The 144,179-nt window shown below is 40.5% G+C and overlaps 1 protein-coding gene and 1 pseudogene across 8 annotated transcripts; both read left to right on the forward strand.

Moving 5' to 3' along the window:
• The first annotated feature begins 28,726 nt into the window (after positions 1 to 28,726).
• RESF1 (retroelement silencing factor 1) lies at positions 28,727 to 55,915 on the forward strand. Of its 8 annotated transcripts, XM_027541670.1 has the most exons (8): positions 28,727 to 28,831; positions 30,102 to 30,192; positions 32,792 to 32,926; positions 37,623 to 37,760; positions 41,010 to 41,072; positions 46,566 to 51,597; positions 52,800 to 52,883; positions 55,195 to 55,915. In XM_027541670.1, exons 6-8 carry the CDS (start codon positions 46,623 to 46,625, stop codon positions 55,359 to 55,361), a joined length of 5,226 nt encoding a protein of 1,741 aa, XP_027397471.1. In that variant the 5' UTR covers positions 28,727 to 28,831; positions 30,102 to 30,192; positions 32,792 to 32,926; positions 37,623 to 37,760; positions 41,010 to 41,072; positions 46,566 to 46,622; the 3' UTR covers positions 55,362 to 55,915. The 8 variants fall into 8 exon arrangements, with proteins under 8 accessions (XP_027397471.1, XP_027397475.1, XP_027397478.1 ...); XM_027541674.1 differs by lacking the exon at positions 37,623 to 37,760; XM_027541677.1 differs by lacking the exon at positions 32,792 to 32,926 and having other exon boundaries at positions 52,719 to 52,883.
• A 12,536-nt stretch (positions 55,916 to 68,451) lies between these two features.
• LOC113893651 lies at positions 68,452 to 69,059 on the forward strand (annotated as a pseudogene).
• Positions 69,060 to 144,179: the final 75,120 nt, after the last annotated feature.

Genomic DNA, 144,179 nt, shown 5'->3' on the forward strand with positions numbered 1-144,179 from the left:
GCCTCTTGAGAAACCTATATGCAGGTCAAGAAGCAACAGTTAGAACTGGACATGGAACAACAGACTGGTTCCAAATAGGAAAAGGAGTTCATCAAGGCTGTATATTGTCACCCTGTTTATTTAACTTATATGCAGAATATATCATGAGAAACGCTGGACTGGAAGAAACACAAACTGGAATCAAGATTGCCAGGAGAAATATCAATAACCTCAGATATGCAGATGACACCACCCTTATGGCAGAAGGTGAAGAGGAACTCAAAAGCCTCTTGATGAAAGTGAAAGTGGAGAGTGAAAAAGTTGGCTTAAAGCTCAACATTCTGAAAACGAAGATCATGGCATCCAGCCCCATCACTTCATGGCAAATAGATGGAGAAACAGTGGAAACAGTGGCAGACTTTATTTTTGGAGACTCCAAAATCACTGCAGATGGTGACTCTAGCTATGAAATAAAAAGATGCTTACTCCTTGGAAGAAAAGTTATGACCAACTTAGACAGCATATTCAAAAGCAGAGACATTACTTTGCCAACAAAGGTCTGTCTAGTCAAGGCTATGGTTTTTCCAGTGGTCATGTATGGAGGTGAGAGTTGTGCTATAAAGAAAGCTGAGGGCCGAAGAATTGAAGCTTTTGAACTGTGGTGTTGGAAAGAGTCTTGAGAGTCCCTTGGACTGCGAAGACATCAAACCAGTCAATCCTAAAAAAATCAGTCCTTAATGTTCATTGGAAGGACTGATGCTGAAGCTGAAACTCCAATACCTTGGCCACCTGATGCGAAGAGCTGACTCATTTGCAAAGACCCTGATGCTAGGAAAGATTGAGGTAAGATGGAGAAGGGGACAAAACAGAGGATGAGATGGTTGGAATGCATCACCGACTCAATGAACATGAATTTGAGTAAACTTTGGCAGTTTGTGATGGACAGGGACGCCTGGCGTGCTGCAGTCCATGGGGTAGCAAAAAGTCAGACATGACAGAGCAACTGAACTGACTGACTGGCTGACAGTGTTGATAGATAAGCATACATAAACATGTACATGTATTGATTCTATATTATCAATTATCTGGAATGAATTATTCAAGGAATAGTATTATGAAGAGTGACTAACTAGAAAGTGATCGTTGAACTCCTACAACTGAAACGGTGTAACTCACACTAGGACTTGAACCCACTTGGCCAGGACTCGAATCTGGCCGTACCCATGGTCTTCCAACTGAGATCACACACCTAGTTTTAACACTTAATGAAGCTCATGTTCTTGATGTCTTATCACAGAAATAATGCCATAAGAGAAAAAATGATAGGTAAGTGGATTTATTGAGAGAGAAATACACTCCACAGACAGAATGTGCACCATTGCAAAAGGCTAAAGCAGCGTTGATATGCGGTGTGGTTAGCTTTTATCGGCTGGATGATTTCATAGGCTAGTGAGTGGGAGGATTAATCCAACTATTTTGGGGAAGAGGTGGAGATTTCCATGAATTGGGTCACCACCCACTTTGTGGTCTGTGATGGTTGCCAATGGAAATGTCATGGTGCCTGTGGGTGTGTCACTTAGCTTGCTGATATATTACAATGAGCTTGTATACTGAGGCTCAAGTCTAGTGGAAGTCTGCCATCTTGGACCCATTTAGTTCTAATCAGCTTATGCTGTGTCTTTGGTCTATGCTTTATTTTAAAGTTTGTCCCCTGCCCCCTTCCGTCCTGCTTCCCAACTTACCTTACACAAAAATCAATTCCAGAAAGATCAATAAAAACAAAGAAAATCTAGATTTTTTTTCTCCAAATGTACTAAAAGCTTAAACAGGCATCACATTGATGGTGAAATTTGGCCTCTGTACACTAATGGGTGCTCAGTCGCATCTGACTCTCTGCAACCCCATGGACTGTAACCTGCCAGGCTCCTCTGTCCATGGGAGTATCCCAGCAAGAATACTGAAATGAGTTGCCATTTCCTACTGCAAAGGATCTTCCTGACCCAGGGATCAAACCCAAGTCTCCTGTGTCTCCTGCTTTGGCAGGCAGATTCTTTACCGTTGCGCCACCTGGGATTGAATCTCAGATACAGAGTATTGGGTGAATTAGAAAAGAACAGCTTTACTGCTTTGCAGGCAAAGGGAGCTCCGGTGTCCCAGTTCTGGTGCGAGGGTTGGGAGGAGGGATGAGTTGTGAGGAGTTTTATGGTCAAGGGGTGGAGTTGTTGATAAGGATCAAGGTGTGTCCAGGGCCTGCATTCCTTCTTCCTTTTGAAGATCTTCTGGAATCATTTGGTCTCCTGATCTGTTGTTCCTGAGGTTACTGAGTTGTGACCTTCTCTTGAATATCTTCCATTTGGTGGAGGTTTTAGTTTTTAGCTGCAGAAAAGCTCAAAGATACTGTTCTGTATATCCCTTGAGGAGAAACCAAGACCCTGCCCCAAGGCTGCCCTATTGTTTCTCCTCCCTGTCTCTGTATCCCCTCCCTTCCCTGATTAGCAACTTCTTGAACCTGCTCTTTGGAACTCAGAGAAGGGGACACTGAAGGGCTTTTGTGTCCAGGACCAAAGGGTCCTGCCCAGTTTCAACATCAAATAGAAACTCCATGAGGAGGAATGGAGTGGAAAGTTGCCTTAGCATATGTAAACTTTTATATATAGAATGAATAAACAACAAGGCCCAACTGTGAAGCATGTGTGCTTGCTCAGTCATTAAGTCAAGTCTGACTCTTTGGGGCCATGTGGCCTGTAGCCTACCATGCTCCTCTATCCATGGGATTTTCCCAGCAAGAATACTAGAGTGGGTTACCATTTCCTCCTCCAGGCCTATTGTATAGCACAGAGAACTATATTCAATACCTTATGATACATTATAATGGAAAGAATATAGAAAAAAATGTATAAATATGTATTACTGAGTGACTTTGCTCTATAGCAGTAATTAACACAACATTGTACATTAGCTATACTTAAAAAATAAATAAAAATAAACAGAAATTCCAAACAGCAAATAGGTTAAGGTGCTAATCAATTCCCATAATAATCAGTAATAGCACATTAAATTATGTCTATATATGCACCAGAATGACTGATTTTAAAAGGCTGATTAAAAAAACCACATATTGGTTTTTTTTTTAAATTTTATTTTATTTTAAACTTTACAATATTGTATTAGTTTTGCCAAACGTCAAAATGAATCCGCCACAGGTATACCTATGCTCCCCATCCTGAACCCTCCTCCCTCCTCCCTCCCCATACCCTCCCTCTGGGTCGTCCCAGTGCACCAACCCCAAGCATCCAGTATCGTGCATCGAACCAGGACTGGCGACTCATTTCATACATGATATTACACATGTTTCAATGCCATTCTCCCAAATCTCCCCACCCTCTCCCTCTCCCACAGAGTCCATAAGACTGATCTATACATCAGTGTCTCTTTTGCTGTCTCGTACACAGGGTTATTGTTACCATCTTTCTAAATTCCATATATATGCGTTAGTATACTGTATTGGTGTTTTTCCTTCTGGCTTACTTCACTCTGTATAATAGGTTCCAGTTTCATCCACCTCATTAGAACTGATTCAAATGTATTCTTTTTAATGGCTGAGTAATACTCCATTGTGTATACGTACCACAGCTTTCTTATCCATTCATCTGCTGATGGGCATCTAGGTTGCTTCCATGTCCTGACTATTATAAACAGTGCTGCGATGAACATTGGCGTACACGTGTCTCTTTCCCTTCTGGTTTCCTCAGTGTGTATGCCCAGCAGTGGAATTGCTGGATCATAAGGCAGTTCTATTTCCAGTTTTTTTAAGGAATCTCCACACTGTTCTCCATAGTGGCCGTACTAGTTTGCATTCTTGGCAATAGGAGACTTTATGCTCTGCTGCTGGGAATGTAAACTGATACACCTTCTTTGAAAAACAGCTTGAAATTGAACATACACAATAACTCTAAAATTCTTCTTCTATCACTTCAAAAGAATATGATTTGTTAATTAAAAAAAAAAAATCAGGAAGAGTAAATTCACATAAAGGGAGTAATACCAGGCTTCTGCCCCGAAAAACTTTGTGTCCCCATCACAGAGGATTTGATTAAGGGTTTTATAACAGTAGTTCTAAGTGGGGTCTCTGACAAGATTAGGGTGTGAGTGGGACTTGTAACCCCTTATTCTCTAGTGATTGGTTTCCTAATCTTGATGAACTTCTCTGGTCCTTTTAATCTTGCCTCAGGTGGTTTCTTGGCTGCTGCTGCTGCTGTTGCTGTCGCTTCAGTCACGTCTGACTCTGTGTGACCCCATAGACTGCAGCCCATCAGGCTCCCCCGTCCCTGGGATTCTCCAGGCAAGAACACTGGAGTGGGTTGCCATTTCCTTCTCCAATGCATGAAAGTGAAAAAATAAAGTGAAGTCGCTCAGTCGTGTCCAACTCCTAGCAACCCCATGGACTGCAGCCCACCAGGTCCTCTGTCCATGGAATTTTCCAGGCAAGAGTACTGGAGTGGGTTGCCGTTGCCTTCTCCGGGTTTCTTGGCTACTCTTCCCTAGATTAGCAACTGTTGGAATCCATCTTTGGAACTAAAGAAAGATCAAGGATGCTGGAGTTTTGCCTACAAGAAATGGAGGACAGAAAAGGGTCTTCATGCCTGGAAGCCCCACAGGGCGTCATTTGGTTTCACTTCCCCAGCCAGGGATTGAACATGTACCCCGTGCATTGTAAGTGTGTAGTCTTAACTACCGACTTGCCAGGGAAGTCCCTGAACTGTTTTCTTAAGAAAACAGCACTGGAGACTTCCCTGGTGATTCAGTGGCTAAGACTTCGTGCTCCTCATGCAGAGGGCTTAGTTTGATCCTTGGTCAGGGAACTAGATTCCACATGCAGTAACTAAGAGCTCACATGCAACAACTAAAGATCCTGCATGCTACAACCAAGATCAAAGATTCTGCGTGCTGCAACTAAGACCCATAGCAGCTAAATACATAAATACATTTTGCAAATAAATAAAAATAAAAACTATGCATAATAAAGCAAACATGAGAGGAAAAACATCACAACAAAGAAAAATTAATGAATAGTTGATTTATGGGAGAAATAGAGAATTTTATTCAAGTCAACTTGAGGATTGCAACCCAGGTGACGGTCTTTTAGGAAACTCTGAATATTGTTCCACTTGTTAGAAGTCAAAGATACAGTTTTATACATTTTGGACACAAAAGATGTCCACTGTCATTTTACATGAAGTTTACCAAAGATACTTAGTCTCGACCTACAGGTACCAAGAGTGTAGCAGGTCACTATGACTACTTACAGCATTAAGAAAAGAATGTTATCTTCCAAGTGTTGTGGAATCCGGAGTCGCAAAACACACCTCAGAGGACACTCAGGACAGTGGAGTACAGTTTATTACACCAGCAGGTCCAAGGGGAATCAGTTCCCTACAAGGACCCTGATGTTTCTGAGAGGCCCAGTTTTATACCCCCCACTACATGACTGGTTACATGTTAACAACCTCTTTGTTGTATATGATTGAGTTTTACAACAAGTAGGTGCTAGCAGAACAAACAATTAAGGTTAAAGGGGGGAAACGATGAGTATACATCAAGGGAGGATGTCTCCATGGTTAATCTAACAGGTACAGCTTGACCTCAACTACAATCTCCGTTTGTCATCTGTAGGGAGGGAAGTCTTCAGGAGACATGGTTTTCATAGCAACGGTTTCCTCACTTTTGGGCAGGGTTAAGGCCCAGTTTACATCCTGTCTTTAAGGTGGATGACAGGCTTCAAGATGGAGTCTCTCCTGCTTTCCTCACACTGGCCCCAACATAAGTAGTTATGTTTCTAGAGTCAGAAGAAGGGGAAAAAATTGATCTTTATGGTTGAGCGGACATTCCCACTTTTAAGGATGTCTGGTTAATGTATAATGCTGATGCACACTGCACATTTAGGGAAGACCCAATACAGACAGCTAATACGTTCTGCTTAATTTTCTTAACCCAGCTTAAAACATGAATTTTACTTCATCAATCAGTATATTAATATATATCTTTGAGAAATATATTATTAATAATATTTTATTAAAAATTTTTTTCATCATCTAATGAGCATTTATTATTTTTAAAATTATTTTATTTTTGGCTGTGCTGGGTTTTCATTGCTGAGCACAGGCTTTCTCCAATTGTAGTAAGTGGAGGCTTCTCTCTAGTTTTAGTTCGTGTGCTTCTCATTGTGATGGCTTCCCTTGTTTCGAAGCATAGTCTATAGGCACACAGGCTTCAGTAGTTGTGGCTCACTGCCTTAGCCGCCCCGCTGCATGTGGAATCTTTCCGCACCAGGGAGCAGACACAGAAAGTCCTATTATTTTTATAAGAAGGAAAATGGTGGTACAAACAAAACACAGCATGTTTCAGCATGTCCTGACTCTTCTTTTAAGATGGGTGATGCAATAAGCTGGTCTCTTGTGGGTTTTACAAAAACATGTAGTTTGTGTTTTTCCCCATGCCTGAGAATTTTACCTCATATAATGAGCATTTGATAGGTCTGTAAAACAGGGCAAGTTAATGCTTTAAACTGTGATTGAATTACACAGACTGCAGGTCTTTTCCAAGTTCTGACTAGGAAGACATTTCTGTACTGTGTTGTTAATCAAAGCAACTTCTTTGGATAGTATACTTGGAAAACAGTTAGTTTTAACCTAAGGCAATGAGAGGAAAAACCCTACTTGAAAAGGTTTACTGCCTGGAGGTGTGCTAATTAAACTAACAAGACAGATTAACAGGAGAAAAGTATTTTTTTTTTTTTTTAATGTGAGTAGGAGTTCACAGAAAAGAAGTGAAGTGAAGTCGCTCAGTCGTGTTCGACTCTTTGAGACCCCATGTACAGTAGCCCACCAGGCTCCACCATCCATGGGATTTTCCAGGCAAGAATACTGGAGTGGGCTGCCATTTCCTTTTCCAGGGGATCTTCCCAACCCAGGGATCGAACCCAGGTCTCCTCATTGCAGAAAGATGCTTTTACTATCTGAGCCACCAGGGAAGACCATTCACAGAAAAGAAGTGAAACTCAAAGAAGCAGAGTTTCGTCAAAAGAAAGGGGTTTGAGAGACTTCTCTGGTTGTCCAATGGCTAAGATCCTGCACTTCCAATGGGCATGGGTTCAATCCCTGGGCAGGGATCTAAGATTCCACATGCCACTAGGGTAGCCAAACAAACAAACAAACAAAAAAAGTGGAGCCTGGGAGGGATTGAACTTCAAGGGACAAAAACTCCTAATGAAGTGAAACTAGTGAAAGATAAAGGCTCTTTTAGAAAGAGTTTGTTTATGCAAATTGACATTCTTCTCTCCCTGTTGGGGTGGGAGGGTAGGGATAGCAGGTGGGAGTGTTTCTTAATGCCTTCAGCTCAAAATAGTCTTTATATCAATGTGGCATATTTAGAGGTGTCATATTCTGATCCCTTTCAAAACTCTATCCTACAAAATAAAACAACCAGTTATTTGACCAGTGTAATGGGTTTATTCAGGAATAGGAGAGGAATTGCAATTAGAGACAAGAAATTTATAGCAAAAACCATAGGCAAGCCCAATTAGCAAAGGAGAGGAAATTTTATTTTATAGAGAAAGACGAGGAAGTTGGGAGGTGTAGTTTTGAACAAAAGTCCATTGGAAAAAAGTGAGAATCAGGGTGGCCGAGCTTTTCCCATTGGCCGGACTTATTGCCTGGCAAGAAGAACTCTTCCTGTTTAGATCTGTAATTGATGGTTCCTGTTGGGATTTGTAATTGATGACAAGTGGTAGTGCAGGAGGGCTCCCCATTCTGGCCCCTTAACTCCATTTAAAATGAGGTTTTCTTTATTCTGTTTCAAAAACAAAAATGAATGAAGTCAAAATACCCATGAAGTAAAAAAAAAAAAAAAAATTACCATTCTGTGCCCAGAAATCACTGCTGTGCAGAGTTTATGCCCCTTGGGGAGGCAGGATGACACAGTATTTTTGAGTAGAAGCTCCCAATTCCCCAGCTTTTGATATTTTAGCAGTGTGTTCCTGGGCAAATTTATTAATCTCTTTGAGCTCAATTTCCTTACCTGGAAAATAGTGTTGTAGTAGAGATCAAAAGAGATAAGGCACACTTAGTAAAATGTCTGGTGCCTAGCACACAATGAATGTACCAAATGTAATTTTATGTTCCTTCTTTGTTGTTGTTCAGTTGCTCAGTCATGTCCGACTCTTTGTGACCCCATGGACAGCACACCAGGCTTTCCGGTCCATCATCGCCCAGAGCTCGCTCAAACTCATGTGCATTGAGTCAGTGATACCATCCAACTATCGAGTCCTCTGTCATCCCCTTCTCCTCCTGCCTTCAATCTTTCCGAGCGTCAGGGTCTTTTCCAATGAGTCAGCTCTTTGCATCAGGTGGGCAAAGTATTGGAGCTTCAGCTTCAGCATCAGTCCTTCCAATGAATATTCAGAGCTACCTGATTTCCTTTAGGATTGACTGATTTGATCTCCTTGCAACCCAAGGGACTCTCAAGAGTCTTCTCCAACACACAGCTCAAAAGCATCAATTCTTTGGCACTCATCCTTCTTTATGGTCCAACTCTCACATCCATACAAGACTATTGGAAAAAACCATAGCTTTAATTATCTGGACCTCTATTGGCAAGGTAATGTCTTTGCTTTTTAATATACTGTCTAGGTTTGCTTGGCATGCTGCAGTCCATGGGGTCTCAAAGAGTTGGACACGACTGAGTGACTGAACTGAACTGAACTGAGGTTTGTCATAGCTTTTCTTTCAAGGAGCAAGCATCTTTTAAGATGCTTTTTGCATGTGTACTGACTTCTTGTATCAGGCAGAGTTCGAAGACAGAAGCAGAAACACCATGGATAATTCAATAAGAAATTCATTATAGGCATTAGACCTTAGACAATTATGGTAGCTGATTAAGAAGTCTCTGCAAGGCTGTTGGCTCCGTATTGTGTAGGACTTGAAGTCATCCAGGCTAGTAACCAAGGGAGCTGGATATTAAAGTAGGGATGAGCAAGAACTAGAATCTATAAGGATAAACTAGAAACCACAAGGGTAAATCATGATATTGAGTGAAATGCAGGAGAAGCCAGTGCCCTTCACCATGAAACTACCTATGCATTTGACCCAGGACTAGGAAAAGTTGAATGAGGAGATATGGGTTTGCTTGAGAAACTATGCATTGGGTACTACTGTAACCTCACAATGTGCATTAGCAGATCAGTGACAGTATGTGCTCACTATGGCAATGCCTGACACATTATACTGACTTTCAATGTGAAAAAACGTGACAGTTAATTCACTCAGGCCTTCCAAAAAATGCTCATGCTTCTCCTGTGGCCAACTGTAACTCAGAATCATGCAGGGAAAGAAATTTTTGGAAAGTTAGTTTGAACTTAGCTAAGTTGACATAATACAAAAACATTATACTACTTGTATTGTTTATGATCCTGTCTACTTTGGTCTGGAACTGAAAACTTGAAGGAAAAAACACACCATAACATTTAGCATTCTTTTATTTTGAAATTTGGGGCCTTCAAATAGCAAAAACCATTACCTTCTTTGTTCTATTTAATGAATTTTTAGTTAAGAAAACAAATATTTCTTCAAAAGATATAATTTTTGTTTTTTTGGGTCATGCCACATGATTTGTGGGATCAGGAACACCCTGATCAGGGTGTTGGGCCGCTGGCCCCAACAGTGAAAGCCCAGAGTCCTAACTACTGAGCCTCCAGGGTACTTCAAAAATGTAATTTTTATCATATCACATAATTTGTTTCAGAAAAGACTGTCAAACTCTTGTGCAGATTTGGCCTTTGGTAGAGGGTTTGAGTGCATGCTAAGTCACTTAAGACTTAAGTGTTCAACTCTCTTCAACCCTATGGACTGTAGCCCGCCAGTCCCATGGACTCTTCTGTCCATGGGATTCTGCACGCAAGAAGACTAGAGTGGGTTGCCATGCCCTCCTCCAGGGGATCTTCCTGACCCAAGGGGCAAACCCATGGCTCCTGCAGCTCCTGCATTGCAGGAAGATTCTTTACCGCTGAGCCACTGGGAAAGCAAGGCTGAGTGTGTTGTGCCAGCATGTCTAGCTTGACTGCATCCTTGTTTGGTACTCAACTAGTGCCCATCCACACAGATGTGGATGTTTAGACGAGTTTCAAAGAAGTCAGAATGAGGCAGGTAAATTCCCAAATAAGCACATGACAGTTGTGATGCCTGCTTTCCACTGAGTGAGACAGAACAGTGGTGGAGCCTAGCGTATTTCTGCAATGGATGACATATGTGCAGGAGGAGAGGATATGGTTTTTTAGGAAGGCAATCTAGAGGCAGAAAAATGAAAAGTATTTTTGTCAAAAATAGGATCTGGGATTTCCCTGATGGTCCAGGGGTCCAGTAAGAATCTACCTTATGATGCAGGGGATGCAAGTTCAATCACTAAGATCCCACATGTGTCAGGGCGGCTAAGCTGGTGCTGCAACTATTGCTTTCACACACTCCAGAGCCCATGGGCCAAAACTAGAGAGTGTGTGCACTGCAATGAAAGATCCTGCATGATGCAAAAAAGATCCCTTATCCCGTAATTAACTAATTAATTAAAAAAACAAGGTCTGAACAAAACAAAAGAAACAAACAAACAAAAAAACATAATAAGGTCTGAACTGCATCAGGGACCATGAAGTTAAATATAAATAGTAAAGTTTAGTTCCAGCTGCTGCCATTGCCCCCAAAATTGTTGGATGGGCTTTTGCTATGGGGTGAAAATAGGGGGATATAATCAACTGGTCTCTGATTCCATTGTGCTTTGTTAAGAGCCCTAGAATTTGTCCTGATATTTTATACACAAATAGAAATAAAGGCTTATGATAATTAGGGAGTCCAAGGGTGGTGAATCTATTCAGGGCAAGGATTCAGGTCTGTCTACTAGTTAAGGTCTTACAAAGAGGCAGCCAGTAGAGAAAGTTAGGAATCCATGTCTACCATGCCCCATGAATTAAGAACTCTTTCAAAGTATGCTTTGGTAATTAGCCACGTAAAGTTATGAAGAGTTTCCATTCTCTGAAGCAAAAAATACTTTCCATTTTATATGGTGATGTCATGACTAACACAAAGAACTTTGACTTAAAAATTGTAGCTTATCCATTGAAAACTTGCATCTCTCATTTGATAATACTATCATCGAGTGGACAGAATCAATTCTTCAAGAACTTTCTATCTGGAGAGCATAACAGAAGACCTACACCTTATATTAGAGTTTCCCCATCTCTGGGTCTCATAAATAGATGAAACAATTGGTGGAGTTTAGAGATTCCATAGAGGGCTTCCCTGGTGACTCAGTGGTAAAGAATTCGTTCGCCAATGCCAATGAGGTTCCATCCCTGGGTCGGGAAGATCCCCTAGAGAAGGAAATGGTAACCCACTCCAGTATTCTTGTCTGGAAAATCCCACGGACAGAGGAGCCTGACCAGCTACAGTCCATGGGGTCTCAAAGAGTCAGACCCAACTTAGCCCCTAAACAGCAACAAGAGAAATTTCTCTCTTCCCTTAGGAGGATTTAGACAGTTTTTTTTTTTTTTTTTTCCTCTCTCTCACTTACCATTTTATTGTTTTAATAGCAAATATATATATAAAATATTCATTTATATATTTAAAATAACCTCCACATGGTCCTACAGAAGGTACTGCAGGGTTTGTGGGAACCCAGCCCTGTGCTTGGCCATACTCCTGACAGGGCTCCTACTCTCTCTGCAGGACCACTTCCCCAGCTTCCTAGCGTGCTCACAGACCCGATGTTTTTGTCATTGTTTAGTTTCAGTGACAGAAGATAGAAAAGCCAACTCTGTTTTGGGGAAAATGGTGTTTAATGATGCTGCCCTGTTAGCCTTAAAAATAGCCTTGGTGCATTCATTCTTAGAAAACCTTTCCCCTCCATTACGTGCGGGCAGGTTGGTCCTAAAGCTGCTGGGGGCAGCACTCACGGAAGTGGGCGCTAGGGAAGCAGTCATGGGGGCAGAAGAAAGGCGGACATGTGGCTCCATTTGCTCGTCTGAAATGTGGGTGAGAACTGCCTCCTGTCTCCTGGTCTGGCGGCTCCAAGGAGTTGAGCACACCGCCCCTCCATTTCCAGGTACGTTCCAACAGACACAGGTGAATTTAAGGGGAAAAAAAAGACAGATCATTCCTTGCGATGGTGGCTGAGCCAGCGGAGGGCCCCAGAGGGCACACAACCTCTTCCGGGCCTGCTCACCATGCGCGGCAGGAACACAGAGGCGCTTTCCTGAGCAGCTCGCCCAGCGAAGAGCACTGTCCATCCGTGGCGCGATAAGAGAGTATCAATTCTTAAAGGCGATGGGGATGGGGAGACAAAAGTTTGTCAAGCTGCCTCAAGGAGTAGCTAGTTGGAGCAGCTGTCCTGGGGCAGGATTTCCAGTGCTCCACCTCTCTATATAACTGAACTGGGCTGGGTGGGGACGGTGCTGAGGTGCTTCTGTGTCCTGGGGATCATGCTCATTGCAATCGCAGTGAAGCTCAATAGTCCCTCCTCGCTCATCGGTCAGGCCCTCACCGAGATCCTCCAGCACCAAAATTATGCGTGACGCCCCTTGAGTGCCGCTGCTCCTAGTAAGGGGCTCGGGGCCCTCGAGGAGGCTGCTGCAACGCACAAGAGCAGGGCGAGGCTTGGGACATCCCGCAGCACCGGGGAGGGGTGAGCAAATGGAAGGGACCTTGTCCCCAGACATCCGAGGGTCAAGCCACGGACTTGGTCCGAGCAGTGGGCACAGTGTACGGTGTCACATCCATAGCTCACCATCCTCGCCCAGAACCTGGGGTGGGGGCAGCCAAGGGGGGACCTGGCGCAAGGCCTGACCACAGCCACTTCCAGCCACGTGGCTTTCCGCAAGTGACCTTCACTCTCTGAGCCTCAACTTCCTCCAGTGGAAAGGGGTAAAACTTTACCTTTTCAAGGTTATCTTGAGGGTTAGAGAAAAAGTGAGTAGCACACAGTAGAGTCCCAGTAGGCAAGAACTGGTATTATCAGAGGACACGGGCCTCTCTTTACACTCAGTTGGAAGAATCCAAGCTTGACCCTGCCCTGGGCAGAGAACACAGTCAGAGCCCCCACACCATTGTCTACAGAACTGAAAGACTGTAAACCAAGCCAGGGAACAGTGACATGAAACTTGTTCTACCTTTCCATCTTGATAACCTGGAAGGCAGTTTTAATTAATTTAGAATTCGTAGCTTTCTTGGATTTCTGCCAGAAAGATGAGCCCCATCTGGGCCCTGTCTGGTACAGGCTGGCGGCTGGCACTGCATCCGTTGTTGTTTAGTTTCTCAGTCATGTCCGACTCTTTGCGACTCTATGGACTGTAGCCTACCAGGCTCCTCCATCCATGGGATTTCCCAGGCAAGGATCCTGGAATGGTTGCCATTTCCTTCTCCATAGATAGTTGTTAATGACATTATGCAAAGCTGATCTTGACCAAGCTTAAAGCTATGAGGTCAGCACACTTGGTCATCATCTTTACCTCTGATATAAGACATTATGAGGGGACATTGTTTGGTGAAAGGGGTATGTTTAAAAAGGAGCAATGGAGAGAAGAGAAGAGAATCTAGGGAAGGCACAGGAAAAAGAGGATGAGCAGAATGAGAGGTAGGAGGAAGAGGAGATACAGGGTTCAAGGAGGAAAATCAATGTAGGTTTGGATCAGAAGAAAGAGAAGAGATTTTAAGATTGGATTTTAGATCTTCCACATGTTTATTAGCCTTTCCTGAGGCATCATTAATGGCAGGAATTTTCAAATTTTCCTTTAGAGGGTTCTTCATGCTGTTGCCAGACTCAATGAGTCTGTGCCAACAAACACGCTAAGTTCAGTTCAGTTCAGTTCAGTCGCTCAGTCGTGTCTGACTCCTTGCAACCCCATGAACTGCAGCACGCCAAGCCTCCTTGTCCATCACCAACTCCCGGAATTCCTCAAATTCACGTCCATCAAGTCGGTGATGCCATCCAGCCATCTCATCCTCTGTCGTCCCCTTATCCTCCTGCCTCCAATCCCTCCTAGCATCAGGGTCTTTTCCAATGAGTCAACTCTTTGCATCAGGTGGCCAAAGTATTGGAGTTTCAGCTTCAGCATCAGTCCTTTCAATGAACACTCAGGACTGATCTCCTTTAGGATGGACTGGTTGGATCTCCTTGCAGTCCAAGGGACTCTCAAGAGTCTTCTCCAACTCCACAGTTCAAAAGCATCAATTATTCGGCATTCAGCTTTCTTTATAGTCCAACTCTCACATCCATACATGACCACTGGAAAAACCATAGCCTTGACTAGACAGACCTTTGTTGGCAAAGCAATATCTCTTCTTTTCAATATACTGTCTAGGTTGGTCATAACTTTCCTTCCAAGGAGTAAGCATCTTTTAATTTCATGGCTGCAATCACCATCTGCAGTGATTTTGGAGCCCCAAAAAATAAAGTCTGACACTGTTTCCACTGTTTCCCCATCTATTTTCCATGAAGTGACGGGACCAGATGCCATGACCTTAGTTTTCTGAATGTTGAGCTTTAAGCCAACTTTTTCACTCTCCTCTTTCACTTTCATCAAGAGGCTTTTGAGTTCCTCTTCACTTTCTGCCATAAGGGTGGTGTCATCTGCATATCTGAGGTTATTGATATTTCTCCCGGCAATCTTGATTCCAGTTTGTGCTTCTTCCAGCCCAGCGTTTCTCATGATGTACTCTGCATATAAGTTAAATAAGCAGGGTGACAATATACAGCCTTGACGAACTCCTTTTCCTATTTGGAACCAGTCTGTTGTTCCATGTCCAGTACTTTCTGTCAAAGCAGAAGTATTACTTGTAACAAGTAAAAGAGGTGAGAAAATAGCTCTCAAAGCACTGTCTCTGCAAACAGCAGAATCAGGGGAGTTCTAAGTTAAAGGCATCTGCATATTCAAGAAAGGATGAGTGTGATCTTCCACTAGAGGTGGAGTTCTAGAGGTGATTTTGCAGTGTGACAACAGGCTCAGACAGATGTTGCTGTTTAAAGCACAGCAGCTATCCCCGCCCTTGGGGCGGAGATTTTAACTTTAAAATGAGGCAAAGGTTACTCTAGGTTGACAAAATCCAGGCATCTAATTGAAAGAAGTCAAGAGGGTCAGCAAAGGTCAGCATCATCAATCCTTAGGCTCCACTTAGTCTGGTGGTTGAGTGCTCTGGGGGGGTTTGGATCCTGCAAAACAGCTCATGAATGTGCTTCAGACTGATCTTTACCTTTGAAACAGAACTAGAAGTCTTTATGACTGATTTATTATCTTTCCTGTGGCTACTTCTCCTTCCTGCTAATAGTCATTTGCTCCTGCATTCTTTGTTCCTTTTAAAATCATTAACTGCTGAGATCTATTCTTTGTTTCCACAGGAACACCAAGGAAACCATAGTTTATCTTTCCCCCAGTCATCAGCAAAGAGAACACAGAGGGGTTCTGAAATAAGCTTATCTAGTGTATGCTACTATAATATTTCTCTTTTACATGTTAGTCTACTTCTGCAAGATATGATACAATCTCGTTCAACCCCATCCCTTCCTTACTAACAATGCTCATTTGAAAATGCAAATGGTTAAATTTTTAGAAGCTTTCAACCACTGTTTCTAAGGTAGCAAGCAAATGAATTGTCTTATTCATATCCCAAGTCCCCCAGAATAACCACTGAAGTTCTGAAGTGTCTTTTGTGAGGCACTTCCCTGGTGGTCCAGTGGTTAAGACTCCCCATTTCTACTGCAGAGGTATGAGTTCTATCTTTGATTAGGAAACTGAGATCCCAGATGCATATGGTGCAACCGAAAAGAAAGAAAGAAAGTGTCCTTGGTAAGATCCTGCCAGACCTTCCAATATTGAATACTTATTGCCCCTCAAATTTTGATGCCATTTTCAAATGACAAGAGCAAACAAGAATAAGTGGGCCAGGAAGGTGTCTTGGAGGTATGAGCCCAGTTCATCTGTGAGAACCTGAAATAGTGAAAACAAATAAGTAGGCTTGCACCACAGATAATAAAAAGAATAAAGTTTTAGGTGGTGCTTCAATACAGACAGCAGATCAGGAGCCGGGCTCCTTGCAACATGAGAGGACATGAAAAGGGGTCTCAGGCATGTTCTTTTCTCCTTGTTGTGCCCGGGGTCTGAGTAGCAAGGGGTCCAGTCCTCATTGGAACTGAAGTGCCACAATATTAGAAAATGGGCCGGAACACTGTTTGCACAAACCTTTATTGAAGAATGCTGCGTATGAGCAAGGATGGTATTTTAGCAAGAGGGCCCATTGAAATTTAGCCAATTTGAGAAACAGATGGCCAAAGATGGGTCCTTGAGAAAGAGAAATGATTCTTAAGTATCGGTAGCCACTGTTTGGTAAAGAGGAATTGAGGGGTGGTGACAGGTAAGGATTATGGTCAGGTGCAAGTAGGGGTAAGGAGGAACCACTGTGGAGTCAAGGACATGAAAAGGCCACGCACGTCTTTCAGTCTCTCACAACCTTCAGTATCACCTTGGATATCACCACTGAGAAGGAACAGACCCGACAGAACGGGGTTAAAGTAAGGTCTTTAAAAACAAGTTGAATTTATCCTCCTTAATCACGAATCTTGAAAGAATAGTAGCTTCAACAAAGAGTGAATTGATTAGCAGCACCAGTCTCCAAGACTCAAAGCTTTTAGCACCTGAATTGCTGGGCTATTTTCTTTTTTGATTGCTGAATCCTGTGGCTACCTTCTCCCTTTTTGTTCTTTGTTTTCCAAATTAACCTTGAATTTTGTTTTCCAGTTGGTATTTCAACTCACCAGGTCTTTCTGACTGTTCAAATACACACAACAATGAGATCACTTTACTTAGATTGAGACGTTAATACCCATTGTCAATCATAGCAAAAGAATAACTTTCTTGGCACTACTGAAAACTGTTCTAGCCTTTAAAGGAAGTAATCTGGCAATACCTGTAATGTTGAAATTCCAGTTCATCCTAGCAATTCTCCTCCTGGGAATTCTTCGAATACTTGTGGATTGTTCACAAGTGGCAAAAGTTGGAAACAAAGCAAGTTTCATTAGAATAATAATGAATTTTAGGTAATTATTAAAAATGGCTTAGTGCTATTACTATAACCTGGAGGGATTGCTATGGCTTGTTGAATAAAGTAAGAATCAGAAAAGAATGAACCATATTCTATTTAATAAAATGGTGAGTAATATCTCTGTATATGTATATTAATATATGGTTAAATGAGCATGGATAAAAGTACTGATGTACACACGGATTAGGGGGAATTCTTGCCTGGAAAATCCCATGGACGGAGGAGCCTGGTAGGCCGCAGTCCATGGGGTCGCGAAGAGTCGGAGACGACTGAGCAACTTCACTTTCACTTTTCACTTTTATGCATTGGAGAAGGAAATGGCAACCCACTCCAGTGTTTTTGCCTGGAGAATCCCAGGGACGGGGGAGCCTGGTGGGCTGCCGTCTATGGGGTTGCACAGAGTCGGACACGACTGAAATGACTTAGCAGCAGCAGTGGTTAATATTAGTGGTTTATACTTATACCAATACCACACTTCTTGGTTATTATATAGCATGTCTTTAAATCAGGTTGTGAAAGTCCTTTTTAACTGTTCTTCAGGACTGTTTTCATTGTTCTTGGTCCTTTGCATTTCCAGGCTTAGGTCTCCAATTATTCCCCTTCTTGTCAAATCCAAAGAATATTTTCCAGTTTATTCTTACTTGATCTTTAAGAGGACTGAAAGTTTTTTTTTTTTTTTTTTAACTTACGTGAACTGCTCTCTTTCTCTGCCTCTGTGAGTATTCTTCTAGTTTTCCTTCTGTTTTTCTGGCTGTTCCCATTTCTCTTTAAGGTGTATCTTCCTCCTTTTCTATTAAACATTAGAATTTTTCAAGACTTGGTCTGGACACTTTCCTCATTACACACTTCACATAAACTAATACTGTTTCATAACCAGAACTTTAATCAACTTAAAAATGAGAGAAATTTATCTTTTTCTCTGTAATAGTCCTTTCCTGGTGGCTGGCTTAGTGATAAAGAATCCACCTGTCAATGCAGGAGATGCCAGTTTGTTCCTGGAAATGGAAATGGCAACCCATTCCAGTATTCTTGCTTGGAAAATCCCATGGACAGAGGAGCCTGGTGGGTTACAGTCCATGGAGTTGCAAAGGAGTTGGATACAACTGAGCAACTAAACAATAGTAATTTCCCCAGCTGGTGGAAAACTCTTCTTTACAGAACTTTCAGTACCTAGTTTACTTCTATTTTGTTCCTTAAACATTCCCTTGGGCAGAGGTTATAACATGGAGTTCATTATATTGATTTTTCTGTTGCTGACACAACAAATCACCACAAACTGAGCTGCTTGAATAACACCTACTTATTATCTCTCACAGTTTCATTTCCAAGCTTATTCAGGTTGTTGGCATAATTTATTTCCTTCTCATGCTTTGCACATGGCCCCTCCAATTTTAGGCCAGCAACAGTTGAGCCCTCCTCATGCTTTCATTCTCACATACTCCCTGTGATGGAGAAGGAAATGGCAACACACTCCAGCATTCTTGCCTGGAGAATCCCACAGACAGAGGAGCCTGGCAGACTACAGTCCATGGCGTTGCAAGAGTCGGACATGACTTAGTAACTAAACCACCGACGACCACAACCTGTGCCACCTCTCTCTGGCTTCCTCTCCTATCCTCATTGTTTGGGTTTTAAGGTTCAAATGATTATGCTGGCTGCCTCACCTAGATCCAGATAAATCAAGCTAATCTGCCTATTTGAAGGTATATGGTTTTTCCTGTGGTCATGTATGGATGTGAGAGTTGGACTGTGAAGAAGGCTGAGCATTGAAGAATTGATGCTTTTGCGCTGTGGTGTTGGAGAAGACTCTTGAGAGTCCATTGGACTGCAAAGAGATCCAACCAGTCCATTCTAAAGGAGATCAGCCCTGGGATTTCTTTGGAAGGAATGATGCTAAAGCTGAAACTCCAGTACTTTGGCCACCTCATGTGAAGAGTTGACTCATTGGAAAAGACTCTGATGCTGGGAGGGATTGGGGGCAGGAGGAGAAGGGGACGACAGAGGATGAGATGGCTGGATGGCATCACTGACTCCATGGATGTGAGTCTCAGTGAACTCCGGGAGTTGGTGATGGACAGGGAGGCCTGGCGTGCTGTGATTCATGGGGTCGCAAAGAGTCGGACACAACTGAGCAACTGAACTGAACTGAACTGAAGGTCAGCCGATTAGTGATTTTAGTTATATCTGCAAAGTCCCTTTTGTATGAAAGCAATAATAACCGAGACTTAAACTGAAGTAAGTAAGGAAAACCACTAGACCATTCAGTTCAGTTCAGTTCAGTTCAGTCCCTCAGTCGTGTCTGACTCATTGCGAACCCATGAACCACAGCACACCAGGCCTCCCTGTCCATCACCAACTCCTGGAGTACACCCAAACTCATGTTAATTGAGTCAGTGATGCCATCCAACAGTCTCATCCTCTGTCATCCCTTTCTCCTCCTGCCCTCAATCTTTCCCAGCATCAGAGTCTTTTCCAGTGAATAAGCTCTTCGCATCAGGTGGCCAAAGTATTGGTGTTTCAGCTTCAACAACAGTCCTTCCAATGACCAACCAGGACTGATCTCCTTAAGGATGGACTGGTTAGATGTCCCTGCAGGCTAAGGGATTCTCAAGAGTCTTTTCCAACACCACAGTTAAAAAGCATCAATTCTTCTGCGCTCAGCTTTCTTTATAGTCCAACTCTCACATTCATACATGACTACTGGAAAAGCCATAGCCTTGACTACAGACCTTTGTAAATGAAGTAGTCTCTGCTTTTTAATAAGCTGTCTAGGGTGGTCATAACTTTCCTTCGAAGGAGTAAGCATCTTTTAATTTCATGGCTGTAATCACCATCTTCAGTGATTTTGGAGTCCCCAAAAATAAAGTCAGCCACTGTTTCCCCATCTATTTCCCATGAAGTGATGGGGCCGGATGCCATGATCTTAGTTTTCTGATGTTGAGCTTTAAGCCTACTTTTTCACTCTCCTTTCACTTTTATCAAGAGGCTCTTTAGTTCTTCTTCACTTTCTGCCAGAAGGGTGGTGCCATCTGCATATCTGAGGTTATTGATATTTCTCCCGGCAATCTTGATTCCAGCTTGTGCTTCTTCCAGCCCAGCATGTCTCATGATGTACTCTGCATATAAGTTAAATAAGCAGGGTGACAATATACAGCCTTGATGTACTCCTTTTCCTATTTGGAACCAGTCTGTTGTTCCATGTCCAGTTCTAACTGTTACTTCCTGACCTGCATACAGATTGCTCAAGAGGCAGGTCAGGTGGTCTAGTATTCCCATCTCTTTCAGAATTTTCCACAGTTTATTGTGATCCACAGTCAAAGGCTTTGGCATAGTCAATAAAGCAGAAATAGATGTTTTTCTAGAACGCTCTTGATTTTTCAATGATCCAGTGGATGTTGGCAATTTGATCTCTGGTTCCTCTGCCTTTTCTAAAACCAGCTTGGACATCTGGAAGTTCATGGTTCACGTATTGCTGAAGCCTGGCTTGGAGAATTTTGAGCAACACTTTTCTAGCGTGTGAGATGACTAAAACTGTACAGTAATTTGAGCATTATTTGGCATTGCCTTTCTTTGGGATTGGAATGAAAACTGACCTTTTCCAGTCCTGTGGCCACTGCTGAGTTTTCCAAACTTGCTGACATATTGAGTGCAGCACGTTCACAGCATCATCTTTTAGGATTTGAAATAGCTCAACTGGAATTCTATCCCCTCCACTAGCTTTGTTCGTAGTGATGCTTCCTAAGGCCCACTTGACTTCACCTTCCAGGTTGTGGTGAGTGATTAGACTATTGTGATTATCTGGGTCATGATGATCTTTTTTGTACAGTTTTTCTGTGTATTCTTGCCACCTCTTCTTAATATCTTCTGCTTCTGTTACGTCCATACGATTTCTGTGCTTTACTGTCCATCTTTGTATGAAATGTTCCCTTGGTATCTCTAATTTTCTTGAAAAGATCTCTAGTCTTTCCCATTCTCTTGTTTTTCTCTATTTCTTTACACTGGTCGCTGAGGAAGGTTTTCTTATCTCTCCTTGCTATTCTTTGGAACTCTGCATTCAAATGGGTATATTGTTTCTTTTCTCCTTTGCTTTTTGCTTCTTTTCATTTCACAGCTATTTGCAAGGCCTCCTCAGACAGCCATTTTGCTTTTTTGCACTTCTTTTTCTTGGGGATGGTCTTGATCCCTGTCTCCTGTACAATGTCACGAACCTCCATCCATAGTTCATCAGGCACTCTATCAGATCTAGTCCCTTAAATCTATTTCTCATTTCTACTGTATAATCATAAGGGATTTGATTTAGGTCATACCTGAATGGTCTAGTGGGTTTCCCCGCTTTCTTCAATATAAGTCTGAATTGGAAATAAGGAGTTCATGATCTGAGCCACAGTCAGCTCCTGGTCTTGTTTTTGCTGACTGTATACAGCTTCTCCATCTTTGGCCACAAAGAATATAATCAATCTGATTGCAGTGTTGACCATCTGGTGATGTCCATGTGTAGAGTTTTCTCTTGTGTTGTTGGAAGAGGGTGTTTGCTATGACTAGTGTGTTCTCTTGGCAAAACTCTATCAGTATTTGCCCTGCTTCATTCTGTACTCCAAGGCCAAATTTGCCTGTTACTCCAGGTGTTTCTTGACTTCCTACTTTTGCATTCCAGTCCTCTATATAATGAAGGGACATCTTTTTTGGGGGATAGTTCTAAAAGGTCTTGTAGGTCTTGATAGCACTGTTCAACATCAGCTTCTTCAGCATTACTGGTCGGGGCATAGACTTGGATTCCTGTGATATTGAATGGTTTGCCTTGGAAACGAACAGAGTTCATTCTCTCATTTTTGAAATTGCATCCAAGTAGTGCATTTCAGACTCTTTTGTTGACTATGATGGCTACTCCATTTCTTCTAAGGGATTGTTGCCCACAGTAGTATATATAATGGACATCTGAGTTAAATTCCCCTTTCCAGTCCATCTTAGTTTGCTGATTCCTAGAATGTCGATGTTCACTCTTGCCATATCCTGTTTGACCTCTTCCAATTTGCCTTGATTCATGGACCTGACATTCCAGGTTCCTATGCAATATTGCTCTTTACAGCATTGAACCTTGCTTCTATCACCAGTCACATCCACAACTGGGTGTTGTTTTTGCTTTGACTCCGTCCCTTCATTCTTTCTCGAGTTATTTCTCCACTGATCTCCAGCAGCATATTGGGCACCTACCGACCTGGCTGCATGGTGCAGGAGCAGTGGTTGTGAGGTGCAGGAGTGGATAAGAGGAGATATCCCACGTCCAATGTCAGGAGTGGCGGCCATAAGGAGCTCCCCCCCAAATCCAAGTTAAGGAGCAGTGGCTGTGCTTTGCTGGAGCAGCCATGAAGAGATACCCCACGTCCAAGATAAGAGAAACCAAAGTAAGATGATAGGCGCTGAGAGAGGTCATCAAAGGGCAGACAGACTGAAACCACAATCACAGACAACTAGCCAATCTGATCACATGGACCACAGCCTTGTCTAACTCAATGAAACTAAGCCAAGTCATGTGGAGCCACCCAAGATGGATGGACGGGTCATGGTGGAGAGGTCTGACAGATTGTGGTCCACTGGAGAAGGGAATGGCAAACCACTTTAGTATTCTTGCCTTGACAGCCCCATGAACAGTATGAAAAGACCATTCAGGTATAACCTAAATCAAACCCTGTATGATTATACAGTGGAAGTAATGAATAGATTTAAGGGATTAGATCTCTTAGACAGAGTGCCTGAAGAACTATGGAAACAGGTTCATGATATGTACAGGAGACAGGGATCATGATATTGTACATCCCCAAGGAAAAGAAATGCAAAAAGGCAAAATGGTTGTCTGAGGAGGCCTTACAAATAGCTGTGAATAGAAGAGAAGCAAAAGGCAAAGGATAAAAGGAAAGATATACCCATTTGAATGCAGAGTTCCAAAGAATAGCAAGGAGAGATAAGAAAGCCTTCCTCAGTGATCAATGCAAAAAAGAAATAGAGGAAAACAACAGAATGGGAAAGACTAGAGATCTCTTCAAGAAAATTAGAGATACCAAGGGAATATTTCATGCAAAGATGGGCTCAATAAAGGACAGAAATGGTATGGACGTCACAGAAGCTGAAGATATTAAGAAGAGGTGGCAAGAATACACAGAAGAACTGTACAAAAAAGATCATCATGACCCAGATAATCACAATGGTGTGATCAATCATCTAGAACCAGACATCTTGGAATGCGAAGTCAAGTGGGCCTTAGAAAGTATCACTACGAACAAAGCTAGTGGAGGTGATGGAATTCCAGTTGAGCTATTTCAAATCGTTAAAGATGATGCTGTGAAAGTGCTGCACTTAATATGCCAGTGAATTTGGAAAACTCAGCAGTGGCCACAGGGCTGGAAAAGGTCAGTTTTCATTCCAATCTCTAAGAAAGGCAATGCCAAAGAATGTTCAAACTACCGCACAATTGCATTTATCTCACACGCTAGTAACATAATGCTCAAAATTCTCCAAGCCAGGCTTCAACAATATGAGAACCGTGAACTTCCAGATGTTCATGCTGGTTTTAGAGAAGGCTGAGAAACCAGAGATAAAATTGCCAACATCTGCTGGATCATGGAAAAAGCAAGAGAGTTCCAGAAAAACATCTATTTCTTCTTTATTGTCTATGCAAATCCTTGGACTGTATGGACCACACCAAGCTATGGAAAATTCTTAAAAACATAGGAATTCCTGACCACCTGACCTGCCTTCTGAGAAACCTGTATGCAGGTCAGGAAGCAATAGTTAGAACTGGACATGGAACAACAGACTGGTTCCAAATTGGGAAAGGAATATGTCAAGGCTGTATAATGTCACCCTGCATATTTAACTTATATGCAGAGTACATCATGAGAAATGTTGGGCTGTATGAAGCACAAGCTGGAATCAAGATTGCCAGGAGAAATATCAATAACCTCAGATATGCAGATGACACCACCCTTATGGCAGAAAGTGAAGAAGAACTAAAGAGCTTCTTGATGAAAGTGAAAGAAGAGAGTGAAAAAGTTGGCTTTAAAGTCAACATTAAGAAAACTAGGATCATGGCATCTGGTTTTATCACTTCATGGCAAATAGATGGGAAAACAGTGGAAACAGTGTCAGACTTTATTATTTGGGGCTTCAAAATCACTGCAGATGGTGACTGCAGTCATGAAATTAAAAGATGCTTGCTCCTTCAAGGAAAAGTTACGGCTAACCTAGACAGCATGTTAAAAAGCAGAGACATTACTTTGCCAACAAAGGTCCATCTAGTCAAAGCTCTGGTTTTTCCAGTAGTCATGCATGGATTTGAGAGTTGGACTATAAAGAAAGCTGAGTGCCAAAGAACTGATGCTTTTGAACTGTGGTACTCAAGACTCTTGAGAGTTCCTTGGAGTGCAAGGAGATTCAACCAGTCCATCCTAAAGGAAATCAGGCCTGAACATTCATTGGAAGGACTGATGCTGAAGCGCCAATACTTTGGCCACCTGATGAGAAGAACTGACTTATTGGAAAAGACCCTGATGCTGGGAAAGATTGAAGGCAGGAGGAGAAAGGGATGACAGAGGATGAGATGATTGGATGGCATCACTGACTCAATGGATGTGAGTCTCAGTGAACTCCGGGAGTTGGTGATGGACAGGGAGGCCTGGTGTGCTGCAGTATATGGGATTGCAAAGAGTCGGACACAACTGAGTGACTGAACTGAACTAAATAATAACTATGGAGTAATACCAGGAGGTGAAAGTCATATGGTCCAAACTTATGCCTACCACATCCATGGATAGAATTCAGGAATACCATGAATTTGGATGGCAAACAATTTATTTTCACTAAACATTTTATCGAAGGATACCATTTCCTTCAAATGTAAATGTTGGTAACAAAGCCACAGAAATATAGCACTATTAATGATTTTTCACCATAAAAATCACAGGTATTCTTATGTTATTAGAGTTAATGCAGATAATCTTGAAATGGCATTTATGTCTATCACTTTTAAAATCACAGTTGCTATTAGATCTGCTACTAGATCTTATTTGTTTTGTTAATACAGAAACATTATCATATCACACATTTGTTTTTTAAAATATTTTGTTAAGTTTTTATACTCAATTTCTTTTGTAATCATATATATTTTATTTTAAGCATTCCAAAACATTATTTTATGAAGGGGTCTATAGGCTCCACCAAACTGCCAGAGAAATTCATAGCACAAGAAAGGAAAAGAATTTTTGCCTTCAGGAACAGTTTTCCTTTCTGAGGTTGAAATTAGGTTACTGCCATTTCTACATTCCAGTATAAACAAATTAGAGAGAGGAATTTCAGGGTAAGACATTCCTTCACACAGAAGTTGCATACAACATTTTTTGCTCTTATGTCATTGTGAGATCTGAAATGTGGCGCTATTTAGCTGCAAGGGAGGCTTGGGGAATGTATTCTCCAGGAAAGTGACCTTGTACCTAAATACTACTAACAAGGAGAAACAGAATATTGGGGATAACCAGGGCTTCCCTGGCGGCAGTAAAGAATCTGCCTGCAATGTAGGAGATATGGGTTTGATCCCTGGGTGGGAAGATCCCTTGGAGGAGGGAATGGCAACCCACTCCAGTATTCTTGCCTGGAGAATCCCCATGGACAGAGGAGCCTGGTGGGCTACAGTCTGTTTTGTCGCAAAGAGTCAGACACAACTCAGCGACTAAGCACAAGAAAAGAAAATCAATGACCTCATTTATCTCTTAAATGAATAATAGGCATCTTTATTTATTTTTTACAAATTTCTTACTATGGACTTGCTAATGATGTCGTGCATTTTTCCAAAACATGTTTTTTAAGTTAAGGCATTAACAAGCCTGGAGTCTAAGTATTATGCCTTTGAAAGACTGAGATAACATCTATAGCCAAAGTAATTTGACTTGAGAGACTTTTCTTTTGAATACTGTAAAACACAGGGAGAGGATCTGTAATCTATGATAGGGGACACAGCATAGAACAATCTGATCTTTTGAGGGCTCTTTCCCCAGCCTGACCAGTCAGATAACAAAGTTATTCATTTGGCATACTGACTTATAAATGTCTTAAAGAGAAGGCAACTTATAGTCCAGCCCCTGATTAAACAACTTTCAGGTCTTGGAGATTGTGTCCTCCCCATGCAAGTCTCCTTGCTGGTGACCCTTCAGGGCTGCTGTATTGACAAACGTCAGTTGTACTTTAAGAGTGGTGGAAAGACTACACTTTGGAAAATCAGACAGGCTTTCATTGTCTAAAGCAGACAGGAGAAAGTCAGCACAAACACAGGCAAGGATACACAGCACGGAGATCAGCAACTCCATCTCAAATAGAGTTGTAGCTTCCTGGGCACTACATCTTGCTGGAATAATATCTTCCTTAGGCACTATAGGGGGCTTCCCTTGTAGCTCAGTTGGTAGAGAATCTCCCTGCAATGCAGGAGACATGGGTTCAATTCCTGGTCAGGAAGATCCCCTGGAGAAGAAAATGGCAACACACTCCAGTTTTCTTGCTTGGAGAATCCCATGGACAGAGGAGGCTGGCAGGCTACAGTCTATGGGGTTGCAAGAGTTGGACACAACTCAGCGATAACAGGGAGACAGGCTCTATAGGAGTGGGATCTGTGTCAGACTTTCCTGCAACAAAACGCCTTGTTTCTTGGGTACATTTCTGTTTGCTGACTTATGTGGCTTAGGTTCTAGAAAACCCCTTATGTGACCCAAGTATACCACCCCATATTCCCAGAAACTGCTTTTAGCCATGTGTTAGTTGATGTAAGTATCCCAACAATCCTGAGGTAAATATTAATGTTATTCTCAATTTACAGATGAGAAAACTGAGCAGAGACAGGTTAAGTAATTTCCCCAAAGCTGTATGTCTAGTGAATGGCAGGGTCATGAGGGCAAAGGAATACCCTTTCCTGTATATTGCAAGAACTAAGCACCTCTGCCCTTTCTCATTCTTATTCACTCAGATTGGATTACTTGTTTACTTTGTTGACTTTAAAAATGAAAGTTATTTTCCCAGCTAAAACCGGGTTTATTCTAGAATAGCAGGGGACTTGTAACACAGAAGAACAAACCTGACTCCATATTGGATCTGTTCCTTTAGCTCTAACCTTTTGCTGGTGCTCAGTCATGCTGGTTCTGCAGTTTTGTACAAAAGAATGTTGCCTGTAGCCTGAAAGGTACATGATAGTCCATTCTCAAGGCTCTGCTTCCCAGGCTTGACCTTTAAATGTGTAACAGTTTTCGTTTGTTGTTGTTTTGTTACTAACTGTTACCCTTTTATGACTCCATAGACCATAGCCCACCAGGCTCCCTGTCCATGGGATTTCCCAGGCAAAAATATTGGAGTGGGTTACCATTTCCTTCTCTGGTGGATCTTCCTGACCCAGGGATCAAATCTGGTTCTCCTGCATTGGCAGGCAGAGTCTTTACCACTAAGCCACCAGGGAAGCCCAATTTTCTTTTATGCAGAGATAAAAAATTGCAGAACAGAGAATAACAATTGTCTTGTTTTATGTTTACAGGACCATCCTAACCAGACCTATGTGGATGGCTGCAGGAGCAGAGGGTTATCATATCACCTTGGGGGCATGGCCTGCACCAAGAAGGTCCCACCTTCATACCTGCAACACCCAACCACACTCCCTCCCCCTTTAGTATAAAAGAAGCCTGAATTCTAATTCAGGTTTAAGATGTTTCTTTGGGACACTGCTCTGCCATCTCTTCTGTCTGTTGGTTTTCTGAATAAAGTCGCTATTCTTTGTTCCAACAACTGGCCCCTCGATTTATTGGCCAGTCATGCAGCAGGCAGTGTCAGTTTGCATTTGGTAACTAAATGCAATTTGGGTCAAGCAAACTGTAGCAAAAGCCAGAGTCCAACAAACAAAGCAAAGTTACTTTATGGAGAAAAAGGAGTTTGGGGGCAGTTCTTTTGAAGGAAGTTTCATTGGGGAAAAGTGAGGGTGACAGTTTCTCATTGGCTGAGTTGTGGGGTAGTCTATTTCTTTTAGCAGCCGCAATGTATGGGTTGGTCAAAAAGTTTGTTGGACAGCTTACATCTTTTCCTGTTGGGCCCTGTAATTGACAATTCTTTCTGTAATTTACTGAGAGTGGTACCGTACTGTATGACAGCTCCCCCTTCTGGCCTCTCAACTCTATTTTGGTGAGGTTTCCCTTTACTGTATTAATTTTCACAACTTTGATCTATAGAAATCCTCAGGCAAAAAGAGTCTATTTGCTTTGAGAAAGTTTTTCTGTGTTAAAGGATGTTCCCCTTTGTTAGAAATATACATTTTCAGCCCGGAGTTAGACTTACTGAATGGGTAATTTTGTAGGTGGTGCTTTTCAGTCCCTTTTTAACCTTCAAAAGATTCTGATGCAAGTTAAAGACAAAGAGCCACTGTTGGAGAAGTTTTCTTCTTCAGATACATGAGCTAGCTGTGCAAGCTTGGGAGATAACCGAAGGGCCGGGCTCCCCGGACTCTACTTTATCCGAGCGGCACTAGGACCCCGGTACCGGATACCGGGTCTCGCTACAGCCGTTGCGCCGGGGCGGGGTTGGCTTTCCGGGAGTGGGCCTCCCCCTCGACCCGCCCCTGGAGGCGGACCCGAGTTGACTTAAACTCCGGGGCCGAGAGGAGCTGCGTTTTCCCGGCTCGCCCCGGTTGGGTTCAGCTCCGGTAGGTAAGTAGGGACCTGGTTCCCGCCGGCACTCGCACGTTTCCTCGAGTTCTCGGCGGGGCGGGGGGGCACCGGCAGCCCAGGTGCCCGCAGGCGGGGACTGGGTGTGCGCGGCGAGTGCTTTTGTTCTGTGGTGGGGACTGAGCGGCGGCTACGGGCTCTCCGGGGGCTCGAGTCTCTGGCCAGCGGTGAAGGCTGGCCCGCCGGGCTCGGGTCGGTGCCCGCCCACCGCGCGGGGTGGGCCGGGAACCGGGGCGGACGTCGACCCCGAATCAGAGGGCGGCGCCTCGCCGGGTGTTTCTGTGGAACGCCTTTCCTCACCACAGAGGTCGCGGGTGGCGACTGCGAGGACGCATTTTGTTAAACTGCAAGGCGATTGGTTAGACTGATGGATGTGAGAGTGGCTTATGTTTTTAATGATTTCCTGTCGCTGGCTTGAAAAAAAAAAAAAATCTTTGTTTTGAATTTATTTTTCCAGTGTTCCCTTCTTCCCCACCCCCATTAGGCCGAACCTCCCAAAACAAAATTGCTCAGCTTGGGTCTCCAAGTGGCCCGCAAACACGTTGGTGCCGGAGTCGCTTTCCGTTCCTCAGCAGTAGTTAGCCCCTCGAGGCATTTTTAAATGCACAAATGCGTACCGATTTTAGATGTTCTCGAGGGATACGAATTTCCTAAGCAGATGTCCTTTGGGAACAGCAAGTTTTCAGAGAATGGTTTCAGTGAAAACAATTTATTTGTAATATTTTAGTGTCTGCCTTCAAAATAAAAAGAAGAGTAGGTGAAGGGGATGAGCTGGGGTGTATTTAAATAAACGCGTCGCAGAGCTTGTTTGGGGATTTTTCTGATTAATGTGTTAACTCTAAATCAAACGAGTTCTATTAGGTGTTAACATGAAAGAGTTATGGTTTTATTTTTTTCTGTGCAGTTGGATTCTCATTTTCTAATTCGATAAAGAATTGTTAAGTTGAAAGTGTTTAGAGTGATAGAAGGAGTGGGTCAGGAGGCGTGCACTTGAATTATCACTTAAAAAGTAAATGGTAATATACGGCAGACCCAGTTTCTATTTGTTACTTTGCCTTCTTAAGAATTCAGTAAGCTTAGTTTGCTTTTGATCCAGCCTTAACACGGTTTGAGCAGCGATGTCATATTCAAGTAAGCAAATGAGTATGTATCTTTATTATAAGTTTAATGTGAATTTTATATAAATAACATAAAATTACAAATTTTATATTGAATTTATTATCAATTATAAAATGTTTATTGCTGTCCCTAGGACCAAAGAAGTAAACACTGTGTGGAGTGGTACTGACGAGTTTGGAGGGAAATGGTAGCATATACAGTAATAAAGGAGTAATGATTTAAAGGTAAGTGTGTTAGCTTTAAGTAGTCTACTCTAATTTATCTGTTGTGGAACAGAATGATTAAGCTGAACTAGTATTGGTTCAGTATTAAACTACAATGGCTCAGTAAAGAATCCACTTGCAATGCAGGAGACCTGGGTTTGATCCCTGGCTTGGAAAGATCCCCTGGAGAAGGGAATGGTTACCCACTCCAGTATTCTTGCCTGGAGAATTCTGTGGACAGAAGAGCCTGGTGGGCTACGGTACCTGAGGTCACAAATAGTTGGACAGCACTGAGTAGCTAACACCACCACCAGCTTACAATGGATTTGATGACAAAGTTTGAGGAGAAGTAATACAGTTGACATAACAAGGAATTTTAAATTACTAAGGAAGAGGTCTACTTAACATTATTCTCTACATGGTCTCTTTCTTATTTTATTTTTCAAATTCATTACTTGTGGCACATGGGATAAGGCAGCACAGAGCAGAACTCTGAGAGAACCGATCCCTAAAATAGGGACCTGTACAGCCAAAGTGGTCATTTCTGGGGCGTCCATTCTGTAAACTCCAAGTAGTATTAGGAAACTTTCTGTACTGATTTGAGACCATTGTCCCTGCAGTCACACTGCTGAGCATCAGATCTTGGCTCTTCCACTTACCATCTATGCAGCCTTGGGAGAATTATTAAACTTCTCTATCAATTTCCTCATCTTTTGTAAAATAGGGATAACAATAGTATCAACCTCATGGGATCGTTACAATAAGTTAATGAGTTTTGTAGATATAACACACTTGGAAGAGCTCCTGGTAAATGGTAAGTGCTTAATAAATTTTAGCTGTTGTCATGTTAGAGAAAATATATTTTATGGCCTGTCTTATAGGAGATGTTTCACTCATTTAAACTCTAAGTCAAGTTATCAGCTTTGTGTTGATTAAACCCTTCCCTGTAGATCCTGTAAGTTCTGTTTTTGTAAGGAAGTACCAGATGCAACTCTAGTTTTTACCTGCAGGAATGTTTGAAGTCAGCAATGCTTCTACAAAATTTTCCAGCCAGGGCAGATTTGTCCAAAAGCCTTATATTCCCTGTTCTGGATATACAGGACTCTTCTTCCCTGATAGCTCAGTTGGTAAAGAATCCATTTGCAATGCAGGAGATCCTGGTTCAATTCCTGGGTTGGGAAGATCTGCTGGAGAAGGGATAGGCCACCTACTCCAGTGTCCTTGGGCTTCCCATGTGGCTCAGCTGGTGAAGAATCCGCCTGCAGTGTTGGAGACCTGGGTTTGATCCCTGGGTTGGGAAGATCCTCTGGAGAAGGGAAAGGCTACCCACTCCAGTATTCTGGCCTGGAGAATTCCATGGACTGTATAATCCATGGGGTCGCAAAGAGTTGGACAGGACTGAACGACTTTCGCTTTCATTTTTGGAGAAGGAAATGGCAACCCACTCGAGTATTCTTGCCTGGAGAATTCCATGGTCAGAGGAGCCCAACAGGCTACAGTCCATGGACCTCCAAGAGTTGGACACGACTTAGCGACCAAACCACCACCACTTCCCATTTAGATTAGCAATGTTTTAGATGTGATAAAGTGCAAATGTTCAGTGCAAGTGATCCTACCTAATGTTTAAAAAGGATTTAGAAAGGTGAATTTCAGGAATTGCTTTTCATTTTAAATCAGTCATCTCTGCACTGCCACCCCTAGCCCCACAAAGGCATATTCTGTGTGAAACAGGCTCAGAAAACATTCAATTTGAGACTTTATGACTCTGACCCATGCTCTGCAGCATGCTAGACTTCCTTTTCATTCACTATCTCCTGGAGTTTGCCCAAATTCATATCCACTGATTCCAGTGATGTCATCCCAACTATTTCATCCTTTCTCGCCCCCTTAACCAGACAGTTTACCAACCCAATCTATTGAAATGTGAATTAAAATGTACTTTGTAATAAACCTCGTAAAGAAGTATCTTACGGACCTTTGAAGAATTCTGACAGCTCTGTGGTATATCCATCCTTGATATCATAAGAGTGCTTATAAACTGAAGGGCAATGTTAGAGGCTAGCCTATTGTAAATGTCTCAAGTGAAGCATATAGTTCCATGTAATGGTTGCAGAGAATGTCTCAAGTGAAACATATAGTTATATGTAATGGTTGCAGAGATTTTGTGACAATCACCAAGATTCTCTTGATATGTATTAAATTGCAAGGCTTCACTTGTAAATGAAAACTGTGTCCAGTACTTTGTCCACCTGATGTGAAGAACTGACTCATTGGAAAAGACGCTGATGCTGGGAAAGATTGAAGGCAGGAGATGGTTGGATGGCCTCACCAACTTGATGGACATGAGTTTGAGCAAGCTCTGGGAGTTGGTGATGGACAGGGAAGCCTGGTGTGCTGCATTCCATGGGGTCTCAAAGAGTCAGACACAACTGAGCAACTGAACTGAAATCACTTGTAAATAAAATCTTGTGGTTAAAATTGCAGAGTGTTACAAGAAATTATGTTGTCCAGTTAGGTTTTAAGAAACAAAAAGTCATAAGCAAGTTTTTAGTTTTTAAGCTCCCAAAGAGAATTTATTGGATCATATAAATTAAAGGGTTCCATGTGGCTTGACTTTCAGGTTTGACTGGATCCAACATTTGAATCTGAAAGTTGTAAAGACTTGAAACACTGTCTTTGAGCTCTGCTGTCTGCTTTGGCATTGACTTCATTCTCAGGCACACATGCCTTCATTGGATAGCCCTAACATCTCCAGGTATATGATCAGTCAGCTTCAACTTGCACAGAACATGCCTTTTGTCTGTGCTCTGCCAAAAGCCTGTAGTTCATTGTGTCATGTGCCCATGTCTGTGCTAATAACTGGGGGAAAAAAAATTTAAGCTACAGTTTAGAGATATAATTCATATGTTATATTCATACAATTCAATTTATCTATTTACCATGTACAGTGGTTTTGCATATACTCAGTACTATGTAACCAATACCATCGTCACTTTTGGAACATTTTCTTGACCCCAGAAAGAATCTCTGTACTCATTAACGGACACTCTCCATTCTACCCATCTGCAGGCAACCATTTAATCTAGTTTGTCTCTATAGATTTGTGTATTCTGAACATGTGGTCTCTTACGACCCTGAACACCTTGCATGATGTTTTCAAGATGCATTCATATTAAAGCATATAAAAGCATATTAAAGCATGTCTTTCATTCCTTTCTATTGCAAAGTAGTAATTCCATTGTATAAATATACCACATTTTGTTTTCCTTTCATCAGTTCACACACATTTGGATCATTTATGCTTTTTGGATTTTCTGAATGATGTTGCTGTGAGCATTCATGTACAAGTGTTTGTATGGACATATATTTTCAGTTCTCTTAGGTATATACCTGGGAGTGGAACTGATCTGTTTTATCATTTGGTAACTATATTTGGCCTTTTGAGACATTGCCAGATTTTTTTGGCCACACCTTGTGGCATGCAAGATCGGGGATCAAACCTGTGCCCCCTGCAGTAGAAACACAAAATCTTAATCACTGGACTGCCAGGGAAGTCCCTGCCAGACTATTTTTGATGAACCCTGTACATTCTCAATAGCAACATATAGGAATTTTAGTTTGTCCACATCCTTACCACACTTGTCTTTTTGGTTACAACTACTGTAGTGAGTATTAAGTGGTATCCTGTGATTTTATTGCTTTCCCATGGTAGTTGGCAACCCACGCCAGTATTCTTGCCTGGAGAATCCTGTGGATGGAGGAGCTTGATAGGTTGCTATCCATTGGGTCACACAGAGTCGGACACGGCTAAAGCAACTTAGCATGCATTGGAGAAGGAAATGGCAACCCACTCCAGTATTCTTGCTTGGGAGTTCCATGGACAGAGGAGCTACAGTCCATAGACTGCAGTCCATGAGGGTTGCAAAGAGTTGGACACAACTGAGTAACTAACACTTTCCCTAGTTCTTTGTATATTCTGGATTCTAGTTTCTTGCTAGTGATCATGTATGTGAGGACTTGTTTTTGGTTTCTGTTCCATTGATTAGTGTCTATCCTAATTTAGTCCCACGTGGCTTTGTTTACTGTAGTTTTGTAGTTTAAGTTTTAAAATTGGGAGGTGTGAGTCCTTCAACATTATACTCTTTCAAAATGAATTTTAGGATCGGGTTCTCAATTTCTGCAAAGAAGACATCTGGAACTTCGGTAAGGGTTGTCCTGAATCAGATCAATTTGAGAAGTATTGCCTGCCACCTTGAGAGTGTCTGAATGTGGCATACTTTTCCACTTGTTCATTTAGGTCTTTAGTTTCTTTTGAAATTATATAATTTCTGTATAATAATTTCTGTAAATTTTCCACATTTGTTAAATTTATTCCAAAGTGTTTCATTCTTTTGCTGTTAACTGTAAATACATTTGATTTTTGTATATTGAGCTTGCTAGGCAACCTAGTCAAAGTAGTTCTATTAGTTTTTTTAGTGGATTCCTTATAATTTTCAATATATGAGATGCCATATGCAAGTAAAGGTAGTTTACTAGGTAGAGGGAAAACATTCAGGCTTTAAAGCTGTGGCTTTTTTTTAGATGTCTTACTAAATTGAGGAAGTTCCCTTCTGTTCTAGTTGTAGTGTTTTTATCTGAAAGGACATTAGATTTTAGGATGAATTTAATTTCAGTCATGTTAGATGCTTTTTATACCTCCATTTCAGATGGTCATGTGGTTTGTGTCCTTTATTGTATTGGTGTGTTACAGGATATTGGTTCTACATTAAAAAAAAGAAAAGTCAATCTTGTATTTCTGGGATAAGTCCCACTTCATTATAGCATATAATTATTTTTATATGCTGTTATCTTTGTTTTGCTAGCATTTTGTTGGTTTTTCCATCTATATTCATAATAAATTGGTCTGTAGTTTTACTGTTTGTTTTTTCCCCTTTTTCTGCTTTTGGTATCCTTAGTTTTCTTAGACATTAAGTCGCCATCCCTTGACCTTTTCTCATGACCCCCCACCATTTTACAGTGGACCAGATGAAGGGGCTAAAGATTAATGATCACCAGTTGTTTATCCCTCAGGCATATGGAACAGAAGTTAATTACTACCCTTTCCTGGATCCGAGAGCTGATAATTTATCAGACCAAGGACACATTCCTCTGAGAGCCAGGAATTCAAGACAAAGGATATAGTTTTAGGTTAATGGAGTGGGATGTTTGTTGCAACAGGCTGAGGTCTCAGAGTTCCTATACTAACTCCCTAATGATTTCTACCTCAGTATTTTATAGGATGATGGAAATTGATCTCCAGTGGGTCACTGCTTCATTAGGTCCCTAAAGAGTCACTGCCACAAACTCTATGAGATTTTACTTTTTCCTTCTATACAGTCATGTTATTTGAAAAAGTGTTGTGGCTCAGGTGCATGGGATTGCTCACTTTATACTTTCACGTTATTTCTCATCCAGCAGAATTTGAGTGGCTCCCTTGTGCTTGCTGGGGAAGGAAGACAGTACTGATCAGGGGGTTGAGGGTACATAGAAGTCATTAATTTACCCTAGATTGTCACCACTATCTTCAACATAGCTGCAGGCCAAATGAAAATCTTAATTATAAGGACACTTGGAAACTCAGCAGCTGCTGATTCGGGGAGTGGACGTCCTTGGAGCTGTGTCCTTGGGCAAAGGCCTGAAAACCTCATCCTATTAGTCATGATTTCTCACGGTTTTCTGATTAAGGGGAAGCAGAACTCTCTTGTATACATTTTCTAGAATGTAGTTATGGCTCTGAATTTAACTGTTTGCTGGATCTGTCATCCTTTACTTGACCCTGTTAAGATAAGGTAGATTATGTCCTATATGTCTCTTCTGGTACTTGGGGGTCTCTCTGCGTCATTAACGTCAGCCTCTGGTTTTATAAAATCTGGATCTTAACCCCATGACAACAAAATGCCTCCATTGCAGTTCTTAGAATCCTGTCAACAACCCGGGACTACCAAAGCAATCACTATAATGTGCCTGTAATGACAGGAATAACTAACAGAGTAAAAGATTATATCAGTTGTCCCTTTAGAGACATTTCATCCTAACTTTATGGGAGCTGAATGGTGAACCTTAGTGGCCTCTGGAACATATTGGGAGCCTGGTTATAGCGTGATCACCATCTTGCTGGGACTTCCTGTCTAGTCACCCTTACCCAGTGTTAACTAAGTAGAAATATACTTAAATAGGAGGTTGAGTGCCAAAGAATTGATGCTTTTGAACTGTGGTGTTGGAGAATATTCTTGAGAGTCCTTTGGACTGTAAGGAGATCAAACCTAAAGGAAATCCTAAAGGAAATAATCCTGAATATTCATTGGAAGGACTGATGCCAAAGCTGAAGTTCCAATACTTTGGCCAACTGATATGAAGAGCCGACTCATTAGGAGAGACCCTGATGCTGGGAAAGATTGAAAGCAAGAGGACAAGGGGACTACAGAGGATGAGATGGTTGGAGGGTGTCACCGACTCAGTGGACATGAGTTTGAACAAACTCTAGGAGATGGTGAAGGACAGTGAAGCCTGGCGTGCTGCAGTCCATGGGGTCGCAAAGAGTCAGACACCACTGAGTGACTGAAGAGGGTATCTGATTGAGTTGACCTGTGCTTCTGAATCATGTTTGGAGCTGGATACCTGAAAGACTGGAGAGCAGAGATGGAGGTGAACAGTTTCACCATGGTGCTCTGGTGACCTTTTGTAGGGCCTCACAGGAAAGCTTTGATTAATCTCAGGTGACTGATACTTTGACAGGACACCCCACAGGTCTTTCTGGTACAAACGTTGATAAGCAGCTTCCTGAAAAATGGTACAAGGTGATTCTCTCTGCCTCCCTTGTTTCAGTTGCACCAAAGACTTGACTGTCTCCTTCCTTTGGGGGTGTAGTGGTAGGCTATGAAATGACTGCAGTTTAGAATTCTCAGTAGTCTGTTTTCTCATCCACCTCTGTATTGCCTTATGGGACTAAGGACACTGATGTTGGTTTTGCTATTTGTGTTAGAAAAAAAACTTCATGAGAACCCATTCAGTCTTAATCTTTTTTTCTGCAGCAGTGTAGAAAGCCAGCCTAAAAGCCGGGACAGTGGGACTTCCAGCCCTGCCAGCCCTGGTCCTTCTGCTTAGGACTGCTTGGCTTCATGCATTTGTTGTAACCATTAAATGTGACAGTGCACTCAAAGCATTCAGTACAGTTCTTGACATAAATTTTCAAAGGTTAGCTCTTACTACTTATGGAGTTGTATTATAAATGTAAAATTTAGGATAGTCTATTCTTGAAAGCCTAATTCAAGGGAAGGGACACAAAAGCCAGACCTGAAATAGCTTGAGTAAATCTTGATGCTTTGGAATTCTTCGGAAGTGGGTTTTATATTTGCTGGTATTTGTGGTCTCATTGAGTTTTTTAAAAGTATCTGTACCTTTTTCCATTGCAGATCAGTTTTTAAATGAAAAACTCTAGTTTTCCTCAATTTAACCACATCAGGGGACTCTGCAAAGAAACAGAAGCAGAATGAAAGCCATAAGGAAAAGGTCCAATTTAAAATACCAGAACAGATACAAGTGTTTTTGAGGTATGAGAAGAGTATCATATTTTTTTAAGAAATCCTATATTTTTGAGGTACTGGAATGCTGACAGATGAAATCATGCGATGTTTATGGTTGACACAGATGTGAAGGGAGGGGTGGAGACTTTCCCATCTACAACTTTAAATAGGGACTTCTCTAACTTGGTCTTCAGCAATTATAGGTAATGTTTATTCATTTGACAAACATTTATCAAAGCTTTCTAGACAACTACTATAGATATACATCCTTTTAAAAAAATTTCTTGGCCACAGAGCACTGCATGTGGGATCCTAGTTCCCTGACCAAAGATCCAACCTGTGACCTCTGCCATGGAAGCATGGAGTCTTAACAAGTGAACACCTGGGAAGTTCTTATATATGCATCTTTTAGGTTACCCTGAAACAGCCTTTTTAAAAACCCGTCTCTCTTGATTTTAATAGCTTTATCTTTCACTATGATAATGTTCCAGTTTCTTTGATAAATTAATGGTTACCCTTGCATATAAGATAATCATGTGGCCTAATTTGTCCTCTCATGTTCTGTTTCTTACTATTTTGTCTAACCTAAAGTAGGCCTAGCCATGGGAAACCATGAGAGGTCCATTTCAGTAGAGTTCTTTCTGTTGGCGGTTGTATGTGCTTGTGCACATGTGCTTAAGATAGGTATTAATATGATTATTCTTTAAAGGTATGATTTTTAGGTTATTTTTTGGTTTGTAATTTTCTGTGATAAGGCTGATTTTAAAATAAAGGAGGCTTTCCAGTTAAACCATATGTGCATTGTATGGATATAGAATATTTTTTAAAAACTCACAAGTCTTAATGTTAGTGAGGTCTTCATGAAAATTTTATGTGAAAATCCACAGGCATTGTTACATTTAGTCTACTGTAGCCGTTGACTTCCCTTTTTTTTCCTGCTTCACAAATTGATCTTAATTTTGCAGTTTACAGCTTGCTGTTCACTGCTTACTCAGCCATGGATTTTAGTGACTTGCTTTCTTCTCACTTTTTCTCACCAAGTAATATTAATAATATGTAAGATTTAAATGTAGGGATCGTCAAAGCTAAATTTTTGTCTATTTTCAGGATTAAAGTTTTTTTTTAATTAGGAAATTTGAAAGATTGTTTTTGTGATGACACAGAACGTTTCCATGGATTCTCTTTGAAATAGGAGTATATGAATTATGACTGTGAACCACCCCCGCCCAGTGTAGACACTAGCACTTTATCAATATCAACACACCCGGACTGCTTGCCTCCCCTCCTGGTGAGGGCCACCTCACCTTATCAGCATCAGCAGATTAATATTGCTTGTTCTCCAAACTGTAAAACCAACATTCAGATGGATGGGTTAGTAGAGCCAAACTTTGTGCCAGCTATATCAAGGATCATTATTTAGGGCTTGCTAATTTACCTGTAGCTGTTCATAGCTAGGAGCATTCCCTGCAGCAGAATATAAAAATCTAGAGCTAGGTGGCTTACTGGCATGTGCACCCGTCACTAGACTGCTTGCTGACCCTTTTACCACTTGACAAAAGTACATGAACTGTTGGATCCAACCTGTAGTAACTGCCAGAGAGCAGACAACCTTAAAACTACAAGCATCCAATGGACAGCTGTGTACTAACCTACAACCTAAAAGTACTATAGTTTTTTAATTTTTTTAAAATCTCCAGTATAGAAAGGTGGGTGTGTATAGTATGTTCAAAACTCCTATTTCCTTGTGTGATTTTTTTCCCCCTGCCAATTCTGTTCATTACCAAAAGTGGGGAATTGAAGTCTGACTTTTGGTGAATTGCCTGTTTTTGACTTGTCTATGTTTTACTTATGCTTTAATGTTCTCTAAAGTGCATATATATAGTTGTTATGTATTGGTGGATTGACCCTTTTATGGTTATAAAATGTGTCTCTTTATGTAGAGAAAAATTTTTTGTTTTAGTCTTACTTTTTTCTGATAATGTATATAGTTATTCTGCCTTTCTTGTGGCTGTTGGCATATCTTTTTTTTATCCTTTTGTTTTCAATCATTTTTATCTTTGAATCGAAGGTATACCTATTCAAATATATAGTTGGCTAGCCCTTTTAAAAAAGTAATCTGACATTCTGTCATTTGAATTGTTTAATCTACTCACTTTTAGTGCAAATTGTTAATGTGGTTGGATTTATATCTGCTGTTTATACTTTTTATTTTCTGTCTCATGTGTTTTTGTTTCTCACTATTTTCTTTTCCATTAAGTGAATATTTTCTAATGTATCATTTTAGCTGCTTTAATAATTTTTTCAATGTATATTTTAAAAGTTATTTTATAAAAGCACAAATTACTTTTGAAAGTCATTTTGGGGGCTTCCCTGGTGACTCAGTGATAAAGAATCCACCTGCCAGTGCAGGAGATGTGGATTCAGTCCCTGGTCTGGGAAGAACCCACATGCTGCAGAGCAACACTTGAAGAAGTTTCCATACAGGCCATGGAAAACATTTTTCACAAATTCTAGAAGTCCTGTGACTAGCCTATGTGCATCACAGCTTTTGAGCCTGTGTTTTGAAGCCCAGGAGCAGCAACTGCTTAGCCCATGTGCTGCAGCTACTGAAGCTTGTATGTCCTGGAGCCCATGCTGCACAAGAGAAGCCCCCACAATGAGAAACCCAAGCACTACAACTAGAGAGCAGCCGCCTCTCACCACAAATAGAGAAAAGCCCTTGCAGCAACAAAGACGTAGCATAGGCAAAAACAATCAATAAAATCATCTTTAAAAATCATTTTTGTTTCTGTCTTTAAGGGTGTTAAGTAAGCATCCTAAAATCTGATTTGTTGTATTTGTGATTTTATATTATTTTAATGCCATAGCTCAAGGTAGGCATGTGGAATCTTAGTTCCCTGACCAGATATCAAACTCAGGCCCAAAACAATGAAAGTGCTGTCCTAACATCTGGACCACAGGGAATTCCCAGAGGTAGGATTTTAAATACAGAGATTTGATACTGTAAATACAGATTACATTTACGAGGCTGTGATTTATAGATTTGGTGATAGTAGGGTGGCAGATAGTGCTATTTTTTTTCCCTCTGAAATATAAGCCCCTGAGTAGGGGGAGCATGTTTATGGGTTGGTGTCTCTGGGGACCAGGGAGGAGAGAAGAGTGGGAAAAATAAAACTACTTTAAAGTTACAGCAGAATAAAGTAGAATTGTTGTACACCTATTGATGTTTATATAAACTCAGTCCATTGGCTTGTGTGATTTTTTTTTCCCCCCCAGATAACTTTGGCTACTCCTGTGCAGAGAGGTTCTTAAAGTTCAGCCTTCGTTGGAATTTGTTAGGTAAGTGCCATGGCTGTCAGAAGTTGGGAGTGATCAGAGGGTATGGAGATTTGGGGGCAAAAGTTTTTTTCCAAGAAAAAGTTAAATGATACACCATTGAAATCCTGACTCTGGTAATCTCCATTAAAATATATTTTTGAAATATCTAAGAATATATTGTATCCAGAAGTAGAAACTGTAGTCAGGAAAAAGATCAGAAAACTTTTAACTCCCCCTTTTTGTGGGGGGTGGGTGGCACACTAAGCAGCATGTGGGATCTTGGTTCCCAGACGAGGGATGGAGCTTGCACCCCTGCAGTGGAAGTGCAGAGTCTTAACCTTTGGACCCCCAGGAAATTCCCTTAACTCCTTCTAATTTAGTTAGTTCAATGTTGAGTTTTTCTGTGCCAGCGCAAGAGGTCGGGGGCGGGGGGGGGTGGCGGGGAGCGCGGAATCCGACAACCCCAAATTGCTCCTAAAGAGCATCCAAATTACTCCTAAAGAGCATTTTTCTTCCTACCCGTAGGCTCTTTTGGAGAAGGGAATGGCAATGCACTCCAGTATTCTTGCTTGGAGAATCCCATTGACAGAGGAGCCTAGTGAGCCACAGTCCATGGGGTTGCAAAGAGTCAGACACAACTGAGTGACAAACAGTACACTACTATAGGCTCTTTTATTAGTCTGCCGGGACTGCTCTGACAAAATGACCAAAGTTTGGTCATTTTTTTTTTTACCAGCTGAGCTTAAACAATAAATTTCTTACAGTTCTAGAGTCTGGAAGTCTAAGATAAAAGTTTCTGGTTTCTTCTGAGGTCTCTCTTGGCTTGCAGACAGCTATCTGTTTATGTCTCCTTACATGGTCTGTGTGTGCATGTACCTGGTGTCTTTCTTGTAAGGTCACTAATCCTGTTGGATTAAGGTCCTAACCCTTTTGACCTCATTTAACCTTAATTCCCTTCCTGAAAGCTGTATCTCCAAATTCAATCACACTGGAGGATAAGACTTCAATATATGAATTTAGGGGGGGACAGAATTCAGTCTGTAACAGTGTCCCACCCCCCCAAGCTCACATAAGAAACAGGGAATTATTGGGAATTCACCATCAATATTTTCAGTACTACTGTTTATGGCTGCACTGGGTCTTCTAGCTGTGAATGGGATTTCTCTAGTTGTAGTGTGCGGCCTTCTCATCACCGTGGACTCGGGGTATGCACGGGCTCAGAAGTTGCAGTGCAGGGGCTTCGTTCCCCTGCAGCATGTGGAATTTTCCTACACCAGGGATCAAACTCCTTTCCCTGCATTGGCAAGTGGATTTTAACCACTGGACCACCAGGGAAGTCTTATAGTTAAAGCTTTTTACTTTGTATTATACTTCTCCCTGGTCACTTGTCTTATTCAAGGAGCTTTGCTGGGAGAAGGCCTGTGAGGAAAATATAGCTCTTTCTTCTTAGCACCTGTTTTTAAACCAAAATATATGCTGTCATGATGGATACGGATGATCTGGTTCCCTGACAAAGTAAAATCTCAAAGAGAGGAGGTTTCTTTAGTACCTTGATCAAATGACAGGTCAGGACAAACAGATTTCACAAGGCCTTGAAAGGCTCCCTCCTATTACATTGTGTGTGTGAGTGAGTCAGTCATGTCTGACTCTTGATGATCCCATGAACTGTAGCCCACCAGTCTCCTCTGTCCATGGAGTTCTCCAGGCAAGAATACTGAAATGGGTTGCCATTCCCTTCTCCAGGGGATCTTCCCAACCCAGGGATTGAACCTGGGTCTCCTGCATTTCATGCAGATTCTTTACCCTCTGAACCATCAGGAAAGACTATTAAGTTAGTTATGAGCAAATACAAAAGTAAACATAAATATTCCCAAGAATAATACACATAAAACCAAAACTTGTGCCTTCTTCAATCTAGTTTGAGTGCACTATGATCCATAATGTAATAGATCTAAAAGATCTACAGATTATTTTGGATATTCTACACAACTGATACAAATAGTTTGTTGTATATTTTCCTTCTCAATTCTTAACACTTTTTACCATCTTCAGTGCAACAATGAACAGAAGTGGGTGATAGTGGTGCCTTTATTTAAATTGTTTTATTACTAATAATTTTACTGTTTGCTAAATTTTTTTAAAGTTACCATTTATCAAAATTAAGGAAACTTCTGTTCTTTGTTTCATACAATTGTCCTTTTAATGAATTTTATCACCTGTTCTTAGTCAGTTCAGTTGCCTGGTTGTTTCCGACTGTTTGAGACCCAATGGACCGTTGCACGCTAGGCTTCCCTGTCCATCACCAACTTCCAAAGGTTGCTCAAACTCATGTCCGTCAAGTTGGTGATGCCATCCAACCATCTTATCCTCTGTCACCCCCTACTCCTTCTGCCTTTGATCTTTCCCAGCATGAGGGTCTTTTCCAATGAATCAGTTCTTCGTATCAGGTGTCTAGGTTGGTCATAGCTTTTTTTCCAAGGAGCATGTGTCTTTTTGTTTTGTGGCCGCAGTCACTGTCTGCTGTGATTTTGGAGCCCAAGAAAATACAGTCTGTCACTGTGTGATATTTTGCTCACATTTTGCTTAGGACTGTTGTGTTTGTTTCTGAGAGATTGACGTCTTAATTGTCTTTCTTTTCAGCCTTGGTATCAAAGGCTCAGTAAATAAGTTATGAAGTGTCCCCTCTTTTAAAGAGAGAGTATTTTTATTATGTCAACTCTGGTTAGGGTATGTTTTTTTCAAGGAATTTCTCTATTCCACGTACATTTTAAATGTTTTGAAAATAGTTAATAAATACACTATCATTTTAATGTCTATAGGGTCTAGTGATACTCTCATTTCCCAATATAGGGTTTTTTTTTAAATGACCAGTGTTGACAGAGGCTTATTAGTTTTTATTCTTCACCAACTTGTGACTTGTTTAATCTCTGTTTTCATTATTTATTTCACTCTGTCTTTTCCTTGGATTAATTTGTCATTCTTAAATTTATATGATAAATACAGAGATTATCTCCCAGTCTTTTTTTTTTAAACATACATCAACCCATTTTATTTCTCCTTTATTGACTTCTCTGTTTCACATGTCCTAGTGGATCTGTCAGCAAATTTTGTGATTTCCTCCTTCACAACATACACAGATTCTAATCATTCCTCACCACCTCCTCCAGTCTCCCAGTCTTCTATTAAATAAGTCAAGTCTTAGGTTAATATGAGGATGGGACCTGTTATGAACTGAACTGTCTTGTCCAGTCTTATGTCTTGTCCTCTATTCTACCCTCCCACCAAATGTATATATTGAAGCTCTAACCTCAGTGAGACTCTTTAGAGATGGGGCCTTTAAGGGAGATAATTAAGGTTAATGAGGTCATAAAGTGTTGTGGTCTTTTACAGACTGGGACCTGGGGACTGGAGTAAACGAAAAGAGAGAAAGAGCAATATCCCTTGGGTTACGGGGAAAACCAGTAAAGCCCATACATAGGACTTGTACTGCTCACGAAGGCCGACTGCATCCTCTCAAGGAGGTCTTGAAAGCCTGGGTGAGAAAGTGAGCTTGGTAGGCTTCCACGCTCCGAAGAACTATCCAGAGACAGAAAGAAGGACGTGGGGGACCCAAGTCTCTAGTGGAACAAGGGTATTTTATTAGCAGAAATGCATGCTTATATATCTTCAGTAAAATGATTACTCAGCCGTTAAAAAGAATGAAATTCCACCAGTTGCAACAAAATGGATAGTGTGTTAAGTACAAGGTTACTGAAGGGAGTCACTGAAGGGAATCCAAGCAGGTGCTCTTTCCTGTGATCTCAGTCATGAGAACTGTGTGCAGCTCTACTTGTTCCTGTATTCCAGGAACTGATAAGGAACAGAGAATCCTTGAGAAATGACACACAAAGAAAGAAAATGCAACATATTGGATCCGTTAAACGTCCCTGACAATAAGGGTGGAATCTTATTCAGTAGGACTGATATCCTATTGGATATTTAGAGGAAGAGACACCAGAGCCCACTGCATTCTTTGTTTCTGAATTATTGGCAATTTCCTAGTTCCTTCTATAATTTCTAGGTTAATTCCACTGTGAATTAATCTGAAATATTTATCCTTCAAAAATGAGATCTGTTTATGGCCTAGCAATATGGTCAATACTGGTAAAAATTCCTGTGCTCTTAGAAAGAATGTGTATTCTGTAGTTGTTTGGCATATTATTAATATGTTTGAGTCAAATTTGTTTACCCTGTCATTTAATACGGTTGTGTGTGTGTGTGTGCACACATGCACACACATGCACTCATTCACGTCTGACTTTGTGACCTCATGGACTGCAGCTCACCAGGCTCCTCTATTGATGGAATTTTCCAAGCAAGAACACTGGAGCAGGTTGCCATTTCCTTCTCCATGGGATCTTCCCGACCTAAGAATTGAATTCATGTTGCTCGCGTCTCCTATATTGGCAGGCGGGTGTGTTTTTTACCAGCTGAGCCATCAGGGAAGCCCATTATGGTTACACATTTGTCCATTTTTTAGATATGTCCGTGTAAGTGTTCTGGAGAAGGAAATGGCAACCCCACTCCAGTATTCTTGCCTGGAAAATCCCATGGATCCTGGTGGGCTGCAGTCCCATGGGGTCGCAGAGTCAGACACGACTGAGTGATTTCACTTTATGTAAGTGTTGGTGAGAGTATAATTTATTTCAATCTGTTTGAAAGGCAATTTGTCACTGACTATGAAAACAATTTTAATGTCTTTTGAATTTCACTTGTAGAAATTTCCAGGAACATATAGCACAAATATAAAAGCATAAATACATGCTTTAGTGTAGGATAGTTTACAAGTGCAAAAACCTAAGAAAACCAAGTATTCATCAATAGAGAAATGGTTAAATATTGATATACTCATAAAGTGGAATGTTTATGCAGACAGTGAGATAGGTATATGTGTAATGGAATGATAAGATGTCCTAGTTATTGGGATGAAAATCAGGCAAACTGCAGGCAGCATGTTTGGTAGGATTCTGATTTAAAAGAATGAGATTTTATGTGTTGGTGATTTTTATGTATAGAAATTTTCTGAAAGAAAAGTTCACAGTAGTAGATAGCCCTCGGGAGTTAGACACTGGAGATGAACAGTAGTAGTAAAGACTTCATAGTATATGCTTGATTATTTTTAAAATTTTTTTACAGTGAGTATCGGTATCTTAGAATAAAGAGCTGGTTAAAATAAATAAATACAGAAAGTACTTGTCTCTTAAGTGTAGCAAAAAAAATTGCTAATTATATTGAGTAGAATGAGTTTCTGTTAAACACCACTGAAAATTTTATTGAGATTTTCCATATTTATTGTTGGATCTTCCTTTGCTGTTTCTCTTACCTGAATTGAAGATGAGGCTTTGTCTAGTGTGAGGTTTCAGGAATTTTGATTGACATGGTCAGCATTAGTAATAAAGGTAAGCTGAGAAAATTATCTTAAAAATTCTGACCAGGCCAAACAGCTTTTTAATAAAAGATGTTTATTTCCTACAGATTCCTGGCATTCAAAACAGTTGGCTTTCAACACACTGATACTGCATCAACTTGACAATGAATTGGAATGCAAAACCAGAGAGTGTCACCTTACCACCACAGTATCCTAAAAAACAAGCATCTTTTTTGGAGCAAGGTTTAGTAAATACACTTAGCACAACATCTCAAAGTTCTTTCCATACTGGAAGTAACCAAGAACCATGCCTGTTTCTCAGTAATTCACATCCAGTTTCACAGCCGCTACTCAACATCCGGAATCATAAGACTCCTCCACAAATCCCTATTTCTGATTTGCATAGTGGGACCATTGTGACCTCACAAACTTCAGTAGAAAGAATAACATATGCAAATGTTAAAGGACCCAAACAACTAAGTCATGATTTGCAGATTTCTTCAGGAGTTACACCAGATGTATGGTTGAACTCACCAATGGGGAGTTCTACGCTTTCTCATACAGGGGCAACTGTATCTCATCAAACTGGTTTTGGAACGAATGTACCCAATGTGCATGCACTACAGAATCAGTTTCTAACATCAGATACCTATTCTATGCAACTACATATGATCCCTTCTAATTCTGGAAGAGTTCCTATAACTTACCAAGGAAACACAAGACTAAACCTACCTTTGTCAGAGCAACAGGTTGATTGGGCACCTCAGCGAGCATCCAGTGGACTGACTTATCAAGATTACAGACCACTTCCAAAGCAATACAATTATTCACCACGAAGCTTTTTGCAGGAGCCTGCTCTTCAGAAACAAAACGCTATGTCATCTGTATCATTCCAAGTTAAAAATAATCAATCTCCAAATCCTGCACTGACATTTAAGTCAAAGCAGATTGCAGCTGTACCATCATATCAATATGCAGTTACTCAAACTGACAAAAGACCTCCTCCTCCTTATGACTGTAGATATGCAAGCCAGTCTTTGCAAAGTACTCCACGTGTTGTTAAACAATCCTCTATGGAAGTTCCTCAGAGTCAAGAAATGCACTTACCTGAAATGAGGAAAGACTTTTGTAGAGACTTTCAACAGCAGTGGCAAAACCTGAATGAAAATTTCAGTATGATGGGAGGTTCCTGTAACTTGAAAGTAAATACCAGTGTCAATCATCCTTTTAATGAACCTGTTAGATCATCTGTGACTGGTGCTCAGGCTCTTGCTCAAAATAATCAGGAGAGAACAGTGGATTCTCAAAATCTAACTTCAAATCAAGCACTAGACACAAGTGCCACAAAAGAAAAGTTAGTGAGGGATATTAAAACATTAGTAGAGATAAAAAAGAAGTTTTCAGACCTTGCAAGGAAAATTAAAATTAATAAAAGTCTCTTGATGGCAGCAGGTTGTATTAAAACACCTAATACCTCTTACAGTGAATCAGCTCAAAATTCTGGATTGTCTCTGAAACAAACTGCCAAAATCCAGTCTGAACCACAGCTAACTCTAGTCACTCCAGAGATTGTGGAGGATAAACCACCAACAGTAATGGAATCTGCAGAAGAAACTAATAGACCACAGAGGGTGTTGAGTTCCAACCTTCAGGACAGAAATTTTAACCAAGTCAGTTCTGTTTCACTAAATTCTGCCTGTTCAGAAAAGTTGCCGATACCAGAACAAGTCCATGATTTGGAAGTTGTAAATTCTTTAAAGACATCAACTGTTGAGGTAACTCAGGCACCATTAAATAACACCCAGCTTTCATCAGGAAATTCTGTCAGCATTGCACAAAATGTGCCAACAAATTCTGAAATAACTTTTCTTCCTCATTCTACATCATCTGAGGAATATATTTCAAAATATCCAAATAAAAATAGGCTAATTCTCAGTTTACTTACTTCTGGAAGTAAAACTCAGAAGAAATTATTAAAAGACACTGGTGAATGTATTCATGATTCTAAACTGCATAATTTTGAAATGAATGCAAATACCGAAAACACTGGTAACCAACTGAAAACCACGGAAACTGTAAATCTTCCAAGGACTTGTAATAGAAATGCCAAAGTTGCAGACACTTCTTGCTTGGAGTGTAAATCATTTAATGGGGTGTCTTCTAACAGTGGCTCTCGCTTTTCCATGGAATTGCTAGCAACATGTCTGTCTTTGTGGAAAAAGCAACCTTCAGAACCTACCAAAGAAAAACAGGATAATGAGTCAAAAACAAACATAACAGCCATTGCAGTTTCAAAGCCTGCGCCCATCTGTGAGAGTAGTCCATTTTCACCTGTGGGAAATTCTCAGAATAAGATAGTAAACAGCTCACTAGAAACTATTTCATCAGTGGTAGCACAAAATTATGAGTCTTCAGGAACAACTACTACAAAAGGAATTGCTGTAGTATCACCCTTAATTCTTTCAGATGTCAATACATTGTCTGTCAAAGATACAACATCTGAAGCTTTACCTGAAATGGTGTATCCAGTTATTAAAGAAGGCAGTGTTTGTAGCTTACAAAATAAATTGACGGAAAATACTGCTGCTTTGAAGATTAATGTTAATGAACCAGTAACAAGTACTACAGGCATTATGATTTTCCCACTAATTGAGGACAAGCAAAGTGAGTCAACTAATACTAATTCAGAAGGCATACCTAATACCAATCAAGGAAAGCACAGTGAATCAGAACCAGATATCCAGTGTCCTGTGAGTGATCAGCAAACGTCGTATATATCAAAGGACAGTAGTAGTGTGGGCAGTGATGTATTACAGATTGGCAGTATTTGTTCTCTTGTGGAAGGTGATACCTCTTATGATTCCCAAATAGCAGAGATATTCAACTTGCTCCCTTTGCAAAAAGTTGAGCCACAGAAACCTCTACCCAATCACCAAATGATGAGTAGTAGACAACAAAATGAACATTTAGAAAACATCACTGAAAGTAAAGACTTTGACTTTAAAAAAGATGAATTTGTGCAGTGCACAGATGTTTCAAATAAAATAACAGATCAGTCAGAATCACCGCAACTTCCAGCACTGTCACCTTTGAAATGTGTTGAAGCCAAGAGTGGAATTCTAGAGGAAGGCAGTTTGGAGCATATCACTGAAAATGAAAGCATGGCAAATGATACATGTTCATCAGCTGCTACTCAGCAGGACAGTTACCCTCAGGAAGCTGATACGTCCTGCAGTTATACTGAACAGGATCCTACTACAGATGAAAGTCTCCATGATAAGACATCTATCTTATACCTACATGATCAGCTGTCAGAACTTTTAAAAGAGTTTCCCTATGGTATCGAACCTGTGAACATGCATGAAAGTTCTGTGGTACAGCAGATGGCAAACCAAATTTCAGAAGCTCAAACTTGTGGTAAAACTGACTGTGACTCCAAAGGTTCAACAGACCAGATACAAATTACAATATTAAACACAGATCAGATGAAAGAATTGTTTCCTGAACAGGATGATCAACCCAGCGAGGTAGACAAATTGACAGAACCTCAGAAAGAAAAGCCTGTAACAAAGGAAGAGAAGCAGTGTGACCCACAGGCATGCAGAGTTGAAGAACGCTGTGCTTCTGTACCATTGGATTCGGAAAAAGATGATATCCGCTGCTGTGCTTTGGGGTGGCTCTCTATGGTTTATGAAGGAGTACCTCAATGCCAGTGTAATTCCATCAAGAAGTCAGATTCAAAAGAAAAAAAACAGATAAATCCTTGTTCTCCTTCAGAGGCCAAGAGTTATAAACAAGGAGAGAGAACCTCTGACAGAGATGTTCCTGTTGCATTAAACAGTCCTCCAAATAATCCTCCAAAGAGTCCTCTGACTTCTTCAGTTGAGAAAAAACATTTTCCTGAAACAAAGCAAAGCAGCAATATAAAAGACAAATCCAAAACAGAACGTAACAGTTCACTAAGGACAGAGCAAGAATTATCTGGTCAACTTTTATCTAAAGGTGATAAAAAACTGGATTCTTTGCAGAGTCACAAAAGAAAGAGAAATCTGCAATTTCATGAGGTAAATTTTAATTCTGCTAATAAAATTACAAAATTTTCTCAGGAGAGCCTGCAGAGGAAGTTCATGGCACAAAACTTAGGGCCACTAAAACCAAAGATGAGTTTTTTGACAAGCAAAACTAAAGATTTGAATATGAAGAATGGTTCTTTGGTACAGTCAGTATCACCAGAAAAGAGAAAATTGAAATCAGCTGGCTCTAAACAAAAATCTTTGGAAGAAAGGAAATTAGATGAAGGGATCACACTTGATTCAGAGATAAAGAGGAAGAAACATGATAAACAAGAGCAGAATAAAAATGTGGGAGGTGGTGCATTTAAATTCTGTAATTTTTCAACGCCAAATGAAAGAGCTTGGATTAAAGAAAAGACAGTATCAAATGTTAAATCCTCGGGCTCTAAGGATAGCTCATCTAAAATGAATAGAGTTCTATCACCAAAGGAGTATTTATCAAGGCAGAAGCATAAGGAAGCATTAAAGAAAAACTATCTGAAAAATAGTGATTCTCAGTATATGAGGCCCAGTAAACTTTCTGTGCAAGTGGAAAGTTCTGGGAAATCAAATGAGAGACCCAATGGCAGTGTACAGACCTGTAAGGAATCATTAAATATTGGTACAGGCCATGGTAAAAGCATCAAAACCCATCATTCCAAAGAGTCTAAAACATATATTTCAAGGAATATTAAAGGAACAGTTGGTGGAAAGCAGTCTGATAAAATGTGGATCGATAGAACCAAGCTAGACAAAAATTTAAATAATATAAATAATGAAGGTGAATTAAGCCAAATGTCTTCCCAAACAAAGGATCAAAGGAAGCTGTATCTGAACAGAGTTGCATTTAAATGCACTGAACGTGAGCGCATTTGTCTCACAAAATTAGACAATTCACCCAGGAAGCTTAAAGAAAAGAGACCGGAAAGTAAATGTAAGAACCCATTACCTGTGAAAGATACCACGGAAAAACTAAGCATGCTGGAGTTTAAATTATGTCCAGATGGAGTGTTTAAAAATACAAACACTGTTGAAGACCAGAAGGATCTGCAGCACACACCTAGGAAGGAGCAAGCCCCTGTGCAAGGTCCAGTATGATTTTTTTTTGCTGGTGTCTGCAAAAGTGTAATGCATTGTAGGTCAGCAAGTGGCAGAGCACCTCTCTCAATGTCTGGGTAGCTCGGGAACACTTAAAACTTATTTTGCGTTTACTGAGGTTTTATCAGTATGTTGATAGTTAATTGGTCAATATTTGTTTTAAAAGTTTTTGCCCCACTTGTTGTAAATTATATTGCATGCACATTAATGACAAGGTTTATAAAATTTGCAAGGTTTTCCAAATACAAAAGATCTCCCTTTTCACTAAGTAGTGAAGAACATTCTTTGAGCAGTTATAAAAGTATCAGGTAAACATTATTTTAAATCTTGCTTTTTGTTCAGTTCTTTGGGCTTACAATTTCAGACCCCCAGTGATTTTGAAGTTTTGGTCTAAATATTAATAGCTGTAATTGTTAATGAAATCTTTTTGTTTGTACAGAAGTAGTTCAACTTCTTGCCATCTTTGAGTCAGTTGGTGACTATTTTATCACTAAGGTTAAAGTGGTACCTTCTCATATACCCCATAATGGCAATCATGACTTTTCACTAGCTGAAGGATAGAATTCTCAACACAGTGCAAGATGGAATGAGAAAATAGGGGACTCAATATTTGTGGTAGTAAGGAAATACTTAAGGGTGGTGGTTAGTAAATGTAAAACATTGTGTTGCAGAAACCCAGATTGGAAAACTAAAGGATTTGAATGGAAATCTTAGTTTCTCTTGCACTGTTCAGACAGTGTCTGTTGGGGTGTATAAAATTACAATGAATAAGTTACTTTTTCTTGGAAGGTGTATGGATATGTGAGTATATAGAGTATAAATTTGTATTGATTACACTTCATTCTTAAAACTAGATTATTAGAATCTGAGGACCTGATAGTAACAGAAATGTTGGGTGTAGATGCAGCAGTGTGAGGTATGTTCTGTGTCATGCCTTTAAGTCATTGACATGTGTTGGTGTTCAGTCCAGGTGAGAGAAGCATAGTTACATTATGAAGATAAACTTTTTAATTGTGAGATTCAGTCACCTCATATGGAGAAAGCATTTTTCCAGGCCCTTTTTAGAGTTAATGTGTGAGTATACCTAATGCCTTCTAAAATCTGTTTTAGGCTTACGTGGTTTTCCTTCATTATAGTACTAGAAGAGATGAGTAGCAAAGTCTAGAGATCTGAAAATGAATATTTAAATAGTTTCAGGAATAAAAAGTACAAAAGAAGACTGGTTAAAATGTGTGACTGAGGAGAAAAGGATGCCGGAAGCCAACCAAGAAATAGGTAAAACTTATCTATTTGAAGTTTTTATTTTACTTACCTGACACTCATATCTAAGCTGGATTAGTTCTGAAACTATTGTGAAGCTTGGTTTTTATCCATATTTCTTTTAAAAAATGATTCAATGTTTGAGTAGTGGGAAGACATTCTCCTATGTTTTCTGTCATGCTTTGGACAGAAAAGTAGTGATCTGTTTCCTTTTAAGAAGAAAATTCTCCCCTTGACTTAGGCAAGGGGTTGGCATACTTTTCCTGTGTAGACCATGTCCAATAAATATTAGGTTTTGCAAATCATGTTCCCTAAATACTAGACTCTAATGTTACGATAACATGAAAAAATGGCTGTAAAATAACAAATGAATATGGGCTATGTTCCAATTAAAGTTTACTAAAACTTGTAGGGGCTGGGCTTGGCCCACAGGCCTTTTAGCTTACCCTCAGGCTAGATTATTTGCAAGTTAATTTAATTTTCCAAACCAAGTAGACAAAGATATTCACATTTATCAGTGAAAGGTTAGATCATTTGATTAAAGTTACATAGCACCAATAAAGAGAAGCAAAAGAGGAAGTGTGACAAAGGTTTATTATTGTTGTTTAGTTGCTAAGGTGTGTCTAACTCTTCTGCAACCTCATGGACGATAGCCTACGAGGCTCCTCTGTCCATGGGGTTTCCCAGGCAAGGATACTCGAGTGGGTTGCCATTTCCTTCTCCAGGGGATCTTCCAGACCCAGGGATCGACCTCATGTCTCCTGCATTGGCGGGTGGATTCTTTACTGTCGACCCATCAGGGAAGCCCACAGAAGAGTTAAAAAACAAATATATATAAACAGGCATGTATAATTTGAGTCTTCTACATTGAAGATGTATATGGGAAAAAAATTCAGCTGAATCAAATTGAAAGAAAAAGGAATGAAATCTTAATTAGAATAGGAAGACAATGGAAAGTGCAAAAAATGAATTAGTGAGAAAGTAGAAAACACACTCCTAAAGTTGGAACACAGACATGAGAAAGATGTAAATGGGTGTGGTGATTGGGGCAAAAAAGGTCTTTGGAAGTGGGAGGGGACATAACTTGCCTCATTGCCTCAGAGATGGCATGACCTGAGTCCGAAAATACTCAGAAGACAGACACATTCGCAGTGACCAGAGAGGCTCAGGAAACGTCATGAGCTAAACAACAGACAAGAAGATAACTGCAGACAGGATGAGCAATAAACAGTGAAGGTGGGACATAGTGCTCAGGTTCATGATGAAAAAAACACAAACCGGGGCCCAGAGCAGAGCTGCACGCAGCGGGGTGAGGGGAAAGCTAAGAAACAAGTTTGGAGCTCTGTCAAAAGTCTAATAAGACTCAAGGAAATCATGAAAAAGCATACCAAGATGAAGAGGCTAAAGAATTAGAACAAGCTTAAAGCAAAGGTCATCAATTCTTAGATGGCTATAAAAAATACATTTTAGATAAGTGACAGTAAATTTGGTGGCAAAAGTTGGAATGTAAATGGAGCAAGTGGTGAAACTGTCAGGCTGAGGTAGAAGAGGAGGTGACAGAATCCAGTGGAAAACCACTTAGAGCCCACCTCAGTGATCAGCATTGAGGACAGAACACTAATGTGGTCAGAGAAGAACTTGAAACATTAAGAATTTAACAGTAACCATACTCTGTTACCAAAAAATGAAGAATAATAATTAAGAGGACAGAGTACTTGACCCATCTGGCTGGAAGAAGTAAAATAAGACTTTTAATCCAGAAAGGAATGGCTAGAGCAGGAAGGCAAAGTATAGGAACTCAGAATTGGAATAGCTTCTCAGATAAAGAGGTACATTTTAAAATGCACAGAAAGAGGAATAGCTGGCTGGGCCCATCAAAGGGTAGTGAGACTAATGATAGCACTATAGTTGAAAGAAACAAATACAGATATTTCTTAGAATACCTCATGCATAGTAAGGCCAGAATATGCAAACTGTACTTCCATGTGCTCTTTGGAACTGGCTTGCCCTGGTGCATTTTATATTGCTAGTTTAAATGGCTGTTAGGAGAGTCACATTCTTAAAAGTATGCAAGTGATAAGACATTTTCCTTGGTAGGGGTATAGATAAAGGAGAATAGCCCTGGTCAGTGAAGAGGGGAATGGGGTAGTAAAGGGGAGGCAAGATGTCCTGTTTATATACATTATAATTCTGTAGGTAAAGAGCCATTGTTTGTTATACTTTACTCTTTATTGCAGATAAGAATACATGTTTTCCCTCTCAATTTATATTGATTGTACTGGTCACTAACATTAAGAGTAACAAAGTAAAATTTTTGTTTCCTTAGATGATAATGTTTTGGCTAATTCAAGGCTCTCCAAGAGAAACTGCAGTGCAGATGGATTTGAGATACTACAAAACCCAGTAAAAGATTCAAAAGCAATGTTTCAAACCTACAAAAAGCTGTACATGGAGAAGAGAAGCAGGAGTCTTGGTAGCAGTCCTTTAGAATAATTTTGAGACTTTAATTCTTCTTACCACCAGAAAATTTCTGTTAAATATTTTTCTGGAAATACTCAAGATTGCCATGATAAAATTTCTGAGTCTGGTTACCCCTTAGGTTATACATATCATTGAAATTAATTAAATTGGCTTGAGAACCTTATTTTGTGGGTAGCAGACATAAGAAATAGGTGGTATTTGTCAAGGAAACCATAAGCTATTGAATTCTGACATTACTGAACCAAATGTACCATTATCTTAAATTTTTATACAAATCTTGTTTTGAAATGCGAACTATCCATCCTAAGGGAGATTTGTTCCTTATTTAAGGACTAGTTTATTTCCTCTGGGACTGTATTTTTGTTTTGAAAACTTTTTAGCAAAACTTATTTTTTCAGAAATGCTCACTGTGAATGTCGAAGTATATTCTTTAGTATTTTATACTGAATTGTTAACTTTTTGTTGGAAGTCTCATTTTATACTTATTAAACTGAATACAGTTTTTGGAATAATGTTTAAACATTACTTTTCATACTTGAAATAAACATTTATTTTTTAAAAACTAGGTTGGAAATGGTTTTAATTTTGTTGCCTATCCTCACAGCAGCACTTTTTAGAAAGGTGTTTTTAAAAGAAATGTTAAATATTTTCAGGTTTATTCAGAAGAGGAGCAAAAATTTTTCTAGGTTTAGGAAATTTCAAGGAATGCAAAATAAAATTGTTCATATGTTTCTGGGCTTTACTCTATATGACAACTAGAAGTACGGATTTGTTGTTTTCATAAAACCTTAATGTTACAAGGTTTTAAAAATACATTTTAAAATTTTTTCTGGGAGTAGGGAGAAATGGAATATTCATTGAAAGTACTGATGCTGAAGCTGAAGCTCTAATACTTTGGCCACCTGATGCCAAGACCTGACTCATTAGAAAAGACCCTGATGCTGGGAAGGAGTGAGGAGAGGAGGGAAAGGGGATGACAGAGGACCAGATGGTTTGATGGTATCACTGATTCAGTAGACATGAGTTTGAGCAAGCTCCAGGAGATGGTGAAGGACAGGGAAGCCTGGTATGCTGCAGTCCATGGGGCTGCAGAGTCAGAAAGGACTAAGCAACTGAAAAACAAGGGAGAAATGGGGAGTTACTTAATGGATGTATAGTTTCTGTTTTGCTAGTGTCAGTATTCTTAGCACTGCAGAAATATGCACTTTAATAAACATCTCTGAGGTGGTAACTCATTCTTCACAGGTTTTAAAATTATTTTCTGAAGAGTTCAGAAGATGGGGTATATCAATATATTAAGCAGCATGCTTCCATAGGAAAAGTCACTGTGCTCATCCTGAGTATTTGATGGTTTAAATGTCAATAGAAGATTCAGTTAGAAAAGCAAAATTGTAAAATGCCATCAGTTGAGGCAATGCAATAGTTGGAGACTAATAATGGTCATCAGGTTGGTCGTTGTGTTCTTTACCGATGGGATCTCTCAAAAAAAGTCTCCCTTAAGAATGTCTTTGATAAAGTAGTGCAAGTTGTTAAGTCTTAGCCCCTGAATATACATCTTTTAAATGTCCTAGGTGATGAAATAGCAAGCACATATAAACTAGATGCATTCCAGAATGATGTAAAGCAAGAGATAAAAAAGCAATGGTGATGTTATGGTCATTGAGTAGTCCCATGGAACATCATTTTTACTTGAAGTCATCTGACATGTTTGTCTCAAACTACATCATCCTGATAATTCAAGGTGAATAAAAGTATTTGTTGCCAGTGATAAAATTTAAGCTTTCAAAGAAAAATTGGGATTTGGGGAATTTTTTATCTAAGACCGTGCATTTGATAGTATCCCACTACCTGGACCCATACTCAACTCAATGAGAATATTAATGAACATAATTATTTTTGATATTATACACCAAAATGCCAGTATTTGGAACATCTATATAGCTTAGTGGACCAATATTTCTGATGACCAATGCAAAGAGATAAGAGATCCATTCAAAATGCCAGGTAGACCAATGGATTTTAATAAAACAATGTGAAAATTTCTTTGTGGTATCAGCTTCTTACCAGCTGAGAAGTAAAGCTAAATTCATTGCCACTAAGTCTTTATGGAACAGTTGCTTGTCAACTTTTGATACAGTATCAAGAATGATGCATGATTATCTGAAAAGGCTGTGAACACTATAAAAAACAGATTGGATTTTGTTGATGTCAAGACTGTATCAGCAACAGAAGGCGCAAATAATTAGGGAATTCAGTTGTATGCTATAAAGTTAGATTTGCAAAAATGTAAAACAATGCTTTTCTCAAATTTGTTTTTAGATAATTATTTTTTGTAACTTTCTTTTCTTTTGGCTGTACCACTCAGCATACAGATCTTAGTTCCCCACCTGAGGAAGTATGGAGTCCTAATCTCTGGACTTCCACGGAAGTTCCAAAATGTTATCATGTAATGGGGTTACTTTAAAATGAAAAATGCTTTTAAAAATGTGTTTAATCTCTATGAGAGATTAAATTTTGAAAAACATCTATTGAGTTTCCTCAGTTTTTTAAGATTGTAAAAAAAAAAATCTGGTTAAAGTGGTGATTCTGGAACAAGCACAATCAGATGGATAAGTTTGGTCTCACCTCTATCAAATAACTTGCAAATATTTTTCTCAAATCAGGTAAGATATTTAGGGTTGCACATGTGTACTTAACAGTGTTGAGGGACTTCCCTGGTGGTTCAGTGGCTAAGGCTCCTTGCTCCCAAAATAAGGGTTCTGGGTTCAGTCTCTGGCCAGTGAACTAGATCCCACACACTGCAACTAAGTTCACATGCCTCAGCTAAAAGTCCTGCATGCCGCAATTAAGGCCTGGTATAACCAAACAAGTAAAGAAATATATATTTTTTAAATGTTCAATTGGCTGCTGTCACTATTTTTTGTTTAGAATTGACTGCGTTGATCTTGCTTTCCAAGGGACTCTCAGGAGTTTTCTCCAGTACCACACTTACAAGTACCAATGAATAATTAATGACATTGAATTTCAGCAGAGAATGAAAGAAGACTGCACTGATTTAATAAAAAGAAATTAAATCTTTTAAGTGATGTGAGGTTCAGGGGAATTGTGTGTAAAATATTACTTTATGCATAATACAAAGAAAAACCCCCGGGGAAAGAAAGGATGAAGAAGAGGTCCTTCAGGAAGAAGGGAATTTAAAAAATAGTAGAAAGTAGGATGCAAGAGTGAAAGATAAATCAATAAATACCCACCTAAAGAATTGACTGCAGAAAGTAAACTGTAATTAATAACTAATTTTAGAGGAGAAATATAGAGTAAAAATATTCATCTGAATGGTGACATTCTGGAGGAGACCCAATAGGACTTAATAGTAGGTAGACAGGGTAAGGGAGAAAAGGGAAGAATCTTGTTTCTGGATTGTGCCACTGAGTGGGTGGTGAGGTCTCCCTTGCCTGTGTGGGACCAGATATCTTGGGACTGGGGATTGATTGTCTTCAGCGAGTGGCCAGCTTTAATGGAGGTTTTGCAGTGACCAACTCCTTTTCTTGGAGGACAGGCTGTAAGGCCACAGTCTTAAACAAGTTAACCCGCACTTCTTAGTGGTTGAGTCAGGGATTGACTGTCTTAAGCAAGTGGCCAGCTTTAATGGAGGTTTTGCAGTTGAGCTATTTTAAATCCTAAAAGATGATGCTGTGAAAGTGCTGCACTCGATATGCCAGCAAATTTGGGAAACTCAGCAGTGGCTACAGGCCTGGAAAAAATGAGTTTTCATTCCAATCCCAAAGAAAGGCAATGCCAAACAATGCTCAAACTACTGCAGAATTCACTTATCTCACATACTAGGAAAGTAATGCTCAAAATTCTCCAAGCCAGGCTTCAACAGTACATGAACTGTAAACTTCTGGATGTTAAGGCTGTGTTTAGAAAAGGCAGAGGAACCAGAGATCAAATTGCCAACATCTGTTAGGTCATCGAAAAAGCAAGAGAGTGCCAGAAAAACATCTGCTTTATTGACTATGCCAAAATCTTTGTGTGGATCACAACAAACTGAAAAATTCTTAAACAGGTTGGAATACCAGACCACCTTACCTGCCTTTTGAGATATCTATGCAGGTCAGGAAACAACTGTTAGAACTAGACATGGAACAACAAACTGGTTCCAAATTGAGAAAGGAGTATACCAAGGCTGTATATTGCCACCCTGCTTATTTAACTTATATGCAGAGTACATCACGAGAAACTCTGGGCTGGAGGAAGCACAAACAAATCAAGATTGCTGGGAAAAATATCAATAACCTCAGATATGCAGATGACACCACCCTTATGGCAGAAAGTGAAGAACTAAAGTGTCTCCTCATAAAAGTGAACTAGGATAAGCTGTGGTACATATACACAATGGAGTATTACTCAGCCATTAAAAAGAATACATTTGAATCAGTTCTAATGAGGTGGATGAAACTGGAGCCTATTATACAGAGTGAAGTAAGCCAGAAGGAAAAACATAAATACAGTATACTAACGCATATATATGGAATTTAGAAAGATGGTAACAACAACCCGGTGTATGAGACAGCAAAAGAGACACTGATGTATAGAACAGTCTTATGGACTCTGTGGGAGAGGGAGAGGGTGGGAAGATTTGGGAGAATGGCAATGAAACATGTAAAATATCATGTAGGAAACGAGTTGCCAGTCCAGGTTCGATGCACGATGCTGGATGCTTGGGGCTGGTGCACTGGGACGGCCCAGAGGGATGGTATGGGAGGGAGGAGGGAGGAGGGTTCGGGATGGGGAACACATGTATACCTGTGGCGGATTCATTTTGATATTTGGCAAAACTAATACAATTATGTAAAGTTTAAAAATAAAATTAGAAAAAAAAAACTCAACATTCAGTAAACTAAGATCATGGCATCCGGTCCCATCACTTCATGGCAAATAGATGGGGAAACAGTGGAAACAGTGTCAGACTTTATTTTTCTGGGTTCCAAAATCACTGCAGATGGTGACTGCAGCCATGAAATTAAAAGACGTTTATTCCTTGGAAGGAAAGTTATGACCAACCTAGATAGCATATTGAAAAGCAGAGACATTACTTTGTCAACAAATGTCTGTCTAGTCAAAGCTATGGTTTTTCCAGTATTCGTGTATGGATATGAGAGTTGGACTATAAAGAAAGCTGAGCGCCAAAGAATTGATGCTTTTGAACTGTGGTGTTGGAGAAGACTCTTTAGAGTCCCTTGCACTGGGGAGAAGATCAAACCAGTCCATCCCAAAGGAAACCAGACTTGAATATTCATTGGAAGGACTGATGCTGAAGCTGAAACTCCAGTACTTTGGCCACCTCATGCAAAGAACTGACTCATTCGAAAAGACCCTGATGCTGGGAAAGATTGAAGGCCGGCGGAGAAGGGGATGACAGAGGATGACATGGTTGGATCACATCACCAACACAATGGACATGAATGAGTTTGAGAACTCCAGGAGTTGGTGATGGACCAGGAGGCCTGGCGTGCTACATTCCATGGGGTCGCAAAGAGTTGGACACAACTGAGCGACTGAACTGAACTTGCAGTAGCCAACTCCTTTTCCTGGAGGACAGGCTGTAAGGCAACAGTCTTAAACAAGTTAACCCACACTTCTTAGTGTTGAGTCAACCCGGTATAGATTTTACAGAGGAATGGAGCTATGAACTTGGACCCAGGGCACCATCTTCCCAGACAGCATTCTTTTCTTGGATGGTATTTTAGGATAAATTTTAATAGAATGTCTGAGGTTTAATATGGAACCTTTATAATTTATCCTACCATTTGCTTTGTCTAATTAGGATAGATTTATCTGTGAGATAAACGGATTTTTTTTTTAAGATAGCCAGAAACCTACACTCTTAACCTGAATTGAAAGAGAAGGGCACAAAAGAAAATATAGCCTTTCCTGTTTTAAGTCCTTTAGTTGCTTCCTTCCTGTCTTTTATTCTCTTCTCTCTCTCTGTAACTCCAAGTTGGTGATTTGCTTGAGATTCCAGGCAATTGTGGAGATCCAGTAATCTGGGAACTGCTGTATTTTAGGTATGTTACATTCCATTGGTCACTGGTATGGCATGCTCTGATTGCTATGATTATACAGTGGAAGTGATAAATAGATTTAAGGGACTAGATCTGATAGAGTGCCTGATGAACTAAGGACGAAGGTTTGTGACATTGTACAGGAGACAGGGATCAAGACCATCCCCAAGAAACAGAAATGGAAAAAAGCAAAATGGTTATCTAAGGAGGCCTTACAAATAGCTGTGAGAAGAGAAGAGAAAAACAAAGGAGAAAAGGAAAGATATACCCATTTGAATGCAGAGTTCCAAAGAATAACAAGAAGAGATAAGAAAGCCTTCCTCAGTAATCAATGCAAAGAAATAGAGGAAAACAACAGAATGGGAAAGACTAGAGATCTCTTCAAGAAAATTAGAGATACCAAGGGAACATTTCATGCAAAGATGGGCTCGATAAAGGACAAAATGGTATGGACCTAACAGAAGCAGAAGATATTAGGAAGAGGTGGCAAGAATACACAGAAGAACAGTACGAAAAAGATCTTCACGACCCAGATAATCATGATGGTGTGATCACTCACCTAGAGCCAGACATCCTGGAATGTGAAGTCAAGTGGGCCTTAGGAAGTATCACTATGAACAAAGCTAGTGGAGGTGATGGAATTCTGTTGAAATATTTCAAATCCTAAAAGATGATGCTGTGAAAGCGCTGCACTCAGTATGTCAACAAATTTGGAAAACTCAGCAGTGGCTACAGGCCTGGAAAAGATCAGTTTTCATTCCAATCCCAAAGAAAGGCAATGCAAACAATGCTCAAACTACCGCACAATTGCACTCATCTCACATGCTAGTAAAGTAATGCTCAAAATTCTCCAAGCCAGACTTCCAACAGTACGTGAACCATGAACTTCCAGATGTTCAAGCTGGTTTTAGAAAAGGCAGAGGAACCAGAGATCAAGTTGCCAACATCGGCTGGATTATCGAAAAAGCAAGAGAGTTCCAGAAAAACATCTGCTTTATTGACTATGCTAAAGCCTTTGACTGTGTGGATCACAATAAACTGTGGAACATTCTGAAAGAAATGGAAATACCAGACCACCTGACCTGCCTCTTGAGAAAGCTGTATGCAGGTCAGGAAGCAACAGTTAGAACTGGACATGGAACAACAGGTTGGTTCCAAATTGGGAAAGGAGTATGTTCAAGGCTGTTTATTGTCACCCTGCTTATTTAACTTATATGCAGAGTACATCATGAGAAACTCTGGGCTTGAGGAAGCACAAGCTGGAATCAAAGATTGCCAGGAGAAATATCAATAACCTCAGATATGCAGATGACATCACCCTTATGGCAGAAAGTGAAGAACTAAAGAGCCTCTTGATGAAAGTGAAAGTGGAGAGTGAAAAAGTTGGCTTAAAGCTCAACATTCAGAAAACTAAGGTCATGGCATCCGGTCCCGTCACTTCATGACAAATAGATGGGGAAACAGTGGAAACAGTGGCTGACTTTATTATTTTGGGCTCCAAAATCACTGCAGATGGTGATTGCAGCCATGAAATTAAAAGATGTTTCCTCCTTGAAAGTTATGACCAACCTAGACAGCATATTAAAAAGCAGAGACATTACTTTGTCTACAAAGGTCTGTCTAGTCAAGGCTATGGTTTTTCCAGTAGTCATGTATGGATGTGAGAGTTGGACTATAAAGAAAGCTGAGCACTGAAGAATTGATGCTTTTGAACTGTGGTGTTGGAGAAGACTCTTTAGAGTCCCTTGGACTGCGAGGAGATCAAACCAGTCAATCCTAAAGGAAATCAGGGCTGAATATTCATTGGAAGGAGTGATGTTGAAGCTGAAACTCCAATACATTGGCCACCTGATGCGAGGAGCTGACTCATTGGAAAGTTGAGTTGGGATGTTGGGAAAGATTGAGGACAGGAGGAGAAGGGGATGACAGAGGATGAGAAGGTTGGATGGCATCACCGACTCAATGGACAGGCGTTTTGGTAGACTCCCGGAGTTGGTGATAGACAGGGAGGCCTGGCGTGTGCAGTTCATGGGGTCGGAAATAATCGTTCACAACTGAGTGACTGAACTGAACATATCCAAAATGTGGCTCCTACCTTGTAATACTGTTGGGTTACTGAAAACATAATTCCAATTTTGGACTTTGAATTTTAAATAATTATAACTAGGCTCAAGCTCTTCTTTATTAATCAAAATAGAAACTATTCATTACATTCAACACATTTTTGACAATGAGAATTAACTTTATTTATTCCTGTAGTGTAAAAATCTGTGCTTGGGATTGAACAAACTCTTGGAAAGCATCCTGCTGGTTATGGAAGTGTTTTCCCTACAAAAAGTTGTCAAGATGCTTGAAGAAGCGGTAGTTGTGAGAGGTCAGGTGAATATGGCAGATGAAGCAAAACTTTGTAGCCCAGTTCATTCAACTTTTGAAGCGTTGGTTGTGTGACATGTGGTTGGGCTTTGTCATGTATAACAACTGGGCCCTTTTTGTTGTCCAAAGCTGGCTGCAGGCATTGCAGTTTCCAGTGCTTCTCATCAATTTGCTGGGCATAATTCTCAAATGTAATGGTTTCACTGGAATTCAGAAAGCTGTAATGGATCAGATGGGCAGCAGACCACCAAACAGTGACCATTGCCTTTTTTTAGTATAAATTTGACTTTGGGAAGTGCTTTGGAGCTGCTTCGGAGAAGGCAATGGCGTCCCACTCCAGTACTCTTGTCTGTAGAGTCCCACGGATGGAGGAGCCTGGTAGGCTGCAGTCCATGGGGTCTCTGAGAGTTGGACACGACTGAGCGACTTCCCTTTCACTTTTCACTTTCATGCATTAGAGAAAGAAATGGCAACCCACTCCAGTGTTCTTGCCTGGAGAGTCCCAGAGACGGGGGAGCCTGGTGGGCAGCCATCTCTGGGGTTGCACAGAGTCGGACACAACTGAAGTGACTTAGAAGTAGCAGTTGGAGCTGCTTCTCTGTCCAATCATTGAGCTGGTCATCACTGGTTCATATACAAAGTCCACTTTTCATCACACATCACAGTCTGAAATCATTTGTTATTGTTGCATAGAATAAGACAAGATGATACTTCAGAACAACAATATTTTGGGTTTCTGGTCAACTTATAAGGCACCAACGTATTGAGCTTTTTCACCTTTCCAATTTACTTCAAATTGTTGACTGTAGAATAGTCAACATTCAGTTCTTAGGCAACTTTTCATGTAGTTGTAAGAGAATCAGCTTTGATGATTGTTCTCAATTGGTTGTTGTCAACTTCTGATGGCCAGCCACTACCCTGCTCATCCTCAAGGCTCTCGTCTCTGCAAAACTTCTAGAACCACCACTGGACTGTATGTTCGTTAGCAGTTTCTGGGCCAGTTGTGTTGATGCTGCCAGTTGTCTCTGATGCTTTACGATCCATTTTGAACTCGAATAAAAAAAAATTGCTCAAATTTGTTTTTTGTTGAACATCATCTCCATAGTCTAAAATAAATATAAAATAAGCAGCAAGTAATAAGTCATTAATAACTATAAAGCAGGAAATGCATATTAAAGTGATATACAACATAACCGCATTATTAAAGTGTATTCCAATATCAAATGGCAAATTTTAACAATGCAAAACCACAGTTACTGTACCAACCTAATATATTTTCCAAAGTCTATTTTTAAGATATCAAATTATCAAGTGTAAATCATTTATTTACTCATGACTGTATGGCCTGAGTTAAATATCAAGTTGTTTGGCTTGGGGAGAATTACCTCAACTCAGTTCTTTTTATTTTTTGTTTTTTAAAATTGATCTATAAATTCAAAGTGCTCCCAATCTTAATCAAAACAAGTTATTTGTGAATTTCAACAAACTAATTCTAAAAATTTATGGACAGGCAAAAGACCCAGAATACTCAATGCAATACTGAAGGAGAATAGAGTTGAAAGACTGACATTCCCTGACTTGAAGACTTACTATAAAGTCACAATAATCAAAATAGTGTGATATTAAATAATAAATAGTAGATCAGTGAAGCAGAGTAGAGAGACCAGAAGTTGTTGCTCAGTCGCTCAGTTGTGTCCAAATCTTCATGACCCCATGGACTGAAATACCAGGCTTCCCTGTCCTACACTGTCTCCCAGAGTTTGCACACTCATGTCCATTGAGTTATGCCATTCAATGTGTTCATACTCCTCCTGCCCTCAATCTTTCCCAGCATCAGGGTCTTTCCTAATGAGTCAGCTCTTCACATGAGGTGGCCAGAATATTGGAGCTTCAGCTTCAGCATCAGTCCTTCCAATGAATATTCAGCATTGATTTCCTTTAAGATCGACTGGTTTGATCTCCTTGCAGTCCAAGGGACTCTCAAGAGTCTGCTCCAACACCACAGTTCAAAAACATCAATTCTTCAGCATCAGCGTTCTTTATGGTCCATCTTTCACATCCACGCATGACTACTGGGAAAACCATAGGTTTGATTATATGTACCTTTGTTGGCAAAGTGATGTCTCTGCTTTTTAATATGCTGTCTAGATTTGTCATAGCTTTCCTTCAAAGAGCAACCGTCTTTTAATATCATGGCTGTAGTCATCATCAACAGTGATTTTGGAGCTCAAGAAAATAAAATCTGTCAACTGACAGAGGATGAGATGGTTGGATGGCATCACCAATTCAATGGACATGAGTGAGCAAACTCCAGGAGATAATGAAGAACAGGGAAGCCTAGAATGCTGCTGTCCATGGGGGTCACAAGAGTCTGACATGACAGAGCAACTGAACAACAGCAATACATCTATTAAAGGAGACAAAATTCAAAATACAAAACCAAATGCTAGAGAGCCTTTGGAGCAATAGGAAGTCTCATATATTGCTGGTCAGAATGCAACGCATTTCACCCACTTTGGAAGAGAGTTTGTGGTTTCTTACAGAAATAAACTCTTTTACCATATAATCCAGCGATCATGTTCCTTGGTATTTAGCCAAAGGAGTTGAAAACTTGCACACAGATGTTTATAACAGACTCTTTGCAACTCCATGGACTGTATCCTGCCAGGTTCCTCTGTCCATGGAATTCTCCAGGCAAGAACACTGATGTGGGTTGCCTTTCCCTTCTCCAGGGGATCTTCCCAACCCAGGTACTGAACCTAGGTCTCCCGCATTGTAGGCAGATTCTTTACCATCTGAGCCACCAGGGAAGCCTTATAACAGCTTTATTCATATGAAAACTTACAAGCAAAAACATTGTCTTAAGTAAGTGAATAAATAATGGTACATCTAGACAACAGGATATTATTCAATGCAAAAAAGAAAAAACAAAACAAAACAAAACAAAAAACCAATGAGCTACCAAGCCATGAAAAGACATGGGGGAATCTTAAAAGCATATTACTTAGTGAATAAGAAGCCAATCTGAAAAACCTACCTCCATACTATACAATTCCAACTAAGATATTCTGGAAAAGGCAATGAAAATTCTATATATGATACTATAATAATAGGTACATGTCATTATTTGTCCAAATCCATAGAATATACAACACTAAGAGTGAACTCTAAGGTAAAATGTGGATTTTGGATCACTACAGATTCATCAGTTGTAACAAATGTACCACTCTGGTGGGGATATCAGTAATGGGAGAACCTATGCATGTTTGGGGCAGGAGGTACTTGGGGTTCCTTCCTCAATTTTGTTGTGATCTTAAATCTACTAAAAAATAAAGTCTTGGAGTGACATCAGCATTATAGGGGCATGATACCCTCCTTTGTCTCTCATCTTCAATTTACAATCAGTAAAACATCCATGACTCAACCAAGGTTCCTCTGACCAACACACCAAGACACCAGAGTTCTACACATCAATACCTCAAAAGGGTGTGCACTGGAACACATAGTGGAGGCAGAACTAGGGGAAAAGTGGAGGCCACGCTTTCAATCCTAGCCATCAACCACCTGAAAGCAAAAGTATACAAACCCTTGAATAAGGTGATTATTTCAGAATCAGAAAATTACAACTCTATATCAGTATAGGCTGTTAAACAATTACAACATAAAGGTTAAAGGTGGGGGAGGAGCAGTAAAAATAACTATTTTGCTGTTGTTTGGTCACTAAGTCACATCTGACTCTTTTCCAACCCCATGGACTGTAGCCCAACCTGCTCCTCTGTCCATGGAATTCTCCAGGTAAGAGTACTGGAGTGGGTAGCCATTTCCTTCTCCCGGGGATCTTCCTGACCCAGGACTATAGGTACTTCAATACCTTACTTCAATACCAAACTTACAACATAAAATGAGACAATTTGCGACAACAAAAACATAAAAAGGTAAGAGGAAAAGGACAGAACTCACATAGGCAAGTGAAGATAACATGTTATTGACAGAAAAAGGACTATTTGAGACATTTTATAGAAACCTCATGTTGATCTTTTTGAACTGTGGTGTTGGAGAAGACTCTTGGGGAGATCCAACCAGTCCATTCTAAAGGAGATCAGTCCTGGGTGTTCTCTGGAAGGAATGATGCTAAAGCTGAAACTTCAGTACTTTGGCCACTTCATGCAAAGAGTTGACTCATTGGAAAAGACTCTGATGCTGGGAAGGATTGGGGGCAAGAGGAAAAGGGGACGACAGAGGATGAGATGGCTGGATGGCATCACCAACTTGATGGACGTGAGTTTGAGTGAACTCCAGGAGTTGGTGATGGACAGGGAGGCCTGGCACGCTGCAGTTCATGAGGTCGCAAAGAGTCGGACACGACTGAGCGACTGAACTAAACTGAACTGAACATGTTAACTACAAGGCTAGAGCAGAGACACAAAGCCTATTAAAAGAGGAAACTGAGTAGAACAGGAGTTGCAACAGCAGCTCAGGCTGCGCAGGCAGTGAGTCTGTGACCCTGAGTGCAGACAGTAAGGTACCTTGTTTTTCTGATGAGTAATGACCATGTTGGAATGAAAGGAAGCTATCTGTGCAGACCACTGTCTGTGAAATCTTTGAAGGTGATAAAGTAGTGTTGGATTCTGCAGTGAGAGCCTCTGGGTCAGCTATGTGGTAAGATGTTTCAGAAAGATAAGAAGCAATACAATAGTAGCAATTCCCAGAGCAGAGAAATCAGTAGTAAGGGCAAGTCTGTAGATTCCAGCCTTGGGAGGCTTTCACAGTCCAGCAAGGTGGCAAACCTTGACACCAATTCCACCAAGACTTCAGGACAAAGCAATAATAATTCAGATACCTGTGCAGGATTTATATAAAAAAAAAATACATTGATGCAATTGAGAAACTGAAACTCTCTGAAGGGTAAAGTCTTGAGGGGCTACTAGAACTGATAAATTATAAAGAAGTCACTCAGGAAGATAAAAAATTGCCTTTCGTCCCTTTGGAGGAAGAATTTACTATGCAGGTTACCAAGTTTGGTATAGAAGTATCCACATCAGATCAGTATGATGTTTTACATGGGTGTGCTCTGTATTTAATCATCCAAATGGTATGTTATGGTGACGATCTGGGTGCAGGAAAAAGCTTATTGGCTTTGAAGACTACAGATGTGAACAATGAAGAATACAGCCTGTGGGTTTACTAGTACAATAGCCTCGAACAAGCACAAGCAATCTGTAAAGTTTTATCCACTGCTTTCAACACTGTACTGACATCTGAGAAACCTTGAATTTTGCAGTCAAGGGGAAGTTGACTTCAAGTGCAAGTTCAGCTGTTTTCTCAGTAGTTCTGTTTTCAATCTGTGGTGTTGAACTATTATGGACATATAAACGATCCTTTGCTCTAGATTTTCTGAAGAAAATGCAATGTACAAAATATCAACCATCTGTTTTTCTATTGTGTCTTATTTGCTGCTAAGTTGCTTCAGTCGTGTCCGACTCTGTGCGACCCCATAGACAGCAGCCCACCAGGCTCCCCCGTCCCTGGGATTCTCCAGGCAAGAACACTGGAGTGGGGTGCCATTGTCTTCTCCGATGCAGGAAAGTGAAAAGTGAAAGTGAAGTTGCTCAGTTGTGTCCGACTCTTAGTGACCCCATGGACTGCAGCCTACCAGGCTCCTCCGCCCATGGGATTTTCCAGGCAAGAATACTGGAGTGGGGTGCCATTGCCTTCTCCGATGCCTTATTTAACAGTGAAAAATAGGAAACTGAGAAAAACAAAATAGAAAACCATGAAACTAAAATGGCAAACAAAAATTCAAACAAAAAAAGAAACAATGGACATATAGAGCAACTAGAAAATAAAAGGTAAAATAGCAGTACTAAGTCCTCATTTATCAATAATCATCCTGGAAATTGAATCCATGAATTAAAAGACAGAAAGTAGCTGATAAGTTTGAAAACAAGACCCAACTAAATGCAGCCTCCAGAACACTTAGTTCTAAAGACAAATGTAAGCTCAAAAGAGAAGGGATGAAAGATGATACTCCAAGTAAATGAGAGCCCAATAAAGCAAATGTAGCCATACTTATATCCAACAAAAATAAACTTCAAGCCAAAAAACATTACAAGAGACAAAGATGGACATTATATAATGATAAAGGGGACAACTCAAGAAGAAGATATAATGATTATTCATATATATGCATCTAACATAGGAGCACCAAAATATATAAGCTAATTATTAACAGATTTAAAAGAGAAACTGACAGCAACACAATATAGTGGACTATTTTAGCACCCTACTTATATCAATGGATAGATCATTCAGGCAGAAAGTCAACAAGGAAACAGTGGCTTTAAAATAAAAATTTATATCAGATAGGCTTAATAGAATCACAGAGAACATTCCAACCAAATGCAGCAGATTACACATTCTTCTCAAGTGCATATGGAAAATTCTCCAGGATAGACCATAATTTGGAAAACAAAACTAGTCTCAATACATTTAAGAAAATCAAAACCACATCAGGCATTTTTTTTTTTTTTTTTTTTGCCACAATGATTATAATCTAGAAGAAAGCTGGAAAAATCACAAATATGTGGAAACTAAACAGCATGTTATTTAACAGCCATTGGATTTAACATAGAACTCAAAAGAGAAACAAAAACATATCTGAAGACAAACTAAAATGAAAACATGATATATCAAAATCTAAGGAATGCAGCAGAAGTGGTACTAAAAGGGGAGTTTATAGCAATGCAGGCCTATCTCAAGAAACAAGTAATAATTCAAATAAGCACTCTACCCTTACACCTACTGGAACTAGATAATGAAGAGCAAACAAGGCCCAAAGTCAATAGAGAGAAGGAAATAATGAAGATATGAACAGAAGTAAATAAAATAGAGACTAAAAAAACAACAAAAAAGATCAATGAAACTAAGAGCTGGTTCTCTGAAAAGAGAAATAAAATGAACAAAGTTTTCCCTAGACTCACTAAGAAAACAAAGAATAAAGTCAGGAAAAAAGCGGGGAAATTACAATTGATACCACAGAAAGGAAAAGAAGTAGAATACCATGAACACCTATATGACAACAAATTAACAACCTAGAAAAATGGACAAATTCTTAGAAGCACACAATCTTCCAAGTCTGAATCACGAAGAAATAGAAAATCTGAACAAGCCAATCACTAGCAAAGAGATTGAAACAGCAATCAAAAACTTTCCAAAAAACAAAGTCCAGGACCAGACAGCTTCACTGGTGAGTTATCTCCCCAATTCAGAAAAGATATAAGACATATATTCTTCTTAAACTTTTCCAAAAATTGAAGAGGAGGGAACAATTCCAAAATTTTACAAGACCAACATTACCAAAAGTTAAGTGAGGACAATAAGAAAAGAAATTTACAGGTCAATATCCCTGATGTACATAGATGCAAAAATCCTGAACAAATTATTAGAAAACTGAGTATTAAAAATACATCAGAAGGATTATATACTATGATTAAGTGGTATTTATTCCAGTGGTGCAAGAATTGGTTCAATAGTCACACATCAACCAATGTAATACACCACATTAACAAACTGAAGTATAAAAATTATGTTATTTTATCAATAGATGCAGAAAAGGGCATTTGACAAATTAAACCTGTTTTTCAAAGATTTCAATCTCATTCATGCACAATAAAGCTACTAGCCCTTGCAATGGCCTGTGAGCCCAACTTCAGCAGGAGCTAAAGTATCTAGGATTTAGAGTCAGAGAGTAGTGATTTCATCCTGACTTTCCAATGAGCTGATAGGCTGTGACTGCTAAGCACTGAGATACAGAATTCAAAGATGTACTATCTGCCTTTGTTCCTGGCAGAAAAAGAATTTAATGTTTTTGCCTTGTTGTGAAAGAATTCAGAGATGAAGCAGGGAGGTTAAAGAGTAAAGTGAATTTATTTAATCAAGAATACTCAGAGGGAGAGCAGGTAGACAGGTGAGGAGCTGCTGTCCTGTTTCTCTTTGGCCATCTGGTTATGAGGGCCATACAAATGAAGGGGCAAAATATTCATTGGGGAAGGAGGAATTTGGGGGTCATATTCCTGATTTTCCTCCCCACTCTATCTTCCTGAGGGCAGGAGGGATTTTTTTCTTACTTAGCTTAGATAGGAAGTGTCACAGCATAGGTGCATGACGGGTACTTCTTATCTCCAAGGCTAGTTTTATTGCAATGAGTGCATATTAAATAAGTTACATTCACATGCAGGAGATTCCTGCCTTTATCTTTCTTTATCTGCTTCCAGGACACTTATTGCCCAAAAGGTGTGGTTTCCTGTCAGTCCGCATGTTCCTGATTTCCTCTGTCTGCCCATGAACCCCCGCTGTTTACAAGATGCATGATTTCCTGCCACCTGGCCCCTGCCCCCATTTCTCTGCTCTTATCTAACTACCTACCTGCTGTAACACCTTAAAATTAAACACTAGCTGGCAACCCAGGCAAAGAAAGATTACAGAAAAACATTTTTTATCTCACTAGCATTCACTGAGCACCTACCATGCACCAGATATTATTCTTCACAGCATGGAATCATGGTCAAAAGTACAGACTCTGGAATCAGCCTCCCGGAGTTCAAATCCTAGCTCTGCCATTTACTAGTTGTGCTACCTTGGACAATGTATTCAATACTTTACCTCTCTCTGCTTTACTTTCCTCATCTATAAAAGGGCACTAATAGGAATTCCCTGTCAGTCCAGTGGTGAGGACTCTGTGCTTTCACTGCCAAGGGCAGAGCTTCCGTCCCTGGGTCAGAGAACTAAGATCCTCCATGCTGGGTGGAGGATTTATTTTAAAATTTTAAAGGGGAAAATAATAACAATACATACTTCAGAGCACTATAATAAAATGAGTTCCTAATTGTAAATGACTTAAAGACAATGCCTGGTCTTCCCTGGTGGCTCAGATGGTAAAGAATCTACCTGCAATGCAAGAGACCTGGGTTTGATCCCTGTACTGGGGAGATCCCCTGGAGAAGGGAATAGCTACCCACTCCAGTATTCTGGCCTGGAGTATTCCATGGACAGTATGGTCTATGGGGTTGCAAAGACTCAGATATGACTGTGACTTTCACTTTCACTAAGACAATGCCTAGCACATCGGAAATTATATTTAAGGTTTTGTTAAAAATTAGTCTTAAAATCTGTCTATCAGGACCTTGGTGTCATGGTCCAGGAGTGGGTTGGAAAAGAATTTCCAGATATGAGACAGAATGAGAGGTAAATAAAGTTTATTAGAGTGGGAGATGCTTTTAGAACAGTGGGCCAGCTCAAAGGAGAACCGACTTTGAACAGGGGTCCTTAGTCCGCTTTTATACCCAGAGTACAAGGAGTGGGATAGGGGTCTTGCAGGTCATTTACTGATTGAATGAGGCACATGTACTGGATGGGGGAAGAGTAAGGCGAATACCTTTTCCCTGTGTAGGGTAGGAAGGGAGACAGGTTATATTGCTCAGGAAGACCTGAAATCCATTAATAGTTAACAGCATGGGGGAAGGAAGGACAATAAGGGTCTGATTTTTCTGTTCCTGAATTCCAAGACTCTCCTTCGTTTTATCTGCTCATTAGTCTTTGGGTCACCACACTTGGCATGGAAAAGGAACAATTTATTTTATTTAACACACTTTTCCTATTTTGAGAGGAAGATTATGAAATAAAGCACTAATTTAAATGTCAGTTTTAGAAATTCTTTCATCTGCTCCACAAATATCTATAGAGTCCTCCTCCGAGACAGGCACTGTCCTGTCCAGTAAACAAAGTGTCAAAGAATTTAGAGCCCAGTGGGAAAGACAGCATGGAATAAGCGTGCAAATAAACATAAACTTAAAACTGAGGTTTGTGGAGAAGGAAATGGCAACCCACTCCAGTGTTCTTGCCTGGAGCATCCCAGGGACGGGGGAGCCTGGTGGGCTGCCGTCTATGGGGTCGCACAGAGTCGGACACGACTGAAGCAACTTAGCAGCAGCAGCACTCTAATAAATACCAATCCCCAAGTCAAATGTTTCTTCGTGTTTAGATAGATACAGGTAGATACATTCTTGCCTGGATCAGCAAAAAGGTATAGATGATTTAACTAAACAGAAAAAAATAACAATAAATTTGATTCCTTTGACTAGTTAAGAACTCTAAGGAATTCAGTTTCATTTGGAAAATCTTAGAGCTATTTCAGAATACTTATTAATGAGCTTATTGTAGTATCCATTTTAAGAAACTGTCTTGGCAATCTTTTATTTTTAGTGGCTCCCTCTGATAACCTCATTTTATTGCTGTGTGCATAATGATGTTCTTTAGTATATCCCAGAGAGTTTTTGAAGTTGGAATATACAATGACTCAAGTTTCACTCTAGCAGCTTGAAAGAGTGATAATGAGGTGATCTCTTTTTTTACATTTGTACTCCCTTTCCAGGTGTATAATTTCATTTAAAAGTTGATATTGTCCTTCCAGATTTTTTATTCAATAATGAAATGCAAAGCAATGATTGTTCCCCTGAGAACAACTTTAAGTTTTCTGAGAGTTATGATAAGGACTTTGCCATGAACTCTGAAGGTACCATTTGGGAATTTAACACAATATGCTTCAAAGCCAGAGAATAAGGAAGGTTCTGCATTAAAATGTGTGGATGAAAATCTATAATCTGGAACTAAATCAGTTGAGACCTAGTGGGTGGCAAATAAAATTGCAAGAAGAAAGTGAAGATTCTGATTGCCTGGAGATTTAATGGGTAGGGGTCAACTCCTGCTTAAATTGTAGGAAGAATGACTCAGACTACAAAGACAGAAGGAAAAGGGGTGTTTGAAGATAAGAAACTCAAGTAAGTAAAATACTAAAAATAACAGTACCAGTAGCTAACACTTGTAAAGCAGTTACCAGGCGCCATGATAAGCATTTTATGTGCGTAATGCCATTTGATCCTCATGATAAGCATTTTCTGTGTGTAATGCCATTTAATCCTCACAACAATGCTGTGAAGTTGCCACTACTGCTGTCCTCATTTTGACAAGCGAGAGCATTAAGCTTTAGGTAAATAATTTACCTAAGGCACAAAGCTGGGAAATCATGGAGCAGGTTCTCAAGCCTAGGTTTATTGTGCTTTTAGAGCAATAAAGAGATCTTTAAAAAAAAAAAAAAAAACAAAAACTGAGGTTTGTGCCAGGAGGGAAAAGGCAGAGTGCAAAGAAAACTATAGAAGGAAGACAACCTAAACTGGGAAGCCTGGGGAAAAGTCCTAGGAAGTGATATTTAAGGTGAAATCTAAAGGATAAGGCTTAGAGGAGCAAAAGGAATGTAGAAGGGAAGTGGGGAAACATTCCAGGAAAGGGCACTGCAAAAGTGAAGGCCTTGAATGTCAGAGGAATTTGGGGGTCCTTGAAGAAATGCCACAGGAATCTGGGGCCTTGGAAAACAGTGAGAGAAGAGCAAACTGAGACATGAAAACTGACACTTAGGTAGGAGTCACAGAATGCAGTGCCTTTTGCCCATACTAAGGATGATGACAAATTACCTTTGGAGCAATAGAAAGGCATTAGAAACCATGCACAAAAGTGCTGACAAGATCGTATTTGTACTCTAAAACATCCCTCTGAATAATGAAGAATCAAAGTGTAGCAGACCTACCATATTCTATTTTCTATAAATTCTCGCATTAAGTTAAAGTAACTAGGGATGTTTTAGATGTAAAACAGGTAAAATTAATTGTTCAGCTTCTCCCTTCAAAGATGCAAGTCCTAATCTTGACTAAATATATTTACTTGTTATATTGAGAAAGTGAAAGTGAAACTCACCCAGTCGTGTCCGACTCTGCGACCCCATAAGACTGTATAGTCCATGGAATTCTCCAGGCCAGAATACTGGAATGGGTAGCCTTTCCCTTCTGCAGGGGATCTTCCCAACCCAGGGATCGAACCCAGGTCTCCCACACTGCAGGTGAATTCTTTACCAGCTGAGAGCATACTAGTAATCATATGGCAAAAAAAAAAAAAAACCCTGACGGTGAGAATGTTAACAAATTTGTACTATTTGGCCTCAAACGGCCAAGTGTTGTCATTTTATTTATCTTTGAAATTTTTCCCTGGCTGAACATCTTGTGGAATCTTAGTTCCCCAACCAAAGAATGAACCCTGACCCTTAGCAGTGAAAGTGTGGAATTCTAACCACTGGACCACCAGGGAATTTCCAAAGTATCGTTATTTTAATTTGATTTTGATAAGTGATAGGAAAAAATGAGAGTAGGATATAAAAGAATAGACTGTACAAAACTACAATGAGTTATCATTTTATACTGGTCAGAATGGCCATCATCAAAAAATCTACAACCAATAAATGCTGGAGAGGGTGTGGAAAAAAGGGAACCCTTCAATACTGTTGTGGGGAATGTAAATTGATACAGCCACAATTATGCAGGTTCCTTATAAAAACAGATATACTATATGACCGAGCAATTCCACTCCTGGGCATATACTCAGAGAAAAGCATAATTCAAAAAGATACATGCAGCCCAATGTTCATTGCAGCCCTGTTTACAATATCCAGAACGTGGAAGCAACCTGAATGTTCATCAATGGAAGAATGGATGAAGAAGATGTGGTACATGTATACAGCAGAATACTACCCAGCCATAAAAAAGAATAAAACGATGCCATTTGCAGCAACATGGATGGACTGAAAGACTGTCACATTAAGTGAAGTAAGTCAGACACAGAAAGACAAATATCATATGATATCACCTATATGTGGAATCTTAGAAAAAGGGTACAAATGAACCTATTCACAAAACAGAAGTAGAGTCACAGATATAGGGGAAATAACATGATTACCAGGGGATAAGAGGGAGGAGGGATAAATAGGGAGATTGGGATTGACATACACACACTATAATAAGAACCTGCTGTATAGCACAAAAAACATGGCTCAGTATTCTTTAATGGCTTATATGGAAAAGAATTTAAAAAAATGGGTGACTCTATGTATATGTATAACTGATTCACTTTGCTGTACACCTGAAGCTAACATAATATTATAAATCATGTACTCCAATAAAATTTTTGGAAAAAAAAAGATTATATTATTGTTAATTATTCTCTATTTGACAGAGAATTTTATTTACCTAAAAATTGTGAAAAAAATACCCATTTTATTGTCAAAATTTTCTCAGCTTCCCATAAGACCACCAAAGAAATCTACTCAATCAAGCTGAGTTCACTGATGTTACTGCAGCATAGAAGAGACCACCTTGATTCAACTGTGACCTGGGAGCGAGGCTGCTGATTAGGGTAGGGCTGAAGATTAAGAGTTTGAAGGCCTACACTCATGGTTTAAAGATGGTTCTTCAAGGCAGGGGCTTGTTTGGAGCTAGGCAAAGTTTATGACTGCTAAGTGAAGATTTTAAAATAATTTTTGATAAGCAAACTGGTGTCAGAGAAGCAAGCTATTTGTCCAAGTTACCAAGCTGTTATTTTAATAGGAGAGCTATTCCTGTGGATGATCTGCCCAGACACACTGCTTGGCAGACATATCCTGAGGTAAGCAGTGAAGTTATTCATTCCTCTTAGTCCTATCTCCCTGGGTAAAAATTTCCTGGAACAAGAATTAAGGCATGTAAGTCTCTATTTTCCAGAGAAGGCAATGGCACCCCACTTCAGTAGTCTTGCCTGGAAAATCCCATGGATGGAGGGGCCTGGTGGGCTGCAGTCCATGGGGTCGCTAGGAGTCTGACACGACTGAGCGACTTTACTTTCACTTTTCACTTTCATGCATTGGAGAAGGAAATGGCAACCCACTCCAGTGTTCTTGCCTGGAGAATCTCAGGGACGGTGGAGCCTGGTGGGCTGCCGTGTATGGATTCGCACAGAGTCAGACACGACTGAAGCGACTTAGCAGCAGCAGCAGCAGCAGCAGTCTCTATTTTCACTTTCCCTTCAAAAATTCTCCTTTCAAAATCCACTAATAGGAACTTCCCTGGCAATCCAGTGTTAAGATGCCGTGCTTCCAATGAACAAGGGCACGGGTTCAATCACTGGTAGGGGAACTAAGATCCCACATGCTATGTGCTGTGGCCAAAAATTAAATAAATAAAATCCACTAATACAAGAAATTGATGGGATGTAGTTCAGGAAAGTAGTTGGACTACAAGTATAGTAAAGGATTAATATCTTAATGTATAAAAAATGATATTAATATTAAATATATACACATTGCTATATATTGTTCATATAAGCTTTAAATATGAAGACTCAAATAGGTTAAAATTAAAAGCACGAAAAAAGTTACACCATGCAAACTCTAGTCTTAAGAAAACGAGTGGCTGTGTGTGTCAGACAGGCGGACTTCAGGACAAGGAATGTTAGTAGAGATAGAGATATATTTCATGGTGATAAAAGGATCAATCATCAAGACAACATAACAGTGCAAAATATGCAAAATATATATGCACTTAATAACAGAGTTTCAAAACAGACTGTTATGTAGGAATGAAAGTGACAAAACTGAGAATTTGACTTTCTCAGTTATTATTAGCAATGGTTTTCAATTATTTTTTCACCCCTCTCCCAATAATTAATAGAAAAATAGAAAGCAAAAAAAAAAAAACAGAAAAAGATAAAGAAAAATTAAAGAAAGAATGACAAAGTCTAGAGTCCTTCCTTGTCCTCAATCTGTATGCCTCATCAGTCACAAAGTCTTGGAAATATAGTTTCCTCTACATTTCTTAAATCTGTTCTGTCATCCCCATTTCCATGAATTGCAGACATGAACTGATCTCCTTCCCTCATTAGCTAGCAGCAATCTGATTTTCCCGTGGTAATCAGGATAAAAAGCAGAGACATTACTTTGCCAACAAAGGTCCATCTAGTCAAAGCTGTGGTTTTTCTAGTAATCATGTATGGATGTGAGAGTTGGACCATAAAGAAGGCTGAGCGCTGAAGAACTGATGCTTTTGCACTGTGGTGTTAGAGAAGACTCTTGAGAGTCCCTTGGACTACAAGGAGATCAAACCAGTTAATTCTAAAAGAAATCAGTCCTGAATATTCATTGGAGGGACTGATGCTGAAGCTGAAGCACCAATACTTTGGCCACCTGATGTGAAGAACTGACTCATTGGAAAAGACCCTGATGCTGGGAAAGATTGAACGCAGGAGGAGAAGGGGATGACAGAGGATGAGGTAATTGGATGGCATCAGCGGATGGCATCATGGCTCAAACTCATGCTGGACATGAGTTTGAGCAAGCTTTGGGAGCTGGTGATGGACAGGAAAGCCTGGTGTGCTGCAGTCCATGGGGTCACAAAGAGTTGGAAATAACTGAGCAACTGAACTGAAATGAAAGGAACCAGATGCAAAAGGCCACCTATTACATGATTTCATTCATATGAAATATCCATAATAGGCAAATAAATCCACAGAGAGTAGATTAGTGGTTACCTAGGATTGGGGGAGGAGGAATGGAGGTGACTGCTGAGGGTACAGGATTTATTTTGGAGATGATGACAGTATTCTGGAATTAGTGGTTATGGTCGCAAACTTAATGAAAATACTGAATCACTGAATTGTACACTTTATATGTATTGTGAATTATGTCTCAATTTTTAAAAAGCGAGAGGAAAAAACACTTCATGGCAAATAGATGTGGAAACAGTGTCAGACTTTATTTTTCTGGGCTCCCAAATCACTGCAGATGGTGATTGCAGCCATGAAATTAAAAGACACTTACTCCTTGGAAGGAAAGTTATGACCAACCTAGACAGCATATTGAAAAGCAGAGACATTACTTTCTCAGCAAAGGTCCATTTAGTCAAGGCTATGGTTTTTCCAGTAGTCATGTATGGATGCGAGAGTTGGACTGTGAAGAAAGTTGAGCGCCGAAGAATTGATGCTTTTGAACTGTGGTGTTGGGGAAGACTCTTGAGACTCCCTTGGACTGCAAGGAGATCCAACCAGTCAAGCCTAAAGGAAATCAGGCCTGAATATTCATTGGAAGGACTGATGTTGAAGCTGAAACTCCAATACGTTGGCCTCCTGATGCGAAAAGCTGACTCATTTGAAAAGACCCTGATGCTGGGAAAGATTGAGGGCAGGAGAAGAAGGGGATGACAGAGGATGAGGTGGTTGGATGGCATCACTGACTCAATAGACATGGGTTTGGGTGAACTCCAGCAGTTGGTGATGGACAGGGAGGCCTGACGTGCTGTGGTTCATGGGGTCGCAAAGACTCAGACACAACTGAGTGACTGAACTGATCTGAAGGGGAGAAATGAATAGAACCTTTGTGAACCTCCATTCCTTGGCTCCTCGGTTCATGTATTTAGCTATGAGGGAGAGGTTGTGATGTATTTCCACTGATTTAAGTCACACATTAACCTTGTATAACAATCCTGTTAGGTAATTTTCTTTTAGCTGATGTGGTCACTGAGCCATTCTACCACGTTGTCAAGCCAGATGCTTCTGGGTTGCTGGGGCTTGTGATAATGCTAATGAATTCTGTAAGTATAATTTCAATCTATTATGTCCTTCTCTGCAGTCTCCTTGGTCTGAAGTGGTTTGAATGGAATATGAATGGCAATGAATGAGGCCTTCTGTTTAGTGCCAGTAGAAGCATTTTACACAGGAAAGGCAAATTCGTATCTGGAAAATGTTTCTATTCCCAAGAGGACAATATCTGCTCCTTGTATGATGGAAAGTGTCCAATGCATCAGTTTGCCTCCAACCGGCTCACTGGTTCCTGGGAGAATGGTGTGTTCAATAAGGGGCTCAGCATGGCCTTGGCTTTTATCACATGGAAACTCAGAATAGGCAGAAGCCAGATCAACCTCAGTGAAGAAAAGCTCAATCACAGCCTCCTTTCCTGTTGTCATATCACTTCATAAATGGGCCTGTTAAGTAAGTACTAGGCAGCTGGAGAAAGAGATTGATTGACATCCATAGGATAGAATGTACTGTCTGTCTGATTATTGAGAGCTTTTCTGCCATAGATGTCCTCTGATGAGCATTGATATAGGTCATGGATTTGTCATACATGCCCATTCTGTGAAGTCCTCCACATAACTTTTCCCCTAGACTTCACCAATCTTCTAATTTTGTTCTTCCTAAGCTTTCATGCAATAGGTCAACCCATTAGTCACTGTACATGATATTAACATTTTCAAAATAGGATACATAGCCATCTATTTCCAAAGTTAATAACCAAATACACTGGCTCTTCAGGCACTCTGGTACTTGTTTAATAGGTTTATCAAATGATATACTTTGGCATTTTGTACAGATTTCTGGTAGTTATTGTTAGTTTTGATCTGTCTGGACTAGTTTGTAGATGCTACACAGGTAAATGAAGCAGTACTTTCTGTTTCTGCTCCACATTTAATCCCAACCAAGAATTTGCTCTTGTAGAGGCTGTGGGGTATTGGAGTATAAGTAACTAGAAATGATTTAGAGTATTGATTCTTCTCTGTTCTTGGTGGCAGGCTATAATGACTTTGGCTTCATTACTGTCTTTTAGTATCATCTCTGAGATAAGCTATAAAATACTTCTCTTGAAGTCAGCATACTGTACAAACCATATTTGGGTATACTCAAATACTGTAGGGTACACCAGGACCCTACTTTCTTTCCTCATTCCTCATAAGGCCGTACATGTGGTCTGAGGGAAAGCTAGTACAGAAGGAGCGGTTATGACAGAATGCTGGGCTTCATGTTTATGTTTTAATTATGCCTTCAAGATCTGTATGAGCTGGTAATGTACATACTATTTTCACTTAACAGTGAAATGCTGCTGCACTGGTTCAATTATAGAGCTTTGTGAATCAGATAACACTGCATTCCTGGGCAGTTGAGTCTGCATAGTCAATTCGTGTCCTAAGAACAGGGCACAGTAGCAACCTAGGAGCTTTTCTCAAATGGAGAAAACATGTTAACAAAGAGGACATAGTGCTAAGGAATTTGCTAGGATTCTCCTAAAAGATGCTTGTGGGAGGTTTCAGACAGCACTGAAACTCCTTGTACCAATGGGCTTGTGGGGCCACTAGACCTGAGGAGTAGGCAGGTTGCACCACCCCCTGGGCCTGCTGGGGAACTTTCTCTTATCTGAGGCCCCGCAGAGATCTGGAGTCCTGCGAGTTACTTGATAAATTGCTTAGGGCAACACATCCAGAGGCCCATCAAATACCATGCCTCTTTGTGGTAGTGTTACTGAGTCCAAGCTCAAATTGAGAGACAAGCTATTGGGGCAAGGAATAGCAATGGAAAAGATAGCAGGCTAGTATCCCTACCATCTTACATGAGTTAGAATTCAGGCTTCTTTTATATTAATAAGGGAGGTTAGTTGTTGCAGACTTCTTGGTGTAGGTTATACCCCAGAGAAGATGTGATAATCCTTTATTCTTGAAGCTATCCACGTAGGTCTTGTATAATGTTCCTGTAAGCCTCCAACAAGACAACTGTTATTCTGTTCTGCAACAGTTTATCTCTATTTGAATGGAAAATGTTATACCTTTAAAGGTCAAGCCTGGGAGGCAGAGTCTTGAGAATGGGCTATCATGCATGTTTCACTCTGTAGGCAACATTCTTTTAGACCAAGGCCCAGAGCCAGCATGACCAAGCACCAGCAACAGAACACAAAGGTTACAGCTAAAGGAACATATCCAATATGGAGTCAGCTGTGTTTTTCTCTGGAAGTGGTACAATTTGCACCAGACTACTTCTAGACACCCAAAACATAATTAATGTACCCAGCCCTTGAATTTTTTACAAGGTTTATTTCATATCCTCTGGCATACGTGTGCTTTATTAAGTCTTTGGACTAGGTAGCCATTCCCTTCTCCAGTGGATCTTCCCAACCCAGAGGCTGAAACTGGGTCTCCTACACTGCAGGCAGATTCTTTACCATCTGAGCTACCAGAGAAACCCTTATTAAGTCTTATAGAATGGTCATTAGTTTCTGCTTGTCAGGTCCAATTAGCATATCATCAAAGAAATGGACCAATGTTCTGTAGGATGTCAATATGACAAATTTCACTCTATAACAGAAAGCAAAGTGCTTGAAGGCAGATGAGTAAGTTACAACCAGGTACATGTGCTGTTGTGGGCCCACATCCTAGTGCTGCTGAAGCCGGTCCGTTGAGAAACCAAGTACTGCTCTTAGAGGGTTGGAGAACTCAGGTTTATTATACCAGCAGGCCCTGAGGAGCTAACACTTTCAGCTCTGTGCCCTGAATAGGGAGTTACAGAGTTTTTAAAGACAGTGCATAACACCAGACTTTAGTGGGCAGTGCTGACTGTTAATAGACCAGTTCAAACTAGGAGTTCCACTCAGGAGTGAACAGCAGTTAGGACACAGCAGAGGGGATGCCTGATCTTTACAGAAACAAACATGGCTAAGCAGGATTACAGGGGCTGGATAATTGACAAGGGTGAGTGAGGTAAGTTTCTGTTCCTAGCATTGTTGCAAGTTTCTGTCTTCCCAAAACTATGTAACCTACATGACTTTGAAAGGAGCTAGCTGAGTTGCAGAAGCAGAATATGAGATTATTTCTAGCTGGGTGCGAGTTTTTAAATCTTCCTCTTCAATCTCCCCTCTTGATGCCCCTTAAAGCTTATAAAAGGCATCAACCTCTTGAGCTTCTTGGCTCAAGGGCTGATAACTTTTCAGTGCTAGGAAGAGTGTGGTGGCCTTCCTGTTTGCAACGGCCTCAGCTAGGCTGGAAATTGTCCTCACAAATAATGGCAAGAGACGAGGAAAGAGGAGAAGGTTTGTTTTGAATCCTAGAGTTTTGAATCCTCCTAGATAAGAAAACCATCCCCCCAGATAACTCTCCAGATTACATCCCTTCCAGTCTGGACTGGAACATGAGCTATGTTAGTCATCTTTCTTGTTATTTCTTCTATAACCTTGCCCTTATCATCTATTTGTAGGCAACAGTTACTAAGATTGAACTTTCCACACATGCCCCCTTCTGCAGTCAATAAGTAATCTAGGGCCAGGCAATTTTGATAAATAACATCCTGGTTTGTTGTTCTGCCAGTAAATTATGAGCCTTGGACATTTCATTAGTAATAATTTCAATCACCTCCTGGAGCCAGATAATTCTGTTAAGCATGTAAATTGGGGTTTGGTAGTCCCAGAACCCATCTTCTGCCTGTGTGGCTGGCCTATAGGATTGGATTATGCATTCAGGAGGATACTCGTCATCTTTCCAGTCTCCAATCTGTAGAGACCTGCACTTTTTGGTGGGGCCTCTCTCTTTATAAACTGGGACTCCCAGTGATTCATCTTGGGCTAGGGGGAATAGGAAAAAGGAGAGATGGATAGTCCCCAGTACACATGCCCCTGACCAGTTGGCTGGCAAAACTGAATATGCGTTAGTTCCACAAATCCAGTATAATCTTTCTGGAGCAGGTCAATGGCCTTCAGTGGATAGGTCATCCCACTGGGTATTTAAATTGGGGAAGCTTGCTAGAGGTTGAGGATTAGGCTCTGTATAGTTGGGGCTTCCCCACCAACTAGAAGTATGAGTAGTTGTATTTGGCCAAGACAAGTGAGGTTTCCTACCAGATCATTTGGGCCCCACCGTGTCAGGCAGGTTTTTTTTGTTTTTTTTTGTTTTTGCCAATTATGGAAGTCTTTAAATGCCAAATTCTGACCCTGGTCTTCTTGAATTTTTCTGAATTGTTGAAGGGTCTTTGTGGATCTAACTCTTTAGTTCCCAGGGCCATTGGTCTTCCATATTAGTTCCTCCACACATAACAAGAAGTAACCATCAAAGTCTGGGCTATGGTCTCTGCTAGGGCTAGAAACAGATTTTTAGTCTTGGCTGAAGTAGGAGGGTGGCCACTTTCCATCTCTTCATAAAAGAAATGGAAGAGCTTGTGTGTGGAAATCCGGAGTGGAACAGAAACGCTCTGAATATCAATACAGTTCTTGAGTCACTACCTCTCTCATTAATACAGATTTGATTTGATGACCCTTTTTCCATTTTGGGTCTCTGAGGTTGAAAATAGTGAAATTGACTGGGTTACATGTCCCCACCTTACATTTGGGATCAACATTTCTCTTTTGGAGGAGTGCTACTTTGTCCTTATTCTCCCAAGTTGCTTATGTATTTTCCAAGGTTGAGCAACTGACACAGGGGCCAGGTCCAGCAGCAATACCAGGTATCTTCATAACACCCAGTGTTATGGCATGCTGGGTTACATATATATTTGTCATTGAATGTATATTCTTGTTCCCATGGTAAGCCCTTGCAATTTAGAATTAGGGTTTTTGTCAGCAGCAGGGCATACATCAAAATACACCAACACCAGGTGTTCTAAATATGTAATTTGTGTTCAGTTAATCAGGAGTCTTCCTTCTAGGTGGCAAATTTCTAATGAATTTTCATTGAGGGGGAAACCGGGGGTCAAAACAAATATATTGGTCTTCTTGTTGACAAATAGAACAGGTTGTTTTGTTATGTACCTAAGTTTCCTTTACCTCTCCTTGGCAAGAGAAGTGAGTATGATAAAGCAAGGTCCAAGTGACCCCCTGACCTGATCTAGTCATGTGAATGCATGAAATACATGTGGGGTCTGTTTTACTCTCTAATACACTGCAGCTCAAAGCTTGTGGCTCAGACGGTAAAGCGTGTGTCTACAATGCAGGAGACCCGGGTTCGATCCCTGGGTCGGGAAGATTACTGGAGAAGGAAATGGCAACCCACTCCAGTATCCTTGCCTGGAAAATCCCCTGGACGAAGGAGCCTGGCAGGCTACAGTCCATGGGGGTCACAAAGAGTCGGACATGACTGAGCGACTTCACTTTCACTTTCAGCAGGATATAAACCGCTATTATACAAAACATTTGATTCCACTTAACAATCCTTTAGGTAGACTGTAGTCAAGGCAACCGTTTGTATCTGACTCACAGAAAGCATCAAAGCCAGTAGAATAACCAGCCCCATTCAGCAGAGTGTCATCATAACCCTGACTCTCTGATGTCCCTAGTCAAAGAAGGGAAGGCAAGGGGTGGGGTGGAGGGATGGGATATCTGACCGGGGAGTGATTACAACAGGCTCCTAATAGGGATGATACTCCCCACTACGATGAGATAGCAGACAGCTAACAGCAGCTTCTGACCCAAATTCCAGTCCTGGGGTGTGGCTGAAACTAGTTCTATAGCAAAGAGCACAACGGTAATGCCGATCGGGGAAGGGGCCAGGGTGACAATGGAAGCCCATTCATATCTTGATGACTGGATCCTCAAGCTTCCACCGTACATCAACCAGACAGTTGACAGGATGTAACTGGAACAGGGCTGAAGAATCCTCAAGCTTCTGCCATGCGTTGACTAGTCAGGTCCCAGAGTGACTAGAGCAGGACTGTTGATTTTGGATCCAGACCTTGAGTGGGTTCTCGGAGTCTTGAACTCCTTTCCAGATGTCCTTATCATGGAGAGCTGCTGTCTTAACTCTGGTGTGGTGGATCCAAGGGGTGACATCTGTAACTTAAACAGCAGTAGGGGTTGCCAGGATGACCATATGGGGGCCTGTCCAAACTGGTTGAAGTGGTTTCTTTTTCCAGTCTTTAACCCATACCTCATCTCCTGGCTGATAGGGATGAACCCAATGGCAAAAAGGAATGGGAGTCCTTTCTAAGGTTTCTTGGGTGATATGACATAAGACTTCTCCCAGGGCCAGGAGGTGTCGGGACATCTCCAGGTCATCTAGTTGCTGGGGGTCTCTCTTGAGCTTTCCTATCACTGGGGGTGGTCTCCTGCCGGGGTCCGGCCCCGGTGGATCCAGGGAATTCGAAGCGGGGACGGCGTCGGCGAGGATCAGGAAACAACTGCTTAATTAAACGTTAATTAAGGATATAAAAAGTAATAGAATGAGGATAGCTCAGTGAGGAAATTCAGTGGAGAAAAGAGGCTGAAATAAGGATAGCTCAGTAGGAAAATTCAGTGAAGAAAAGAGGCTGAATAATTCAGCCAGAAGGTAAGAGAAAGAACGACATGGGGAGACCAAGTTTCGGTGAACAAGGCCCGCACTTTATTTTCCAAAGTAGTTTTTATACCTTAAGTTATGCATAGAGGATAATGGGGGAAGGGGTAGAGTCATGCAGCAAGCCAGGCTTTCTTCCTGCAAACTTATCATATGCAAAAGCTTAGGTGATTTGCATTATCTTCTGGCCCGGAGGCCTGTTAACATTTTAAGACCCTTTCTTCAGAAAACTTATTTTTCTCTAAAGGTGATAAGTCAAGCGCCACCCTCCAAAAGCGTTAGATAAAGTTGCATTCCTACAGAGCAAAGGTGTGGTGGGCTATAACAAAAAAAAGAATTAACTCAAGGGTCCCAGGTTACAAACATTAAAGCTACTATTTACACCAATTATATTAATCAATACACTGCCAAGGACACAGCAGGTAAGGGATATGGAGACTTAGCAGCAAACATTGGCCCAACAAGTGAAAATCCCTTCACCAATACAATTTCTAATCAATCTTTTAACTGCTCAAAGGAATCTGTATTTAGACAGTTTAGAACATCTCATGCCTCTCACAGTTGGGAGGCTCTGAGCAATCACATGTGGCCGGAAAACCTATTCAGGCAGGCTAGAGGACTTCCAAAGGAGTTTGTAGGTTGAAACACTGTCACACCCAGGAATTATTAACTGGAGCTGTAAGCTAACTCTTGTTTCAGAGAGAGGTAGTGGGGGACAGCCCCCCGTAAAGTCTGAGGTGTAGGTGAAAGCACAAAGCAGAAAGTAGGCAGACTCTGGTTTTGGGGGTAGATGCTCGAGAATTTCCAGGGAGACTCCTGAGGCTTGATCCCGCCTTTGCGTATGCCAAGCCTCCTTCCTCATGACCTTTGCCATGGGCGGAGCTTGTTCCCCCGCAGTCTCCCATATAAGATCTCAAAGGGAGAATAGCCTGAGGACCTCTGGGTGCATCAGGTTCAGAGTAAGGCTAGGGATAGCATGTTGACCCAAGGTAACTGGATCTCCTAACAGAGTCTTGAGGGTCCGATTCATTCGCTCAACTTGCCCAAAGCTTTGTGGCTTTTAAGCAGTATGGAGCTTCTATTTGACTCCTAGTATCTTGGACAAGGTCTGACTTATCTCAGACACAAAGGCTGGCCCGTTGTCAAACCCCATGAAGAGAGGTAGCCCATATCTCTGGATTATGTCTCTTAGTAGGGCCTTGGCCACCTGTCATGCCCATTCAGTGCACATGGGTTAGGCCTCAGCCTATCCCAAATAGGCACAGACTACCACAAATAAATACTTATAGCCCCTGTAGGGCTTGACTTCAGTAAAGTCCACTTCTAAATCTTTAAAGGGCAGTGTCCCAACTATCTGTACCCCTGGGCTGGGTCTTGGTCTTTGACTGGCATTGTTTTGTGCACAAGTCACACATCTAGCACTGATCTGGGCACACAGGGTTGGGAACTTAGGAACTAAATAGTAATAACTCAGTAAACTTTCCAGTGCAGTTTTCCCTAAGTGAGTTGTCTCATGGTGCTGTTTCACCAGCTGGACTGTATATTGCTGGGGACAAAGAGTCTTGGGTCTGGTAGCTTCTACCAGCCCTCTTTTCCTTTTGTTCCTCCCTCTCTAAAGCCTTTTGATCTTCTTCCTTGGTATATCTCAGGGACAGAGGCAATTCTGGTGCCAAGAGGACCTTAGAGAATGGTTTAGGGCCCAATGTGGGACTCAGTTGGGTTGCCACCTCCTTGGTTGCCTGGTCGGCCAACTGATTCCCTTTGCTGACTAGATTGGTTCCTCTTTGATGCCTTCGCAATGGATGACTACTCCTTGGGAAGGCTTCCAGACTGCCTCTAACAGCTGAAGGATTTCTTCTTTGTTTTTGATCTCCTTTCCCCTCCTGTTAATAGTCCCCTTTCTTTATAAATGGCTCCATGAACATGTAACGTAGCAAAGGTGTACCTTGAGACAGTGTAGATGTTAACTTGCTTTCCTTCAGTGTGCCTTAGTGACTGGTTGAGTGCCCACAGCTCAGCCCCCTGTGCCAACCATCCTTGTGGCAAGGCCTCAGTCTTTACTATCTCATCTGTTGTCATTATTGCATAGCCTGCCTTGCATTATCCATCCTGGACGAAACTGCTTCCGTCAGTAAATAGTTCCAGTGCCGGGTTCTGGAGGGGAGTGTCCATCAGGTTTGGCCTGCTCAAAAAAATTTCATCTATGACCTCCTTGCAGTTATGATCGAGGGTTCCCACCTCTGTAGGTAAGTAGGTAAGTAGGTGGTGGGATTCAGTGTCCGCACAGTCTCGAGGTGGACCTGTGGGTTTTCACAAAGCAGTCCCTGACAGTGAGTCATCCTGGTATTGGTCAGTTACTTGTGCCCTTGGCTGTTCATCAGCACAGTAACAGCATGGGGAACTTTTACATTTATATTTTGTCCCAGTATAAGCTTATCTGCTTCTCTGACCAGGACCACAGTGGCAGCCAATGCCCAGAGACATGGCAGCCATCCCGTGGCCACACAGTCCAGTTGTTTGGACAGGCATATGACCAGGAGCTGCTATGGTCCAACTGTTTGCATGAGGACCCCCAGTGCAGTGTGATTTTTCTCATGCACAAATAAGTTAAAGTCCCATGTCACATCTGGCAGCCCTAATGCTGGAGCGTTGGTCAAGAGTCTGTTTATCTCCCTGAAGGCTTTTTCTAGGGGGTCCTTACGAGATCCTGCTGTGCCTTGTACAATGCTTTAGCAATTTCAGGAAAGCCTGATATCTGATCTGGCAGAATCCAGCAGCCCTGAGGAACTGACAGACTTCTTTCTTGGTACTTGGCCTGGGTATTGAACAGATGGTTTGCTTCCTCTCATATCCCAGCACCCGATGCCCTTTCTCAATGACAAATCCAATGTACTTGACCTCCTGTTTGCAGATCTGAGCCTTTTCCCATGACACCTTGTAACCCATGGTGGAGAGTAGAGCCAAAAAGGCATACAATCTAAAACCACTGGCTTAGAGGAACTTGCCCCCCACCCCCATCATGTTAACAAATATAATCTACCTTTCTGACCAGGAGGGAGAGGGATGTGCATGGGAAGGGCCTTGTCTTACGGCCTTATATCCTAGATAGCACTGATGTCGCCACTCCTGGAAGGCCTAATATTCCCAGACAGCAAGATTACGTGCCTCCTTGAAGACAGCCTTGATTGCTAAATGCTTCAGGGGGTCAGAACTGAAAGGAGGTGATCCGTTGTAATGGGATTCATGGAGGAATAACTTCAGGCAGATCTTCAGAGAGGATCTGGGTTGATTGACCATCTCAAGGGCACTGAGCAGGTGGAGAGAGCAGTATATGTACTCCTTGCTTAGGTGAAGGGCCTGAAATCCTTGGGGAATCAGGGGATTATGAAGGAAAAGGTGACAAAGGAAGGTACCTTTGTAGTGAGAATTCAAAAGTGTGCAGGAGCACATCAGAGTGTGCCACTCCACACAGGCTGGCTCAGGGAATCAAGAGAGAGGGATACAAATCAGTCTGGCAAAAGGGGCAAGTTTTTCAAGGGAAACCTAATTTTTCAATACATTAGTTCAAAGAGTCAGCTGACAGAAGGGGAGAGTGAGGCTTAAAATTTTAGGAAAATAATTTTGATGGAGGGCCCTAAGGCAAAGGGCTGTTTGGACATAATACAATTTTAAATAAAATCAGTAACCAATTGTTCCCCCTCCTCATGTATCCCGCCCTGTGTCGGTGGCGTGAAGACAAACAAGGGTGGGTGCCCCCTCAAAAGAAGAGTTCATTCAGGTGCTCACCTGGCCACATCCTCGTGGAGAACTTAGGGGTCTCTTAGCTTTGATGGGTCAGTATAAACCCCTGACCCAGATCTGACTCGCAGGGAGGGACTGGGTCCCCCAGAGACAGACACTGTGTTGAGCCATATGAGGTCACCCTGAAACCACATGTTAGGGCCCACTTGGACTCCATAGCCACAAAGGCTGTGAAGTCACACAATCCCACTGGAACAAGACCATCCAGGGCACTCACTCACACACACATTCAGGCCAGAGCTTGTCACAGTACCTCCCCTCCCTGGGAAGGTCCCTAACTGGTGGTTTTCTTACTGAAGATCATAGGAATTGATCAAGCTCCTCTTTCATCTGGAGATGGGACTTGACTGGGTTCTGTGCCCTGGGGTCTTACCTTATTATGTGGCTGTGTTCCTGGTGAGTTGGTCCGTCCCTCCAATAAGTCCAGTTGGGGCTTGGCCATCTGGAGAGTTGGAATCCTGGTCAGAAAGAGAATCCAGAAAACTGTCAGGTGGTGTGCCTCCTTATTTGTCTCGGAGTTCCTCTGCTCTGGCCTGGTCAAGCCACTGGTCTGGCAGCTCAAGGGGCCAGCATGGTTGAAATCTCGCTGGTGCCTCCATAAATGTTGCAGAAGTCAGTCTGTGGAGAAACCAAGCACTGCTCTCAGAGAATTGGAGAACTCAGGTTTATTATGCCAGCAGGTCCAGAGGAGTTAACACTTCTAGCTCTGAGCCCCAAACAAAGAAGTTACAGAGTTTTTATACAGACAGTGCATAACACCAGACTTTAGTGGGCAGTGCTGACTGTTGATCAGATCAGATCAGATCAGTCGCTCAGTCGTGTCCGACTCTTTGCGACACCATGAATCTCAGCACGCCAGGCCTCCCTGTCCATCACCAACTCCCGGAGTTCACTGAGACTCACATCCATCGAGTCAGTGATGCCATCCAGCCATCTCATCCTCTGTCGTCCCCTTCGCCTCCTGTCCCCAATCCCTCCCAGCATCAGAGTCTTTTCCAATGAGTCAACTCTTTGCATGAGGTGGCCAAAGTACTGGAGTTTCAGCTTTAGCATCATTCCTTCCAAAGAAATCCCAGGGCTGATCTCCTTCAGAATGGACTGGTTGGATCTCCTTGCAGTCCAAGGGACTCTCAAGAGTCTTCTCCAACACCACAGTTCAAAAGCATCAATTTTTCAGTGCTCAACCTTCTTCACAGTCCAACTCTTACATCCATACATGACCACAGGAAAAACCATAGCCTTGACTAGACGAATCTTTGTTGGCAAAGTAATGTCTCTGCTTTTGAACACGCTATCTAGGTTGGTCATAACTTTCCTTCTAAGGAGTAAGCGTCTTTTCATTTCATGGCTGCAGTCACCACCTGTAGTGATTTTGGAGGCCAGAAAAATAAAGTCTGACACTGTTTCCACTGTTTCCCCATCTATTGCCCATGAAGTGGTGGGACCGGATGCCATGATCTTCATTTTCTGAATGTTGAGCTTTAAGCTAACTTTTTCACTCTCCACTTTCACTTTCATCAAGAGGCTTTTGAGTTCCTCTTCACTTTCTGCCATAAGGGTGGTGTCATCTGCATATCTGAGGTTATTGATATTTCTCCCGGCAATCTTGATTCCAACTTTTGTTTCTCCCAGTCCAGCGTTTATCATGATAGGTCAGTTCAAACTAGGGGTTCTGCTCACTCTGGAACAACTTGGTTATAACACAGCAGGAGTGGAGGGGGGGAATGCCTGGCCTATATACAAACATGGTTAAACAGGATTACAGGGGCTGAGTAATTGACAAGGGTGAGTGAGGTAAGTTTCAGCTCCTGGCATTGTTGCAAGCTTATGTCTTCCTAGAACTATGTAACCTACATGACTTTGCAAGGAGCTAGCTAAGTTGCAGATGCAGAATGAGCATGAGGTTATTTCTAGCTAGGTGCACGTTTTCAAATTTTCCTCTTCACTAGAAGTTGAAAAAATTAAGATGAGGAGGCGGGAGGGCTGCCAGGTCCTAGGTAGGACCCACAAGGGACCTGGGACCCACAAGGAACCTAGATAAGGCCTCTTGACAGGCTTTGCCAGGTCTTAATCCTATCTGGCAAAAACCTGTGGGAATCCTAGTGACTGAGAGATCCACTTGTGGGAATTTTCCACCCATTTTATTAACTCTATACCATCTAGTAAGAAACATATAGCCAAATAGCCACATGAAGTATTTAGGTTTAAATTAATTAAAATTAAATACGATTAAATACGGTTAAAAATTCAATTCTTCAATAGACACACATGCCTAGAAGCTACACTGTTAGCCCGATATAGAACTACTGGACGCTGCTACTATGAAGTCAGAGTGGAAGTAGCCAACGATATCCCCCTACTTAACCAACAAACAAGATTCCCAAAGGCCTGTCAAACCAACCCACACACTTATGGTCAATCAATCTATGACAAAGGAAGCAAGAATATACAACTGAAAAAAGACAATCTCTTCAGTAAGTGGTGCTGGCAAAACAGGACAGCTACTTGTAAAGGAATGAAATTAGAACATCCTCTAGTACCATACACAAAAATAAACTCAAAATGAATCAGAGACTTAAATATAAGGCAAGAGACTACAAAACTCTTAGAGGAAAACAGGCAGAAAATTCTTTGACATAAATCTCAGCATTGTCCTCTTTGATCTGCTTCCTGGAGTAATGAAAATAAAAACAAAAATAAACAAATGGGACCTAATTAAACTTAAAAGCTTCTGCACAGTAAAGGAAGCCATAAACAAAATGAAAAGACAACCTACAGAATGGGAGAAAATATTTGCAAATGAAGTGACCGACAAGGGATTAACCTCCAAAATATACAAATAGCTCATGCAGCTCTTTGTCAAAACAAAACAAAACAAAAAAAAACAAAACCCAAAGCAAAAGAACAACTCAATCAAAAAATGGGCAGAAGATCTAAACAGATACTTATCCACAGAAGGCATACAGGTGGCCAAAAAGCACATGAAAAGGTGCTCAATATCACTGATTATCAGAGAAATGCAAATTATAGCTAAAATGAGCTAAATCACTGCACACTGGTCAGAAGGGCCCTTGTCAAAAAGTCTATAAACAATAAATGTGAGTGACAGTGTGGAGAAAAGGAAACCCTCCTTACACTACTGGTGGGAATGTAAATTGGTACAGTCACTATGGAGAACAGATTGCAGGGTCCTTGAAAAACTAAAAATAGAATTACCATATGATCTTGCAATTCCACTCCTGGGAATATACCTGAAGAAAATTCAAAAAGATACATGCATCCCAATGTTCATTGCAGCACTATTTGCTATAGACAAGACAAGGAAGCAACCTAAATGTCTATTGACAAAGTAATAGATAAAGAAGATGTGGCACCTATGTAAATGGACTATTACTCAGCTATAAAAAGGAACAAAATAATGGCATTTGCAGGAACATAGATAGACCTAGAGATTTTCATACTGAATGAAGTAAGTCAGGCAGAGAAAAACAAATATCATATGATATCACTCATATGTGGAATCTAATTTTAAAAAGCAGTAAATGAATTTATTTACAAAACAGAAACAGACTCAAAAGACTTTGAAAACAAACTAATGATTACCCAAGGGGAAACTTGGTGGGGAAGGATAAATTAGGAACTTGGGCCTAACTACACACACTCCTATGTATAAAATAAATAACCAACAAGGACTACTGTATAGCATAGGAAACTCTACTCAATATTCTATATGAGAAAGAGTCTGAAAAAGAATGGATATATGGATATATATAACTGAATCACTTTGTATATCTGAAGCTAACACAACATTGTAAATCAACTATATTCCAATAAAATTATTTTTTTCTAAATGTTGAAAAGGCAGACATCCCTGGTGGTCCAGTGGTTAAGAATCCACCTGCCAATTCAGGGGACATGGGTTCGATCCCTGGTCTGGGAACTAGGATCCCTCATGCTGGGAAACTAAACCTGTGCAACACAACTACTGAGCCCACACATTCTAGAGCCAGTTCTTCACAAGAAGAGAAGCCACCACAATGAGAAGCCCACCCACTGCAGCTAGAGAGTAGACTTCCCTCTCTGCAACTAGAAAAAAGCCCATGTGCAGCAACAAGGAGCCAATGCATGGCAAGGAAGACCCAACACAGCTTTGTTGTTGTTCAACCTCTAAGTCATGTCTGACTTTCTGCAACCTCATGGCCTCTAGCATGCCAGGCTCCTCTAATCCTCCACTATCTCCCAGAAATTGCTCAAATTCATGTCCATTGAGTGAGTCAGTGATGCTATCTAGTCATCTCATCTTCTGCCGCCTCATTTTCCTTTTGCCTTCCATCTTTCCCAGCATCAGGAACTTTTCCAGTGAGTTGGCTCTTTGCATCAGGTGGCCAAGTATTGGAGTTTCAGCTCCAGCATCAGTTCTTCCAATGAATATTCAGGGTTGATTTTCTTTAGGATTGACTGGTTTGATCTCCTTGCTACCCAAGGGACTCTCAAGAGTCTTCTCTAGCACCACAATTTGAAAGCATCAATTCTTCAGTGCTCAACCTTCTTCATGGTCCAACTCTCACATCTGTACATGACTACTGGAAAAACCATAGCTTTGATGATAGGGACCTTTGTCAGCAAAGTGATGTCTTTGCTTTTTCATATGCTGTCTAGGTTTGTCATAGCTTTCTTTCCAAGGAGTAAGTGTCTTTCAATTTCATGGCTGCAGTCACTGTCCACAGTGATTTTGGAGAACAATAAAATAAAATCTCTCACTGCTTCCACTTTTTCCACTTCTATTTGCCATGAAATGGTGGGGCTGGATGCCATGATCTTAGCTTTTTGAATGTTGAAGTTCAAGTCAGCTTTTTCACTCTTCTTTCACCCTCATCAGGTAGAGTCTTGGGAATAAACATCAGGACTAAACAGAGTAACAATATACAGTCTTAATGTACTTCTTTCCCAATTTTGAATCAGTCTGTTGTTCCATGTCCATGTTGTTCCATGACTTCAAACTGTTGCTTCTTGACCTACCTACAGGTTTCTCAGGAGGCAGATAAGGTGGTTTGGTATTCCCATCACTTCAAGAATTTTCCACAGTTTGTTGTGATCCACATAGTCCAGAGCTTTTGTGTAGTCAATGAAGCATATGTAGATGTTTTTCTAGAACTCCTTTGCTTTCTCCATGACCTAATGAATGTTGGCAATTTGGTCTCTGATTCCTCTGCCTCTTTGAAAGCCAGCTTGTGCATCTGAAAGTTCTCAGTTCCCGTACTACTGAAGCCTGGCTTGAGGGATTTTAAGCACATCCTTGCTGGCATGTGAAATGAGCACAATTGTATGGTAGTTTGAACATTCTTTGACTTGTCCGTCTTTGGGATTGTAAAGAAAACTGACTTTTCCAGTTCTGTGGCCACTGCTAAGTTTTCCAAATTTGCTGACATGTTGAGTGTAGCACTTTTTTACAGCATTATCTTTTAGGATTTGAAATAGCTCAGTTGGAATTACATCACCTCCATTAGCTTTGTCCATAGTAATGTGTCCTAAGGCCCGTTTGACTTCACACTCTAGGATGTCTGGCTCTAGATGAATGACCACACCATCATAGTTATCCAGGTCATTAAGACCTTTTTTGTACAGTACTTCTGTGTATTCTTGCCACTTCTTCTTAATCTCTTCTGCTTCTGTTAGGTCCTTACCATTTCTGTCTTTTATCATGCCCATCCTTGCATGAAGTATTCCCTTGACATCTCCAATTTTCTCAAAAAGATCTCTAGTCTTTCCCATTCTATTGTTCTCCTTGATTTCTTTGCACTGTTCACTTAAGGAGGGCTTATTATCTCTCCTTGCTACTCACTGGAACTCTGCATTCAGTTGAGTATATCTTCCCCTTTCTCTCTTGCCTTTCACTTTTCTTCTTTCCTCAGCTATTTTAAAGCCTCCTCTGACAATCACTTTGCCTTCTTTGCATTTCTTTTTCTTTTGGTAACTGCATCCTGTACAGTGTTACAATTAGACCTGATTCCTTGAATCTACTTGTTACCTCTAGTATATAATCATAAGGGATTTGATTCAGGTCATACATGAATGGCCTAGTGGTTTCCCTACTTTCTTCAACTTAGGACTGAATTTTGCAATAAGAAGCTCATGATCTGAGCCATGCTTAGCTCCAGATTTTGTTTTTACTGACTGTATAGAGCTTCTCCATCTTTGGTTGCAAAGAACATAAACAATCTGATTTCAGTATTGACCATCTGGTGATGTCCATGTGTAGAGTCATCTCTTGTATTATTGCAAAAAGGTGTTTGTTATGACCAGCATGTTCTCTTGACAATATTTTGTTAGACTTTGCCCTGCTTCATTTTGTACCCCAAGGCCAAACTTGCCTGTTACTCCAGGTATCTCTTGACTTCCTACTTTTGCATCCCAATGTCATATGAGGAAAGTTAGTTATAGAAGGTCTTGTAAAATCTGTCAACTTCAGCTTCTTCAGCAACTGCTCCTCCCACCCCCCAAAAAAGATTAAAGGAAAAGTCTGTCAAACCACATAGGAAATCTTTATACAGATTCTGCTGGTCACTTAGTCTTGGTTTTGGCTTTCAAGATCATGTCTGCTTGTAGTTGCTACACAGGTAAATGAACCAGTCCTCTCTCTCTCCTTCAAATTTAATTACATCCAATAATTTATTTTGCTCATTAAAAGACTGTGGGATGTTGCACTCAAAGAAACTCCTGGGCTGTTTAAAAGAGTTATTTTCTTTCTAGTGATAGATATAATGATGTTGGTTGCAATTAGGATTCACTTTTTATTGGTCACATGACACCACATGTCATGATATGTGTCTTAATATTTATTTTTTAATAATCCCACTTTAAAAAATTTTCTGATCCACTAGTGCTTCACATAAGTGATACATGATGGATTCTTATATTTTTGGTTAGGTTTCATGTTCTTATCAATGTGATAGTTATTAATTAACATATCAGTTCTTTCATCTATCTATAGAGGAGGCATTAAGAAGAGTGAGGAGCTCTGGAGTCAAGTCAGAGAGCTGGATTTGAAACTTGGCCTCTATTACTCACTTAACACAAGTTATCTAACTTTTTTAAGCCCAAACATTCACTGTTTAATAGTCATTCACTTATTCATAAAATAAATAGTTTTTAAAAAATAAACTAGAAATTGGGTAAATAATGGTGAAGAAAACAAGTGCTTTTTCTCTTTCACAATGGAGATAAAGATTCCTGCACCTCAAGGTGGAGTGTGCACTAAACGAAATAATATGTGCCAAGTGTTGAACAATAAATTGGCATAGCACTTGACAAATCCTAAAAAAATGAGGACATTTCATGTACTTATAGATACTTGAGCACCTTTTATGTGCTAGCCTGTGCTGTCCAATTCAGTGGCCACAAGTCACATATGGCTATTAAGAATTTGAAATTCATACAACTTAGGATGAGCTGTACATGGAAGATATATACACCAGAATTCAAAAGAAAAGAAAAAGATATAAAATATCTCATAATAATTTTTATACTAATTACATGTTGATAATACATTTTAAATATATTGAGTTAGATGAAATACATTGTTAATTTCACCAGTTTCTTTTTACTGTTTTTTAACACAACAACTAGAAAACTTAACATTCTATATGTAGTGCATGTTTCATTTCTATTGGACAGCACTGTGATAGACAAGAGGCACTGTGAATACAAATATAACTAACTCAGGGTTCCTGCACTCCACGAGCAGCTAGAAACTGAGAGTAATTGTAATATAATGCAATAAGCACTCCTACAGCAGTAGAAAACTCAGCAGGGTAATATACAAAGAGAGAAACAGTAAGAGAAAATGTCATGAAGAACAGTGCAGAAAGAAGTCTAACTGCAAGAGAAAAATTGATTCTAGGGAAAGGCATTTAATCAGGTTCTTTGCAGATGATTTGACTGATGCTAATGGTGATTGCAGGTATGAAATTAAAAGACGCTTACTCCTGGGAGGAAAGTTATGACCAACCTAGACAGCATATTGAGAAGCAGAGACATTACTTTGCCAACAAAGGTCCATCTAGTCAAGGCTATGGTTTTTCCAGTGGTCATGTATGGATGTGAGAGTTGGACTGTGAAGAAAGCTGAGTGCCAAAGAATTGATGCTTTTGAACTGTGGTGTTGGGGAAGACTCTTGAGAATCCTTTGGACTGCAAGGAGATCAAACCAGTCAATCCTAAAGGAAATCAGTCCTGAATATTCATTGGAAGGACTGATGCTGAATCTGAAGCTCCAATATTTTGGCCACCTGATGCGAAAAACTGACTCATTGGAAAAGATCCTGATGCTGGGAAAGATTGAAAGCAGGAGGAGAAGGGGACAACAGAGGATGAGATGGCTGGATGGCATCACCGACTCGATGGACATGAGTTTGAGTGAACTCCGGGAGTTGGTGATAGACAGGGAGGCCTGGCATGCTGCAATTCATGGGGTTGCAAAGAGTTGGACACGACTGAATGACTGAACTGAACTGAATGGAGTTTCCAAAGCCCCTTGAATACCAGTGGAATTTAGACATAGTGGAGATATCTCAAGTGCACACAGAGTGGTGATAGTTCTGCCCAAATGAAGCAATTCTATGGGACTGGATCACTGAAAGAGTTCCTGTGACTTTGCAGGATACACTTTGGTAATTTTTAAAAAGAAGTATGTAGTACAGCAGAGGTAAAAAGTGCAGACAGCCAGAGAGAGCTGAGTCTTCTGGGCACAGCTCTCAGGGCCCTCTCTTAGTCTGTGGACTATGAACCACCAAGACAGGGGCGAGATGCATCAGTCTCAGGGATGCTGAAGAACAGGTCTACCCAGGGGTCTTTTATCCTCTGCACTAGGTAACTAAAACCAGTCTATGCAGCTGGTTAACCAGGTGCATCACTGTCTATCCTTATCTTGGCCCAGGAGCCAGACTTCCAGGCTTCTCTGGAATAAGCATAGAGTTACTCAAATTACACAGAAAGTTCATGTGTCCATTTAGCCTTCCATCCCCAAAGAATAAACGATGTAGGATTTCATTTAGGAAAAGACTCTTAGGTAGCCTCTAAGATGGTCCATAGTGATCGCTTCACCTTCTTTTTAAAAAAAAAAAAATTTATTTATTTGCCTGTATTGGGTCTTAGTTGCAGCATGGAGGATCTTTCATTGAGATGCACAGACTCTAGTTGTGGCACACGGATTCTTTATACATTAATACTTGAGGTGTTGCAGGAAGGTGGACCCTTCCAGGGCCCAAATAGGGCTCTTGCCTAACACTCAGAAATTAATTGTCCGAGGAGACATATATACTGACAAAGCAAGAGATTTTATTGGGAAGGGGTGCTCAGGCAGAGAGCAGTAGGGTAAGTAACCCAGGAGAACTGCTCTGCCATGTGGCTCGCAGTCTCAGGTTTTATGGTGATGGGATTAGCTTCCGGGTTGTCTTTGGCCAATCCTTCTGACTCAGAGTCCTTCCTGGTGGTACACCCATTCCTCAGCCAAGATGGATGCCAGTGAGAAGGATTCTGGGAGGTGGTTGGACACTTGTCTCCTTTTGACCTTTCTTGAACTCTTCTGGTTGGTAGTGGCTTACTAGTTCCAAGTTCTTTATGAGGACCTCCTGTCATAAAGTAACTCATGCAAGTGGTTACTATGGTGCCTGGCCAGGGTGGGCAGGTGCTTTCTCTAACAGTGGCACTTGGCAGACAAGATCTTAGTTCCCTGACCAGGGATCAAACCTGCATCCCTTAAAGGCAGATTCTTAGCCTTGCATTCAAAGGCTCCCAGGGAAGTCTCCCTTATTTATACCCTTGGATAACCCCCTCATCTTCAGTGCACCTTGAACCTGGCGATCTACTCCTAACAAATAAAACAGCAAAAATAATAGGATGTCACTTCTGAGAATAAGTTACAAAAAGATTGCGACTTTCATCCTTCCAGCTCTTTCTCACATACATGTTCTATTGTTTTGACAAAAGTTAGCTGCCATTTTGTGTTGCAGGGAAAAGCCAATTCTGAATCCATGTTGAAACTGTTTCTTTGACTTGCTTTACATTGCTTTTGTTATTATAATCATGAATAATGGCCTGCCTCAGAGGACCCTGCCCCAAGAAGAGATGGCAAGAATACACAGAAGAACTACACAAAAAAGATCTTAATGACACAAATAGAGACGATGGTGTGCTTACTCATCTAGAGCCAGCCATCCTGGAGTGCAAAGTCAAGTGGGCCTTAGGAAGCATCCCTAAAAACAAAGCTAATGGAGGTGATGGAATTCCAGCTGAGCTATTTCAAATCCTAAAAAATGATGCTGTGAAAGTGCTGCGCTCAATATGCCATCAAATATGGAAAACACAGCAGTGGCCACAGGACTGGAAAAGGTCAGTTTTCATTACAATCCCAAAGAAAGGCAATGCCAAAGAGTGCTCAAACTACTGAACAATTGCACTCATTTCACATACTAGCAAAGTAATGCTCAAAATTCTCCAAGCAAGGCTTCAATATTACATGAACTGAGAATTCCAGCTGTTCAAGCTGGATTTAGAAAAGGCAGAGGAACCAGAGATCAAATTGCCAACATCCGTTGGATCATAGAAAAAGCAAGAGAATTCCAGAAAAACATCTACTTCTGCTTCATTGACTGTGCTAAAACCTTTGACTGTGTGGATTACAGTAAACTGTAGAAAATTCTTGAAGAGATGGGAATACCAGACCACCTGACCTGCCTCCTGAGAAATCTGTATGCAGGTCAAGAAGCAACAGTTAGAACTGGACATGGAAAAATAGACTGGTTCTAAATTGGGAAAGGAGTACGTCAAGGATGTATGTTGTCATCCTGCTTATTTAACTTATATGCAGAGTACATCATGCAAAATGCCGCACTGGATGAAGCACAAGCTGGGATCAAGATTGCCACGAGAAATATCAATAACCTCAGATATGCAGATGACATCACCCTAATGGCAGAAAGCAAAAAGGAACTAAAGAGCCTCTTAATGAAAGTGAAGGAGGAGAGTGAATAAGCTGGCTTCAAACTCAGCATTCAAAAAACAAAGATCATGGCTTCTGGTCCCATCACTTCATGGCAAATAGATGGGGGAAAAATGGAAACGTGAGAGACTTTATTTTGGGGGGGGGCTCCAAAATCACTGCAGCCATGAAATTAAAAGACACTTGCTCCTTGGAAGAAAAACTATGACAAACCTGCTGCTGCTGCTGCTAAGTCACTTCAGTTGTGTCCGACTCTGTGCAACCCCATAGACGGCAGCCCACCAGGCTCCCCCGTCCCTGGGATTCTCCAGGCAAGAACACTGGAGTGGGTTGCCATTTCCTTCTCCAATGCATGAAAGTGAAAAGTGAAAGTGAAGTCGCTCAAACCTAGACAGCATATTAAAAAGCAGAGACATTTACTTTGCCAACAAAAGTTCATTTAGTCAATGCTATGGTTTTTCCAGTAGTCATGTATGGACATGAGAGTTGGACCATAACATAGGCTGAACACTGAAGAAACGATACTTTTGAGCTGTGGTATTGGAGAAGACTCTTCAGAGTCCCTTGGACTGCAAGGAGATCAAACCAGTCAATCCTAAAAGAAATTAACCCTGAATATTCCTTAGAAGGACTGATGCTGAAGTTCCAATATTTTGGCCACCTGATGTGAAGAGATGACTCATTGTAAAAGACCATGATGCTGGGAAAGATTGAAGGCAAAGAAGAGGGCAGCAGAGGATGAGATGGTTAGATAGCATCACTGACTCAACAGACACGAATTTGAGCAAACTCTGGGAGATAGTGAAGGACAGGGAAATCTGGCATGCTTCAGTCCATGGGTTGCAAAGAGTTGAACACGACTGAGATACTGAAACATCAAGGCCTCACTGTTAAATTAAAGTGACTTTGTTCAGCTCACAGAGAAATAATCTAACCCTGCCCACCTGTGAACAGCTGCAAGAAAGAAAAGATGAAAACATCCCTTCCAGAAGTTGGCCATGCCCAGAGATTTTTGGCAAGACTGATGACCCTTTTCACTTTACTTCCTCATTGTCTCTCTCTCTACTCTGCCTTCAACTTTAGCTCATCATCGCTTCTCTCTATGGTTCTGTAAAGAACCTGGCATCCAGGCTCCAATAAGTTAGCTATTTGGTGACTCAGCTGGTAAAGAATCCACCTGCAGTGCAGGAGACCTGAGTTCGATCCTTGGGTTGGGAAGATCCCCTGGAGAAGGGAAAGGCTACCCACTCCAGTATTCTGGCCTGGAGAATTCCATGGAGTTAATAGTTATAGTCCATGGGATTGCAAAGAGTTGGATATGACTGAATGACTTTCACTTTCACTTTGAGACATTAGTCTGCCATCTCCTTGGTGAGATGGCTTTCTGAATAAAGTCATATTCCTTGCCTCAACAGCTCATCTCTTGGAATTATCGTCCTGTCGTGTGGCAAGCAAAGTGAGCTTGGACTTGGTAGCTGTGGTAGAGAATGAAGAGACCTGCATGGCAAAGAATTGAAGGAGGTTCCAGGCCAATGCCTATAAGGAACTAAGGCTCTCAGTCAATCTGACAGCTTGAGAAGCCTGAATCCTGCCAAAAATCACATGAGTGAACTTAGAAGTGGATCCTTTCAGTCAAGCCTTCAGGTGAGACCACAAGCCCAGCCAACACTTTGACGGCAGCCTTATGACAGACCTTGAGAGCACTCAGTTAAGCCACTTCCAGACTTCTGACCCACAGAACTGTGGCACAGTAAATGCTTATTGTTTTGAGCCCTGCACAATGACAGTAATGTATGCAAGGATCTAACAATGAGCTGATCAGATCAGATCAGATCAGTCGCTCAATCGAGTTTGACTCTTTGCGACCCCATGAATTGCAGCACGCCAGGCCTCCCTGTCCATCACCAACTCCCGGAGTTCACTCAGACTCACGTTCATTGAGTCAGTGATGCCATCCAGCCATCTCATCCTCTGTCGTCCCCTTCTTCTGCCCCCAATCCCTCCCAGCATCAGAGTCTTTTCCAGTGAGTCAACTCTTTGCATGAGGTGGCCAAAGGACTGGAGTTTCAGCTTTAGCATCATTCCTTCCAAAGAAATCCCAGGGCTGATCTCCTTCAGAATGGACTGGTTGGATCTCCTTGCAGTCCAAGGGACTCTCAAGAGTCTTCTCCAACCCCACAGTTCAAAAGCATCAATTCTTCGGCACTCAGCCTTCTTCACAGTCCAACTCTCACATCCATACATGACCACAGGAAAAACCATAGCCTTGACTAGACGAACCTTTGTTGGCAAAGTAATGTCTCTGCTTTTGAATATGCTATCTAGGTTGGTCATAACTTTCCTTCCAAGGAGTAAGCGTCTTTTAATTTCATGGCTGCAGTCACCATCTGCAGTGATTTTGGAGCCCAGAAAAATAAAGTCTGACACTGTTTCCACTGTTTCCCCATCTATTTCCCATGAAGTGGTGGGACCGGATGCCATGATCTTCGTTTTCTGAATGTTGAGCTTTAAGCCAACTTTTTCACTCTCCACTTTCACTTTCATCAAGAGGTTTTTGAGTTCCTCTTCACTTTCTGCCATAAGAGTGGTGTCAGCTGCATATCTGAGGTTATTGATATTTCTCCCGGCAATCTTGATTCCAGCTTGTGTTTCTTCCAGTCCAGGGTATCTCATGATGTACTCTGCATAGAAGTTAAATAAACAGGGTGACAATATACAGCCTTGATGAACTCCTTTTCCTATTTGGAACCAGTCTGTTGTTCCATGTCCAGTACTAACTGTTGCTTCCTGACCTGCATACAAATTTCTCAAGAGGCAGGTCAGGTGGTCTGGTATTCCCATCTCTTTCAGAATTTTCCACAGTTTATTGTGATCCACACAGTCAAAGGCTTTGGCATAGTCAATAAAGCAGAAATAGATGCTTTTCTGGACCTCTCTTGCTTTTTCTATGATCCAGCGGATGTTGGCAATGTGATCTCTGGTTCCTCTGCCTTTTCTAAAACCAGCTTGAACATCTGGAAGTTCACGGTTCACATATTGCTAAAGCCTGGCTTGGAGAATTTTGAGCATTACTTTACTAGCGTGTGAGATGAGTGCAATTGTGCAGTAGTTTGAGCATTGTTTGGCATTGCCTTTCTTTGGGATTGGAATGAAAACTGACCTTTTCCAGTTCTGTGGCCACTGCTGAGTTTTCTAAATTTGCTGGCATATTGAGTGCATCACTTTCACAGCATCATCTTTCAGGATTTGGAATAGCTCCACTGGAATTCCATCACCTCCACTAGCTTTGTTTGTAGTGATGCTTTCTAAGGCCCACTTGACTTCACATTCCAGGATGTCTGGCTCTAGGTCAGTGATCACACCATCGTGATTATCTGGGTTGTGAAGATCTTTTTTGTACAGTTCTTCTGTGTATTCTTGCCATCTGTTCTTAATATCTTCTGCTTCTGTTAGGTCCATACCATTTCTGTCCTTTATCAAGCTCATCTTTGCATGAAATATTCCTTTGGTATCTCTGATTTTCTTGAAGAGATCCCTAGTCTTTCCCATTCTGTTGTTTTCCTCTATTTCTTTGCATTGATCACTGAAGAAGGCTTTCTTATCTCTTCTTGCTATTCTTTGGAACTCTGCATTCAGATGTTTATATCTTTCCTTTTCTCCTTTGCTTTTCGCTTCTCTTCTTTTCACAGCTATTTGTAAGGCCTCCCCAGACAGCCATTTTGCTTTTTTGCATTTCTTTTCCATGGGGATGGTCTTGATCCCTGTCTCCTGTACAATGTCACGAACCTCCATGTATAGTTCATCAGGCACTCTATCTATCAGATCTAGGCCCTTAAATCTATTTCTCACTTCCACTGTAGGATCATAAGGGATTTGATTTAGGTCATACCTGAATGGTCTAGTGGTTTTCCCTACTTTCTTCAATTTAAGTCTGAATTTGGCAATAAGGAGTTTATGGTCTAAGCCACAGTCAGCTCCTGGTCTTGTTTTTGCTGATAGTACATTCCAAATATAGAAAGTTGGTAGGTTGTACCGAGTCGTAAATGAAGAAAGTGAGGCAGTAAGCAAAGTTAAGGTCATACTGACACAGGAAAAAGTTAAGGTAGAAAAGCACAAGGCCGCTAGAAATTTTAAGTGCAAAGCCAAATACAGGTGGAAGCTGAAGGACAGTCTGAGTACTATGCTGGGATTATTTAGAAGGCATATTCTGGCCAATTAGTCCAGTACTTATATTCATGGAGAAAGGGCAAGTGTTGATAATATTCACCATGGAACAGAAATGCTTCTTGGTAACTGTATGCAATTGTTAATTTTAGTATTTGAGGTCAAATTAGAGGATTTTTGATGATTATATTCTTAGGCGCTATTTTATTAGCATAAAAGCTGTTTAATCTTAAATTAATTTTCTATAGTTTGGTTTTCTCATATGTATAAACAAGGACAATGTAACTTCCTGGTTTACTGTGAATATTAACTTTTCATTAATGAGAGACAATGAGTATGGGTTAATTAATAAACAGTGTACTTGAATCTGACCAGAAAAATTAACTATTCATACATTTTGTTTTCTCCAAGATTCTCTGAAACATCTAAAAAAACTGAGAGATTTCCTTGATGGTTCAGTGATTAAGACTCCACGCTCCCAATGGAGGGGGCATGGGTCAATCCCTGGATGGGGAAATAAAATCCTGCAAGAGGCAGGGCACAGCCAAAAAAAAAAAAAACCACAATGTGAAAGTGTTAAGGAACACAAGTTCAAGTTCATGTGCTTCCTGCACAGTAAGGCCAAACAAACCAAAACATTGAAGTTGGGAACTAAAAAATGTTTATTGCAAGGCCATAGAAAAAGATGGGTGGCTCCTGCTCCCCAAACCCCAAACTCCCAGAAGGGTTTCAGCAAAGCAATTTTGAAGGCAAGTGAGGCAGGGGTGAGGTTGGTTATTGCAGACTTCTTGGTGCAGGAATTCTTTGTTCTTGCAGAGGTCCGGGAAGGTCCGGTCATGAAGTTTCCATAAATCTCCAACAAGACAAATGTTATTCTCTGTTTTGCAACTTTTTACCTCTATATGAATGGAATCTCAAAGATCATAGCCTTGAGAATAAAATGTTCTGTATATTTCAGGCTATATGCAACATTATTAACTCAAAGCAAAAGCAGTAGAAAATAAAAGTTAAAGTTAAAAAAAAAAAAGATATGATATGGAGTCAGATTTGTTCTCTGTAACAAAAGGCCTGGGGCTTCTTTGGTAGCTTAGCAGAAAAGAATCAGCCTGCATTGCAGAAGCCAAAGGAGACAAGGCTTCGATCCCTGGGTGAGGCAGACACCCTGGAGGAGGGCATGGCAACCCACTCCAGTATTCTTGCCTGGAGAATCTCATGGGCATAGGAGCCTGGTGGGCTACAGTCCATAAGGTCGAAAAGAATAGGACATGACTGAAGCAACTTAGCACACACACACGCATAACAAAAGGCCTAGCGAAAATCTAGAAAAGTTTCTACTATTTTTCATCATAATTCATTTTTTATTGTTCAGTGATTACAATCTTAATTCATTGCATTATTATTATTGTTATCTTAGTTATGAAAATATTCCCACCACCAAGTCTATTGAAATTTTCATAATCTCATGTTTTTTATATCTGAAGGTTTTTACTTACTTATTTTTATTGAAGTATAGTTGATTTAATGCTTTTGAACTGTGGTGTTGGAGAAGACTCTTGAGAGTCCCTTGGACTGCAAAGAGATTCAACCAGTCGATCTTAAAGGAAATCAGTCCTGACTATTCATTGGAAAGACTGATCCTGAAGCTGAAACTCCAGTACTTTGGCCACCTGATGGAAAGAACTGACTTATTGAAAAAGACCCTGATGCTGGGAAAGATTGAAGGCAGGAGGAGAAGGGGACAACAGGATGAGATGGTTAGATGGCATCACTGACTTGATGGACATGAGTTTGGGCAGGCTCCTGGAGTTGGTGATGGACAGGGAGGCCTGGCATGCTGCAGTCCATGGGGTCTCAAAGAGTCAGACACGACTGAGCAACTAACTGAACTGATAGTTGATTTACAATGTTGTATTAATTTCAGGTTTTACAGTAAAGTGATTTAGTCATATATATATATATATATTGACATATATATTTTTGCCATATTCTTTTCCATATGGGATTCCCTGGTAGCTCAGCAGGTAAAGAATCTGTCTGCAATGTAGGAGACCCCGGTTCAATTCCTGGGTTGGAAAGATCTGCTGGAGAATGGATAGGCTACCCACTCCAGCATTCTTGAGCTTCCCTGTGGCTCAGCTGGTAAAGAATCTACCTGCAATGTGATAAACCTGGGTTCAATCCCTGGGTTGGGAAGATCCCCTGGAGAAGGGAAAGGCTACCCATCCCAGTATTCTGGCCTGGAGAATTCCATGGACTATATAGTCCATGGACTATATAGTCCATGGGGTCGCAAAGAGTCGGACATGACTAAGCAACTTTCACTTTCACTAAAGTGATATCACATGATGTTTGTCTTTTTCTCTCTGACCTACTTCACTTAATATGATAACCTCTGCTGCTGCTGCTAAGTCGCCGCAGTCGTGTCCGACTCTGTGAGACCCCAGAGAGGGCAGCCCACTAGGCTCCTCTGTCCCTGGGATTCTCCAGGCAAGAATACTGGATTGGGTTGCCATTTCCTTTTCCAATGCATAAAAGTGAAAGTGAAGTCGCTCAGTCGTGCCCAACTCTTAGCGACCCCATGGACTGGAGCCTACCAGGCTCCTCCATCCATGGGATTTTCTAGGCAAGAGTACTGGAGTGGGGTGCCATCTAGGTCCATCCATATTGCGGCAAGTGGAATTATTTCATTCTTTTTAATGGCTGAGTAACATTCTATTGCATATACATGCTATCCACATCTTCTTCATCCATACATATGTCAACAGACATTTAGGTTGCTTCCATGTCTTGGCTATTGTAAATAGTGCTGAGGAGGTTGTCTGAGGAGGCCTTACAGATAGTTGAGAAAAGAGAGGGGAAAGACATTAGAGAAAAGGAAAGATATACCCACCTGAATGCTGAGTTCTAAAGAATAGCAAGGAGAGATAAAGCCTTCTTAAGTGAGCAATGCAAAGATAGACAAAAACAATAGAATGGGAAAGATTGGCGATCTCTTCAAGAAAATTAAATATGAAGGAAACATTTCATAGGCACAATAATGGACAGAAATGGTACGGACCTAGCAGAAGCAGAAGATACTAAGAAGAGGTGGCAACAGTACACAGAAGAACTGTACAAAAAGGTCTTAATGACCCAGATAACCATGATGGTGTGATCATTCACCTAGAGCCAGACATCCTGGAGTGTGAAGTCAAGGGGGGTCCTAGGAAGTATTACTACAAAGTTCGTGAAGGTGATGCAATTCCAGCTGAGTTATTTCAAATCCCCAAAGTTAAAGTGCTACACTCAATACGTCAGCAGACTTGGAAAACTCAGCAATGGCTACAGAACTGGAAAAGGTCAGTTTTCATTCCAATCTCAAAGAAGCGCAGTGCCAAAGAATGTTCAAACTATTGTACAGTTGTGTTCATTTCACATGCCTGTAAGGTTATGCTCAAAATCCTTCAAGGTAGGCTTTAGCCATACGTGAATGAAGAACTTCCAGATGTACAGCTGGGTTTGGAAAAGGCAGAGGAACCGGAGATCAAATCGCCAACATTTGTTGGATCATAGAGAAAACAAAGGAATTCTAGAAAAACATCTACTTCATTGTTTATGGTTAAGCCTTTAATGTGTGGAATCACAACAAACTATGGAAAATTCTTGAAGAGATGAGAATATCAGACCACCTTACCTGCCTCTTGAGAAACTTATATGCAGGTCAAGGAGCAACAGTTAGGATGGGACATAGAGCAATGAACTAGTTCAAAATTGGGAAAGGAGTATGTCAAGGCTGTATATTGTCATCCTGTTTATTTAACTTATATACAGAGTACATCATGTGAAATGCCAGGCTGGATGAAGCTCAAGCTGGAATCAAGATTGTCGGGAGAAATATCAATAACCTCAGATATGCAGATGACATCACCCTAATGGCAGAAAATGAAGAGGAACTAAAGAGCCTTTCCATGAAGGTGGAAAAGGAGAGTGGAAAAAAAAAAAAAAAACTGGCTTAAAACTCAACATTCAAAAAACTAAGATCATGACATCCAGTCCCATCATTTCATGGCAAATAGATGGGGGAAAATGGAAACAGTGAAGGACTTTATTTTCTTGGGCTTCAAAATCACTGTGGACAGTGATGTAGCCATGAAATTAAAAGACACTTGTTCTTGGAAGAAGAACTATGACAAACCAATACATGATATTAAAAAGCAGACATTGCTGACAAAGGTCTGCATAGTCAAAGCTATGGTTTTTCCAGTAGTCATGTACAGATGTGAGGGTGGAACCATAAAGAAGGCTGAGCCCTGAAGAATTGATGCTTTTGAATTGTGGTGCTGGAGAAGACTCTTGAGAGTCCCTTGGACAGCAAAGACATCAAACCAGTCAATCATAAAGGAAATCCACCCTGAATATTTTTTGGAAAGGCTGATGTTGAAGTTGAAGCTATGATATTTTGGCCACCTGATGTGAAAAGCCACCTCACTGGAAAAGACCCTGATGCTGGGAAAGATTGAGGGCAGGAGGAGAAGAGTAGAGGAAGGGTGAGATAGTTGAATGATATTACTGACTCAATGGACATGAGTTTGAGCAAGCTCCAGGAGATGATGAAGGACAGGAAAGCCTTGCGTGCTGCAGTCCATGGGGTTGCAGAGTCAGACACAACTGAGCGACTGAACAACAGCAACAGGAACATTAAGATGCCTGTGTGTTTTCAAATTAGCATTTTTGTGTTTCCTGGATATATATCTAGGAGTGGGATTGCTGGATCACATGGTGACTCTGTTTTTAGTTTTTGGAGGAACCTCTATGCTGTTCTCCTTGTCGTCTGCACATATTTATTAATATATTCCCACTAACAGTGTAGGAAGGTTCTCTTTTCTGTATACCCTCTCCAGACATCTTTTCATGTGCCTGTTGGCTATCAGTATATCTTCTTTGGAGAAATGTCTATTTAGATCTTCTGCCCATTTTTTGATTGGGTTTTTGTTTTTTTGATATTGAATTGTATGAGCTGTTTGTGTATTTTGGAAATTAAGCACTTGTCGATTGCATCATTTGCAAATATTTTCTCCCATTCTGGAGGTTCTGTTTTCATTTTGTTTATGGTTTCCTTTGCTGTGCAAAAGCTTTTAAGTTTAATTAGGTCCCATTTGTTTATTTTTGCTTTTACTTCCATTATTCTAGGAGACAGAGTCAAAAAAATATTATTGCAATTTATGTCAAAGAATGTTCTGCCTATATTTTCTTCCAGGAGTTTCATAGTTCACATTTAGGTCTTTAATCCATTTTGAGTTTATATTTGTGTGTGGTGATAGAGAATGTTCTAATCTCATTCTTTCACATGTAGCTGACCTTTTCCCCTACAACCACTTATCTAAAAGACGTTCTTTTCTCTACTGTATATTCTTGCCTCCCACCATGTACTGAATTAGTACATCCATCACCTCAAATATTTGTCTTCTTTGTTGTTAAACCATTTAAATTCTACTCTTTTAGCAAATTTCAATTATATAAGACAATTTCAATTACCATTTAATATAGTGTTATTAACATAGTTACCATGTTTTACATTCGATCTTCTATCTTATTCATTTCATAGCTGAAAGTTTGTACTTTTATCAAATTTTCCCTATTCCTCCATCTCCCAGTCCCTGGTAAACACTTATCTACTCTGTTTCTATGAATTTAACTTTTTTTTTTTTTTTTAGATTTTGCATGTAAGTGATACCATGCTGAATGTGTTTCCTCTGTCTTTCATGTTTCACTTAATATAACGCTGTCAAGTTTCATCCAAGTTGTTGCAAATGTGAGGATTTTCTTCTTCCTCCTAGCTGAATAACGTTCCATGTATGTATCTTCCTTATACATTCATCTGTTGGACACAAGTAATTTCCATATTTTGGCTATTGTGAATAATGCTGCAATGAACATGCAAGTGCAGATATCTCTTAGATATTCTGTTTTCATTACCTTTGAGTATATACCCAAAAGTCGGGTTACTGGATGATGTTGTAGTTCTATTTTTTGATTTTTGAGAAACCTCCATACTGCTTCTATAGGGACTATACCCTATACATTCCCACCGATAGTACACAGTAGTTCCCTTTCTCTATATCCTTGCCAACACTTGTCATCTCTGGTCTTCTTGATGATAGCCATTTTAATAGACATGAAGTAATAGATATCTCATTGTCATTTTGACTTGCATCAGGGAAATCCCTGATGATTAGTGATGCTGAGCACCTTTTCATGTACTTTTTGGCCATTTGTGTGTATCCTTTGGAAAAATCTCTATTCAGATCCTCTACTCATTTTAAAATTCAATTAATAAATATATAATGATTTTATAAATAAATCCTAATTCATTGAAAAATGTAAATGCACATTATTTCCATACTCCTTTTCTTTGACCCAGATCAAAGTTTTTCTAAATTTCTCTTTACAGTTAATGTCTGCGTAGCATGACTGGATGAGGTCCAGATTCCAATTCTTATGGCTAGTCCAATATAAAGTTTTCAGGCAGCCCGTGTCAAAATCCGGAAACTGTTGAAAATAAAACCAAATCAATAAAGCTGTATCCAGTAAGAGTTTTTTGTGCATAGAAGAATAGCTTTAAAACCAGGAGTTTTCAGGTGAACAGTGGCATTAAGCACAGAGACATGTTATAGGATGGCTTATACGTTGAAACGGAGAAGGCAATGGCACCCCACTCCAGGACTCTTGCCTGGAAAATCCCATGGATGGAGGAGCCTGGTAGGCTGCAGTCCATGGGGTCGCTAAGAGTAGGACACAACTGAGTGACTTCACTTTCACTTTTCCCTTTCACGAATTGGAGAAGGAAATGGCAACCCACTCCAGTGTTCTTGCCTGGAGAATCCCAGGGACGGGGGAGCCTGATAGCCTGCCGTCTATGGGGTCGCACAGAGTCGGACACAACTGAAGTGACTTAGCAGCATACATTGAAAACACAAAAACTAGTTAATCTTTATAATCATTGGTTATAGCAGTGGGGTTTTTCCAAATGACAGGGATTTGTTAAAGTGGTCTTCATATGCCATTTTGGGCAACCTTAAACAATTTAGGTCAATTTAGGTTTAGTTTATGATTTTCAGGGGCATTTACAATCCAAGTTAAGTTTCGCTTACTCTGCAGAATAAGCTATACTAGGTGTTGCTTACGTAGCTTAACTGGTTCTGTCTGCTCAGGAAATTTTCAAGTGTGATCTCAATTTTGTATTTTAACAACTTTATTCTTGTTCACTCGAGAAATGAACTTAAATGCTTTCCCTTACACAATGAGCAATTAAGGAAGGATATAACACACCTGCCCACCAAAAGCATAAGCAGACAAGTATAAAATTAAAAGTTAAATTTGAACCATGTGATGCTGAAGCAAAATTATCTCATACAGCATCTCATCCAACCTTCATTTGAGGATGAAACTTTTAGTTAATGAAAGAGCCTGAATGAGAACTCAAGTTGCCTCATTATATTCATTGGTCATTGAATTACCATATATTTATTAAGCACAACATTTTGCCAGACACTAGTGAGTGCTCATTAGACAAAAAGAACAAGAGAGATAAGGTTTCAGCCCTTGCCAAGCTTACAATCCAGTGGGGAACAGACTACAAAAATTGAATAAGGAAACTGTATCATAATAAATTGCATTAATGCTATAAAGATAAAAGTAAGAGTGCTTTATAAAAGAAAAAAGGAGGGGAAATAACTAAAACAGATCAGATGGCTAAGTTTCTCTTAAAAGAGATAACATTTAAGTAGAAAACTAAAGGATGCTAGAGAGCCTACTATGGTTGTTTCAGGGAAAAGCTTCAGGAAGAGGGAAGACCATGTGAAAGCCTGGGATAGGAATCAGATCAGATCAGATCAGTCGCTCAGTCGTGTCTGACTCTTTGTGACCCCATGAATTGCAGCACACCAGGCCTCCCTGTCCATCACCAACTCCCGGAGTTCACTCAGACTCATGTCCATCGAGTAGGTGATGCCATCCAGCCATCTCATTCTCTGTCGTCCCCTTCTTCTCTTGCCCCCAATCCCTCCCAGCATCAGAGTCTTTTCCAATGAGTCAACTCTTCACATGAGGTGGCCAAAGTATTGGAGTTTCACCTTCAGCATCATTCCTTCCAAAGAAATCCCAGGGCTGATCTCCTTCAGAATGGACTGGTTGGATCTCCTTGCAGTCCAAGGGACTCTCAAGAGTCTTCTCCAACACCACAGTTCAAAAGCATCAATTCTTCGGCGCTCAGTCTCCTTCACAGTCCAACTCTCACATCCATACATGACCACAGGAAAAACCATAGCATTGACTAGACACACCTTTGTTGGCAAAGTAATGTCTCTTCTTTTCAATATGCTATCTAGGTTGGTCATAACTTTTCTTCCAAGGAGCAAGCGTCTTTTAATTTCATGGCTGCAGTCACCATCTGCAGTGATTTTGGAGCCCAGAAAAATAAAGTCTGACACCGTTTCCACTGTTTCCCCATCTATTTCCCATGAAGTGATGAGACGAACCTGTGTATTCCAGAACTAGAGAAAAGACCTGGATACTAGGAGCTCAGTGAGTAAAGGGTGCAGCTTGTTTTGTCTTTGCTGCTGCTGCTGCTGCTAAGTCCCGTCAGTCGTGTCCGACTCTGTGCAACCCCACAGACGGCAGCCTGCCAGGCTCCGCCGTCCCGTCTCTGGGATTCTCCAGGCAAGAACACTGGAGTGGGGTGCTGTTTCCTTCTCCAATGCATGAAAGTGAAAAGTGAAAGTCAAGTCACTCAGTCGTGTCCGACTCTTTGCGATACCATGGACTGCAGCCCACCAGGCTCCTCCGTCCATAGGATTTTCCAGGCAAGAGTATTGGAGTGGGTTTCCATTGCCTTCTCCATGTTTTGTCTTTAGCATCCTTAAAAAAAAAAAAAAAAAAAAAAAAAAAACAACTTATGCTGCAACCCAGTAAATAAAATACCTGAGAATACCCTCTTCTCTGGGGCTTCCTTGCTGGCTCAGTGGTAAAAAATCTGCCTGCCAATGCAGGATATGTGGGTTTGATCCCTGGGTCAGGAAGATCCCCTGGAGAAATGGCAACCCACTCCAATATTTTTGCCTGGGAAATCCTACGGACAGAGAGCCTGGTGGGCTACATTTAATAGTGTCACAAAGAGTCCAATGCGACTAAACAACAGCTTCTATGATGGAAAAGCTGGGTGGAATTCGACCTAAATGAAGGCATTAGCATGTGAAGGGACCAGAACTATGCCTGGTTCATAATAGGTACTCAACAAATGTTGGCTTCAAAAAAGACAAGAATAAGAAGCCTTATTCTTCCTCCCTCAACTTTCCAGGTGTCCCCTCAGGAGACTCAGAGAAATACCTCAGCTTCCAAAGAACAGAGCTTGATAATCACTGCACTGTTGCTGCTGCTTCACAGAAGAGTATGAATTTCTGAAACTATTGCTCATAAAATCAACTTAATACAAGGAGTATGAAGGAACCTTGATTAGTGAGGAATTCTGATTAAAAGTTGCTTATGGGTCTTGATTTATGGAGAATCTTGAACAACACATAATGGTAAGAGAGAAGTAGCAATGTGAAGAATCTCAGATAAGGCCCAACTGGTGCAGTAAATGAAGTAAAAATGAGAGCAAACAAGAAAAGATAGCTAGATGGCAAAATGCAATCTGGTCCAGTGCTTCTCAAACATTCAAGCATAAGGATCACCTGAAAAAGTAAAAACAGCTCCAGAGCTTCTGATTTAGCAGATCCGAGCTGGGTCTTGAGAATTTGTACTTCTAACAAGTTTCTAAATGATTCTGGTACCTCACTTTGAGAACCACTGGTCTAGATCCTAGAAACCTGAAAAAATTAAAAAGAAGCAAATGGAGGGACAGGTCATACTCAACTATGAGGTCCTTTTGACTGAGTCTCACACAGTCACAGGGGGGTGAGGGTCAGCCACTCACGTGCACTCTCCCTGCCAAGTTACAGTGAAAGCATGTCTGTGAAGCCCTGCTCTATGCGTTCAATCCGCTGTCACTTTAGAGGCCCAGAGCACACCTAGCCAACAAGTTCTTTCAGTTAATCAGGATAAGAGTCAGTCTCACAGACCCCAAATCCTCTGAGCTGATGGCTGGATGCAGGTTGTTTGGGGATCAAGATTTGGATACTGTCCTTTAGGTCTACAGACTTCCAGAGCTCTGTTCACAAAAGCATGGGAACATTCCTAAACTATTTCAGCCAATCCACTTTTCTTGAATATCACTAATTACACTAATAAAAATCCATTTTTAAAACTCACTATGATAATTTGTAAAGATGCTGGGCTTTTAGAAGCAGAGAACTCAAGTTTGTAGTGCTAACTTCTAGATTATGGCCTTCCTAGTAAAATGCTAGATACCCCTTTGGTGCGCTACCTGATAGGACACCTACTCTGCTTATCCTAATGTGTTTGATGACAATTACTTTGTAAGGGTCACAAGACATTGTAAGGTGAGCACGAGAAAAAAAAGAGCGAGCCAGGAAGTCAGGCAGAGAAAGATTTGTTACAGGAAGAAAAAAAGTGACTGGCTTTAGAGAGAAATCCGTGCTCCCCCTTTTACAGCCAATCATTCTTATACCCTAGTGGTGGAAAATTGTGCCCTGAAGGAAGGGGTCCTTAGTTTATCTTTAGCTTGCAGCTGGGGTCTTGTGATCACATAGTCGGAGGGGTCTCATGGTCAGGTGGTCTTGTAGTCTTGAGAAACTGGCACCAGCAGGGAAAAACAGGATGTCTCCTTAAGGAAAAAAGAGGATCCCACCAGGGCAATGTGGCCACTGTGACTTCATCCCGTGTTTGTCAGGTCACCACAATGGGCCATTTTTTTAACAATACACTATGAGCCCCTTGTGGATCCTAATAGATACAGTAAAATTTCAAAAGTGAAAAATGATTTTTAATAAAGTTGAGGAAAGATAATATTCACAGATATAATGGAAAGTGGGGTATACTCTATTTTTTCTTGGCCATGTGGCTCATGGAATCCTAGTTCTCTGACCAGAGATCAAACCTCTGAAGTGAAAGCACATAGTCCTAACCACTGGGCCACCAGGGAAATCCCAGGGTATATTCCAATTTAGCTTAGCATGTTGTTGGTGGACTAAGAATGATCTGGGGGGGAGGAGATCTTAACATTCTTTAAGTTCTGATTGCAACAGTGTCTGCTCCTGCTCTCCCTTCTTCCTTTCTCACCCTCCCAGCTCCTTCATGAGACACCTTCTTTAAATAACTTGTGCTGCAATGCATCCGTGTGCTATTTATGGTGCTTTATCCTGAGTCAGATAGAGTGGAGGACCAGTTATACAGAGTCACAGAGCATGAATCTATGAATAGGGAGGTTCATCACACATATTATCTTCCAAACAGTACCATTTTGAGATTAAAAGGAGGTGTGAAAAATAATTTATGGTTACTTCCAAGATTTTTGAAATATATGTGTATTGATCAACAAATTAGTTATATTATTTTGGTGGATCTATGAAAAAAAATTAATTCCAAACTAAGAACTAAAGAGCCTCTTGATGAAAGTGAAAAACCTGGCTTAAAGCTCAGCATTCAGAAAACTACGATCATGGCATCTAGTTCAATCACTTCATGGCAAATAGATGGGGAAACAGTGGAAACAATGGCTGACTTTATTTTTCTGGGCTCCAAAATACTGCAGATGGTGATTACAGCCATGAAATTAAAAGACGCTTACTCCTTGGAAGGAAAGTTATGACCAACTTAGATAGCATATTAAAAAGCAGAGACATCACTTTGCCAACAAAGGTCCATCTAGTCAAGGCTATGGTTTTCCCAGTGGTGATGTATGGATGTGAGAGTTGGACTATAAAGAAAGCTGAGCGCCGAAGAATTGAAGCTTTTGAACTGTGGTGTTGGAGAAGACTCTTGAGAGTCCCTTGGACTGCAAGGAGATCCAACCAGCCCATCCTAAAGGAGATCAGTCCAGGGTGTTCATTGGAAGGACTGATATTGAAGCTGAAACTCCAATACTTTGGCCACCTGATGTGAAGAGCTGACTCATTGGGAAAGACCCTGATGCTGGGAAAGATTGAAGGCAGGAGGAGAAGGGGATGACAGAGGATGACATGGTTGGATGGCATCACTGACTTGATGGACATGGATTGGGGTAGACTCTGGTAGTTGGTGATGGACAAGGAGGCCTGGTGTGCTGCAGTTCATGGGGTCACAAAGAGTCGGACATGACTGAGCGACTGAACTGATTTTCAAAATAATATTCTAAGAAATAAAAAATAAGATCTATCTGTATATGTTAGACCAAAAATTAAAAATTTTATGTTGATTATACAAATATTAAAAAAACATGAGCAAAATAATTATCTTAGGTATATATTCACATATCTTAATCAAGTTTTCTTCTATTTTTCAGCTTTATTGAGGAATAATATATAAATAAAATTGTTCATATTTAAGGTACAACATGATGATTTGACATACATATATACTTTGTGAAATGACCACCACAATCAGTTTAACTAATACATCCATCTACTCATATAGCTATCTGTGTGTGTGTGTGTGTGTGTGTGTGTGTGTGGTAAAAATGCTTAAGGTCTACTTGTGGCAAATTTCAAGCACACAACAAAGTAATATTTACTATAGTTACCATGTGGTACATTAGCTCCCCAGAACTTATGCTTCTGACAAATGAATCCTTTGACTAGCATTTCTCATCTTCCCCACATCCACCTTTCCCCTCAACTCTCTGGCCCTGGTAAACATCATTCTGTTCTATTTCTATGAATCAACTTAAAAAAAAAAAAAAGATTCCACAAATGAGCGGGATCATGCAGTTTTTGTCTTTCTTTGGCTAATTTCACTTAGTATTATATCCTCTGGATTCATTCCTATTTTTGCAAATAGCAGACTTTACTTTCTTCTTCATTGTGTGTGTGTGTGTGTGTGTGTGATATATCACATCTTTATCCATTCATCTATTGACAGACACATAGTTTGTTTCCATAGGTTGGCTACTGTGAGCAATGCTGCAATGAACACGGGAGTGTGGCTACCTCTTTCAGATAATGATGGTTTCTTTCAGATACAAGCATACCTCAAAGATATTGTGACTGCAATTGCAGACCACTGAACTAAAAAGTTGTAATAAAGTGAATCAATGATTTTTTTCTTCGTTTCCCAGTGTATATAAGTTATCTTTACACTATATTGCATACTCTTAAGTGTGCATGTCTTTAAAAACAATGGACATACCTTAATTTAAAAGTACTTTATTGCTAAAAAATGCCAACCATCATCTGAGCCTTCAGCAAGTCATAGTCACATTTGGACAAGTGGAGGGGCTTGCCCAAATGTGATGATGGTTGCTGACTGATCAGGGTAGCAGCTGTGACAATTTCTTAAAATAAGACAACAATGAAGTTTGCCACGTTGATTGACTCTTCCTTTTACAAACGATTTCTCTATAGCATACAATGCTGTTAGATGACATTTTACTCACAGTAGAAATGCTTTCAAAATTGAAGTCAATTCTCTCAAACCCTGCCACTGCTTTACAAACTAAATGTATGTACTATACTAAATTCTTTGTTGTCATTTCAACGGTTTTCACAGCATCTTCACCAGGAGAGATTCTATCCCAAGAAACCACTTTCTTCATTCATAAGAAGCAACTCCTCATCCACTGGAGTTTTGTCACGAGTTGTAGCATTCAGCCACATCTTTAGGCTCCACTTCTAATTCTAGAATCTAGGATGGTGAATATTTTCCAGAAGGTTTTCAATTTACTTTGCTGAGATTCCATCAGAGAAATCACCATCTATGGTAAGTTATAGCCTCACAAAATGTGCTTCTTAAATAATAAATTTGGAAAATTGAAATTACTCCTTGATCCATGGGTTATAGAATGGACGTTATGTTAACAGACATGAAAACATTAATCTGGCTGTACATTTCCGACAGAGCTTTTGGATAATGAGTGCCATTCTACATGCCAGGAAGAATATCTGTGATTCATGGAAAGATGGCAAAGTATCAATATTGATAGGAGTTTGGAGGCAAGTAATTCCAGTCCTCATGGGTGACTTTCAGAGGTTTAAGACTTCAGTGGAGGAGGTAACTGTAGATGTAATGCAAATAGCAAAGGAATTAAAATTAGAGGTATTTTTAAACTGTGGTATGTACATTTTTTAAGACATAGCTGCCGTCTATGGGGTCACACAGAGTCAGACACGACTGAAGTGAATTAGCAGCAGCAGCAGCATGGTTGTACACTTAATAGACTACAAGTATCAGTTCAGTTTAATTCAGTCTCTCAGTCGTGTCCAACTCTGCCACCCCATGGACAGCAGCATGCTAGGACTCCCTATCAATCACCAATTCCCGGAGCTTGCTCAAACTCATGTCCATCGAGTTGGTGATGCCATCCAACCATCTCATCCTCTGTTGTCCCCTTCCCTTCCTGCTTTCAATCTTTCCCAGCATCAGGGTCTTTTCCAATGAGTCAGCTCTTCATATCAGGTGGCCAAAGTATTGGAGTTTCAGCCTCAGCATCAGTCCTTCAAATGAATATTCAGGACTGATTTCCTTTAGGATTGACTGGTTTGATCTCCTTGCTGTCCAAGGGACTCTCAAGAGTCTTCTCCAACCCCACAGTTCAAAAGCATTAATTCTTCAGTGCTCAGCTTTCTTCATGGTCCAACTCTCACATCCATACATGACCACAGGAAAAACCATAGCTTGACTAGACAGACCTTTGTTGGCAAAGTAATGTCTCTGCTTTTTAATATGCTGTCTAGGTTGGTCATGGCTTTTCTTCCAAGGAGCAAGTGTTTTTTAATTTCATGGCAGCAGTCACCATCTGCAGTGATTTTGGAGCCCAGGAAAATACAGTCTGTCACTGTTTCCATTGTTTCCCCATATTTTTGCCATGAAGTGATGGGACTGGAAGCCATGATCTTAGTTTTTTGAATGCTGAGTTTTAAGCCAGCTTTTTCACTCTCCTCTTTCATTTTCATCAAGAGGCTCTTCAGTTCCTCTTCACTTTCTGCCGTAAGGGGGGTATCATCTGCATATCTGAGATTATTGATATTTCTCCCTGAAATCTTGATTCCAGCTTGTGCTTTATCCCACCTGGCATTTTGCATGATGTATTCTTCATACAAGTTAAATAAGTAGGGTGACAATATACAGTCCTGACATACTCCTTTTTACTTTCACTTTATCAGCTAAAGAAGTAATAAAATAATTTTATAGATAGGGGAGACATACCACTGGTTTGTCTGTATGGTTCCTACATACCAGAGACTTAAATGTTTATTTGGAGAAAGTGAGAAGTTTAATATGGCTGGCACACACACAAAAGCCATGACGTTGGAGCATGGGATGAACGTAAAAATCATTTGTGAAAATAAAAATAGTTTGTGAAAATAAAGACTAACTGAATGAGAACAAGTGAAAGTTATTCAGAGATTGCTATAGCAAGGGAATCAGTCACCATTGCTTGTGTTTGGCAGAGACTCAAAGGTATGCAGATGAGTGGGAAATTTTTATAGTGGAAAAAAAAGAAGACTTTGGTCAGTAACTGCCAGCTTCCCTAATTTTCTCCATGGATTCCAACTAGGAACCAACCAGAGAAAGCCAATTATGCTCTTCTAACCAATCACATAGGATGTTTCATTTCTAGTTAGCTGGTCACCAGCTTCTCCATGCCAACAACCTCTGATTGTAACATACATGGAGGCTTCCCTTTTTCCACTATAAAGATTTCCCTCTCCTCGGCCTGCCTTGTCTTTATTAAATTGCAAGTAATTGTGGCTGACTCCACAATAGCAAGCTCTGCATAAAGAGCCTTTTCTTTTTCTCATTTGGGTGGTCTTTGTTTATTTCCACATGGTCAAGTTTAAGCTACTATCTGGACCTCCTCAAATTTCCTCTTCAACTCTTGCCTCCTCCAATAATATAAATTGATACCAATTACCTGGTACTAGTGGTAAAGAACCCATCTGCCAATGCAGGAGATGTAAGAGATGTGGGTTAAATCTCTAGATCCCTTGGAGCAGGGCATGGCAACCCACTGCAGTGTTCTTGCCTGCAGAATCCCGTGGACAGAGGAGCCTGGTGGGCTGCAGTCCATGGGCTCACAAAAAGTTGGACATGGCTGAAACGACTTAGCATGCACTCATGCACATATCTAAATCTTCTAAAACATACAAAATAATACAGTGTTGCATTACTTGTAGCTGCCACTGTTGGTGCCCCTATCCATGTTCCTGACACTATAGTGTATCCTTAGCCGATTTCCAATGCTCTGAGGGTTTTCTCTGATGCATTTAAACATCCACCCAGGAGTCTGTGACCACTTACTGAAGGCAATTAGTATATAAATACCTCAGCTCTCTCACCCCTTTCGTGGGATGAATGAGAGGCCTGCTTTCTACACAAATTCCCAGAGTTTCCCAGCAGGATTAAACTGCAGTTGCTCACAATGGCAGCTGACTTGATAACTCATCCTTTCTTTAGTTGCCTTCCTTTTCATCTTTGTCTCACTTCTCTATTCCTCTCACCTAAAATCACATCCCAAATAAATTACTTGCTTTCAAATCCTTTCTTTAGCATCTGCTTCAGTGGAACCCAAGTGAATATAGCATCTGAACTAAGAATAACCCAAATCACCTTTATTCTAATACCTAACAACTGGAGAAAGAAGAGGAGGCCACCCCCCAATAAGTTTTCACTGCAATATATGTCATGAAAAAATAAAGAAAAGAAAAAGAAGGGAATTGGTAATTCCATAATAACTTAAAGTATAACATGTATCTTATTCATTAAATAATTTTCTGAGAATAAGTTACATTTCTCTATGCAGTTATTTAAGACTTTCGAATTAACACAAAATTAAATGTAGAAGATTTCAATGCAAATGGTTAAAGACAGAATCAATAGCAAAAACAAAGTTTTGGAAGAGTTTAATTTCTTCATGGAATGGAACAAAACTCGACCAGAAATCTATCATTTATGGTAAATGGGGAGTTTCATCAATAGTTAAATAAAGAAGCCAATGTTTTAGCAGTGGTTCTCAAATGTTTTTGACTCAGAACACATTAATACTCTTAAAAATTATTGAGAACTTCAATGAAGTTTTATTTACATAGTTTTCATTTATCAATATCTATTGTATTACAAATTAAAACTAAGAACTTAAAAGGTTTATTAATAACCCATCTTAAATTGCAATAAATAATTGTGAAAAACACAATTTATTATTGAAAAATAATAAACCTCCCAAAACAATTTTCTCTGAGAATGGAGGCATTGTTTTACATTTTTACAAATCTCTTTGATGTTTAGCTGTTGAGGTCCTTTAATGGACCGGAACCTGGTGGTCTGGAGTCGACCGATAAGAAACTAAAGGAGAGAGAAAGAGGCTGATATTCCTTGGTTTATGCAGAAAGCCAATAAAGGCCCTGCCCGGGGCTTGCTCTGTTCACGAAGGCCTCAGGCGCCCTCTCGATGGGGTGAAGGCACAGAGCACCTTCTCGAGAGGGTCTTAGAAGCCCAGTCAGGAAAGTGAACTCAGGGAGCCTCTGCACTCCAAAGAAATAGCCTGAGAGAGAGAGAGGAAGAAAGCAAGACACGGGGACCAAAGCTCTGATGGAGCAAAGGTGTTTTAATCAACATGGTGTGGGCATATATACTGTAGTTATTCTCAGCAAAGATAAAGATTAAAATTCCAGACTTACAAAACATAGGTGATCCATATTAAAGAGAGAGAGAGTTGTAAATAATCACTTTTACCATATGGTTCATAAAAAGGAGGAGGGTACTTATCACCATATAGAAAAACTAACGAAGGAAATGCCGGGATTCCTCAGTCCCGGGGAGAGGCTTGCCTCTCCTCTTAATTCCTGAATATTCAGGAATTAATAAGAAACACAGAATTCCTGACAGATCCAAAACAGCACACAGGAAGCCTCCTGTTAAATGCTTCCTGACATTTAGCCAACCAGAAGACAGCTTGATTCTCATATCTGCTGTAGATTCATTCTGTTACGATACCAATGTCATGCAGCCTCTGGAACACTTCATTCTACATTCATAAGAGAAAGAAAGTAAAAAAAACAAATAATGACATAGCATTATTTTGAAAATAAGTTTTGACCTTATGGAACCCCTGTAAAGATTTGAGAGTTCCCCAGGGTCTCTGAACTACACTGGAAGAACTGTTGCATTAAAGGATACACAAATCAGGGCGCACACATTCCAGTGAATATTGTTACACCATAAGAGGTAGATGTTGAGATATCCAGTCTTTCTTATCTTGGTCTTTTGGTACCGTTCTAACCTCGGGAGCCACGTCATTATCTCCTTATAAGGAAGTAACACCCTCTCGCAAATTGACAAGTCTCCAACATCTGTTGCTAATATTCTTCCTATTGCTATTTATTGCTGCTGCACATGCACCCTGAGCATAAGGATAAGAACTTTCCAGCTTCTGAAGCACAGAGGCTTGGAGGAATCAAGCAGGGGAAATATGCCAGCCACTGGTAGGAATCTGACAGGCCTAGCTTTTGGAGCATGACTAATCTTCACATGACTTGACCACATTTCTTTGGTTGGATCATGGAGGGAGAGTCAAGCTTCTTTCTCTTATAGCAGTGTGATTCAGTTATACATGTGTATGTGTGTGTGTATTATTTTTTAATATTCTTTCCCACTATGGTTTATCTCAGGATATTGTATATAGTTCCCTGTGTTATGCAGTAGAAACTTGTTGCTTATCTGTATTGTTCCCTTCTTAATACAGGCTAGGCAGCAGGGAAGTTATCTCACTTATATGCCATATTTTTCATTACAAAAGAGAGAGATTATCTTTCTTTTACTTTTATTTTTCAATTAAAATTGATATGATGTACATATATGTAGCAAAAATATTCCTGCATGCTAAAGCCACTTCAGTCATGTCAGACTCTTTGTGACCCTATGGACTGTAGCTCCTCTCTCCATGGGATGCTCTAGGCAAGAGTACTGAAGTGGGTTGCCATGCCCTCCTCCAGGGGACCTTCCCAACCTAGGGATTGAACCTGCATCTCTTACCTCTCCTGCAATGCCAGGTGGATTATTTACCACTAGTGCCACCTGGGAAGTTCAAAGTATCTTTCCAACAAGCTAATTCATCCTATAGACTGCAACTCAACATCTCCCCATTTTCCCCACCTCTCTCTCCCTCCAAAAACTAAAAATAGAACTATATGATCCAACAATGTATCACTGTATATATATTCCAAAGAAATAAAATCAGTACCTCAAAGAGACATCTGCACACCCAGGTACATTGCAGTATTATTCGCAATAGCCAAGAAATGGAAAAAGAAACAAATACCCAAGTATCAGTTGAGAGATGAATGGATAAAGAAAAATGCAATGCGATATACACATGCACATGTACAATGGAATGTTATTCAGCTTTGAAAATGAAGGAAATCTTGCCATTTGCCACAACCTGGACACAGTATGCTAAGTGAAAGAAACTAGACACAGAAAGAAAAAAAAAATTGTAATCTCATGAGTATGCGAGATCTAAAAAAGTCAAACAGAAGTGGAGAGTAGAAGAGAGACATTCCGTAACTCCAAAATTGTAAGAGTAAACAAAACATACAACTGCAATTGGAACTGTCAACTTAAAAAAAATGCACAACTTGAGAGTTGTGAGTTAAGTTTTATTGGGGGCAAAATGAGGACTGCAGTCCAGGAAACAGCACCTCAGAGAGGTCAGAGAAACTGTTCCAAAGAGCTAGGGGGGAAAGGTCGGTATATATGTGATTTTGGTGAAGAGGGAATAGATGCAATTAAGTAAATATTTTCCCAGAAGTTTTCTGCTGGTCTTGTGAAGCTTTGCTAGTCATGAGAAACAGTAGTCACCCTGAAGGATTTTAGTGCCTTTCTAGATATGGGAGATAACAAGAATTTGGCTCATAAAATTGGCTCCTAAAAATATCCAACTATCTGAAGACCTGCTCTGCTAGTTTTTGTCTGAGCAGAATGCCCCATTTCTGCTTTGCACCCTGAGCTGCTTTCAGGGGTTGTTGAAGGTCAGCAGCTGCAGCAAGCAGCACACAATTTAATCCTCATAGAGGTACCTACCTCATAGAGGTGGATAGGTAGGTGCCCATAGTAAGTGCCAATTTATAGTGGACAGAACAAAGCACACCAAATACAAAATAGTGGTGGCTTGAGACTGAGGGTGGAAAGCATACCAGAGGGACTTTAACTTCAATATATTTTTCTTTTATTAAAAAAATTCAAAGCAAACATTACTAACTTAATACTTGCTAATTGCGGGAGGTAGGTATTTTGGTGTTTAAGGGCAAATATAAATAGTAAGAGACTTAATTCCCCCTCTTAAAAATGAGGGAAGAGGGACTTTTCTGGTTGCCTAGTGGTTAGGATCAGGGCTTTTACCACCATGGCCTGGGTTCAACACCTGGACAGGAAACTGAGATCCCACAGGGCAAGACCAAAAAAAAAAAAAGTGAGGGAAGGAACTCCTCTATTTTCTTAGAGCATTTTCTTTAGAAAACTTGTAAGTGTAAATTTCTTCTCTGCCTCTTTGAGATGTACGTAAATCTTTTAAAAAGACTTTTTACTAGTTTTGTAACCCAGGGACACTTTCTCAAGGACCTGGGGGGCCATCTCTTTGAAGTGTAAATATCAAGGGAGAGAGTGCCTTTGTCTAGCAGTTGAGATTCTAGGAGCCTACCTTTGGTGGGTTGCTGCTGCTGCTAAGTCGCTTCAGTCATGTCCGACTCTGTGCGACCCCATAGACAGCAGCCCACCTTTGGTGGGTACTTAGCTTCAAATTGGCTTAGAGGATAAAACATCTGCCCACAATGTGGGAGACCCAAGTTCAATTCCTGGGTAGGGAAGATCCCCTGGAGAAGGAAATGGCAACCCACTCCAGTACTTTTGCCTGGAAAATCCCATGGATGGAGGAGCCTGATAGTCTATAGTCCATGGGGTCGCAAAGAGTCGGACATGATTGAGCGACTTCACTTCACTTCACTTAGCTCCAAACTGCAAAACTAGATCCTCTCAGAAAGACATGATAAGTCCATTTTTCTTCATATAAAGTCAGTTAACACAGATGGCTACTGCAATTTCCAGGTGAACTTAGAATGTGTGCCAAATTGTGTTCTTTTACTTGAGGGCTAGTTATTGTTTATCTTCAGAACATGTGTTTGATGGGTTGTATCTGTCTGGCTATACAAAAGGGTGAGATTTTTTTCTATCTTTGCAATCTCTTAAGACACCAACCTGGGCTTCCCAGGTGGTGCTAGTGGTAAAGAACCTGAGTGCAATGCAGGAGACATAATAGGCATGGGTTCGATCCCTGGGTCAGGAAGATCCCCTGGAGGAGGGCATGGCAACCCACTCCAGTCTTCTTGCCTGGAGAATCCCATGGACAGAGGAGCCTGGCAGGCTACAGTCTATAGGATCACAAAGAGTCGGACTGAAGCAGCAGCAGCAGCAACAGGACACTGCCTGTGATACACATTACATTCTAGTTTAATACTTACTCAATTAAAAAAAAACTGGTTTCTTTTTCTACAACCTTCATGGAGAGGTTTGAGAACTAGAATATTTCTTGCCATGTAAGTAAACAAGGATGTCACAGTCATCAGTGATAGCAGTCTTCCAATGTGAGCCAGTGAGCCCTGAGGGAACTCAAGAAGGAGAATACCTGCCATCTAGCAGCCTTCAGACTACAGCCAATCCCTATGGTGAGCCCTGAAGAAAGGAGGCTCAGGATGTGAAAAACACAGGAAACTGGCCCCAGATAGATGAGGTGCATATCAGAGGAATGATTTCAGTGAGCCCAGACGCTTGCATCTTCCCATAGAAAGAAAAGAGCTAAATTCCTTAATTTGAGATGTCTGATTTTCTTTAATTAACAATAATCTTTTGATGTTCAGACTATCTGCTTTTTGTTGTGAAACTTCTATATTACCTGGCTCCTTCCTTTGCCTCCTCAGAGCATGTTTCTCAGGGTTATTCAAGATACTGTCTTCTGGGCTTGAAGTCTTAAAAATTCCCACCAAATGAAACATAATTCTCAACTTTGGAGCTGGAGATTTTAAGTCAATAAATTTCTTTTAAGTCAATAGATTTCTTGGGCTGGAGAAAGATTTTTTTTCTAATACTTTCCCTGCACACCCCAATAAGGAAGAAAATAAGATATACTCATGAATGACTACTAAAAAAAGTTGTCTATTTTCCTATATTGCTCTTTCCTAAAGCAAAATTTATTTTGTTTAGTAACTAAGCTATTTTTCCTCATGCAGTTAATTTATGAAAGGAGTTTTTGCCTTTAAAAGTCTAAAAAACTGCATTAAGTCCTTAGTATTAAATACATTTTCAAGATTAAGAGGCTTTAGAAGGAGAGTTTTTCTCTCTCTTAAAAATGTTTTCTAGTATCTGTCAACTAAAAAAAAAAAGCACAATGTAAATGTTGAGAATTATGTTTTATGTGGGGAAAATTTAAGCCTTAGGTAGCTCTGAGAGACTGTTTTAGAGAGGCAAGAGAGGAACAAGGATACATAGACATTTTTTAAAAAACAAAAACATGTAAGTAGTTGACCATTAAAAGATAACTGCCACTTAAAGACAAGGTCTTCCCGGATGACACAGTGGTAAAAAATCTGCCTGCCAGTGCTGGAGATGCAAGAGACATGAGTTCAATCCCTGGGTCAGGAAGATCCCCTAGAGGGAGAAATGACAACCTGCTTCAGTATTCTTGCCTGAAAAATCCTATGGACAGAGGAGCCTGGCAGGCTACAGCAAAGAGTCAAACATGACTGAGCATACACCCACACAATTAAAAAAAAAAAACAAAAAACCTGATATCTCAAGTTAATTTGGCACTTTTCTATGTATGAGAAGATGAAAGAGTCGGGGCTTAATGAAATTACTCCTTTGATATGCACCTTATCTAGGGCCAGTATCCTGTATTTCTCAGTCCTGAATTCCTCAGCAAGCACCATCAGGAGGTAGATGGCTGCAGGGGCTGATGGCTTGATGACTATGATGTCCTTTATTTACTGATAAGGTAGATGACATTCTTTGTCCACAAATCCACTGCAGTTTCTTCTTTGGTCCAAGATTTATTTATCTTATTTGCTTATTTTTTTATTGAAGTTTATAGTTGACTTATAATATTATGTTAGTTTCAGGTGTATAACAAAGTAATTCAATGTTTGTATAGATTACAGTCCATACAAAGTTTTGTAAAATATTGTAAAATATGTCTTCTGTGCTGTACATTATATCCTTGTAACTTATGTATTTCACAACTAGTACTTTCTAGCTTTTGACCCACTTCACCTATTTTGTCCCTCCTCTCACCCTCTCCCTTCTGATAACCACTAGTTTGTTCTCTGTACTTATGAGCCTGTATTTGTTTCTAGAAGAGTTTTAAATCTAAAACAGTACAATGAAATTCATAGAGGATTTATTTTAATATAGTATATGCTTTAAAAATATAACATAATTTTTCCTAGCTTTACTGAGAAATCCTCATCCATCAGAGGGCAGACTGAATGAAAACCTCAGTCAGAGAAAACTAACCAAAATGATCACATGGATCACAGCCTTCTCTAATTCAAGGAAACTATGAGCCATGGCATGTAGGGCCACCCAAGGTCCACTCCACAGGTCTTGGTGGAGCGTTCTGATAAAACTTTTAGTAAGTTTTATCAGAGTTCCGATAAAACTCCAGTGGTCCACGGAGAAGGGAATGGCAAACCACTTCAGCATTGGTGGAGAGTTCTGATAAAACTTTTAATAAGTTTTAGAGTTCTGATAAAACTCCAGTGGTCCTCGGAGAAGGGAATGGCAAACCACTTCAGCGTTCTTGCCTTGAGAACCTCATGAACAGTATGAAAAGGAAAAAAGATATGACACTGAAAGATGAACTCCCAAGGTTGGTAGGTGACCAATATGCTACTGGAGAAGAGCAGAGAAACAGCTCCAGAAGGAATGAAGAGGCTGAGCCAAAGTAGAAACAACACCCAGTTGTGGGTGTGTCTGGTGGTGAAAGTAAAGTCTGATGCTGTAAAGAACAATATTGCGTAGGAATCTGGAATGTTAGGTCCATGAATCAAGATAAAATTGGAAGTGGACAAACAGGAGATAGCAAGAGTGGACATCGACATGTGAGGAATCAGTAAACTGGAATCAGTAAAATGGACTGGAATGAGCAAATTTAATTCAGATGACCATTTTATCTACTTCTGTGGGCAAGAATTCCTTAGAAGAAATGGAGTAGCCCTCATAGTCAAAAAGAGTCTGAAATGCAGTACTTGGGAGCAATCTCAAAAACAAGAGAATGATCTCTATTCATTTCCAAGGAAAACCATACAATACTACAGTAATCCAAGTCTATGCCCCAACCACTAATGCCAAAGAAGCTGAAGGTGAAGACCTACAAGACTTTCTAGAACAAACCAAAAAAGATGTTCTTTTCATCAGAGGGGACTGGAATACAAAAGTAGGAAGTCAAGAGATACCTGGAGTAACAGGCAAGTTTGGCCTTGGAGTACAAATGAAGCAGGGCAAAGGCTAACAGAGTTTTGCCAAGAGAACGCACTGATCATAGCAAACACCCTCTCCCAACAAGACAAGAGATAGCTCTAGGACGGTCCTAAGATGGTGGAGGAATAGGACGGAGAGACATTTTCTCCCCCCCAAATTCATCAAAAGATCATTTAAATGCTGAGCAACTTCCACAAAACAACTTCTGAATGCTGGCAGAGGACACCAGGCACCCAGAAAGTCAGCCTGTTTTCTTCAAAAGGAGGTAGGACAAAATATAAAAGACAAAAAGAGAGAGACAAAAGAGTTAGGAACGGAGACCCATCCCAGGGAGGGAGTCATAAAGAAGTTTCTAAACACCAGGAAACTCTCTCACCTGCGGGTCTGTGAGGAATTTTGGAATTTCAGAGGGCAACATAACTGGGAGGAAAACACACACACACACAGAATACACTCCTAACAGCAACTCCCAGTGGAGAAGTAGCCCAGATGTTCACCTCCATCACCAGCGAGTGGGGCTGAACAGGGAGGCGTGGGTTGCATGCTTAGGGTAAGGACCAGGCCTGAATGCCTTGAGGGCAAACTGAGGGAGCTAACATGAGATAGCAACCCAAACTGAGGGATAGTCAGAGAGAGAAAAAAGAGAGAGAGAACTTTCCCGCAAAAAGCTCTAACCTAAGGCACAGCCTGGTATGCTCACAGAACAAAGGACTGAGTGAATTCCAAAGGAGAACTAGCCAGCTGCGGACTGGCCCATCCCCTTGTTTGAGGCAGAGAGGCAGGTGGGCAACAGCCGGAGCCGGAAGGCAAGGGGCAATCTTGGGCTCAGAGACAGCATCCTCCACCAAACTGTGAGCAGGCTTCCAGTTGCTAACCAAGTTTTCCTGGGATCCTGGACGGTTGACATCTACCAGGATTGTCTCAGCCAGAGATCAACTCCCCAGAGGAGACACACAGCACACCTGAGACGGCACTCTTGTAGCGCACCCAGGAAGCCAAGCAGCCGGGACTAGGGAGGTGATTAAGTCACACAGACCACCTGGGACAGTGCGTTCGCCAAGCACCTGGTTGCCTGAGCTGCTTGGACCTGGGAAGGGCACAAAATCCAGGGTCCACCTTAGACAGTTCCCCTGTAGAGCAACCTGGAGCCTGAGCAGTGTAGACTGGGACAGCACATGCACTGTGAGCTGGGGAAAAACCCAATGTGGTCTATACACTGTGAGCACTCCTGACTCACACCAGCGATATTTGTTTGCAGTGTTTCTTTCTACCCACAGCACAACTGAACAAGTGAGCCTAAATAAGTGACCACCTTCGCCCCCTTGTGTCTGGGTGGAAATTAGACACTGAAGAAACTTGCAAACAGAGGAAGCCAAAATAAGCAAAGAAGAGGGAACTGCTCTGAAAGTGACAGATGCAACAGATTAAAACCCTGTAGTTAACATTGACTAAGCATTGAAAGGAGCCTGTAGACCTTGAGAAGAAGTATAAGCTGAAACAAGAAACTATCTGAAACTGAACTGACCCCACACTGCCCTCAACAGCTCCAGAAAAATTCCTAGATATATTTTACTATTATCATTTTTTTATTTTTAAGTTCATTACTCCTTTAATTTTCATCTTTATAACCTACTATTACCTTGCAAAAAGAGGCCCTATTTTTAAGGCAAATTTCATATCAGTTCAGTTCAGTTCAGTTGCTCAGTCGTGTCCAACTCTTTGTGACCCCATGAATCGCAGCACGCCAGGCCTCCCTGTCCATCACCAACTCTCGGAGTTCACTCAGACTCACGTCCATCGAGTCAGTGATGCCATCCAGCCATCTCATCCTCTGTCGTCCCCTTCTCCTCCTGCCCCCAACCCCTCCCAGCATCAGAGACTTTTCCAATGCGTGAACTCTTCTCATGAGGTGGCCAAAGTACTGGAGTTTCAGCTTTAGCATCATTCCTTCCAAAGAAATCCAAGGGCTGATCTCCTTCAGAATGGACTGGTTGGATCTCCTTGCAGTCCAAGGGACTCTCAAGGGTCTTCTCCAACCCCACAGTTCAAAAGCTTCAATTCTTCGGCACTCAGCTTTCTTCACAGTCCAACTCTCACATCCATACATGACCACTGGAAAAACCATAGCCTTGACTAGATGGACCTTTGTTGGCAAAGTAATGTCTCTGCTTTTGAATATGCTATCTAGGTTGGTCATAACTTTTCTTCCAAGGAGTAAACATCTTTTAATTTAATGGCTGCAGTTTTATAATTTTTGTGATTGATTGTGTTTTGTATTTTTAATATTATAATTTTGAGAGTCTAACCTTTAGATTTTTAATCTTTACTTTTTTGTTATTTTTAAATCAGTTTTGTACCCTTAAGAATCTAATCTTTGGTACCCATTTTTACTTAGGGGTTTGATTACTGGCTTGATTGCTCTCTCCCCTTTTGACTCTCCTTTATCTCCCCCAGGTCACCTCTATCTCCTCCCTTCCCTTTCTCTTCTCTGCTTAACTCTGTGAATCTCTCTGGGTGTTCCAAGCTATGGAGAACACTTAGGGAACTGATCACTGGCTAGATTGATCTCCCCTCTTTTGGCTTCCCCTCTTCTCCTGGTCACCTCTATCTCCCTCCTCCCTCTTTTCTTCTCCATGTAACTCTGTGAACCTCTCTGGGTGTTCCAGACTGTGGAGAGCACATAGGGAATTGATTACTAGCTAGATTGCTCTCACCCCTTTTGATTCCCCCTCTTCTCCTCCTGGTCACCTCTATCTCCCTCCTCCCTCTTCTCTTCTCCATGTAACTCTGTGAACTTCTCTGGGTGTCCCTCACTGTGGAGAATCTTTTCACCATTAGCCTAGATGTTTTATCATCTGTGCTGTATGGATGGAGAAGTCTTAAGGCTACTGTGAGAATAAAACTGAAAGCCAGAGGCAAGAGGCTTAAATCCAAAACTTGAGAACACCAGAAAACTCCTGACTTCAGGGAACATTAATTGACAGGAGCTCATCCAAAAGCCTCCATACCTACACTGAAACCAAGCTCCACCCAAGAGTCAATAAGTTCCAGAGCAAGACATGCCATGCTAATTCTCCAACAACACAGGAACATAATCCTGAGCATTAAAATACAGGCTACCAAAAGTCACATCAAACCCATAGACACCTCAAAACTCACTACTGGACACGTCATTGCACTCCAGAAAGAAGAGATCCAGCTCCACCCACCAGAACACCAATGTAAGCTTCCCTAACCAGGAAACCTTGACAAGCCACTAGTCCAACCCCACCCATAGGGAGCAACCTCCACAATAAAGAGGAACCACAAACTTCCAGCATACAGAAAGGCCACCCCAAACACAGCAATCTAAACAAAATGAAAAGGCAGAGAAATATTCAGCAGGTAAAGGAACATGATAAATGCCCACCAAACCAAACAAAAGAGGAGGAGATAGGGAGTCTACCTGAAAAAGAATTCAGAATAATGATAGTATCTTGCAAACAAAATGGTGTTACAGATAAATAGACTGGAGACAAGGGTTGAGAAGATGCAAGAAATGTTTAAAAAGGACCTGGAAGAAATAAAAAAGAGTTAATCAATAATGAATAATGCAATAACTGAGATCAAAAGCACTCTGGAGGGAACCAACAGTAGAATAACAGGCAGAAGATAGGATAAGTGAGGTGGAAGATAGAATGATGGAAATAAATGAAGCTGAGAGGGAAAAAAGAAAGAAGAATTAAAAGAAACGAGAGACCTCTGGGACAATGTTAAACGCCCCAACATTCGAATCATAGGAGTCCCTGAATAAGAAGACAAAAAGAAAGGCCATGAGAAAATACTTGAGGAGATAATAGTTGAAAACTTTCCTAAAATAGGGAAAGAAATAGCCACCCAAGTCCAAGAAACCCAGAGAGTCCCAAACAGGGTAAACCCAAGGTGAAACACCCCAAGACACATATTAATCAAATTAATGAAGATCACACACAAAGAACAAATATTAAAAGCAGCAAGGGAAAAGCAACAAATATCACACAAGGGAATTCCCATAAAGATAACTGATATTTAAATAGAAACTCTTCAGGCCAGAAGGGAATGAACATACTTAAAGCGAAGAAAAAGAAAAATCTACAACCCAGGTTACTATACCCAGTAAGGATCTCATTCACATATGAAGGAGAAATCAAAAGCTTTCCAGACAAGCAAGCCGAGAGAATTCAGTACCACCAAACCAGCTCTTCAACAAATGCTAAAGGATCTTCTCTAGACAGGAAACACAGAAAAGGTTTATAAACTCGAACCCAAAACAACAAAGTAAATGGCAATGGGATTATACTTATCAATAATTACCTTAAAAGTAAATGGGTTGAATGCCCCAACCAAAAGACAGAGACTGGCTGAATGGATACAAAAACAAATAATATATGTTTATAAATATAATATATGTTTATAAATATAAATATATAAAAAGTATATGCTGTCTACAAGAGATTCACCTCAAAACAAGGGACACATACAGACTGAAAGGGAAGGGCTGGAAAAGATATTTCACGCAAATGGAGACCAAAAGAAAGCAGAAGGAGCAATACTCATCTCAGATAAAATAGACTTTGAAATAAAGGCCGTGAAAACAGACAAAGGACACTATATAATGATAAAAGGATCAATCCAAGAAGAAGCTATAACAATTATAAATATATATGCACCCAACATAGGAGCACTGCAATATTTAAGGCAAATGCTAACAAGTATGAAAGGGGAAATTAACAGTAACACAATAATAGTGGGAGACTTTAATACCCCACTCACACCTATGGATAGATCAACTAAACAGAAAATTAGCAAGAAAACACAAACTTTAAATGATGCAATGGACCAGTTAAACCTAGTTGATATCTATAGGACATTTCACCCCAAGAAAATGAATTTCACCTTTTTCTCAAGTGCACATGGAACACTCTACAGGATAGATCACGTCCTAGGCCATAAATCTAGCCTTGGTAAATACAAAAAAATTGAAATCATTTCAAGCATCTTTTCTGATCACAATGTGGTAAGATTAGATGTCAACTATGGGGAAAATATTAAAAATACAAACACATGGAGGCTAAACAACATGCTTCTGAATAACCAAGAAATCACAGAAGAAATAAAAAAAATCAAAATATGCATAAAAACGAATGAAAATGAAAACACGACAACCTAAAACCTATAGGATTCAGTAAAAGCAGTGCTAAGGGGAAGGTTCATAGCAATACAAGCTTATCTCAAGAAACAAGAGAAAAATCAAATAAATAACCTAACTTTACACCTAAAGCAACTAGAAAAAGAAGAAATAAAGAAACCCAGGGTTAGTAGAAGGAAAGAAATCATAAAAATTAGGGCAGAAAAAATTGAAAAAGAAACAAAGGAGACTATAGCAAAAATCAACAAAGCTAAAAACTGGTTCTTTGAGAAGATAAATAAAATTGACAAACCATTAGCCAGACTCATCAAGGAAAAAGGGAGAAGGATCAAATCAACAGAATTAGAAACAAAAATGGAGAAATCACAACAGACAACACAGAAATACAATGGATCCTAAGAGATTACTATCAACAACTATATGCCAATAAAATGGACAACTTGGAAGAAATGGATGAATTCTTAGAAAAGTATAACCTTCCAAAACTGAACCAGGAAGAAATAGAAAATTTTAACAGACTCATGACAAGCACAGAAAACGAAACTGTAATAAAAAAATCTTCCAACAAACAAAAGCCCAGGACCAGATGGCTTCACAGGTGAATTCTACCAAAAATTTAGAGAAGACTTAACACCTATCCTACTCAAATTCTTCTAGAAAATTGCAGAGGAAGGTAAACTGCCAAACTCATTCTATGAGGCCACCATCACCCTAATACCAAAACCAGACAAAGATGCCACAAAAAAAGAAAAAGAAAGAAAAGAAAACTACAGGCCAATATCACTGATGAACATAGATGCAAAAATCCTTAGCAAAATTCTAGCAAACAGAATCAGTTCAGTTCAGTTCAGTCACTCAGCCATGTCCGACTCTTTGCGAACCCATGAATTGCAGCATGCCAGGCCTCCCTGTCCATCACCATCTCCCAGAGTTCACTCAAACTCACGTCCATCGAGTCGGTGATGCTATCCAGCCATCTCATCCTCTGTCGTCCCCTTTTCCTCTTGCCCCCAATCCCTCCCAGCATCAGAGTCTTTTCCAATGAGTCAACTCTTCGCATGAGGTGGCCAAAGTACAGGAGTTTCAGCTTTAGCGTCATTCCTTCCAGAGAACACCCAGGGCTGATCTCCTTTAGAATGGACTGGTTGGATCTCCTTGCAGTCCAAGGGACTCTCAAGAGTCTTCTCCAACACCACAGTTCAAAAGAATCAACAACAGATTAAAAAGATCATACATCATGACCAAGTGGGTTTTATCCCAGGGATGTAAGGATTCTTCAATATTTGCAAGTCAAACAATGTGATACACCACATTAACAAATTGAAAGATTAAAACCCATATCATTATCTCAATAGATGTAGAAAAAGCCTTTGACAAAATTCAACATCCATTTATGATAAAAACCCTCCAGAAAGAAGGCATAGAAGGAACATCAGATCAGATCAGATCAGTTGCTCAGTCGTGTCCGACTCTTTGTGACCCCATGAATCGCAGCACGCCAGGCCTCCCTGTCCATCACCAACTCCCAGCGTTCACTCAGACTCACGTCCATCGAGTTCGTGATGCCATCCAGCCATCTCATCCTCTGTCGTCCCCTTCTCCTCTTGCCCCCAATCCCTCCCAGCATCAGAGTCTTTTCCAATGAGTCAACTCTTTGCATGAGGTGGCCAAAGTACTGGAGTTTCAGCTTTAGCATCATTCCTTCCAAAGAAATCCCAGGGCTGATCTCCTTCAGAATGGACTGGTTGGATCTCCTTGCAGTCCAAGGGATTCTCAAGAGTCTTCTCCAATATCTCAACATAATAAAAGCCATATATGATAAACCCACAGCAAACATTATCCTCAGTGGTGAAAAATTGAAAGCATTTCCCTTGAAGTCAGGATCAAGACAAGGGTGCCCACTCTCACCACTACCATTCAACATAGTTTTGGAAGTTTTAGCCACAGCAATCAGAGAAGAAATAAAAGGAATCCAGATTGGAAAAGAAGAAGTAAAACTCTCACTGTTTGCAGATGACATGATCCTCTACATAGAAAACCCTAAAGACACCACCAGAAAATTACTACAGCTAATCAATGAATATAGTAAAGTTGCAGGATATAAAATTAACACACAGAAATCCCTTGCATTCCTATACACTAACAATGAGAAAACAGAAAGAGAAATTAAGGAAACAATTTTATTCACCATTGCAATTAAAAAAAATAAAATACTTTGGAATAAATCTACCTTTATTGTGCCCATCTTTGCATGAAAATTTCCCTTGCTTGGTATCTCTGGTTTTCTTGAAGAGATCTCTAGTCTTTCCCATTCATTGTTTTCCTCTATTTCTTTGCATTGTTCACTTAGAAAGGCTTTTTTTTTTTTCAATCTCCCCTTGCTGTTCTTTGGAACTCTGAATTCACATGGGTATATCTTTCTTTTTCTCCTTTTCTTTTCATTCTCTTATTTTCTCAGCTCTTTGTAAAGCCTCCTCAGGCAGCCATTTTGCTTTTTTGCATTTCTTTTTCTTGGGGATGATTTTGATCACCACCTCCTGTACAATGTTATAAACCCCTGTCCATACCTCTTCAGGCACTCTATCAGATATAATCCCTTGAATCTATTTGGCACTTCCAGTGTATAATTGTAAGGGATTTGATTTAGGTCAAATCTGAATAGCCTAGTGATTTCCCCTACATTCTTCAATTTAAGTCTGAGTTTTGCAATAAGTTGCTTCAGTCGTGTCTGACTCTGTGTGACCCTACAGACGGCGGCCCACCAGGCTCCCCCGTCCTTGGGATTCTCCAAGTAAGAACACTGGAGTGAGTTGCCATTTCCTTCTCCAATGCATGAAAATAAAAAATGAAAGTGAAGTTGTTCAGTCATGTCCAACTCTTAGCGACCCCATGGACTGCAGCCTACCAGGCTCCTCTGTCCATGGGATTTTCCAGGTAAGGGTACTGGAGTGGGGTGCCATTGCCTTCTCCGCCACTCTGTTGTAACAAGTAAAATGCTGAACAGACTGAAAAATCAACTTTTCTTGGATCTGTAAGTGGAGAGGGCACAGGGCAAACTGCTCAGTATGAAGAAGTATGTAAGTTAAAAATTCTAGGGGGACTCAGTCATAGAGGGGACACTACATTTTTGTGAGTTGTACCTCCAGGAGCTCAACAGGTTCTCACAGTAAATATCAGAGAAAATATCAGTGCTTCTGGCCAGGGGATAGGACAGGAACTATTTTGAAATATACCAGAGCACTCGGTTCTAACAAGGCCTGCCCTCAGGGAAAACTAGTTAACCAGATCCTAATGAGCTGGGATATTATAATATCAGAGACTAATCGAACTGGGAGAAGGAAAATAACCAACTCCCACACACTCTAGTTATGCTGTCCCACCTAAGCAGGGAGAAAAGGCTGAGAAACACTTGTGAAGTTCATAGTTCAGAGGCAGAGGCTCACTAAGATTGAGACTTACCCATATAACTATGGAATGCTTCTTATCCCCCTCACACGTCACCACATTACTAAACTCCCATTTATAGTAGTTTTTACCTTGTATATACTGTGTGGCTATCAAGAAAAAAATTTCAAGGCACTCTAAAAGGCAAAAAAAAAAACAGTTTGAAGAGGTAGAGCAAGCATCAGAGCCAAATATGTCAAGGATGTTGAATTTATTAGACTGGGAACTTAAAATATCTATAATATGCTAAGAATTACATCTGACTTCTCAGAAAACATGCAAGCAAGAAGAAAGTGGAATGAAATACTTAAAGTAATGACAGGAAAAAAACCGCCAATCTAGAATTCTGTACTCTGTGAAATTATCCTTCAAAGGTGAAAAAGAAATAAAGACTTACTCAGACAAATAAAAACTGAGAGAACCTGATGCCAGTAAACCTGCCATGCAAGATACTAAAAAAAAGTTCTTCAGAGAAAAGGAAAATTGTATAGGTTGCAAACTCAGAGGTACATTAGGAAAGGAACAGCACTGAAGAAAGAACAAATGAAAGTAAAACAATAACTTTTATTTTTCTTATTCTTAATTGATCTAACAGATAACAGCTGCTCAAAATAATAGCAGCAATGTACTTGATTATGTATGTTTATGTCTTATATATGTATATACATGCTTGTTGTTGTTGTTGTGCTCAGTCATGTCTCACTCTTTGCAACCCCATGGATTGTATAGCCCACCAGGTTCCCTTATCCACGGAGTTTTCTAGGCAAACATACTGGAGTAGGTTGCCATTTCATACTCAAGGAAATCTTCCCAGTGCAGGAGTCAAACCAACATGTCTTGCATCTCCTGTATTGGCAAACAGAATACTTTTACCACTGTGCCATCTGGGAAGCCCTATATATATGCTATATATACTTTTAATAAGTGAAATGAATGACAGCAATGATACAAGGGATAGGATGAAGGAGTTAAGATTATTTTATTATAATAGGTACTCATACTACCTCGGAAAAGGTATACTACTGTTATTTGAACATGAACTTGGGTTAATTATAAATGTATATTGCTAACTCTAGGGAAACCACTAAAAATGGTAAACAAAAAAAATGATACATATATGTGTGTGAGTATTTACATATATCTGTGCAGAAGATATATGCAAAAAAGCAAAGAGTGAAAAACAAACAAAAAAAAGGAACAAAGAACAAGGGCAAAATATATAGAAAACAGTAATAAATAGGATAGGTATTAATCTACTATATCAATAATCACTTTGAGGGTCTTCCCTGGTGATATAGTGGTTAAGGGGGCAAAAGTTCAATCCCTGGTCAGGGATCTAAGATCCCACATGCTGCACAGAGCACCCAAAAGTTTTTAAAAAATTATTTTGAATGCCAAAGTATAAATGTACCAGTTAAAAGACAGATTGTCAGAGTGGATCAAAACACACAAAAAATTTTGCTTTCTGCAAGAAATTCACCTTAAATATATTCATTAAAAACACATATAGATTAAAAGTAAAGAAAATATGCCATAAAAACACTAATCAAAAGAGAGCAGGAGGAGCTAGCTAAATTAACTTCACACAGAGCAGACTTCAAAGCAAGGAAGGGTATCAGGCATAAAGAAAGGCATTCAGTTCAGTTCAGTTGCTCAGTCGTGTCCGACTCTTTGCGACCCCATGAACTGCAGCACGCCAGGCCTCCCTGTCCATCACCAACTCCCGGAGTTCACTCAGACTCACGTCCATCGAGTCAGTGATGCCATCCAGCCATCTCATCCTTTGTCGTCCCCTTCTCCTCCTGCCCCCAATCCCTCCGAGCATCAGAGTCTTTTCCAATGAATCAACTCTTCACATGAGGTGGCCAAAGTACTGGAGTTTCAGCTTTAGCATCATTCCTTCCAAAGAACACCCAGGATTCATCTCCTTTAGAATGGACTGGTTGGATCTCCTTGCAGTCCAAGGGACTCTCAAGAGTCTTCTCCAACACCACAGTTCAAAAGCATCAATTCTTCGGCGCTCAGCCTTCTTCACAGTCCAACTCTCACATCCATACATGACCACAGGAAAAACCATAGCCTTGACTAGACGGACCTTTGTTGGCAAAGTAATGTCTCTGTTTTTCAATATGCTATCTAGGTTGGTCATAACTTTCCTTCCAAGGAGTAAGTGTCTTTTAATTTCATGGCTTCAGTCACCATCTGCAGTGATTTTGGAGCCCCAAAAATAAAGTCTGACACTGTTTCCACTGTTTCCCCATCTATTTGCCATGAAGTGATGGGACCAGATGCCATGATCTTAGTTTTCTGAATGTTGAGCTTTTAGCCAACTTTTTCCCTCTCCTCTTTCACTTTCATCAAGAGGCTGTTTAGTTCCTCTTCACTTTCTGCCATAAGGGTGGTGTCATCTGCATATCTGAGGTTATTGATATTTCTCCCGGCAATCTTGATTCCAGCTTGTGCTTCTTCCAGCCCAGCGTTTCTCATGATGTACTCTGCATAGAAGTTAAATAAGCAGGGTGACAATATACATCCTTGACGTACTCCATTCCCAATTTAGAACCAGTCTGTTGTTCCATGTCCAGTTCTAACTGTTGCTTCCTGACCTGTATTCAGGTTTCTCAAGAGGCAGGTCAGGTGGTCTGGTATTCCCATCTCTTTCATAGAAGATAGAAGCAAGGTCCGATGCTGTAAAGAGCAATATTGCATAGGAACCTGGAATGTCAGGTCCATGAATCAAGGCAAATTGGAAGTGGTCAAACAGGAGATGGCAAGAGTGAATGTTGACATTCTAGGAATCAGCAAACTAAAATGGACTGGAATGGGTGAATTTAACGCAGATGACCATTATATCTACTACAGCAGGCAGGAATCCCTCAGAAGAAATGGAGTGGCCATCATGGTCAACAAAAGAGTCCAAAATGCAGTACTTGGATGCAATCTCAAAAATGACAGAATGATCTCTGTTCGTTTCCAAGGCAAACCATTCAATATCACAGTAATCCAAGTCTATGTCTGAACCAGTAACACTGAAGAAGCTGAAGTTGAATGATTCTATGAAGACCTCCAAGACCTTTTAGAACTAACACCCAAAAAAGATGTCCTTTTCATTATAGGGGACTGGAATGCAAAAGTAGGAAGTCAAGAAACACCTGGAGTAACAGGCAAATTTGGCCTTGGAATATGGAATGAAGCAGGGCAAAGGCTAATAGAGTTTTGCCAAGAGAATGCACTGGTCACAGCAAACACCCTCTTCCAACAACACAAGAGAAGACTCTGCACATGGACATCACCAGATGGTCAACACTGAAAGCAGATTGATTATATTCTTTGCAGCCAAAGATGGAGAAGCTCTATACAGTCAGCAAAAAGAAGACCAGGAGCTGACTGTGGCTCAGACCATGAACTCCTTATTGCCAAATTCAGACTTAAATTGAAGAAAGTAGGGAAAACCCTGAGACCATTCAGGTATGACCTAAATCAAATCCCTATGATTATAAAGTGGAAGTGAGAAATAGATTTAAGGGCCTAGATCTGATAGATAGAGTGCCTGACGATCTATGGACGGAGGTTCGTGACATTACACAGGAGACAGGTATCAAGACCATCCCCATGGAAAAGAAAGGCATTACATAGTGATAAAGGGATGAATTCTCCAAGAATACATAATAATCTTAAATGTGTATGAATTTAACAACAGAGCAGAAAATGTAAGACGAAAACTGATAAAACTGCAAAGAGAAATAGATGAATCCACTATCATGGTAAGAGACTTCAACAGTCCTCTGTCAGAAGAGGACAGATCCAGCATGTAGAAAATCAGTAAGAACACAGTTGAACTCAATAGCACCATTAATCAACTAGATGTAGTTTACAGGTAGGGATTACTTCACCCAGCAGCAGCAGAATGTACATTGTTTTTAAACTTATATAGAACATTCACCAGAATAGACCACATTCTGGGCCATAAGACACACCTTAACAAACTTAAATAAGTAGAAATCATACAATCTCCTCTCTAAACACAATAAAATTAAACTAGAAATCAATACTAGAAATACAACTGTAAATACTAAAATGTGGAGATTAAACATCACACTTCAAATAACATACAGTTTATGTATGTTATTCTTGGGCTTCAAAATCACTGCAGACGGTGACTGCAGCCATGAAATCAAAAGACGCTTGTTTCTTGGCAGGAAAGTGATGACAAACCTAGACAGTGTGTTGAAAAGCAGAATCATTACTTTGCCGACAAAGGTCCATATAGTCAAGGTTATGGTCTTTCCAGTGGTCATTTACAGTTGTGAGAGCTGGACTGTAAAGATGGGAAAACACCAAAGAATTGCTGCCTTTGACCTGTGGTGCTAGAGAAGACACCTGAAAGTCCCTTGGATAGCAAGATCAAATCAGTCAATCTTAAGGGAGATCAACCCTGAATCTTCACGAGAAGGACTTATGCTGAAGCTGAGGCTCCCTGTGTTTTGGTTATCTGATGGAAACAGACAACTCATTGGAAAAATCCCAGATGCTAAGAAAGATTGAGGACAGAATGAGAAGAGGGCATCAGAGGATGAGATGGCTGGATGGCATCACCGATGCAATGAACATGAACTTGGGCAAACTCTGGGAGACGGTGAAGGACAGGGAGGCCTCGCATGTGGCAGTCCATGGGGTTGCAAAGAGTCAGACATGACTGGGTGACTAAACAACAATAAGGAAAAAAATCTCAAGAGAAATTTTAAAATATTTTGAACAAATGAAAACACAACTTATAAAGACATGTGGGATGCAATGAAAGCAAAGCTCAGAGGGAAATTTATAGTACTGAATGTATATAAGAGAAAAAAAAGAAAGATCTAAAACCAATGATTTTTTTCTACCTTAGGAAACTAGAACAAAAATAGCAAATTAAAAGCAAAGTAAGAAAAAAATTAGAGCAGAAATCAATAAAACTGAAAACAGGAGATCAGTAGAGGAAATCAATGAAACTAAAAGCAGTTTCATTGAAAAGATCAATAAAATCAATGTGTCTCTAAACAAGATAACTAAGGAAAAAAGAGAGTAGATACAAATTACTAATGTCAGAAACAAAAGGGAGAACATCACTAGGACATTAAAAGGATACTAAAGGAATATTAAGAACAACTCTTGCACACAATTTTGATAAACTAGATGAAATGGACCAATTCTACGGAAGACATAATCTGCCAAAACTCAAGCAAGAATAAACAGGCACTCT

This window comes from Bos indicus x Bos taurus, chromosome 5 (assembly GCF_003369695.1).
Source record: "Bos indicus x Bos taurus breed Angus x Brahman F1 hybrid chromosome 5, Bos_hybrid_MaternalHap_v2.0, whole genome shotgun sequence".
In the NCBI taxonomy this organism is placed as follows: domain Eukaryota; kingdom Metazoa; phylum Chordata; class Mammalia; order Artiodactyla; family Bovidae; genus Bos; species Bos indicus x Bos taurus.

What these genes read in the sequence shown, in the direction of transcription:
- RESF1 (XM_027541670.1), top strand. Translation starts at nt 46,623, where the DNA reads ATGAATTGGAATGCAAAACCAGAGAGTGTCACCTTACCACCACAGTAT. An exon ending in GGAGCAAGCCCCTGTGCAAG is followed by an intron (nt 51,598 to 52,799) that starts GTCCAGTATGAT and finishes ATATTTAAATAG; the next exon opens with TTTCAGGAATAAAAAGTACA. An exon ending in GGAAGCCAACCAAGAAATAG is followed by an intron (nt 52,884 to 55,194) that starts GTAAAACTTATC and finishes TTGTTTCCTTAG; the next exon opens with ATGATAATGTTTTGGCTAAT.